Raw genomic sequence first — 115,877 nt, 5'->3', positions numbered from 1 at the left:
GCTAACCCTCTGCCTTTTGTGTTACCAGGAATCGGGAGCGGAGTACGCCTCTAAAGTCACGGTGTGGGAATTGGAGTTTTTTGGAGTCGCCACCTTTCACTTCTCACGGACATCTGCACTGTGTGGGATTCAGGGAGAATCACCACGGGACCACAGTGCTGGGATTTTGTATATAGTTGTGTGTTTTTCACCTCCTGTAAATAAATCCACTGTCCTTCACTTAGAGTCTCGCGTTTGGGCCCTGCTTTCACTGTCACTCCACGGTCTGCCATCGCAGCCCGTGACACCCTTTATGAATGGTTCTGTCTCATAGCCTTTCTTCTGCATTGCACGAATGGAAGGACACCTTACGATTGACTGACTGCTAATTCTGTTGTGTAACAAAAGCTTGTTACAGATCTTTCAAATAGTTGAATATTTATCAGCATGATGCAACAAGTCAAACACATACTTGCTGTTTTTCAGTTGTTTAAAGGTGTCGTATACCTTTTTTGTACATATATTACCAGCAAACCGGCCCTTGCTTGATTTGCGAACAATTCAAGAAAGAAAAGAATATTTCAAAAAACGAAAGAAAGAAAATCAAATTCAGCCGGCCTGACACGTATGAACACACACACACGTTTGTGCGCACACACTGCCCTTCGTGTTATGTAGTCACTAAAGGGCAGGGAGTGCATCTCAGAGCAGCGAGCTGAGCATAGTTATGTGCTCACTCTTGATGCTGAAGCTCACTTGCAGTGAAGGACTTGACGCTGCCACTATACAACAAAGAGTACTCTACCTCAGCTTTCGCAGAACAAGCTGGTAATACCTCAAGAATTCAGTGTACTTCAGGTAATCCAAACTTCAGGAAAGCTTTTGGAATTTGTGAGCCGATTGCTCACTTTTCCATGGTGCAGCAACAAGACGACTTTAACTTTATTTAGCATTTATAGCTTTGTTTTTTAAGGACTGTCTGTGGACCACTTTGCTAGCATTCATTTGAGCTGCATTAATTGTTTTAATGGCGATGCTACAGTAACCAACATAGTCACTGTGCATTCTTTTTCCAGTTTATCTAATTAGAGAAGACTAACTTGGCAGGTAAGTCTGTTTAACTCTCTAATATTTAACACTATCACAACATTCAGTGGTTGTTTTTCACAACCAGTGTTTTTTTTCAATGTTGTCACAGGTGCCGGAACCAAGTTCATTGGGAAACAACAGCATAATCTAGTGCCATTAACATTAAAGTCACCTTCTAGCGTTCTAGTTGTACAAAAGCATGGGGTTCAGCGAGCTCCTTGAGCAGGTGGGCAGCACAGGCCGCTTCCAAATCGTGCACGTAACCCTCCTCTCCACACCCATCCTTATGTTGGCCAGCCACAACCTGCTGCAAAACTTTGTGGCTGCGGTGCCTCCTCACTACTGTAGCGCTCACTCAAATCTCTCACAGTCCCAGCTGAGCCCAGAGGAAGCTTTGCGGATCACAGTACCACAGGACCACAGAGGAAAATTGCACAGGTGCCAGCGTTACGTTGTTCCACAGTGGCACCTCCTGGATAAAAATGGGACCTCCAATTTGAGAAATGAGGGAAACAGTGTGGATGATCTGGATGCTGACCTGCAAGGATGCATAGATGGCTGGACGTACAACATGGCTGACAGAAGCTCCACAATCATATCTGATGTAAAACTGCATTTTTATCACACTGTTTCAGTCAACTTGTCATCGCAGTGCAGATGTTCATATGTTGTAATGTGCATTTTTTGCTAGTGGCATTTAGTGTGTGACCAGCACTCTTTGAAGCAAATGGGACAAACCATCTACATGGGAGGCGTGCTTGTGGGAGCGTTTCTCTTCGGAAGCCTTGCAGACAAGTAACACCAATAATATACAATAAGCTGAATGTGTAATATTTTGACTCGTCTTTGAAAAGAAAAATCTTAATTGCCCAGTGGCATGAATAATAAACAGTTCAGCAAGTCAAATAATGTTTCACCGATGGCCCTCATGTCTTCTAGATATGGTCGACGTATCCTCCTGCTCATGTCTTACCTTCTGATGGCGGTCTCTGGAACATGTGCTGCATTTTCTCCTTCCTTCCCTCTGTTCTGCTTTTTCCGGTTTGGTTGTGGCATGGCTCTATCTGGCATAGCACTCAACAGCTTGTCCCTCAGTATGATTTTTAGTTCCTTTATTTTACTTGACTAAAGGGATGTTGATGACATGGGCTCCCAATCTTATGAAAATGTGTTTCATCTGTTTCAAGTTCTTGAGTGGATCCCCACTCGTGTGAGAACTGTGGTGGGCACGATGAGTGGCTACTGTTACACACTGGGCCAGCTGATCCTGGCATTGATGGCCTACTACATCCGGGACTGGAGGTGGTTAACCCTGGCTGTGTCTTTGCCTTTCTATGTGTTCTTCCTCTACGCATGGTGAGATGGCAATCATTGAACTGAAAAGTTTCAACTATAGTCACCAATGTAAGCTAAAACATTTTTAAAAAATGTAGCAAACCTAACCAATATTCCTTATAGGTGGTTTCATGAATCCGCAAGATGGTTGGCCTTAAAGAATAAGCCTGATCGGGCGATCAAGGGACTTAAAAGTGTGGCTAAGTTTAACGGACGGTGTGATGAGGGAGAAAAAATTGACATTAAGGTAAGGGAATATTTTTAAACTTTGGGATAAATCTGTGTTTCACATAAACAGACTGTATATTAACAATGTTTTCTCTTTGTGCACAGATGCTCCAGGAGTCCATGAAGAATGAGCTGTCCATGTCAAAGGGCTCCTACACTGCCTTGGATCTGTTCCGCACACCCTACATGAGGATTAGCACAGTCTGTCTGGCAGCTGCCTGGTGTGTGTGTGCTGCTCTTGTAGAAACACTCAGTGACAGATTTACAGCACCTTCTGTGAAACTGCAATGACACCAAGTGTATTTTTATATTTAGGTTATCAACCAGCTTTGCCTACTACGGCCTTTCCATGGATCTGCAAAAGTTTGGAGTGGATATTTACCTGATACAAGTGATCTTTGGAGCTGTTGACATACCAGCTAAAATCATCATCGCTGTGACTATGAGTTATATAGGGCGCCGGCCGTCGCAGTCTGCTGCTCTCATCATCGCTGGGGTCACTATCTTGATCAACCTGCTGGTACCTTATGGTATGTCAGAACACAGACATGTGCACAAGATAAGGCTGAGGAGAAGCAAGTGAGTGACCTGATGGATGTTCCGCTTTTTTGCAGATCAACAAACTCTGCGGACCTCTCTGGCTGTTGTGGGTAAAGGTTGTCTTGCTGCATCTTTCTTCTGCTGTTACCTTTACACTGGAGAACTGTACCCAACCATTATTCGGTAAGTCTCATCTGGCAAAACCATAAAACTATCAGCAAGGAAACCTAGATGACTTTGGTTTAACAATGAAATCTAGGTTTCGCTGAAGAGCAACAACTAAGGATAATCGCTAATCCAGGGGTGGCTGCTTTTTTGTTTTTTATACAGTAGTAGATTTACAAATTCTGTGAACTGGAAAATCTATTGGTAACACTTTATAATATGAACTGCAAATTGCAGGCAAGTACGCTGTACTTATGTGCATTTTGAGGGCAACAAGTCAGGTTTTTGCAAAAAATAATGAACAAGTACACTGTAAGTACCCTGTACTTACATGCATTTTGTGGGCAACATGTCAGGTTTTTGCAAACAAGTGAAACAAGTACAGGGTACAAACAGTGTACTCGTTTGAACGTTTTTGCAAAAACCTAACTTGCCTGCAAATTATTCACAGGTCATGTTATAAAGTGCTACCAGACTTTTTATGTTTTCAAACTGAAGGACGGTCTAAGCCAGACCTTCCCAAAGTGTGGGGCCGGGGGGGGGGCTTCAAATCACGGACAAACAGTGTCCCACATTCTTGATTTTTAGTTCACACACACTTGTTGTAATGACTAACTACTCCTGACATTTTGGAGATGTTAGCTCTGTATACAGTAAAGTTACAGAGGGATACAAATAATATCAGGCTGATCCTGCCACGATTTGTTCCCCCTGTCTAAATCACAGACAAACAGTATCTCACACTTGTTTATGTTTTTCAACCCATTTTGCACAGCGAGGCATTTTTCGAAAATGAATTGATAGCAATGTTGAATATTATTACACGGGGGAATAACAACTACACGTAAAATAATCACACCGTGATGCCTCTGCCTTTCTAAATAGAGGGACAGTAACTGCGTGTGTATATGTAAGCCTGTAAAAACCGAAGATAGTCAGATTAACAGTATTTTGTCTCTATCTGCCATTCTGCAATTCATCTCCGGTAAACAATAACGTGGCGCAAAACGTTTTCAAAAATACTCGTGTAGGTGTGGACGTAGCATAAAAGAGTTAGTAGTTTATTTTCTTACTACCTGTAATTTATTGCAGTTTATTTGTATTTGCTTAATTGTTTACTAAATGTTTGAGGTGTGAAATAAACCGCAATGGAGCAAAATATGGGTGTGTGTGGTTGGAGGATGTGTTTGTGCACGCGCACACGCGAACATTTTTCTTGTAAAACAAAGGGGGGCCCAGCAAAAAAAGTTTGGGAACCACTGGTCTAAGCAATGAGTTCCAAATAATGTCTTTGTCACGTAGAAAACCTGAACTGTACCGTTGAAATTGTGCTGATTTTTCTTATATTAAGAAATCTAAGGTATTAAATGTGTAGACAAACTTCTTTACACTGATATAAAGAGGAGTTTGAGGAGTTTCACTGGTCTGGCCCACTTAAGTTCAACGTTGGCTGGATGTGGCCCATAATGACATCTCTGCTCTAATATATGGTTTCATGACATTTTAATAGTCTAAGACTGCACATGCACTTCTTTACTATCACTAAAATAATTTACATATTTACTGACCCTCTGTTGACACAATCTCTGACTTTACTAGTGTGTAGTTATGACTGTTTGCAGCTGTTTTATGGTTTTATGTCTTCTCTCTCAGTCAGAATGGCATGGGATTGGTGTCCAGTATGGCACGTGTAGGAGCTATGGTGGCCCCCATGGTGCGCCTCACGGGAGACTACATACCTTGGCTACCAGGTTTAATCTATGGAGGGGCGCCAATCCTCAGTGGGGTTGCTGTTATATTTCTTCCAGAAACGCTTGGCACACCCCTTCCCGACACAATACAAGATGTGGAGGAGAGGTAAGATTGAGTTCCAGGACGCAGCATGTGTTCCTTTTATTTTATCTCTGCATGTCCCAGAATCAAAACATTAATTTTAGAAACAGAACTCAGGAGGACTCGAGGGTAACGTATACAGCAAATAGCAAATCATCATGGTTTACTCAAGGCCAAAAAAAGCACATAAGACTAGAAGAGAGAAAGAGAAAGGGAGAGAAGGGAGAAAAAAAATAATGTATCCACATTTGCATTTTCTATTTTGCACACAGGGGATCTGGGAAACGCTCCAAAATGTCACCAAAAGAAACAATAATCTTGGAAGACACCGGGGCAAACCTCCTAAAGCCTGTTGCCTGAGTGTTTTTGTACTCCACATGTTAATGAAAGTAGAGTGAGTGCTACTTTTATCTCTTCTCTGTTTGATTTCCACAAATTTGGTTCACCTTATGATTGCTGGACGAATGTTTTTTCTTTCGTTTTGTGAACAAATGAGTTAAATCCGAAGCGAACGCCACCGTGAAAAGAACGCTGTGGACAATCAGACCTGTTTATCTGACAATCAGTAGATTTCAGGATCTTAATCTTACTTTGCACATGTCATTATTATTATTTTTTATTTGTATTTTGAATGTGTAGAGCGATTTCTTTATTTGAGCCTTTCACAGGTTAAAGACGGCATCCACTGGTATCTTTATTGTTCTATACACAAGCCCGTATTGGAAAACAATTGCCTTTTTGTCTTTTAAATCAAGACTTCTTATAATCCTTTTTAAATCTCAAAGTCTGTCTTTTTTATGGACGTTTGAACACAAATACTAGTAAAACCCCTTTCAGTCTACTTCATCTGGCATGAGTCACTTTGAGCTGAAGTAACTAAAACGAGACAGAACAAGAAATCAAGGATTTGGATTTAAATAAAAGCAGCAGATGAGCCACACAACAGAAGGCACAAAGTATAAAAACTAAATAAATAGATTCACAGCAGAAGGCAGATTTCCCATGAATTATGTGAAATGAACCCCCACTCTTTAAAAATTGAACACCCTAGTTAATGTTTGAAGGGCAGATCAGTGTTTTGTTGCTGAAGCAGGTAGCTTGGATGGGTCAGAGGATTTTGTTTGTGTTTTTCATAAGACAGCCTCCGAGAAATGTAGTTTCTTAGATTTCAGTCCATTTAATTTATTCAACTACTTTTGTTCTCAGCACGCTGCACGCTCTGGATTTAACGCCGCTCTCTTGAGTTCTCACAGTTACCACCCGGAAAACGATCATCACGCAAGCAAAAATGTAATGCAGTAGTTATCAATGTAGTTATTAAACGGATGGTGGTCAGCGAAAAGAATGATAAGAGTGAATATTATGGAAACATTACTTGGTCTCGTCCCTTTCCTTGAATCGGTTCAGCGGATTTGCTGCTTTTCTCTCAGTTACTGCTGTTACACGGATGTGAGGGGGGGATGTTACTGGTAAAGGAGGAAACAGTGCTGATGCGGAGCACCACTCACGCCTACATAGGGTGAACTCTTGTGATTTGAAGACTTCCGCATCTTGCTGCTTGTGACACCATCTAGTGGTGCATATATGCCAATGCAGGAGCTGAACTTCCCATCACGGGAAGGTATCCATGTGAGGAAAAAAAAATTAAAGGTGGAAAACTAAATCTAAAATGAAATCTTGACCATATTGAGGTTTTGTCTTTCAGTGTTTAAATATTGGACTTGGATTTCACATATTGTAGCTACTCTCATTTATCAGAACAGTTGATATTTTGGCCATAGAGTCATCCATGATTAACAAAAAAGGCAGCGTCACAATACTAGTATGCTTTGGTTCGTGTTCCTTAAAAGATCCGTCTGGAGTGAAAAAACCCAAACAAACCAGGATTTACAATAAATAGATTCATACTTATAGCCTCATATCAACATGTATGTTTTCAATTTAAGGCTCGTACTTTCCTCTTTGAAATAGTTAAAGTTCGCCAGTGCTCTTGCTCTCACGCAACAAATGCATTGTTGTGTGTGTCTGGCACTAACTGTATGAAACTGCTATCTAAAACCTTTTGGTTGCAACATATAAACCCTCGATCACTGTATTAAATAGATTTTATTTCACTGTCAGGTTTTATGCGTGTTCTCCTGAGACACCTTGCGCACGCCAGACGAGTCCAACCCCAAGCCAAGAAAAAAAAAGAAAGAGAGAGAGAGAGAGAGATGAATCAAAATACAGAGCAAGGCGGTCTACAGAAATGACTACAACGTAAAATGATATGAATAAAGATTTATTTTCTCATATGAACAGGTGGATTCATTTTTCATTGTATTTTACAATCTATGACAATCTCGCAAGTTTTTTCTTTTTTCTAGCATATTTCAGGAATGACATGGGGAAAGGTTCTTTTTTATTGCTGAATGTTAAATGAAATACACTTTCACTGACTGGAAAAGAATTGTCTGCTGCTTTTTTTGTGTGATTTTTTTTTTAAATCTCTTTTTTTTAAACCATGCACCCATCTAACCTTGACCACAAGGACATGCAGAGGAGAGGTGTTCAAACATTTCAAGCGAGGGTGGGGTCGGGGGGGTCATAAATTTCAACAGAAGAGGCTGATTGGACGTGCCCGGTAGCATCTCAAATGGGTGAGAGGACTGGCAGGGTGAAGGGGCTGTCACATTAAAACTGGAGGTGAAGTCTTCTTTTGCACTTTTCTGACATACAAAATTAGACCCAGAGGTGAGAAACTCAATGAAAACATCTGCATGTTGTGACCGATGTGTGACCATCCTCTATTGCCATGCCACTGTGCATTTACCATATACCAGTCAGAATTGCAGATCAGTGTTTAAAAGGCATTTCCCCCCCTAATTGCAGCATTCCATTATTTTTTAATAAGGAGGAGCAGAAATATACCGACAGAGACGAAACATCAGCTGTCCTTTCTGTGCGAGCCACACTGACGGCTGTGACTTTGAGATATCTTTCAAATATTTACTTCTCCCTCAGTGGAGGACAAAGGGCTTAAAATGAATTTATTCACTTTCAAAATCATCATTTACAGGCTAAATTTTAAATGACTCCATCAGTCAACAAGACAAAGCAGTACACATTACTATCAGAGGAGAAACTATTTGGATTCTATCGGCTATTACTGGGAAGTATGCACGTGAGGTGGAGGGATCTAAGCCGAGTGATAAAATAATTCACAGACACAGTCATTCAATGGACGTGACGTTAAGTGAACAAGAAAGGCTGAAAACATGATAGACGGCTGCATAATGGCTTTCAAAAAATAACTCGGGTAAATATGCATTTGTATCATGTTATTTCATTCTACACTATAGGCATCACATTTTTTTTCCACACAACACACTACAGTCACCTCTTAGAAAATGATGTAATCAAACAGCAAAATAGAAAGTTTGCATATTTTTGCATCATATGATCCTCCAAAGTTTCACAGCTATTTCGTTAATATTGTCTAGTATGCTCTGTACTGTGATCCACTGAGCTGCTTCCACCTGACTTTACTTTTCTCTGCATGGGAATGATCGGGGTACTAGTAACTGCGTGTTAACACGTAGGTCCTCAGCATCTGAGAACTTGAATCTTAGGTAGACCTAAACTTAAGGAAGAGGTTGAGCAGGGCTTGAGGTGGAGGCGGGGGGATGAATGTGGAAATCCTGAGACGCTGGTGGCCTTAAACGTAAGCCACGAAAACAGAATGGACACAGAAGGATGATTAGGCGTGGGATTCGAGTGAAAACAGACGCAATCTTTTTGTTTTTCCACTGCCTCTGACAGCAGGGGTCACCCTGTGGCAAGCGGCTCAGTGTTTGTTGGCCACATACCAGGCTGAAGCAAGGAAAACCTGTTGGGAAATAATCATTTTCAAAAATTTTTTTTTAAAAAAAGGACGTAAATGGGGCGGGCTGGGGAGGGGCAGAATAGCTGTAAACACATCAAGCAATGACCTGCATAACATACAACCCTACAGCAGCCTTGCCTGCTCACCTACACTGGGGTCACTGTTCTGATTAACCACTTTTCTGTGAACCTCCGAGACTCTTTACTCTCACTCTCCTGAGACACCAGTAGACCCACACATTTGATGTTACCACAACAAACAGTGAAGTTCATCTAACAGTCACAAACGCATGCAAGCAACACACACAGGTGCGCACGAGCGTGCACAAACACGCACACACACTCGCAGACATTTATGCACACGCAACACAATTTCTCACTCTCTGTGACTCTTTTTCTCTTGGTAGACATTAGTTAGCGGGCAAAAAAAAAAGAAAAAAAGAAAAGAATCTACATCGCATTTATGAGGCGTTCTAATAAATCCCAAATCATAAAAGAAAACCCTACAGGCGAATCATATTATCATATGTAAACATACACTTTATGCTGAAGTGGTTTATATCGCGTGATATGGAAGGGGTTAGACTTCTCGAAGAATGCAATTTGGAAAGAAAGTAAATAGGAAACCAGAGAGGAAAAACAAAAACATAAATGTGTATAAAAAAATGAGGCGTCCATATAAGAAAGGCTACAAAAACCTCCACTGGCCCTCTGGCATCGGCATACAGCAAAAGGCACCACAATATTACTCTATTTTTTAACATTGTGAAAAAACTGGCACATCTTTTTATGCTGTAAATCAAAATGTACATATAAATAGAGTTTTCCCTATAAAAAAGTCTTTGCTGTTAACTAGTAGACAACTTTTGCTAAAATGAAAATAAATATTTCATTTGTTTAGAATATCTGTCAGTTATATAAAATAAAAATATTTCTTATAGATGCAGGTCTATACTATATTGATTTTTGTCGGTTCATTATCACTCTTTAATGCGGTGTATTGTCCGGTTTGGAGCGTGACTGTGTGAGTCTCGTATGCGTGTTCCCATGCCCACTGTGTCGCCCTGACGAGTTAGAAGTCCGACTGTCCGCCGGCCTGTAGATGGTGGAAGGCTCGGCGTTCATGTTCTGCATACTGAGGAAGGGCGTGCTCTCGCCGTCCTCCTCTGACTCACTATCTGTTAGACAGCTTCGAGACCCATAGTCCCGAGATGCCTCGTATCCTCGTGGGGCCACGTGGCCATTCAGTCTGGATCTCCGCCAGCGCCGGCTTCCAGTTCCACTGGACCCACTTCTCTTTGGTTGCTCCCGAGAGGACAGATACTCCTGGGTGGTCTCATAGTCTTCATCCTCAGCCAGCCGGTAGGGGCTGGAGGGAAGGCTTCCCCTGCTGTCATTTAGATAGGTTCGACGCTGCTGCCGGTAAGGCTCCTGGCAATGAGCATCGTGTAGGGGCACCTGGTAGCGGCGCAGCAGAGGCTGGTCATCCTCCAGGGGGTACGGATTGTGAACAGCAGGAGGGAGCGACATGGCGTGGCTGGCATTGGGGGATGTGATCTGGAAGGTAGGCACCTGCGGGGGCAATGAGTAATGGAAATCCACTGGGGATAGGCGGGCTGGTGTTGTCAGGGCTGATACGTATCTGTGGTAAATACAGAGAGGAGGAGGAGGTCATAGTTAATTGGAGAAGAACAAAGAATTATGCTGACAAAGACAGCTGCACATACAGTAACCTAGCGTGAATGTTTTAAAGGTATTCTTTAAACTAATGAACATTATACCCTGAAGCTGCACGTACACTTAAATATTCAGTCAAAGTGATTGCTTTTCGATAGAGACGTTTAGCTTAGAGTTTCACCTGAGCAGCACCGCTCCCTGCTGTAGGTGGAGCACTGGGCGTTGGCTACAGGTTGCCCCAAAGTGTAGTTTACTTCCAGCAATCCTCTGCAGTCTAGATAACTATATTACTGTTATATTTGCTACTCGATTACTGCTCAGACTGCTTTTGCTTTTGTGTGCAGAGCTTAAACATCTCTAATGAGAAATATAATATATAATAATATCTCCACTTGTAACAGCACCATGGAGTCTCCTCTGTGATCTGCTCTGGATTGCATAACCCAACACAGGCACAATACTGCTTTATGTTCAAGACTGACAAAAGTAAAACCATCATTACTATGTTTATTAATGTTGGTACAGAAATCTTTCATAACAACATGGCTCAGGATTTAGTACACAGACATTCAATGTTTTTCCCCAGCAGAGCTTGAATAGCAAACATTTACATCAGTTTTCTGATGATCTACTATGAGCAGCCAGGTTTCAGTCCTGACGAGGAAGAAGGATGAGGACTTAACTCTCTTCTTTAATAACCGTGGATCAACCTGCCCAACAAGATCAACGAGTCAAAGCTGTAGCTATACTTTACAAAACTCTTCAAAACAAACCCACGTTTAGCCATTCAATGAGCGTACTAACATCGTGCCTGATTGCTGAAGTTAATGTTGAGAATCTATATTTAGACATCGAAAGCGCATACGCTACAGATGCAGAGTTTTCCCATCATTTGTAATATTAAAATAAAAAAAATAAAAAAGCAACAACAATTCAAAACATTCCTGAAAGACAGGTTAGAATTTATGGATGGCTGACGGTGACTCACTTTGGACCTGTGTGTACAGAGCGTTTTATTTATTTACTTTTATTTCCTTTAGGAAACCTGCTATATTAGACACAAGCCTCAGATATCCCCGCAACACCACTCATTCAGCTGAGGCAGAAACTGCCACCATGATCAAAGACGTACGTGCAACCTGGAATGACTCTGAGGACATGTAATCTGTCGCTGCATCACAACCTAGCGGTCATGCACAGATGCTGCATGCGGGTATTGTCAGTTAAGTTAAGAACTCAAGCAGATAAAAGGCAGCACATGTCTTGTTCGGTTCGGTTTTCTTAGGTACTGATAGTTGGCTTGGATTCTGTATAGGAGCTCCAGCCTCCTTGATACATCCATTTCATACTTCCATTTTGGCTCAGTACTAAAGCCAAAGGTACAGAACAGAATGTTAGTATTGGTTAATATATTAATCAATTAAAATGTGATTATAATTTGGTCTGACTGTTATGCATTTTAAGTTTGGAAAGGTAAGAAAACCATGCTAAGGTAAATCTAATTGTGCCTTTCAATATAATGAATCCCACCGAGCAGACTGTTCTGCTGGATGCTTCTAGACTGTACCACTTTGTATGAAGCATTTCACTTAGGGGTTAAGTATATTCAACAAAGTGGCTTTTGAGAAGTAGTCTTAAAAAAATAAACAGCTGCTTTTCCATTGGAATCTTATGTTTCCTTTAGGATCAGCTTGTCAGTTTGAGCTATCAATACACAGTACTGTTTTCCATCTGAAATGGATTAGGCGATGATAAGTGTTATCAAGCATGCATGAAGCAAGATACTAGAAGTGATGTAGATCCTGAAGACTAAATCTGCCTGATCAGTTCAGTTTCAGCTTGGCAGCACTCACAGTTGCTGTTGGTCACAGAAAATGCAATTCATACTGACAGGTCACAAATGATCTGCGGCAGCAAAACAATCTGTTGCTGTTTTAGTAAAACAGACAGACAATAATCGCCGCTGAAGAAATGATCTCTAAAACTCCTAATGGCTTACTGTAGAGCTGCTTTGTTGAACAACAATGTTTAGGAGCATTAAAGCTCACTGATACAATCTACACTATAGTAAAAGTCTGTTTTTACAGTAATGTGAAGCTGTAATGTAGCAGTAAGGGCTAGAACACATTCAGTTAGTACAGTATTTTTTTCCTGGGAATAATGCAGCTACCCTGTGCGTAACACTGTATAAATATTGCAATACCTTTACAGCAGACCATAGGCTCAAATCACCATTATGTTACAACACCGTTAATGACTTTCATTTGAATAAAAAAATGTTTGAGAGTGTGATGTTAAGCACCCTTTTATAGCAGGTCTTCATACTAAGAAATAATTTGTTTTAAAAAGAAGAAGAAGAAGAAGAAGAAGAAGAAGAAGAAGAGAGAAACCTTAACCTTAGTGTCTTTAAAAATCTTTGTAGGAGTTGTGTTGAAGCAGTAGAAACAACCATGCCCCCAAATTCCCAAATTTCCTCTCAGCTCACTGCTAATCTAGGCTTGCTGAGCGATGGATTGTCAGCTGTGAACAGTGCTGGAATTCAAAATATCAGCAGAGACCGAGGAGGGCATTTGGGGATTTTAGGTACCACAATCAGGCAACAGAATAATGTAACGCTGACTACTATTGAATTGCAACACACATAAAGAGAAAGACCTAGATGCACACTATTTAGATCTAAGTTTAGGTCTGATCTGATTTGTCATGTGAGAACTTTAATTTCTCTGTGCCTCTGGTACAGACATATTTACATGAAGTACAGGAAATAAAAATGATACAGCTGTGGAGGTGATGAAAGTCGTATTTCTTCGTATCTGCCAGACTGTTTCTGAATCTCCTCTTTGTGCTAGCTTTCACTAAACCTGTCCTATTTCTGACTTAAGTGAGTTTAAATCTGACTGTGCAAAATGGCAGACAAGTGTATTTAACAAAATGTCACACCATCCCTTAAATAAAATAAAATAACATTAAAAGGGAACACTAGCCAATTAGAATTGCATACTGGCCAGGGAATACTCTTCCCATTGAAATGAGCACTGTTTCTCACTCTTGCCTACCTTAGCGTATTTCATCATCATGCCTGCTGTGTGTCAGTTTCCACTGAGTCTCTCAGAGTGCCCTGACTGGCCTCTCGAGGCTGAGAGAGAACCAGCAGAGAGAGGAAACTTCTCAAAATATTCATGACAAACCCAGTGCCATATCAGCCACACAGGTCTGGTCCCCACCTGTCGCTGTGCGGAGAGTCTCCCAGCGAGTCGAAGGAGTCCCCGTACTGCAGCCTCGGCCGATGGGGGTCAGAGTAACCACAGTGTGCAGCGCGCCGTGCTCGAGCCTCCATGCACGCAGGGCTGCTGCATTTACTGGTCCCCACGGATGATGACATCATTCCCGGCGAGTCAGAGAGGATACTGTCAGAATGTTCCAGGCTCCATGTCCGTTCCTCATGTCTGACAATAAAAAAAAGACAAAAAAAATAGGTGTTAACATGCACACACCCCACAATATGTCCAAGTTTCACTTTTTTGTCCTTTTTTTTTGAAAGAGTGCTTGATAACAAATCTGCGGCTGTCTCTGGAGGAAGAACATTTCCACAATTCAACTGCAATTCCATGATCCGTTAGCAAAAGTACCAAGATATTCAGCTCTTATCTCTTTTGATCCTGTTCCTCTCTAACCTGCATATGAAAACTTAGTCCCTCACAGCGACAGGTCAGTCATAAACCCTTTGATTAAGTTGCTTCTGAAGAGAAGTCCACAAGAGCTTTCCAATAGAAACAACAGAAGAAAACCAAATCTTCAGTAGTGCAGACTAATGCATTCAGCACTCGTTGGCCTCTGTGTCTTTGCAAATTCCCATGTGAGAAATCCTGGTAATACTTTCAGCTGTGACTCCTCTGCCAGCACTACTTTTTCCCATCTTAGATCACTTACAAATTTAAAATCGTGTCTGTTACAGATAACAAAGCTTGCCTTTTTCAGCAGAAATCAGACAGACTGTCTTACCTCACCAGCAATTGGCTCACTCTGCAGCAGCGAGACTCCTGGTGTGTGTTTTTTAACGATTCTATTCAGATACTCTGCACTGTTAACAATTTACTTACATCGGATTGTAATGATCAACTAAAACCGAGTGTGCCCTTTAAATATAGGAACTTGTCTCGATGAATCAAACTCTTCTATCACTTTGTGATTGATTCCCTATTTGCAAGAGGCAGTTATGATGACGCACGTGCTGGATGCTCACCTGTGAGTTGATGAATGAGCTCGTGTGGAAGAGTTGTGAGATCTGGAAGAGGCATGACTGGCAGGAAATGAGCCCTCTGTAGCAGGCCGTATAACACGTTCAGTCGCAGGGACATTCTTTGATATGTACTGCAGGTGGAGAGTGAAAAACAAAAACGATTGTAAAGAACAAAATCCATGTGGTGTAAATTAGTCTGTGTGTACTGCAATAATGTAAGGAATCCTCGGAAACATACATCTACCATAGGGATATCCTCCGGGCCGGGTCCTGGGTGATTGGGTCCATTAGCTAAGTTACGATTGGGATGTTCTGGACACATGTTTTGTCGCAGATGATTGTGCATCCTGTTTCTTTGTTTCCTGTTGAGAACATCTTGGTCATTCCCTTATTATTTAATCACCTTTTATTAAGTCTTTTTGATTTACTGTAACACCTACAGTAACTATTTAAACATGCCTAATAAAGTAAGGGTGTATTTTAAGACATAATCTATCATTTCCACCTGCTGAATGTCACAAGGACTGGGAAGTACACGAATATTTACGGTTTTGTATATTTATTAAATTAAAGAGCAGGAGTACATCTTCAGAAATCATTCATCATCTGGACTTACTTGGTTTTACAGTAGGCAACCACACACACGATGCCCACGACCAAGAGAGCCACACAAATACCCGTGATTGTCAGGACTCTTTTCTGGTAGAGTTCCTCTGCCTCTGTCAACATCACACACACACACACACACGCGCACGCACACACACGCACACAGAAATGACAGAGGAAAAAAATTAGCTTCTTTTCTTTAAGGTGGTTATGGTGTCACATCTACACATCTATTTTTTTATTTTTTACTAAATCCTGAGCAGAATGAAGCATCATCCCCCCTTTCCCTTCACACTTAAACCTCTTCTTTTGCATAATCACAAATGCAGCAGATGCTGCTGCTGCTCCCTGCGCTGCAGTAAGGCGGCGTAGGTGGGGGAAGGGCATTGGACTGTTGGAGAGTTAGACTGTTCGATCAAACAACTCTAAAAACCAGCTATTTTAAATTGCACCATGCATGATAAAATGAAAAATATTCAATAACAAGTCTTAGTCTTGGTGTCTTTGGTGGTCTACTATCTCACTCACTCACTTACAGAAGCGATCATCTGCTCAGGCATTCAGTGAAACACAACGATGAGATCACAACAATTTTGCAAAAAAATTTGTCAAACAAGAGAAATTAGAAATGAAATGAAGATGAAATTTGATTGATGCTTTTGCTTTTCCAGAGAAGAGCTTGTAAAAGGTTGACGTAGATTCTTTGTTTCCCCTGGGGGGAAATAATGGAGGCAGTGTAGTCCCCAATTAATAATGTAATAAGAATGAATTGAATCTGTGCAACCATCTCAGGTTTCCTCCTTTCATTCACCAGTAGCCATTTTACATCAGCATACCAATTTGTGTCAACCTTCTGACGCCATAAATAAATCACTGAAGTCAGTTTATTTTTAGCTGCAAACTCAGTGATATTTCAACAATATTGCTTTTAGCCACTGATATTGAATTTGAAACAGAGGAAACGATACTTGTGTTAGTTTAATGACACTTATGGTCTACTACTAGAGTGCACTTGTGTAGTTGAAGCAGCGAGATCTACTATTAATTTTATACTCCCAACCACAAGAGGACTTTTCTGGAAAAGGTAGCAGGAAACAAAGGCTGACGATGAAAGAGGGCAGAAAGAGTGTCTGATAGAGGAGAAAGTGTAGGTTCTAAATATAGCATGGCATGCTCACATCACAGCATTTTACAGCATCCCTGAAGGATGATCCAAACCAGAAACGTGTCATGTTTTATACTCCGACATTACATTTCAGCTACACTAATGACGAAATGATGTAAGAGGCATGGTCAGGATCACACATAAAAAGAAAGACTGAGGTGGCATATCAAAGAAAAAAAAAAAGAGACGCTAGAAATGAGACCAAGAAGGTCGGAAAGATAGATCCTAATATTGAGCAAATCCTTGGGTATAGCTCCAAACATGACAGATCATGCTTGTTACAGATGGAATGAGGAACTAAAGTCCAAGGGGAAAATATGCTCTTGTAAGTGAGATGGAAACTGAGTTAATGGTATTTTTCCATTGCACGCGAATGAGAGGTGGAGGCGATTACATCCATGTTAATGATGTTTGATGAAGGATCAGTTGCATTGACTGAGGGTTCGTCGCCGTAATAAGTCATGGCATGATTGTTTGAGAGATCGACTTGTTAATCGGGGGACGATATGGTCACACCACAGACGGAACACGAGCAATGTCAAAATGAACGACATCTTAGTAGCTATGCTAGCACTGAGAATCAAAATGGATTGTTCCATACCCATAAATTCAATCCCAAGATGCTCTGCCATTGCAGAGAGTTGGAAGGTGGGTGGGAGAGGGGGGGGAGAGACACAAGAAACAAAAGACCAGATTAAGAGCGACACCTTCTAATATAGAAGTGGAGCAAGTACAAATTGGCATTACACAACACTTGTTGGTCATTGTCAGCACGACACGGTCAGTACTATCTAAGACGAGACACAAGCATGCAACACACACTTCAAACCACACTACGTATCAGTATCACTACCACATATCACTACTACTAATTCTAATAAAGGGATTTTTGATTTCTTTTTACTACTTTTTAATACTCTTAATAAAACTACAATATTCTGCTCTTGCTTGAAAATTATATCCACGCTATATCTCAGCATACGGGGCCTCAACAAGATCATTTCCTTTTTTTGTAATTTTCTTTGAGTTAGCTGAAAAAGCTGACTAACAGTAAGTTTACAATAAGTAATAAGTTTTCGCTCTTTTTTTGATACATGTTACCAGTTGCTGTGTTGGTCCAATTCAGTAATAATGCAGTGCCAAGTAAAGGGAACGTTTCCAGATATGATCAAAGGAGAGATGACGTGGCCCTGTGTGAGTCGCTTAGTGTTTATTACTCCTATAAAAGGCTGATCCCTGACAGCAACCAGGTGCTAGTGGTGAGCACATCCTATAGATGCACCCACTGTGGTAGGTGTAGGGTTATTTAAGCCTGTTCTGCTTTCGTGGCGGATCTGTTACCAATAGTTGCGGCTCTCTAAAAACAAACAGGACGTACTCGTAATCTTAACAACCAAAGATTGCCTGGAGTCACTACCGCTGTCGGCTTTGTCATCCTCAGTCTCCATTTATAATCACACGTAGCGTCTCCGGCGGCACGTGAGGGGGCTGAATTAACCCCGCTTATTTTCTTTCCAAATGCAATGATGCAGAATTTTGCCCAAGCATGCAGCCACTTCTGAGGGACTGTATTTATCTTGCGCCACAGTTTTATGTTTTACAAGTAAGTCTTGAGGTTTATGTTTTATGGAGCGCCATATCATTGCATAACCAAACAAAATCCTAAAAGGGAATGGGATATTAGGTGCATAGCAACTGTTTGGGAAAATATGCGTCATCTACCGAGATTACCTGTGCTTTCAGTTTTCTGCTTTCTAAAAATGCAACACTGTCAATTCCAGGACACACCCATCACATGAACAGGCAAGTTAAAAGGAGTGTATGTGCACTGTGTTGGAATAATCATGAAGAATAAGAAGAATTATGGCTTGACTTTATATTGTATGGCAGATAGAGGCCACAGGGATGTCGTACCAGCTAGCAAGTCCATATTTCTGGCTCCTCACTTGCTTTACTTGGGCTAAAGCAATTCCCAGCTGTTCTTATGACAACATGCTCTTATTTAATCCAAGCACTTATGGCTGAGGAGAAAAAAAGCCATCCTCCTTCTCTTTTTTATCTCCTGGGGATGGGAGGTGCCCCTTTCGGGACGCAGGTTTTTAACTATGAAACGGATGTGTGTGAGCACAAGGGTCTGCCTTTTAAACTAAAATTTTAGCAGTTCTACTTGATTGTAAAGACTAAAAGCCAAGCTGTTCCCATGATAGTGTTGTAACGGAAAGAGGGTGCACGCTTTTTTTTCTCTCTCATTGTTTTACTATTTGTTTTTATCATCTTCTGTCTGTTTTTTGATTACTTGGTTGTATAACCATGCAAAGCAAATAATACAAGGCTGGTCTGTACTTGTGTAGCTGGATGAGAACAGGAAATAAACGCTGTCCTTGATGCACAGCTGCGTTGAAGTTAAACAGAATGTAGAAAAAGTGTGTGAGTGTACGGGGGAGGAAAAAAAAGCTCCCACACAACACTGTCTGCTCTGCCAGAAAAACAAGCAATTTCAGCACAGTGCATTACAACTTAATGTGAGATGAAATTACTTGTACTTAAGAAGGGGTTTTTTGGGGGTATTGTACTCTGTGCCAATATACAACAAACAGAATGTGTAAGCTTGAAAAGTCAGACTACAGGGATGAGCATTAGGAAACTCCAAACGCAGATGCAGTTTGTTATTTTCTGAATGCAATGTTACATTAAATCGCAACCATATGGGCTTGCAAAGGCATGATGCTGCCATTATCCAGCATAAATGACAGGCTTTGGATTTAATTATATATCATTTTTATACTTGAACCCTGTGCATGCAGTGCTTTCCCTAAAGAATCAAGTCCAGACTTTTTGAAATTTCAGTCGTTACGTTTCATTAATGTCACGTCTCTCACTGTACAAGTAATCACCAATCAAGTAATACTGACATTTAAACGCTCCACAAGAATCCCCACCATGTGGTTGGTTTTTAAAGCTAAAATCCTTAAGGGCAATATCAATCAGGCCATAGTCGTCCACAAAACGTCCTCTAATCTTAGTATAACAACGCAGTTGATAGATGTGTTTGCAGATGTTGCCGTGTGGGATGGTGCAGGGTTTAGTTCTCTAACCCCAGGCTACTAAAGCTGCTTGACATGGCACTCCAGTACAGTGTTTGGACTATCTGTCGTGCGAACACCATTTTGTTTCTTCTGGATCAGCGTGTTATAGCAGATGTAATTGGCTAAATGTTCTTGTGTGGACCTAACAAAGCTTAGTGTTTTCTACAGGCTGGCTGTGATTTAGGTCCTCCGCAAGTTATCCACTGGTCTCAAAGTTAAACAAATAGTGCTTCACATTTACCATCTTGGCTAATTTTGAACTAATGCGAGGCAGGTGCTGTAAAGTTTTGCGGTAAGTGGGCCTTTTCTTTTGGAATCCATGATTATCTCCGACATCAAATCAAATCAGTGTGATTTTGTTTTTTCATTTTCATATTTGATCTTTATATTGATGATAACGGTTACGCTTTCACACCTGTTTATCAATAGTTAATAAATCCTAGTAGAAAGAAATGCACCATCGTTTCAGCTTCAGCTGGTTGCAGCCTCTCAAATAAGGGCTCTTTACAAGCTTGCTGTTATCAGTTAGTGCTCCACCTGATAGAGCCAGTCATTTGTCATGCTTGTTAGTTGCGACTAATTGTTTGGGCCTGGCTTTCCATACAAGCTCTACTTAGGGTCAAACGTGCTTGCATGTTTCAAGCTGATTGCGAGAACAGGCATCATTAGTAAGTGGGCTAAACAAAGTCCTTTTGTAATTATTTTGCCATTAGACTGTGTTGTTACATGCAACTTGCGATGTGCAAATCAACTTGCACAAAGCAAACTCACACCCTGACTCGCTGCTGTCGGCCTCGCTACGAACTCTTATTCTGCGAATGCGCATGCAACGCACTGCACTGAGTCAAAGGGCACACAATATTACATGCAGACCAAACACAGTAACAGACTCCACTAATCTATGCCAGCTTGTGAATGAGTCACCAGAGCAGACACAGACAAAACTATTAGGTAATAACAGGAAATTAATGCGGTCTCTACACCCAGCATGCACGCGTGACACGAGGACAGACTGACAGTGACAGAAGAGGAAATTGACATACGGTAGAAACTGGCCATAACGTAGGTTTGACAGCGATCACCAGTAAAGTCATTTGGACACCTGATGGAAAGAAACAAAGCCGAAGAAAGAGAGAAGGAGGAAGAGGGTGGTGAAAGAGTGAGAGAAAGGAAGAAAATAGAGGGGGAGAGAGTGGAGTGAAAAGGACAGTGTGAGTAAGAAAAAGTGAGAAAGAAGGGAAGGGGGGGAGAAGAGGGGGGAGAGAGGAAGAGAGACACAGAATTAGAACAACAGAACATCTACAGACAGCAGAAGCAGAGTGTTCCCTTTGGATGACACCATCGTGTGCATGGTGTAGTGCACAGCTCAATGCGTGTTGACCTGAGAAGGAGGAAGAGGAGGAGAAAGAGGAAGAGATCTGGTGGGGGGGGGGATGAGGAGGGCAGCAAGAGTCCACAGAGGTAATCCAGTGACAACTGTGTCTCTGTTGTCAGCTGCTCATATCATTTGAACATACTTTTGAAAGGATTGGGCATGTACACCCGCAGTGGCTCAGTCTGTAAGCATCGAGGGCCGAAGTATCCATCCGGACATCTGGGAAGGAGCAGACAAGTGTTATGGAAAAGGAAAAAAAAACACACAGAGAGTGACGTTGATTTCAGGGGCTTGAATCCCTTCACACACATTTCTGCAAAATGTCACAGCATGTTTAAACACACAACAAAACAAGTAACAGCAACAACAAAAAAACTGCTACCAAACTCACAGTAAAGTGCAAACAAAGCAAGGAGGGCATCCTCTGCTGATGAACGTGCCCAATTTCGCAGTTTTAAATTGATCTCAATCTGCACAAAAATGTAATGCTTAGCAGATGCTGCATCTCTCTGATAAGCTAGCAGCTCCCCCCCCTTACAGACACACTGACAAACAAAAAAGGGTAAAAATATACTTCAGCCTGGGCTCTCATCTTGGCAGAGGAATTAAAAAAGAAGAAGAAAAGAGAAAGAACCAAAAAAAAAACATATATAATGACATATAATAATAATAATATGGGCTTTTATAAAAAGAGATAAATGTGATTCAGGATACTGACAGTCCCATGGCTTTCTGAACTCTGTCTATGGGATGAGAGAAGAGCAATTTTCATGAGTGTATGGAGAATAAGAATGTAGCTTGGGATAAACCAGGCAATGTTTTATAGGTAATCAATAAATCATTCCTTGGAAAGCAGTGAAACAGAGCTGAAAGTTGGGAAATGTTTCTCTTTCTCTTGGAGCCTGTTGGAATCCTTGTGGATGTATCCATAACCTGCAAACGTGACTGTTTTATAACTGATACCAGAGCACAGAGTGTTAAAGCAGTCAGATCAGGAAATAAGGAAATAAAATCCCAAATTTTAATTTCCAGCTTGGAAAGGAAAAAAAAATGAATATGTAAATGTTTCTTGGTAAACACACGAGGATGTGTTCAGCTGTTCTTTGAAGTCAGCGTCAAGACCAAAGTTTCAAATGTGTGGCTGCGTTAGGTTTTTGTTACTGAGGACAGACTATCATCACCATCAGGAGCGTTGGGTTAAACCACATTTCCTCATTATAATCTCAATTTGGATGAGAAGTTGGTCTTTTCAGGGCCACCAACAATCTACCCAGAGCCACAACTAGACCACTGATCCAACAAATGTGATTTACTGGGTCCACACAGTGCCTCCTGGGAGCACCATAAATATTCGGCAATGAGTTACTCATCCTGAGTGATGGTGTTTAACTGGGTGGGGGCGGGGGGGGGGAATTGCGCCACCTAGGTCGAGGAAACTTGGCTGAAAGATGAAGGAAATAAACTGTCACGGGGTGCAAATGACCACAGAGGTGCAGAAAATAAACATGTAACTTTCAGGAGGAAAACAAACACTTTGCAATGTTTATGAAAATGTTCTACAAACTGTAGATACACTGAACTTTCTCAACTCATTACCCTTCTAATAAGTTCCATAAAGAAGTGATAACTATCGTTCTCTTAGGAAGACACTTCTGTTCAACAACTTTCATTGTACTTGTATCATCATATATAGAACTGAAACAGTCAATTTATTACATAATAGTAAAACTTCTAATCACTGTGTCTCTGATGGTTTGCTGCTTTTCCTTGTTTTGAATCATTATAAACGTAATTTTGTTGGATTTGGACCGCTGGTCAGACAGTAGGAAGCAAACTGAAAGACAGAAAAAAAAAATCAGGTATCTGTAACGAGCATTACCCAGGAGATCTGTGAGACCTGTGGAGTATACGCCCGATTTAAAACCATCTCAGTCAAATTTTGAGCACCTTTATTCGAGCCGTTTCAGCTGATTCAAAAATATAACAAGCACATAATTAGTTGAGGGAAGCCACAATGTCAAGATTGGCTTGCAATCCAAGCACATCAGAAGATCTCACTGCCAGCTTTTTTCACCTTATGCTTAAGCTGATATTCTTGCATGTTCAATCATCAAATTTCATATGAGGTACCTATTTAAGTTGCTTTCACCTTCCTTGTAAGCAACTAAAAGTGTAGAAAAGTCCCAGATTAGAGCCATACTAATAATCTTCTGCACGCCAGAGTCCTGCAGATGGAAATAATTATTTTCCCTTTTTGGCTGCAGTGGTCCTGACTGAATGTACACAACTAACAAATACAGTTCTTTTTTCTGCACATTATGCATGCTTTGCATGAAAATAACAGCAGGTTTCAACTTTCAACACTCTTCACATCATTTCACCTTATCACATCACCTTACCTCAACCTAAAAGTTTCTATCTGAAAGTGAAGGAGCTGGGAATAAAAGTAGGACTAGCTGTCTGCAGGACTTGTTTAGCCAGAGAGTAATACCCACTGAAGCCTGGCCTATATTGAATGAGATGGCTGTGGGGCAACAAATCCCTGCAGGCCTTCACCACTGCATTATCCAACTTTTCTGGACCCATGCCCCAGCCGTGAGTGAATTAGCTGCAGCAATTGAGTTATTGCTGCCTCCAATTTGTACACAGCGTATTGAACGGCTGTTGCAGCCATGTCCTGCTTGCTCGTCGAGCATTCTTCCTGCGGCCAACTGGGCACAGAAAGCCTTGCTAGTGTTTCAGCTCTATATCAAATCAGCCAAAAGGATTATGTTAGCATATGGTTGAAGAGAAAATACATCCGAATATCTGACAACAATGCAAGCAGATGTCATTTGTTTTGTAACTACACAATAAGGTTTAACTGATTTTTACAACTAAGGTAACCTATTTTTTTTCCTTTTGATTAACTAATACATACAGCTGTGCTCAAAGGTTTACATGCACTCACCAGTGGCAGTGGTAGATTACACAAAGTGAATGGAATAATATAGAAGTAGGACTACCTGCTACCTTCACCTTAGATCAACAGCTAGACAGTTGAAACGTGTAGACAGTTGCATGTTCCAACAAGAAAATGATCCCACAGACACATCAAAAAGTGAAGTTAAAAGTTGGGCCTGTGCCAGGAAACCAACCACTTTAAACAAACTCTACCAATTCTGCCAAGAAGAGTGGTCAAATATCCAGACAGAATTAATCCAGGTTGTTAACTGCTACCAAAAGTGTCTGATTGAGGTGTAACTTTCTAATGTACATTTAACCAAATGTACGTAGGAAAGGTAGTGAAAATCTTACATAAATTTAAACTTGTGCACCAAATATTTGTTTTTAAAGTCATGAAAGATGTATGTTGTTCAACTAAATCATTAAAAGCCAAAATTACCATGACGTTCATGCCCATATTGAGTGTAAATAAAATTCTGAATACAACTGTATTTGGGTCCAATAAATGTAAGAAACTCTAAATAACAGTCACAGTTTCCAAAGGAACGGTTTTGAAATTGCTTGTTTTGTTTGATCTACAGCCCAAAATCAATGATTTTATTTTAAAATAGCAGCAGATAACCAGCCAATAGTCATTCCCAAATCTAAAACCAGTGAACATCTGGCTTTTATGACTAAAAATGAGTAATAGTTAATGCAAGTAGTTGCAGGGCGTTTTTCTGATTACTAAATGACTAATCAAGAAAGTGGTTGTTTCATCTCTTAAAATAAATTTTTAAAAAACAACAAAAACTGTTAGTCCTCTACAAAGAAAACCACTTGTTTAGCTTAACCTCTCGTGCACATGGTCCCAAATAATGTTGATTTCGAGGCTAACACAAACTCACATGTAAATGTCAAAGAAAAAAAAGGTTGTTTCCGTGATAATGTCAACCTGTTTTCCTCCTGAAAAGCTAAGATGCATGGTTCCTCCAACGCACTTTACACACAGGTCTTGATCCCCTTTGCCAAATGTAAGCAATGATTCTATTTACCTCATTGGGGGCCTCTAACAGGCATAAATATTTGCTCGCGACTAAACCAGTGACTCATGACATTTTGAAAAGCCTTTTAATGTGCGGCCCTCCTGTACACTAAACATGACTTAAAAGGATGAGCACACCATCGCCTCACTCCATTATTAGTGTTAAAATACACAACAGGTGGGTAGTTAGACAAACTGGCAGCATATTCCTGTGATGTGTCGCTGCTGCTGCTGAAAGAAGGAAGGGGAATCGAGCTATACCACAAAAACAAAAAGCAAGGTAAAAACTTGTAGTTAGATAGCTGAAGATGATTATCAAAGTCAAGATGCCGTAAAAGAGCCTCTAATTTGGACTGTGGGACAAAACATCTGTCAAACAACAACGGCCAAGAAGAAAAATACTTGAAAAGAAAAGGATAGAAGAGATTACTCACTTGCAGGAAAGCTGATTTATACCATGGAAGAAGTAACAGTCGCCGCCATTCACACAGTAGGCTCTCTCTGTGTCGTTGCATTTTCTGGCATGGCCTGAGCCTGGAGATAGCGTTGTGGTCACTGAGAAAAAACACAGAGAAGAAAATGACAAATTACCTCCAGCTGACCCAGTGGATCCTTTATAACGTCAGCTTTATTTCCTTTATAGCCACAGCCAGATGAATAAACAATAATTTGCAGTCAAAACAAGGAAACGTCATGATAAATGAACATGAAGAGGATTTTCATTTAATAAAAATTTGTTAGTTTTTCTTGTATCTCTGCAAGACTAATATGACTTTTATGTGTGTATCTCTAGTTTTTCTTAAAGAGTTACTTAAATGCCACACTTGTAATTCCACAAGGACTCTTAGTCTTTCATGTACAAATGTAATTGTTTCTCAAAAGGAGTGTTGACATTATCTCAACAAGTTCTATGAGCAAAGATAAATATTTCCCTGAAGTAGCGTAGGAGGTGTTTATGCCTCGACTCAGGTCCTTGGAGTGGCCTGAAATGTCATGTATCTGCACTTAATCCCCCCCATTGAACAGATATCTGTTTGGGATGAAGTCTGCTCATCGGAATCAAAATAGGGATGTTTAGAGGAATGAGAGTGCTGAGAAAGGTTCACTGTGGCAGGATTGGGCTTGAGAAGGGTGGAGTGCACCTCACATGTCAGATACTGACATGTGATGGAAATTGTGTACCTGCTGTCAGACGATGTTAGTACCTTGGGAGAATGTGGCTGTTAGGCATAGAGAAGTCTTCGGCTGGTAAGAGTTTTACACTGACAATATATTGGCTTCAGCAGCCTGACACTCATTTTATCAAGCATAGCCACTGGGTTTACTGTAAGTAATGTCAGTCCTGTGAAAACTAAGCACACTCCCTGATTCAGAAGCTTGTAGAAACATCTTTAGCAGCAATACCTTGAATTAATTGCATCCTATACTTTTATACTTTTCATCCCAGCCTCTATCAGTCTCTCACATCATTCTGCATCTCAATCGCGTGAAGGTCTGAACTTGGTCTGACTAGGTCACTGTAGCATCTTGATTCTTGTCCTTTTTTAGCCGTTCTGTTGCAGAATTGCTGCTGTGCTTGGGATTATTGTCTTATTGCAAAACCCACTTTCTGCCAAGCTTTAGCTGTCAGACAGATGGCTTCACATTTAGTCTAGAACACCGATACATAGAGGTGGTCATGGTCCACCAGTGACAGTGCGTATGAGGTGTGTGTGTGTGTGTGTGTGTGTGTGTGTGTGTGTGTGTGTGTGTGTGTGTGTGTGTGTGTGTGTGTGTGTGTATTGTACTGCCATGAACTTAACCAGTTAACATGCCAACTCAGGTTTGGAGTCTGAGATCTAGTTTTGGATTTTTTCCAATCTCTCTAAACATTGCACAGTCTGTTCTTCTGAAGTATTTGCTGGGACATTTGCTTCTAGGAAGATTATAGCTTACTGTTAACATTAGCAACTAGCAAACTTCCAAAACATCTGCTTTTATACAGGTGCTCACACATTAACTGAACATCAATTAATCATGTTCAATTGACTAGCAGCACCTGGCTGCTATATATCTTCTTAATGCTGAACAAAGCAATAGGGCGTACATAGTCTGATCAGGAGGGCTAGCTCTGTGGTCGGCATGAAGCTGGACACTCTGGTGACAGTGGCAGAGAAAAGGACATTAAAGAAACTGATGGACATTATGGACAATGCCAGGCATCCTCTGCACACGGCCATTAACAACCAGAAGAGTCTGTTCAGTGACAGGTTGCTTCTCCCCAAGACAAGAACTAACAGACTTAAAAACTCCTTTGTCCCACACGCCATCAGACTGTTTAACTCCTCTCTGGAGGGGAGAGGGAGGGGAAACAGGAGGACAAAGGAGGGGGGAACAACTAAGCTGTAGTGCCTCTTCACCTCACTGTGCAATACCTTTTGTGCAATACTTTTGTAAATAGTCAACAGTGCAATAGACCTCAATACTTGAAATGTGCAATTCACTTGTATTTTTATTTTTTATTTTTTTATTCCTATTTATTCTATTTATCCCCTTCGTATATTTTATTTATATTGTCTCTGTATTTATATATATGTGTGTGTGTGTGTGTGTGTGTGTGTGTGTGTGTGTGTGTGTATATATATAATATTCTGTAACTCTGTAACTTCTGTCGGTGCTGTGCTTTTTTGGAAATCGAATTTCCCAGAGGAACCCACCCGAGGGATTAATAAAGTTCTATCTAATCTAATCTAATCTAATCTAATCTAATCTAGTACATAGAGTCCCGTGAAAACGTTCTTCTTCACATGCCAGATTGGCTGTTTTCCGTAAAGACATACTATACCCTCCGGCTGGAGAAGTGCGTTGCTTACTGCAGAAGCTCACCTCTGGTTTGGCTACTACATTAGAGGTTAATTCCCATGCTTATTAGGATAGAGAAGCAAACAAATGATATCAGTCTGTGCGTCATTGCCAGTATGAGTGAAGAGCACGAATAAATCAGAACACTATATAACCAAAAAATGTTTTGTTCTTTACACATGCAGTATACCAAAATATATCAAATAGCGTGTCATTGCTGGGCAAAAATTACTTTGTGAATAAAGTACAACATCCATCCATTCAATGAACAAACAAAGACATAAATCCACTTGGTTAAATCGCGATGAGATAAGTCGATAAAAGGTGTTATTTATACCTAGCATTTCATTTTAGAGGTAAAATTTTACTACGGTAAATTTACGATGTCACGCTGTTCTGCCAAAATTCCTTAAAAAAAAGTAATGCTCCCAAGACAACACCACACCTATTTATTATCATAGGTCCAAATATTCCTAAAATATTTCCAGGTTTACCCATTGATCAGAACCACTTCATCACCTGATGTCTCACTTGGAGGACTGGTTCGTAAAACACTTCATTAAAAAAAGAGGGGGAAAAAAAATCAGAAAAAGCTGTCGGGCAAACCCTTTTTTAAAAAAACCAAAAAAACCTCCCACGCTCAAAATGGAAACTTCGTGCAGGATTCAAGTGCAAAACCTGTGCAGGAACATGTGGACAAACAAGCTGCACAAGGCTGCAACCTTTCCCAGAATGCACCAGTGGAAATCAGAGGAGCGTCGTAGACAGATCATCAGTCTCCACAGGACGGGTGGACGCCACGATACTCGTAGTCACAGATAATCTACGGTCCACCTGGCGTGCATGTGGGTGGACTGCGGGTGGAAAACAGATGACCCACACGGGGAGGTGGAGAACATGCAGACTTCACATAGGAAAGATCAAGGCCTATATCTGAACCGTGGACAAGTTCTGCTGTCAATGTTTATTTTGCTACTGGTCATACCAAATTAGTTCCACAGTAGTCACCTTTTTTCCCTCTTTGTCATCATTTTCAATGAAAAAGTGAAAAGTGAAAAAACAACTTCCTGCACTTAGTTGAGCTGTTTCACATAAAAAGAGTCAGATGCAAAATCTCAAAATTACACATATTTTTTGTCTAATAGGGCTGCTAGATACATTTTAACTAACTGAAACCTATATTTGTTAAGATCACATTATTTTTATACAGAAATAAATGACTTAAAAAAAACCCCAAATAAACCAAAATAAGGTATACTGGTACGGGTAAAGGCGCTATTTTCTTAGCTGTACTCCTTGTTGTAAAATGTTCAAAGTGAAGATCAGCCCTGTGTAAGCTAACTGGAATGAGGGCATTTAAACAATATATCCAAAATCCCTGTTTTGGATTAAACTTGATAAATAGCTACAGTTTGCGAAGAGGCTTTAAATCTGGACAGCTGTAGCATGGGGCTTATATTTTTATTGCCATACAGCTGAATGCTTGCAGGTGGAGACCACACATCTCCTCAGCCGACAAGGTTCATTTACCTAAACAACAAACACCACCTGCAATATTAAGGGGCTTCCTAGAGGAGCAGAAAAATTCCTGCAGACCACAATTTACACTCCATACAGTGAGAAGAACAGCAAATCCAACTGACTGAAGGAAATTACACGCTAATATCGCTGCAACGATTCATTAAATATATCAAAACAATGAAAGTGTTTAATGATGACTTAACAATTTGGCAAAAAAAATAATTCCTGGAGTTGATCCCACTTTCAGAAAACTATCTACTTCTATTTTACTGAATCTATTCTCTGCCAAATGTTTAAAATGAATTTAAATGAATCATATAAAAGTATTATTTGTATAACTTTAATAAATGATCTATATAAACATACTCCTACTGGCATGGAGGAATTGATGATTTCTTAAGAAAAAGGTCACTTTACATATTTTAGCAGGATTCAAGCACTGCTTTCAGTGGGCTTCAAAGATTGCAGTTATCCTAACATTAACATTACTATTGGTTTTCAGTCATCAACATCTATGATGTAGCACAGTGTCCCAGTTTTATCCTCCCCTACTCCTTTTCCCTGCTGTCCTCCCTTCTTTCCTTTGTGTCTTCCAGTTACTCCCACATAGCAGACCCTCTGCTTTAAGAAAAGTGAAGAAAAAGTTCCAGTTTTTGCACACTGTGTACAGAAAGCTTAGGAATTCTTACTAAAAAAGCATACACATATACACCGTCAGCAGAAGCGTATAATAAAACAGTTGTTGATGTTTACGGCATTCGAGATACAAAGTAAAATGATCATGTGTAAAATTACAAAAACCTCACTATCCGTATTATTTTCATAACAGTTATGGTTTAAGCTTGTGAGCAGGACGGCCTAAATAGGAAACATACAATTAATTTCAGAGGCAGACTAAAAACTTGAAAACACCAATAGGAGACTCAGTGTTTTAAATTGTGTCAGATTTAAAGGTTTACGGCAGTTAAAGGCCAACACACAGGACCTGAACTGATGCATCTATAAATCATAGGTTCGTGCACTTTAGGGTTTATGATAAACTTGTAAACTTGACAAAAGCATGTGTAAAAACCCTGCTGAGCTGCAGTAAAATATCTAAAAACCCTGAAATGCTGAAGGCTAGCTTTGCGCCCAGCAAGCTATAGTTTTTTTTTTGGTTTTTTTTTGCAAAACCAAACTGTTTGGTTATTCCCATCATCATGCCTTCTGTCAATAAAATAGATATTTATATTTTAAGAGAAATTGAATGCACCTGGAGTAAAACATTTTATATAACATATGTCTGTGTAGGTTCTCAGTCATCCAGGCCATGGTAATCTAAGGAGCTTGGAAAAACAGCTACTGAACCTCTTTAAGTTTCTTGAAGATGCTTCACTTTCATCCGAGAAGCTTCTTCAGTTTTAAGACCAAATGGTCGAGAGTCACGGGTTTTAGTCCTTTAGGGTTGTTGACCCACTATTGATCATGTGTCTCATCACATGTGCCAAGGCATGACAACAACACCAATGAAGCCTTAAGATGAGACCCCCCAAGTAACTACAAAAAGAAAGTCATCAGTTGCCAAAACAACTTGAAAAAATGATAAAGCCATTGACCACTCTACCTAGGGCTGCACGATTTTGCATAAAATGAGAATCACGATTTTTTGGCTTAGAATTGAGATCACGATTCTCTCACGATTTTCTTTTCCAGTATAAATATTTATTGCACTTATTAACTGCACATCAACTTCGTAACAATTGAGACTGAACATAAAAACAATAAATAAACATAAAAACAACAAATGTCTCACGTTTTGTTGTTGCCGCAAAATGTTGTACTGCTTGAAATTCCGTCTCCACCGTTGCTCGACACTGCGTGTATAGAGCAGGTAGTGCAACAATAGAAAAATAGTTGCGGGACAGCACTGTGTAGCGTTTGTCTAGGGTGTTGATCATTTTCCTAAATCCCTCGTTTTGCACAGTGTTGATGGGAGCCATATCTTTGGTCAGGTGATAAGTGATAGCCTCCGTAATTTCTTTGTGCCTGCGGAAGTTCGACGTGTATAGGGAAGCGCTGTATAAGGTTCCCGTTATTGATATTTGGGTGGTTGACCGGGACAGATTTTCTCCTGTCACTTTCTCGTCATCCCTGACGTGCTCTCCGTTGTTTTTTCCCTGCTAATTTTAGCATCACACCGCACAGCTTCTGTATCACGTGGTATAAGGCTCCGCCCTTGTCATTTGTTGAGCAGGAAGAGTGAGCGCTTGTTTTCATGCAGATTACGTCCCGGATCAAAATGCGGTACAATCGTTGTCTTTTTTTTTTTTCTTTTTTCTTTTTCTTTTTTTTTTTTTTAAATCGTTGTCATTTGGAAATGAGATTGCACATAAGTATGAATCGAGATCGCGATTTTCTAACGATTAATCGTGCAGCCCTACTACGTACCACTGTCTGTACCCAGGGATGCTATACCCTGTTATACCCTGGAGTCCCACCCAGCCACCTACAACATTTCCAAGCACCTCGTCACCATCCTCTTGTGGGGAACACACCCCATCACATCAAAAACTCCCCCTACTTTGCCAACAAGGTTCAGAAAAGTACACTGGATCCAGATGAAACCATTGTGTCCTTTGATGTGGTCTCTCTCTTCTCTTAAAAGATAGCGATCTCTGCCTTACCACCACATATTTTAAATACAAAGAGGGTTTCTACAGACAAAAACATGAGTGTTCCCCAGTGTCCCCAGCCTTTACATGGAGGAAGTGGGAAATAAAGCTCTTGGCTTTTTCAAAGGGACAGCACCTAGCCACTGGTACAGATACTTGGATGACACCTGGATCAAAATCGAAACCCAAAAAGTAGAATCCTTAATTCTTCACATCAAATCAGTGGATAAAAACATAAAGTTCAAAAGAGAAGATACAAAGGATAACAGCCATTTCTGGACTGTGCTGTGAGCATTGAGGAAAATGGAAACCTTAACACTGAGGTTTACCAGAAGCCCACACACATGGACCAGTACCTACTCTTTAACTCCAATCACCCTCTGGAACAAAAACTTGGAGTAATCAAGAAAAGGAACACACACATGTAAAGAAAACTCTTAAAACATGTAGTTATCCCAACTGGGCTTTCATCAAATTTGCAGAGATGCACAGTAAAGAAGGTCAGACACCAATTTGTCATCCTTTATGTAGCAGGTTTATCAGAGAAACAACCAGCCACAGCTCAGACAAAAACTGGTTCATCCCAAAGACATAACTCCCAAACACAAACTAAACAACATACTATATGCTGTGAAGTGCAGTGAGAAATGCTCAGACCTCTACGTTGGAGAGACCAAACAGCCACGTCATAAATGCATGGCACAACATAGAAGAGCCACCTCGACGGGACAAGACTCAGCTGTACACCTGCATCTAAAGGATAAAGGTCACTCTTTCGAGGATACTAATGTTTTGGACAGAGAAGACGGGCGGTTTGAAAGAGAAGTGAAAGAAGAACAGAGGTGGAGGTTTACAACACCATCTGCCGCTCACAATCCAGTTTTTAACACCCACTCACATCTTGTGTCAGTTGATCTCAGTAGGTAAGGCTCTCCATGGTTTCACCCGAAACCTCTGATGATAATGACCCACTCCCTTTTTCACACCTTGGCTCATGTGATGAGGAACATGAACAATAGTGGATAACGACCCTCTTAAGGGACAACTCCCACTAGGGCTTAAATACTTGGGACTCTCCAATATTTAGCTTTAGAACTGAAGAAGCCTTTTAGATGAGACGTGAAACGTCTTCAAGAAACTTAAAGAAGCCCAGTCACTTTTTCTTTCCAAGCTCTTTAGTTTATATAACATATATAAAATTGTATATATATTTATATTCCTGCAATATCTATATTCATATTCATAACATTTAAGGTATGGTACAGATGAAGGGTGAAGACTTAAATATGCTGTAGTTGAAATGTTTTTGACCTTCCTCCCAGAGTTGGAAACACATGATTTAAATGTTCCTATAACAAATAAAACTTTCGGCACTCTACTATGAAGAAACATTGCATTAATACAGTAAACGACCATCCAGTCACACGCACGCGGGCGCACACACACGCCTTTGAAGCAGTCTCGTTGTCTGCTCCACCTCGATATGTTTACAAGAAAAGGCTCGGGTCACGTCACGCCAACGCCACAATTTCAGGAAGGACGTACATCAAGTGCAGCAGGGAAAATAAAATGAGGGGGGAAAAAAAAATAAAAAGACTACCACAAAAATATTGCAGGTGATGGTTATCTGACTTAATGGGAAACCCATACAAGGAAATGGTACATGCAGACTCGGTTCCAGAGATGAAACAAGAGCAATGTTTTCTTTCTAAGATCTACTTCAGCCAATAGAGTGTTTACTCAGGCTGCACCACATGTTTACATGAGATTAAAACTCATGACAAGACCTAACAATTTATTGACTTGGTTAGAGATACACATTTAAACAACAGAGAACATCTCATTTAAGGGTGTGTGATGCAGATTAAAGAAAAAAAAGTGTTTGAAATCGCTGTACTACTGAAATATAGTTAGCATAAGTACAACGTTTTTGACTTTTTAGGAATACATTTCTGTAAATGAGAGGAGATAACTGGTCTGGTAACAGACTGAGTTATTCTTCAAAGAACTGCAATACAACTGCAAACGCTCCAAATGGTTTCCTTTGATATGAGAAGATAATCTTTTTCTTTTACTACTTAACAATATCACGCAGAAAAGCCTTTTTTTCCCCCCGAGTCAGTTGGGGCCAGCACAGTGGAGCAGTGGTCCTGGTTTGAATCCGAGTTTCCATGCTCTCCCTGTGCTCGCACGGTTTCTCTCCGCATACTCTGGCTTGCTCAAACAGTCCAAAGACATGCATGCAGTTAGGATGATTGGTGATTCCAATAGAGCATGCATCAAAACGTTAATTGGGGATTGCAGAATGGCTGCTGGTGTGAATCTGAATGTGAATTGCTGTCTGTCTCTATACGACAGCTCTGCAACAGACTGGCAACCCGTACAGGGTGTACCCCACCTCTCACCCTGCGACAGCTGGAATAGGCTCCAAACCCACTGTGACCCAGAATGGGATAAGCAGAAAAGATGAATGGACTGGATAACTGGTCAGACCACCAACTAGAAAGCAATAATTCAAAGCTTGATCTTTATGTTTATGGACTCATAACAGATTTAATTACTGTTGCATACTGTCATCCTGAGATAAGACGTATGGAGTACAGTCTTATCTCAGTCGCTGTATCTAAAAGGACTGAAATGCTTCATAATCCTCACTGGCTTTTGTTCTTCTCCTTTTTTTCTGAGGGTTTCATTGTTTAGTTGCAATAAATCACATCAGTTTTGCATCATTCATCTCTCTGACCTCTGAAGAGCGTTCTGTTTGTGTGGACTAAAAATGATCCTCACAATCTTGCACATATTCAGTGATAATTACATGGGTTCAGGTTACAGTTTTATGGTGTGCGAACAGCACCGAATGACAAAGGATGATCTGCGGTGGACTCACCTCTAATCATCGAGCGCGACTGCGGCGAACAAACCACTGCAATTTTTGTTGACATTTGGAATAATAACATGTGTCACGAAGGCTGTATGTGTTCATCACTGCCATGCAGCGCAGCTGTTCAGCTGGGTTAGAGTGCTAGTGCCTTTGCATGTGCTTATTAAAGAAAATTGACATCAGTAATATATTTTTGTATTTTTTTTTTTATAGAAAGACACGGTGTTACTCAAGCAATCTGTTTCATTAACTACTAACAAAAATAATAAATAAATAAAAAGCCCCTCTGTTCCACAAGCTCCAGTTATTCCTGTCAACTGAAGGGTTGTTTTCTCCAGTGTCTGAAGTGATAATTAACAGAAGCACAACAGCGGGTAGCTCTATTAACAAAAATAGAGTCGTCTTATCCAGAAATGAACAGTTTTGTTATAACTCAGATTTTGTGATTTTATCTTATTTATTTATTTTTGGCTTTTCTTGTTTCGAGCTGTCGTCCTTTTTTTCAGCTCGCCGCTTTCATCTGCATCTGTCAGGAGATAGTGATGAAGCTAAAAATGGTTTCTAAAAAGGCAAAAACTTTGTCTGATCACAGCAATCAGAAATCCTTTTTAGCCTTCTTGTGCAGGATAAAGCACTGAATCGCTGAAATGCATTTGACTAAAAACAGAACAAAAGGGAACTCGGATAATTAATCTCTACAGAGAATCCATAAATACCAAAGTCCAAATGACTCAAAGTTCATGAGTTTGTTCTGCTGCATTTTCTTGCCTTTCGTGCCATATGGTATTGTCTGTCTCCAGTCACGCTACGCAATCCCCCTCCCCGCCTCTCAAAGGGGACCAGAGTTCAGGTGTATTCATTAAGGCTGACTCCTTGCTGGACGCAATACAGATTCCTTTAACCTGAGGAGGACATCAGCTGCTCCGCTAAACAGAATTGGGGGCAGAGTTTGTTTATCTGCACTCGTGTAGCCAAGGTTTCGTTAAGCGTGCTTGGTTTTTAACCTTGGGTTTCAACTTTCCTCAGTACTGTAGCCCAGGGGCTGAATTTGACTTGAAGTAAGTTGAACAGAGGTTTCCTCTGGGTTAGTGAGAGCCACAGTGTTTAGCCATCAGCCCTTACCACTGACTTTGATTAATCCTTCATGGCTCAAGAACTGAAAAGAAAAGCTGGGGGTGCAAGGCGGACCATCTGGAAACCTTCATAAACATGCCTGTCTTTCCACGCTCTCCAAAGGATTCAAGGAAAATCGTAAAAATGAAAAGAGAGGTCCCTTTTGCACAGTTTTGTCCTCTCGAGGCACCCTGTGCATATGCAGCAAGCAGAAATGCGCTCATACTGAATCCTAGCCCTGCGCTGCACCTCACAGCCCGGCCCCAAAACACTGAATTGTGTAATGAAATACATTTTCAACAGGCCCGCGGTGAAGTTACACACACGTCCCTGCAATTTATGGCGAATGCTGATAATTTACTTCAGCTTAGCCTAATCTTTTTCACCTCAGCACTGTAGATGAACAGTAAGGCCTCTAAAAATGCGAGACAGAATCAGATTCAGTGCAGGGAAAAAGACAAGACCAGATCCATCTGGACTTGGTTATGAATTTCTTGTTTTCACTCTTAAAAAAAGTGTTATCAAGATGAGCAGTATAAATTATCTAGCCTATTTGGAAATATGTCATTGAGCAAGAACAGGTGCGGAGATTCATCTCTGACATTTCTGCAGCAAAGCAACGCAAATAAAGGAGGTGAAGGTGCAAAAACCACTAATTTTCTGCAGCTTAACAACCATTACAATGGACGAGCGTGTTATCATTGCAAACGTAACAACCTAAATATAAATCCAAATAATGTAAATCTTCATCACAATCTAAAGAGGGAGGAAACCTTCGAGCCAGACCATAAAAATCAGAAGAGAGAGTGATAAATGCAAATGTACAGACCCTTCAGCAGAGACGTAAAGAGGGTGGTCTCTGCAATAGCTCTGCCACCCAGACAGGCTTTTCCACAACTCAGTTTTATGTACCAGAAAAAAAAAAGTACTGAGTGCCCCCTAACCTCCCAACTCTTGGTAGGGAATGCCTGACGTGTCTCCTGTTACAGCTAGAACCGAGATCTTTTATCTTAATACTCGAGACCTGTTCATTTTGTGAGCATTCTTGCTACACATGTGTGCACTGCATTTTGTTCCTTTCTGCTCTTCTGCAAAGACGATCTCATCCAAAGAAAACGGATAAATAAGATAAACAGATAAGAAGAGGTACAAAGGAGCAAACTGGGAAGTGTGGCTTTGGTTAAATATAAAGCTGTTGACAGCCGTGTCTGATGTGGCAACAGAGAATGTCCAGTGAGGTTTAACAAAATGAATGAGGAGAAGAAGAAAAAATATTTGCAGAGTTTAGCTATTTATATTGTGGGCTGTACTGAATAGCAGCATTACACTTTTAAAGAAGGTGCGACCGGAGACAAATGAGCCTAGAAAGTAAGATAAATGTCTGGACCTCACAAATGCTACAATAAAGATCTGCTGCTTGAACAAATATTTATAAAAGTTAGCAATTAAAAATAAAAAAAGTGTCTATTTAAATAAAAAAAAAAAATGCATACAATACGTGTTTTCACGCTCAGCTTTGGAGCCACAACATATTTTGACAGGAGCTCAAGCCCAGACAAATGTAGGAGCAATGAAAGAAAACAAGAGACACATGAGAAGGACAAAGAGCGATGGATACAGAAGTAGTGCAGGGAAGATGAGAGCAGAGAACGAGAAAAGAGGGCTTGTTGACAGGATCATTAGGTGGAAAATATTTCAGCTTGCCAAAACCAACAAAAACCAAGCATGCTACTTCCACACATACAATATGGCCACACCCAGTCAGTGGCAATATCAAGCATCTGTGCCTTCCAGCATTTTGCACAAAGTATAAAATAAGCAAGAGATTTCATGTCAAAGGTCCAAAGAGGAATTAAATTACTATTTACTGTAGGTAAGACGCAAGAAAGAGCCCATTATGAATGGCGATGCACTTAAAGCTTTTTTTCAAAGGAAATTTATCCACAATTCAAACTCCTTCAGTACGAAACGGGAATGTTTAGAAATGAACAAAATGGAGCCTGCCAGGAACATTAATCTACCACCCACTCTCAGCAAGACTGCCACTGCCACAACCAGTGTGTCTTCTTTTATATTCTTGTCTCCTATTACCATTTTTCAGTCACATAGCTGATTTGCCTGGTCTTGCCTGCCTCAATCATCTCAGCGCTGAAGTCAAATCAAAGCGCGACATAGTATGTGATTGCACAACAGCTGCTCACGCACTGCGAGGGAGCGAAGAGCTCTTAGGAAAGACAGGGTATGGTGTGCGAATGGTGTACAAACGGGCGCTGTTATGGTCACTGGCGGGCACCAGTGTGTGTGCAGCTGGCAACAGGGCAGCACGAGGGGTTTTCCGCGCCGCGGTTAAGGACAAAGGTATTCTCTCATGGGCAGCTCAGATCAGAGTCAGGGTGGCGTTCGAGACACTTTCACAATCCAAGTGTGGGGATGCCAGTGGCTTTCACTTTTTCAACTCTGGGCTGAGAAGCTGTTGTTTACCACATCCTTGAGTTTTCCAGCCTGTAGCCATGGCTACAGTGGTCACAAATGAGCATCAAAAGGTGAGGAAGAGCAACGGGCTAACTCTTTAGAAAGCTTTCAGCGTCACTGTGAATTTACTGCAGCGAGGACTCGGTGGACAAAGATTCAAATCGGGGGGAAAAAACCTGTGGTAACAAAAAAACAAACAAACAAACAAACAAACAAGAAAACACCACAGGGCTTTAGGGCACACTGCATCTCCACTTTAGAGTCACTGACATCTTTTATTTAAACCCGACAGGCAGCGACTCCGATAGCTAAGTTGGGGGAAAAAAAGCAGATTTACAACTCGAAGCTAACATGTTAGAACAAAACAAATGAAATTATTTGTAATGAAGCGAGACTGATTTTGCTGTGAAGTGTTTATAAAGTTTTAAGTAGCGGATTGAAAGGCGCTCGATGAAAAATAATCACCGATCAAATCGATATACTTAAACGTGTTCCACAAACAGAAATTCCATCTAATATTTATTATGAGTCATAAATGCTGGAAGTGGCCACAATTTCAGATGATCAATCTGATGTCAACTATAAAAAATACATTAGGTAAAGCTTTAAAAGGACAGAGTGTGAGATATCCATATGCTCCTTTGCCTTCACCTTCAACAGCTGGCCCTCTTTTCCAAGGTAGGCCTGCCTTTGCGACCTTGTACCAGATATAGAAGACATATACCACAGCTCCATATTTGGGTCTTGTACTCACAGCTACAGTAGTGGCCAGCTGTTAGGACTAAAGGTTTTCCCTCGGTTATTCCCCGAAAGCCTGAAAGCACACAGCAGCCCTCCTTCGGTCATAAACACACATGCACACACACCACCCACACCTGCTGTATGTCCTGAAAACAGGCAACGCAGCAAGTGTGTTTTGTTTTAGGCTGCCCTCTGTATACTAACGATGAGTTCACTGTGAGTGTGTCATTGACTAAAGAGAGGCATTTTCTGTTTACACCTACACACTTAGGAGGAAATGGCTTCAACGCTGATGACACTATTGCTGTACCCACTACTCATACAGAGTCCCCGGTAAAAGAACTTACTCACCCTGACACACACACGATGAATACAGTTGCCGAGTGTCCAACAAAAGGAAGCAGCACGATGGAGTAATGGGAGGTTTAAGATTAAAGACAGCTGTGGCAACTAAACTATAGTACTGTTACTCTGAGCTTTACGCAACGGAATGGTAAATATATGTTCCTCTTGTACTCAAAGAGAATTTTAAAGAGAACAGAAGACACCCCTGAATTAGTCTGACCCCATTCTGAAACATGCCAGGTAAGAGTAGGAGCAGGGACTTTGTTTTAATGCGAATGAACACATCTTAAGGCAACTTAATGTCATTACTCTGTCGGCACATCCAGGCCCTTATGATGAAATTCATCATTTTTAGACAATCGCTTCTCCTCCGAGGTGCTTCTTAGTGATTTGTCAAGAAAGAAGAAGACGGCGCCCAGTCACCCTGCACAGTTGGGGTCTCCATCAGGGGGAAAAAAGACCACCAGCACAGCTGAGGAGGGCTGAAAGAGATTCTTTTATTATGCTATCAAATTAAGGCTCAGATAGGTTTGGTCCCAGGGTACTGGAAGAGTTAACAAAGCCCTGCACACAGCGAAAACCTTGTGTCACCTGCTCACATCACTCAGCTTTTCAAGTGTAACAGCTGCTTCCTTCCTCACACATAGCAATATCCTCACTCATTCACACTAACGGCTTAACTGTCCCGCATAACACAGTGAGATTACCGGACATTCTCAGAAGTCTGATGTGTTTGGATTTTTTATAACTTAGTTGTTTTTTCAAAGATCTGAGTGAGGACGTCCACTTATCGTCCTGGATCGGAGGGGATTAAAGTGAAGTGACAGATCAAGCAAAATATAATAATCCATCGAGGGACTTTTAGAAAGTGTTTTCTTTAACATATTTGACTCATTTTTCACAGATTCTGATGTTAGGATCCAACAGCTGCCTCTTCTCCAGGACATTAGCACGTAGTACATATGAAAGCCAATAACTCACAGTCCCTGTCAAAAAGCAATGAATTACTGACAGATTAGGGAGCTGATTTATGTTTTAGGTGCGAAACGTAACTTGTCTTCTGTCAGATTAACTTCAGGAGAAGCCCCCAAACATTGGTTAAAATCGATATACTCTAAGATCTGAGGCAGTATTTACAGATGTGCCTCACAGTGGTTGCTGTGGTTGGGCTCAGGTATGCATGTTGTGCAGAAGGTGCCAAGAGATCAGCAAAAGAATGATGGCATCGTTTCCAAGAATTTTCTTGATAGTCATGATAAATTATTCTTTCCCTTTGATTTCTGCTTCATTTGGATGTTACTGGAAGCAGCGTTCGAGTCCTCCACTGCCGTACGTATGCACTCATCCATTCATAACACGAGCTGTGTTCTGATCACTAGATGATGCAGAGTGTGTTCATCCTCTCGCGACGTAAACGCTTCCGCTTAGTCTGGAACTTCTCACCACACCGGATGCTGTCCACTAATACAAAAAGTCTTTAACAATAAACAAAAACAAACCGCAGCGTAGATGAAATGATGATTCTGTGAGTGCGATAAGAAAACAAGTGACTCACTCGAGCTGTCATAAGTCAAGTCGTAATGTCAGACAGCAAAACAAACAATCTGGTTTCATTTGATAAAACAGGTTTCTTAACACGTGAAAGAGAGGAAATGCAGATCCCAATTCTTTTTATATGTCTGGATTAACGGCTTTTGTAAATTTGTAGACAATGGCAAGCACGACTTCAGAAAGTTTGTCGTTTTACTTCCAAATGGTCAAGATCAGGATCGTTTCCTTCCGTTTGTGTTCATCGAAGAAATCAAACATTCAGCAGCGTTTTAAAACCACAGCAGTCTTCTATAAGGCAATGTGTTTGCCGCTATATGTTAGATTACAACATGCTCTTTGCTGTACAGAGCCCTGGACCTGATCTTGATATTGTGGAGATTCTGGCACAATCAGATGGCCACCTCAGAGACACGCCTGTCCAGACCCCCGGACTCCTGGATAGTTTTAAAAAAGTGGGTATGACTAATAGCCGAGCAGCTTGATCCACAGAACCTGACAAGCTGTTCTCCAGTGGCCTGTAAATACAGAGAGCTTGGCAGATGTGAAGGCCCGTTTCCTGCAGACATGGTTGTAGCTTTACCCGCAGCAATCAATACAATTGACCGACTTACAGATACTCCACATTCATCCGAGGCCACAACTAACATCCTTTAGCGTCACTAGAGATGAGTTTATCTTTTCGCTTGCGTAGTAGGATTCAGTAAGTTTTGCTTTTACTCAGTTGACCATCGAAAGACATGGAAGGAGTGAAGGAAGTTGTTGTTTATCCAGTGCAAAGAGGTACTTACTGTAATGATTCACTTACGTAGAACATATTAACTTACTGGAAGAAAACAGAAAAAGCTTTTTTTTCTCGGTTTCGTGTTTATTGCTTTGTGTTAATCATGTCTTCTGTAACTTATAAAGTTGTTTTACAACTCGGGAAAATTTTGGCCTTCGGTTCCAAGGAATGGCTTTCTAAACGCATCGTAAACCTTTCTCTTTGATAGACTTTGATCAATGTTTTGTATCATCACCAAGCTTTAACACTGAATGTGAATAAGGGCTATCGGTTTATTTTCCATATTTGGTCTTGTTGTCCGTTTTAGCTAAGTTCAAATAACAACCAATCAGGAGCTTTTTCATATAATCACAACAAATCTATAATTTATATATTAGCATATTTTCTGCAGGTGAATTATGTGCAACAGCAAATGTGACGGAGTAAATGTAGCCTTCTGTACTGACTTGAGGTCAGATGCAGGATGACTGGGGTGTAATTGCTCGAGTTCTTGAGCCTTTAACAATGCAACAAATTGTAAATTAAGCTTAAGCTTAGTTCTCGTTTGCTTGCTCAATTGTTTAAGTTATTAAGAGTATTTGAGATTGCCAACAGCTTTTTTCCCCTCTTTTTGACAGCAGGAATGCAAGTATTTGATTTCAAAATGAGAAGCGAAAACACGCAAAACATTTACGCACATTTATATGTGTGTGGGGTTGAGGAAGGGGTAGGGGCTGAGGGGCATTGTGCATGCGTGCGTGCATGCGTGTGTGCGTGCGTGCGTGCGCAAAATTGTTGCTGGTGGGCCTCAGCAGGACTGTTGAGGTTGGAGGAATCGTACGTTCAGCTGTGATTTCCATCAACACATTCCTGGACGCTCACACACTCTCTCAGCGGAGCTGCGCACAGCACCCCCCAAGGATGTGACCTGCAGCCTGCAGACACAAATGGCTGTCTCACAAGCGCTTATCACAACACAGCAGCCTGTAGGATAATGGGACGCCTTAATCTGAAGCCACGTGGAGCTGAGCAAACTTTGACTAGTGTTGCTCCTTCATGCTGGCCCTATGGAAAACAGCGGATGATATACAACACTGTTCGGCAGTATGCCAGCAGGTTTCACCATGCCAAACTGATTACAGGGTAGAGGTCAGACCACATGGACAACAAATGGTCCCTGGCACTGGGGGTTGGGCATAAGGCGGAAAGCATCATGCTCAAAAAGACAGCAATTGTCACCGAGACTGTTTAAAGGATACATGATATTCCAAAGCACCAGGAAGTGCACAGTTGCTCATATGCTGCACACTGTTGTGCATTTTGTCAGAAAGCCAAAGTTGGCGCAAACACAAATAATAAAACATGTGGCCTCACAAAAGTATGCAAAAACTGGTCCGCAGATTAAACTAATGTTTCAAAATTCCCAGGAAGCTAAAACGGAGCCAAAGAGAAGGAGAAAGTATTAAATGGGACTTAAGACATTGATAACGAGCAACTTAAACACTCAACTCAGCAGAACCTCCGACCATCTGTGCTGAATAACTGTACAGTAACTGGCACTTAATCGGTGTGTGTTTCTCTTCTGCTGCCCTAACAAAAAGACATGACTAAAATCCCCACACAAGTCCAATCAATCAATGTTATTGGCAAACTGCAAGGCTGGCGTGAAGCCACAATGTGCTGCATGCCTCCAAATGCATAAAGGGGTTCAGTTTGAGGGAAGGTTCTGCTCACAGCAGTTTCTACGCCATGGTCCACATCTCGACTCGAGATTACACAGGTCTTATATTTGTCTTATATTGATATGGTTTGTGATGAGTCATGACCAGCTGTTCTGTGTAATATGGGAATATATACAGACTGCTTTTTCCTTCTATGGCAAGTGGAAGCGGTTCTCCTAAGAATAATTTGAACTGAACAGAACAATAGCTTTTAACTTTGGCGACACCTCAGGGGAATGCGTCATATCCTGGCACTCCTTCTGTACCTGCTACTTTGCATATCAAGTCAAACACTGTACCAATAAAGACGGGTTGAAAAAAATGTTTTGTTAAGTGTGGTACCGTAGCGTCTTCCGATTAAAACCTTTGTGGTGATCCACAAAAGCTTTTTGAAAACGTTTGAAAAGGTCCTTTCATTTACTTTAAAACATATTAATGTATAACACACAACTGGCAAAGAATAAGGTGCGGGAGTTACTGTGAGCCGCTGAGATAAAGATGGGTTGTGGTGGCCTGTGTTCACCATGTGGTGGAGCTGAGTGCTGGTTTCCCGAAGTGTCTGTTCACCAGAACAGACAAGCAGGCAGGCAAAGCCCGGCGCACACTGTATCCAAGTGCGAGCGCTCGAATGACGCTCTCGTGCTGAGCTGCTATTTGACTTTATTATCTATGCTCTACGGATTTCACGTTCTGTCTTCTCCTTAATAAGTTCAAGAAGTGTTGGCTTGTTTGCATGCCAGATACTGTTAGAGACACACCACAGGCAAGGAGGAAAGACACCCTGAATTTAGATGTCAGGTACAGTACGGAGGTGCTCAGGACAAAAGCTGGAGAGCAGTAACTGCATTCTAAAATGGGTGTGAAACCCTCCTCTGCAACAGAGCGGACTCATGTCTTCCTCTTCATACTTTTCTCTCCCTCACTGTCTGCCTCTCTTTTCCACTGGCTGTATCTCCCTCTTGCCCTCTACCCTAATGTCTTTGTCTGCTTTCTGTCATGCATTCCCTCATTTTGCTCCCCCTCCCCACAACCCGCCCTCCTTCCTTTATCCACGCTATCTTCTTCTTTAGCTCACTCTGTCCATCTACATCTGCACCCCCTCCCCTCGCTCTCCCTCCCTGGAAGGCACACATACACAGATAATACTGCGGCTACATGCTGCTTCTGCAACATACTGCAGCAGGCGAGCATACTCCACTGCAGCCCTTTAACACAATGGCCATTTCTCTTATGACCTCACAATGAAAACAGCTCTCGGTCTAAACAGATTGCATGTTCTCTGCATCTCAATCAAAATCACACAGTACATTTTTTGGGGAGGAGGGAAATACATTTCACAGAGACTCCCTGCAACATGCAATGCATCATTTTTTTTTATCTGCATCTGCTAATATCAGCCTTTCACAAGACCAGCATGTTAATCAAAGCAACATGCCCTGCTTGCTTCCAATTCCTTTTAATACCATATGTATTTTCAGTTAAGCACTCCCACTGCCTATGGACATATCACCCCTGATTCGCCCTGTCTTGCCTTCTCCCCCGAAGCACGACAGAACGAGACGTGCTGTTGTAACACAATGGGACTTTTTTTTTTTTATTGAACCATGAACAAACACATTCACACAAACACACACTCCCAATCACACACAAAAACAAAACACACAGAGACAGACATCTAGTGATCGTGGCACATGAAAGGACATACAGTGATGCCATTGTTGGAATATCCAGGAGTGATTTAAGGAAATGACAAAGTGTCGACAGATAACAACACAAAGAGAACACAAAGATGCTTTTACACAAAGACAAAAGAGCGACAAAACTGTGAAAAGGATGACTTGAGATTCAATGAAGAAGTATGCTTTAACCTCAGCTTTGACACATGCAGATACTATCGTGCTTAGCTTTAAGTTGGAACTGTCGGGTGTTCGGTCATGTTTTATCCATTGTGGCTACTGTACATCTCAGCCCACATGTTCATTGCTTTGTGATATCATATTACCTTTGATATTGCTGCATTACCAGCTCTTTTCGTCTGCTAAGGTCATCATATACAGTTTCATGTGCCGCCAGTCACATGTTCGCAAGCTCGCTCAAACAGGTGCTACCACCAGGGGTTCCTAGGGTCTCAAGCACGATCTGACCTTTCTTATTTACTTGCCATTAAACTGACTACTGTTTATCGAATTAATTTTTCATAAATGTTAGCGCAGTATGTATTGCATCACTGACCCTTTAAATATTAAATGCACATAAGTGCAAAGGAATATATCACTGCACTGGAGAAGAGCCAAATCTCATGACAAGCAATATAGTGAGAGTCACACAATCTGTCTGTGAATCTCAAATGAAGCCTTTTATATGCAATATTAAAGATACAATATTAAGCCCCATTTAAACACAATACGGAGGACTTCTTTTCGGCGCAATTGTTTGCTGGAAATCAAACTTGCATGCTGAAACCCCTGAGAATCTCCATGTTTCCAAACACAATGGGTCCTTTCTTTATCTGAAAAGGCTCTAATAATGAAGCTCAGCTTAAGTCTGTTAACTGTAAACAATAGCTCTAAAAGGTGGCCTTGACAAATGCAAAACAAGAAGGTGGAGGTGATTATTGTGCCCTGAGTGCGCCCAAGGACAGGGTGTGATGGATAAACTCCAATCCCCCTCCTTTTCCCCACCATTTACACCTCCATCAGCGTGGGATGAGTACAGAAATCACCTAGTTGGAAGGTCAGCAATAACAAGAACATCTCCACTGGTGTGGCACGAGGAACCTTACTTTTTAAGTCACTCATTCTTCAAAAATAGTGAATATGTGGATGTTGTAAACTAGGAAATCTCTCACTCGGAATAGCGTGAATAAAAATATGCCGTCACGCACGAGAGGTTTGATTAAACAATCACTATCTGCGCTGACTTCATTCACGTCGCATGCTCATGCCTGCACAGTATCAAAGTCTTGCGCCATTACTCAGTGGTCTACAAACAGAAAAGCCGGGTGATCTCAGTGGAGGAAGTTGGATTTCCTCAAGCACATCCAACAGTTTCTGACTCTTGCATGCCAGACAACCATATAGATCTCTGACAGTCCAGCACCAGATAACATCAAGTCCTTTCTTGAAAGGATGCAGAGCAACATAAGGTCTTTAAAACTCTTTCTTTCTTTCTTTCTTTCTTTCTTTCTTTCTTTCTTTCTTATATTTTGATATATAAATGTATTCGATTCATCTACTCAAAAAACAAGCTCCCCACAGCAGCTAAAAATTCGCTACCCATACTGTGAGGAACAAACATAAGCTCACTAACCCACTGAATGGAAGCAGCTGTTATCAAAACTCTTTCATCTGATACAATACTTTGCAAAAATCTGCAATGCACACACACCACTACCACTACTAAACAAGCCTGTTAGATTCTATCACACACACTGAAGATACTTTTTACAACTCTCATATTCTGTCAAGCTATGTTTCAGATCTAAATCTGTAGTCTGCTGCTTTTGCTGCGTGTCGGTGACGGTCAAAGACACTGTGCAGAACAGTTTTGTGGGGTTTTGCATTGCAAGCGAAGAATGGTGAATGAAAGGAGATAACACACCATACATTGCATTTAAATTCCATTCACCCCAAAGTGCAATTCTGTTTCCACTGATTAATAGGCCAAAACCACATGTGTGGACAGTTGTTCTTCATGCGTGTTACTCTTCTTGCATGCCTGTTTGTAATGGCTCCTTTGGATCTCTCAATTGGCAGGAGAACAGTTATAACAACAACAACAATGCCAGTACATCTGTGCCGCTTTGCCTGTTGCTTAGGAGTCAGTACTCACTGCTTTGGACGTTAACAGTGCCAGTGGAGTTGTCCTTTCCCAGCAGGTTCTCCACCACACATGTGTAATTCCCAGAATCCTCCAGTTTTGCTCTGCTGATCTGGACTCTGGAGTTTTTCCTGTGGGTGACAACACTCACATAGCTGAGTCAGGGGAATCAGGGCAGGGAGGAAATAGCAAGTGAAGGCAACAAGTGGAAATACTGAGGGAGGGGTGCCGGTGCATGACAGGGCATGGCACCAGCTCTTCTGTAATAAGGATTCATGATTACTTGCTCTGGAGAGTGGGATGACTGTTTTTAATAAGAAACCGTGGAACAATATGTTAGAACTAGCTGCTGTGTTGTTTTGTAGCTTTGTTTCACGTCGATATTGTTATATCGTGGCCTCCTTAAGTTTTAACCTTTGCTCAACAGTAGCCACGGTGAGTAATTACTGGACAAGGACACAGAAAACTGTCATATTTCCTTTCTTTCCTTGGGTATTTCTTATTTTCTAATGATGTTTTAAATCAATTAAAAAGAAAACATAATTACAAAAGAACCCCAGACCATCAGGTATTTTTGATGTTAATTTACAACAAGGTAATAAAGCATCCTCCCCCACCCCCCACACTGCTGTTATGAAAGAGGCATTTGTAAAGCTTTCCACAGGGCGACCTGAACCCCAGAGCTAGTTTTAACTCTGAGTGTTCCACACCTTTGATCTGTTCAAAAGCTAATTTATGTGTGATCTACAAAAATAGTCTAAAGGCTGGCAGTAACAAAACTGTGGCTACACAGCGTGCAAAAGAAAACCAGAAACAAAGAAAATTATAATTTGTAGGGTTTTCAAAAAAGATATATATATGAGGGGCACTATATCATACTCTTGTATTGCTAATAATAATAATATATTCTTTGAAGAGGGACGAAACAGAAAACAGCTACTGCAGACGTAGCTCACCCTCAGTTTTATCAGGTTTAGCTGGTTTAGCTGAGAATAAGTCAGCGACATCACCCTGTATGTTTCAGCTTTACATAAAACATTAGCCCCCGGTTGCACTCCTCCAAACCAACTTGACTAGTGCTAACTTGCACTTCTGCCACATTGAGTGCTTAGATATATGATCTATTGCTTTGAAATGCAACTTTTTATTTGAATGAGAAAGTTAAATAAAAGGAGGGATCAAACGCTAACTGAGTCATTACAGTGCACTTCAATGAAGGAATTATCCTTTATAATCCCAAATACTAGAAAAGAGGAGGAAAACTGCATCAGCCCTGCCTGCTGACAGTAACGTCACCCACGGAGAACCTTTTACCGTACCGCCTATGTTGGGTTTACAGTACTCGGTTTTTGATTTGTACTCACTTGCCGCTCCTTATTTTGACTTTTTTGCTTTTCTTCAGCTCGTTGCCATCTTTGAACCATCTGTAGGTAGGGGCAGGGTTTCCTGTGGCCTCGCACCTAACTGTGAGCTTGCTTCCCTCGTCCACTATCATTGGATTTTTCATCGGTTTTAACTTTGGAGCCGCAGCTAAAAATAGAGAAAGACAAAAAAAAACAAAAAACAACAAGTCAGTGATAATATATAGACATGGACTTGATTATGGTTTGGTTTGTGTGTAATTGTGTGTTTTAGGAGGAGACAAAGAGAGGCGGTGATTGTCTCTACGGACTGAGCCAACAGCTCTCTCATGTAACCTCCAGATGTTGTCACCAGAGACATGATCAGCTTTACCTCAGACTAATAAACAGGCTGATTTTCAATCTGGCATCGCTTTTATAAAAACACCTGAAGCAATATTTAGCAAACATCCATTGGCTGATCTAGAAAATCTGTAACCTCAAACTTTAAAGCCAATCTGTACGCAAGAAAAGCCAATAACATTATGACTGCATAACAACTAGTCTGTTGTGATGATGGGAACAACAAAAACAAAAAAAGGGATTTAATTATAGCTCTTCTGTTTGTTACAGTATTGTGCTTTGCAAGAGCACAAAACCCTTGTTTTGCCCAGAAATGTTAAACTTTGAGTGAATTTCTTGTGTGTTCATTTCTTTCTCTGTATGCTCATATCAATGATCAGTGCCTCGGCAGTACACTCTGTAAATTCTTGCAACTTTTCTTTCCCCTTTCTTTAGTCCCCAGAAGAGGAAAAGATTTTAATTGAAATATGAAAATGATCTGCATCCAAAGCACACACAAAACAGACAACACAGACACACTCACTCATTCACACAAACACTTGCCAGCTGACAGCTGCACACATGTTTAGGAGAAAACTCATCCAGGGCGGAGCAAGAGGAAAGAGGTGAACAAGGGTCAGCCAGGGCTGGCCGAGAGCCCCCTCCAAACCCTAATGCGCACACGCACGCACACACACACACACACACACACACACACACACAATTTCCTGCTCCATGTGTAACATTTAAAATTTCATGCATTTGCTGAGTTGAGTGGTCCCACAAATTGCAGCTATTTGTGGTGCATCAAAGGATGACAGCTGAATGAAGACAAAGCATGACAAGCAAAATGAAGTACACACAGGTAATGACTTCAATTAAACACTGAAATAGCAGTGTACCGAAATTATCCCTTGTTGTCCTCTTTTTTTTAAAGAGACTGTCCCACTTCACTGACCTGGTTAAGCGACATGTCTGCACAGAGAGAAAAACTCTAATGATGCTGCAGTTTTTATGTTCTGTGTGTGTTTAAGTGGGCAGCGGGTGACAGTGGTGGGTTTTGATGCAGCTACAGGTATATCTGTAGATTGATTATATCTACATAACAGCATTTTCACATTTTAAAATGTGGCATTCCAAACGTATACCGTTGTTAAACAATAACCACAGGTTTGTGCGCTACTTTTGAAGGTATTGTTCCTTGTCAGTTCTGCAGAGGTCACTGTTGCTTATTACTGATCCTACCTCAATATACTCTATTATTCACAGGAACAGAAATGCAAGCACTTTCCGGTGCCATGTAAGCCAAGCAGATGTGACATTTAGGAACTCTGTTGCAGCCAAGCTTGTCAGTGTGTCCTACAACTGACAGTGTGTCCTCCACTCTACATCCTGACACAGACCTGTGCTCGATCTCCCGGGCCACTTGGCACTAATTCTCCTGACAGGAGCCGGAGGTCAGTGCTCATGGTCCCAGTCATGGATCTCTCAGTAACGGACATGAAATGATTCCTCAGCTGAAGCAAAAGTATGATGTAGACAAATCATTCATTCTTGTAAATAGAATTTTGCTAAGAACACTAACGCATTATAATTATTATTTATAATTACACTATTTATATTATTACATAATTATTACTTACAATAATAATTATTATACAGTTATTACTTTATAATTAATTATTATACTTGCACTTCAAAAGGTTTTTCAGTTATCTGTTCACCTGGCAGTTAAAAAACCCCAACAACAACAACAAATACAAACGTCCCTTTTTCTTCCCCTGCACTCCTGATACAATCAGCTAAATTCAGTTTGCCTGCAGGAGGTGTACAACTTTTAAGGAGTAAAGATACGGACATTTTTTTATTTTTTTTGCACGAAAGGACAAGAATGCTGAAATACTGAAAACCGCCCCCAGGACAGAAATAGCTGCATTATACTTACATAACACAACTTGCAAGCATCTGCACAGATAGCATGCTAATGCAAAGCTAGCAAAGAGTGTATGCCGACTCCAGCCCAGCAGCCAGACCCTGAACTTGTTGCTCATATTTTGAGCATTGTAGCCTCCATTTCTACCTGTAAATGTTCCTACAGTAGAGTCACTGTGGCAACCGCATTAAGGTCTCTTTTGGCTAGCTATATCTTTACTTCATGTTCATATATAAATGCTAAAATGAAAGATCCTGTGTTGGTCCTCATTAGTATAGAGATGTGTGTTGGTCTGTGGGACTATATCCTCAGGTTTATAAGTTACCTGGTCATTATGAGACTATGCTTTTCAACTCATTTAACAGAGTAATGTGAAAGTAATCTAATAAGTAGTTTGACAAATTACTGAGTAATTGGTGAGTAATTAACTTACTGAATTTAACTGCGTTTGAGAAAAGTAACAAGCAGTGTATAATAAATTACTTTTTTGAGTAACCGTTGTTACTCACGTTTTGCCAAAAACATTTCTGATATTTAGTGAAGTAATCTTAATTGCTGAAGGTTATTGTTAGATAGCTCGAGTTAGGCCTCAGAAACCAGTTTTAAACATAAAAGAATGTAAAAACCACGATTACTCTACAATAGTGAATACTATAATTAGAAAATTGTGCTTGTGTTGCACACACTGCTTTTTTCAGGGATCAAAGAGAGAAAAATGTCAGATTTAAAATAGATCCCAACCAACAGAGATCAATGGAAAAGCTGGTATTTTTAGTTCAATAGCTGGCATTTGATACTAAAATTACTGGAGAAAAACAAGGAACTTTTATCTGTGAACAACATCCTGCTGGAAAAGACTCCTACACAGTGGAGAGTCGCAGATGTGCCACTGTAAGGTGGCACGTACTAACTTTAATGAGCTTACGGTCTCAATATGGATTTGTGCGCTGCAACTGCTTGACACATTCGGTTCAGTTCAGTTCAATTTCATCCAGTTCAGTACAGTTATATTCACATAACTCCATCTCACAACCACAGTCATCTCAGGGCACTTAACACTGTAAAGTAAAGACCTTACGGTATTATAGAGAAAACCCAAAGATCCCCTTTGAGGAAGCACTTGGCGCGACAGTGGTTTGGGACAATAAAACCTTATTTATGCAGTAAGACATAAATGTGGCTTTGCAGAGAGTCATAACGTTATATAGGCTTCACATATTGTATATTACCATTCAAAATCAACTCTGCTAGTGGGGCTGGTTTATCGACAGCCTGCAGCAAGACCATATAGTGAGTGCAAGACTCCTGATGCTCCAGATGTACTTCATTAAGCATTTATTTATTAAATCTAATATATTACACAGGACTGGAAACTCAATGGAGATAAGACTTCACAATGTAGGCTCCTGGTACTCTTCACATTGCAGAGCTAATGGAAAATTACCAAAAATGAATCAGCTGTGCTGTAACTGCATTGTTGAATACAGTAAAATAGAGTACACATGTGTCATGTTTAATAAGCAGCTTACTCAGACACTCTCAAGGACTTTTATTTCAATTTAATTAGGATATTATTCTCTACTTTTCTATTTAGTGACATACAAAGCTTACAGAATTTACATGGGTCCCAATTCTACATAAATGAAAATACTGTGCATGATTTCCCTACACACTCAACTCTGCCAGACCCAGCACATTGCCTGGGGACAGCCTTGTCAGTCATAGCGCGGAGCGGGAATGAGGCTGAAACGTATAGAATGTTTAGTGCTTTGTCTGGACACGGGCCTGTCCTTGCCAAGCAAATTAAACAAGTTTCGTCCTTGACTGGAAAACTTCCAGGAAAACAGAGCTGCACTTTTCATCAAACAATAAGCCAGATGTGTGAGAGGGAGTACTCCAGTATACCGTGCTAATGAAGACGCAAGGAATCTTTGATATACATTTAATGGTAACTTTAAACCATGTATACATTAGCACAAAGAAGGATTTAAAATCCATGTACTTTGTGATGTAGTAGCTCAGTTCTGGAACGACACATGGAAAAAAAGCACTATTCAATCAACAGTTTAATGGACATTATTGTGCAGGCTGTGCAACAAAGTAAAGCCCAACATACATTTTTTTTAGAGAGCATGTTCATTTTACCAAGTGCAATTAATGTTTTCCAACAGGATAATAAAGACTCGTTATCCTTGAAAATAAAATAATTTCTTGGGGACAAGCAGTTGTCTCATTTTCCATTACAGCAGTGGAAAAAGTTTCAGGGAGTAATGATAAACCCTCGCCTCAACAACAGCCTGATTTTCTCAATTTGAAGCACAGGGGCAGCTGCAGATATGGACTATAAAAACCCAATTTGAGAATAGAAGCCTATCCGGTGTGTCAACGGCTCATGTCTTGGGTAACAGTTGGAAACCTCAGCCCAGAGAGTTGTTCAGAAACAAAGTTACTTGATGAATTAACAATACAGTGCTCTTATTGAGTGAACGATTCTGTTTTACTTCCAGGAGCTTAGACAAGGAATCTGAGGCATGCCTTTGTGTTTTCCTTTCTAGACAAAGTATCCCTGATTACTCTGGTGTTATGTCACTTCACTGCACGTTGTCAAAAGACAAATTACATGGTGAGACAGCCAGAGAAATGGGTTTTGCATGTGGGAATGGTCTTCAAGCACCTCACACTAGTCACTGTAACTCAACATCTGTTCAAAGAGATCATTTCAACAGCCTCCCAGCACATCTAGTGCACTTTCACCAAATAATTATCTGGGACATTGTTTATATGTGACCTCTCTCTTACCAACACTGCATGTCAGATTTTAATTGTGACTACTGTTCTGAATGATGAACGTTTGACAGAAGTGATAATGACTGCAATTCAAAACTCTTTTGAGTAAATGAATCCTGGGTTTAATCACTTCTCCTTTCTAGTAATTTTCCTATGAATTCAATGCTGACACTTGAGTTAAATATAGTAGTCAGTCAGTAGTCATCAAGACTCCAAAGCAGGGCACAAAAATAGACTAAACATTGAAGATGCAATTGTGAATTCAAAAGGTCTTATCTCACCCCATCTGTATTTTGGATTATCGCACTGGTTCACTTGGGACCAAAAGAGGTTCTTCCATTTAGATTTGCTTACAAGCAGCAGAACTGGCTTCTATTTACAGTTTGTTGAACACACAAAAGGTAAACTTTTACCAGTCCATGTTTCACAATGTTTCCTCCATGCTTGCCAGTGCAGTGCTTGCAAAACCATGTTTGTTTCAGAGTCCAAGTACTATAGAATTTTGTTTGCAACATTAAAATATATGTGTATATAAAAAAACTAAAATTTCTTCTATCATGTCTATAGCACGGTCCAGGATCATCGCTTCATTATGGTTCAGGTCTTGAATGGTTAAGAGTGCCACAGCCCACCTTAAAAACCAGGATATCCCATTGGGCATCCCTAATCTAATAAGAAAAAACTGATGTATGTTGTTAAAATTTATTCAAAAAACAAACCACAGAGGCTGTCAGCCAGAAATTGCTAATGCTACCTAGTCATGCGCAAAATGTTAAAGCCAATGTGTGACCCACCTGCCACTGGGACATTTTGCATTAATGTTTTATTGATTATTGCATTAATTGTTGTTTAGTTGTTTTGTACTGCTGAGGTTTTATACATTTCAGTTACCGCTAATTAAAGAGTAGTAAAGTAGTTTATTTATCATTCTTTTGTAAGCTAACATCACAAAAGCTACAGTGGGTAGTGACGCAAGTGTGACTTGGCAAAGGTTTTACCCCAGGTGCCCTTCCTGACAGAGTCCCAAAGGCAATAGTGTTTCCTCCTGGGATCCTGGGAATCTTCCGCTTGTCATGTGTAAACCACTACACTATTAGCATATAAATTTGAAAAAAATAAATAAACAAAATTATAATTCCATGTTAGGGCCTTACCCTGTGCTTATTTAGCTGTAAGTGACATTTATGTTCAGGAAGTTTCCATTAATATAACCATAGTCGTTACTGTTATGTTCAATGCCCCAACTGTGCCACGATAAGCGCCATGCAAATGCTTTACACAAATCAGAATTCCTTGGTATTTGATTCCCAGAAGCTGCCGCCTTCTGTGTAATTTAAATATGACATGGCATAACAAATTTAAATAAGACATTTGTTTATTCTACCAAGAAGTATTTTTACATCGATATGGGAATGAATGCGAAAGGGATGCTCGCATCAACACCTCCCTACATGGCTCCACGAAGCTTTCGACTACTTCCGGCCCTCCATTCGACGGTTTAAACCAAGCTGGGTATTTTTGGTTCTTGAGTCTCTATCTATAGCGTTACCTGAAAGGGTGAGGAATTTTGTTTTGTTTTGTTTTTTTTTTAAAAGGGGGAAAAACGGTCTGGGGGGTAACTGACGAAACCCAAACAGCAATAAAATGAAAGCAAGACAGAAGAAAGAAAAGCTTCTCGTGTGTTGGTAGATCAAACAAGGGCAGCAGCTGGAAAGAGATTCCAGCAGGATGCCCATGATACTCTGTTTCTGCTAGATGTGTAATACACTTTCAAATGGCTGTAGGGATTTGACTACAGCCATTACTACAGCTGCTGGTCTCCTAACCCCAGCCACTGAGATTGGTGAACAAACATTGTAAAGACAGAGAGGGACAGAAAGATGGGATGCAGAGGTCTACTTTTATGGGAAGACAGTTCTGATATCCCACAAACTTAAACTTTATCATAAGTTATTTTTAAGGTATTTTCTTTCAGACAACTTTTCCATAAGACGTTTGCAGAATGGCAGCGAACCTAACATAAACACAGGCACAGTTATTGAGGATTTATTGTATTCTATCATCTAGAATCAATGTCGTCTTACTTATTTTCTCAATCCTTTTCCTGTTTCCAGCAGGAGCTTGTAATAGCACATTAAAATAAATATATTGAGTAAGAGCTGTAAGAAGCAAGATCACACCTGAATCAGAAGTTGAGGCTGTCTGATCTTTCACCATTAACTCCTCTGACTATTGGTTGCCATAAATTAGATTACTTGATGTAAACTCTGGAATTCTTCAATTTAAAGGTGTGGTGGGTGTTAGCACATGGCAAAAAACACTTGGCACAAAAGGAAGGAATAAGCTCTTCACTTCCATAACTAATTATTACCACGCTCACCAAAAAAAAGAAAAAGAAAAAAAAGAGCATGCCTTGTTCTGTCTTGGTATTAGAAGTAGGAGGAAGTCTGTGAAAAATAAAATACTTTTCCAGTTTTCCCCTTGCTCTGGTGTCTTACTTGCCAGCGAGGACCAACGCTTTAGCAGAAATGTCTTTGTCGGGACCTGTAAAAGTTCTGCCTTTCCCACCCTAGACCTGCCTCATTAGAAAACTTGTGCAATTTTCTCCAAAGAGTGTCAACTTACAGACACAATAAACGTAGCCCTCAAAGGCAGAGATGTGAAAGGAAGTCATCATGTAACACTGTAGCAGGAGTATTCCCTAAAATCAACACTGAAATATTTTCTAGTCCAATTGCTGAAAAAAGTAATTATAGCTGACAAGTACCTACTGTGAGATGATATGCTTAAAATAAAATGTAAAATTTCATTTTCAGGGAAGCTGAGGAACCCGGGAGAATTCTGTCTTATTTTTTTTAACCCTGTAATGTCTGTGATTGATTGAGGACAGTCACACCAAGACCAGCCGTTATCCAGCAATACGTGACCATATTCCAGTGAGTGTATAGGCAGCAGATAGGTAATCTACAAGGCAGTCTTAGCGTTACATTACAAGTATGCTGCAAGTGCGCTGTAAGTTAGCAAGCTGGAATATCTGTATACTGTACTCTGTTTTGAACAAAACAAAGACAAATAAAATAGAATAGATGACAACATACAGGTCTGATAATAAAATGGTTATTAAATGCTGGCAAAATTTCATAAGGAATCAGATCAGACTGAGGAAATTTATAGAAGCTGATTCTCTCCAAGTACAACAGAAAGGAGTGTGTTTTTCATTTTGGAGCCAAGGCTCATAAAACACGTCTGATGTTGTGCTAGTACCTTTAGTATGTATACGGTAATCGTCACCCACGTGAATGTATTCATTTGACCTACTTTGAAAGCTCAGTTTTAAAACAGGTGAACGTGTCACCTCACACAGATGAATCAAGTTTTTACCAAGAAAATGATGATTCAAAGATCAAATGATTGTGCACTGGGGGACTCATACAAAACGGACATAAGACATGTATCAACACGTGACAGCTACAAAAAGACATTTACAGTAACATTAAATGCTTTGTGCAAAATACCACAACAGGCAAACACAGTTTGTTTCCATTCATTTTGTGACAAGCAGAAAAAATAAACTAGAAGATACACATTACATGCAGCTGTTTTCTGTGTGCACAGCAGCTGTGCGGAAAATTCTCTCACACACACACAGATAATCTGCAAGTATTCCAAGTCCCCTTTCGTTTGGGGAGCTGTTTACCTGACATGTTTATAGATCATAATCACACTTGGAATGACGACTGGGAATTATTTACATGATCAGATCTGCATGTGTAATAGAACGATTATATAAAGTAAATAGGACAAAAAATAGCTACGATAGCATATTTAGGATGAAAGGAGTGCAATTTAAAGAATTAAGTGGTGTAAACACACTGTTTTGGGGTTGTTGGGGTTTTTTTGGAAATCATATGACTAGTCTTGATGGTTATCTGTTGGAAGCTGACAGAACTGAGATCAGTGGCATCAAAATGACTATAAAGATGAAGAGACCGAGCCTAAAATAGAGTATCTGATCAAACGGAAGATGACACATTGTGGCTATAGTAAAAAACAAAGTTTTGTTTTTGGATGCCACTAAAATAGGGATTGTGCTTCCCCATGACCTGAGGTCAACCTACAGTGACATGCTGCAGCTTGTAGGATCCTCTACTGAGCAAGCACGTCGCCACCTTAGTGACTCTGAAAGACAAACAGCTTCCATTTTATTCAAATTTCATAAGTGGCTTCGAGCAAAAATACGGAGACACTTTCACACTGAATGACTCACCACGGACTAAAATTCTGATGAGCACTGAAAACACGGCTAAACCCTTAAATTATTAACCCCGTTAAAGACTGTGTAATGAAACATGATTTACAGCTACACGCACTGCTTTTAAAAGTATAAAGCACTATGATACAGCAACAGAACTGTGACCTAACACAAGCGTGTTGTAGCCAGTCACCAGTTTTCAGAGACCTTTTAATAAAACGACACTTTGGTCGTGTGAGGTGCAGGGATTAATTGAAAGCTTATTCTGTACACAAGTCCTTTCATTTGACTTCCATGCAATCCCGAAGTGCTGCCAAAACCAGATGTTTCTCTTTCAAGCTGACCACCTGAGAAGTCTTTTCCATGTGACAACCTAGCAGCAAGCTTTGACAAGCTGAGGGAATACTTACTTTCCCACACTTTTGTAATAAAGCTGCAGAACACAAACTTAATCTCACTTGTTCCTGTTCTCCAAATCTTTCTCTTTGTCACTCTCTCTCTCTGTCTCACACACACACACAAAGTGGAACACACGTTACACAGAAATCATCTGCCATTTAATTTTACCTTTAGTGGGATCACCTTCTGTCTCCTTTTGTCCTTTCTTACCCACCCTCTTTCTCCCTTTTTTATCTTTCCTCTTTCCGTTCTCTGTCATGCTGTCAGATGTTAGTAAATCCTTAGGAAAAAAACCAGGTAGTCCTTTTTGGGAACGTGTGGTAAGTGGGCACCACCAGACTCTGAGCCTGTTAGAGCGTTTCTCCTCCTATATAAACTGGCTCCAATAAGAGGAGAGAGGAGGGAGAGAGAGGAGCAGGAAGGGGCAATACTGTAGAAGGAGGAGGGAAGAAAAAAGGTGGGGGAGGCAAAGAAAGCATTTCCCATTGCTTTAAGGCAATCAACTGTTGTCTTACTGGATCTATCAGATAAGTACAGCGTCTTCCAGGCCCAGAAGCCAAAGCTGAGGACAAAGTGAGAAATCGAGTGAGTACACGTGAAAATCTGAAGTCAGCCCATTCAAGCTCCATGGCTCTGTTTCTCCTGTCCCAGCAGCATCCTCTCATTTGTAATGAAGCGTGCAGAAAGTGAAGTGAGACAAGTTAAGCTGTCCACTTTGCACTGCTGACCTCAGCCACATAATTCAGGCGGAGACTTGCCCCTTACCAGGTTGATGTTTGGGGTCCCAAAACACTTCACATCTGTTAAACATTTGTTGAAAACAGATTCAGTGGATGCGTGTAAGAGAGCGGTGTGTGCGCGAGGTGTCAAAATGTCAGATCCCAATCGGCGACAGACTGCTTCTTGCAGAACTACACAGAAATCGGCTCTGCCGGTCTGCTCCCCTTCCTCTCCTCTCTCTGTCTGTTAGCACCTCTAAGTATTACAGGCAAGTTTGAGCTTGTCTCCGGGTGTCTTTCTGCCTTTCACTGCCGCTGTTAGCCCGGTGTCATCAATGTCCACACAGCAATAAGTATTAGAATGCCAGCTTTTACAGTAAAAGTAAAATTTTATTCGCACAGCGCCTTTCAAGATAAATATCACAAAGTGCGTCACCACAAAAATGCTAGAACGTCAAAATAAAATGTCTGATATTTCCTTATCTCTGAAAGTTGAATGTGCATTTCAGTTTTTCATGCCTCTGTTGCATTCTGTGTATTCAAAGAATTTAGGGATTCATAATTTAGAGGAATTTAGGAAAATGGAGAAAGTTGAAAGTCAGTAGAGGTACATGTGTGGCTCCAAAAGTGGCAGAAACTTAAATATTAAATAGGCAATCACCGTCCTGCCTGACTCTAATATAAAAAGGATATTTTTTCTCTTTATATTTGTGTGAAACAGCATTTAAAGCGAACATAACTACAACATCAGTTAATCTGTTATCTTTAGTTGACATAGCTCAAGATGTGACTATGTAAAAAAAAGAAAAAAAAAAGAAAAATGTGCCTTCGAAACAAGAGCACAATGACTCAATGAAACTCATGTTTTAAAAAAGAAATCTGTAGATGAGTCACATGTGAGACCATCTCAGTCAAGCCCTCAGAGGATTCCTGACGCCGCTTGGGAGTAGGCGGCAGCAGCAGGGATTGAAAGGGGCAGCCGAAGGGTCATGTCTTAACAGGTCAGCTCACTCAGTGGCATAAGCTGTGGGCAAGGAACCTGGAGGGGTCGATTCAAGGCCAGTGTTTGACATGCCAGTAAGGTTCAAGGTGGAGATTTTTCTAGTTCAAAAACAACTGGCTCTTTCTGCTTTCCCTCTCTTGTTCTCAGTGACATAACAAATCAGCAGTTGAAGCTGTGTACTGTTAAGGGGATGCAGTATCACAGAAAACTGCCCCTTTACCACCTTTATCCCCCCCGCTGCCCCGCAGTCTCAAAACGCACTTCCTCCGCCTCTATCCTACAAGATGAGACTTGCTCAAAGTACTGCTTGAGTGTGGGTGGGATGGGATTGCGATTCATGCATCTGTCATGTACGCGAGGATTTGTGACGTCGGAACAAAAAAAAAGAAAAGCGTGCCTTTTAGGATGACTTCATGCAGATTTGGGAGAAGATTAGTCTCTCAGGGCATCGCTCATCATGCTCTTCTAAGATCTCAAAATCTATTCAAACGGAGCCACGAGATGTAAATGACACAGGATGACATCACCTATGAGGGTGTACTGTATTTAGCTATAGGGGCATTTGTGTGATGTTGATCTTGAACAGCAACATGTACCTTTAGGTTCTGTAAACATTTCTTTTAACGCGTGCTAAAATCTGCAGCGTAGAGTGTGGATGCAAACGAATGAGCTTTACAATCGCCTGCTTGCCACAAGTGTCTCCCATTGGGACGGTTACATAAAATATGCAAGAACTGCATGAGCATGCACATGAAAGTGAGGGGAGGCGGACTTGTAGTAGACAACACACTGTGAGGAAATTAGGTTTTTAAGAACCTAAGCTCTGAACAAGGTCTAGCGTTTTGTATATGACCTTGTGGAGTACAATGGAAGTCTGAAATAAACTCACATTTTACACACCCAAACTCAAATATGGTCATGAACATGTAGATCATGAACATGTAGATCTCTTCTTTTTTCTTTTCTTTTTTTCTACACTACTCTAAAGCATCTGCTGTTTTTCAGCAGCCGTGGGCTGTCCTTGGATTAGGGTCTGTAGGTGGAGAGACACAATAGACCAGTGTGGGAGTGGCAAAACTTTAAGAAATCAAAGAAAAAAGGAGCCAACCTCTGTAACTTCATACATAGATCCTCCATAGATATATGCCCTACCCATAAATGCTTCATAGATCCCATCTCTGGTTGTCTCCTAACCCCTTCATTGCTTCTCCCAGAAAAGGGAAGATAGCTTCCCTGCATGATGGAGCTGAGCTCCAGCCTCCTAACAGCAACATACCTGCACATCATCATTCTGATACTCCTTAAAAAAGCCCTTTCATAAGCACAAGAGTTTATCTCTTTAGACATAATGGCTTTAAACAGCCATTAGGTTTTACTGTTTACATCTGTCAGCTATTTTTTTCCAGCAAAGTGTATACTCAGGACTTAAAGCAAGGTAAAGTGCCTGCTTTTAACAAACATCTATATTTTTGATTGACAGAGGTGAGGCAAAGGCAAGGGGGAGAAGAAAGAGGACCAAACCTTCTACGAGAAGCAGAAGTAAAAAAGAGCTAGAATAAATAGAAAGCATGGGAAAAAAACAGCAGTAATGGAGGAAGAGAAGGGAAGACAGGGTTAAAAAAAAAAAAAAGCATGAAAGAGGGAATTTGTGAGTGAAACTAATGTCCCTTTCAACAGATGACAGAAAACAGCCCCACCTGCTGCATTCACCTTTTTAACAAGGCATCTGTTCCTCAGCTGACCACACGCTGAGCTGTGCTGCTGGAATAAAAAACACATTGTGCCTGAAATAAAGACATGCTGTGTGGTAGTAACCAAAGAGTTTGCAGCAAACCCAGATTTGTCTGCATGAATTTGACAGCTGCTGTTTGCTCATGTGCATGTGCTACAAATGCCTGCACAAGCGGACAACGTGTGGCCAGCAACAGCCGAGGAGGGTCGAGACGCCATCGATTAATGTCATCTTGCGAGCTGCTGAGTGGAGTGGAGACGTGACACAAATCAATGTCGGTGACATCTGGAGTTCCCAGAAAGGGGCTGGTTTCTCAAGGTCAGCTGCGCCAAGGTCAACGGCGATTCCAAATCTGAGTGTTACTAATGAGTGTGCTCAGCAACAGCTGGGATCGGGATCACAGAAAAGAAGCCACAAGTTGCTTCTGCTGCCTCATTTACAGCATGGCAAAATGGTTGGATGCATTCAAATCAAGCGTGTCCGTCTGTTATTTAAGGGGAGCTGCCAGAAACCAGAGGGAAACGACAGCAAAGAACACAAGTGTTAAAACAAGGAAGTGATCCTGTGTGGATTCAGCTCTTTGACGTTTCTGCAGCACATAGCTGTCACCATGGCAACCGCAGTCTTAAAGGTAGCAACTAGAGTATGTGAGAGAGGGATGTGGAGGGGCGGAGAGAGGATGAGAGACCGGGAGAGCGAAAGCAGAGAGGATGCTAGTGAGAAAGTAGGAGATATGTGCGAGAAATACAATGGGAGGAAGAGTGAGGGAGGCTGAACTGAAAGACAGGTAAGATAAGAGGGCGTGGGGGGACGGAGCAACACCGAGAAAAAAAAGAAACGCAGAGGGAAGCATCTTCCGAGCAGCTGCAGCCTGGCCACTGTATCGCTCTATAAGAGAGATGTCCATGAGTAAGCCTGTGCCAAGCCTGCTGGGAAGCACTGCAGTAGCATCTCAGAGAGGGAGAGATGACAAACATCAGCACTGAGCATGCTCCACTCTCAAGGCCACTGAGAAAATGAGATTTCAGCTCTTTAGCCTCCCAGTTTGTTCAGTTCTCCCGCTCTGTACCAGTCTCCATCCTTCACTAGCTCGCTCTGACAGACACGTGACATCACCAACACCTCTCACAGCTTTAGATGTGGCTCCACAGTGGACAAAATGTGACTGGTGTGTCTGATAACTGATTGATTTAATGGCAAGAGGCATCTTCCCCACTTACGGCCACGCTGACTCACACTGTGACAGGTTTGATTGCGGCTGAGAGGAACAAGAGACGAGCACAGCAACTCATCAGCCGGTGGGGCATGATACTGCAATAACAGTCCAACCCTGCCACCAGATTTGATCTCTGTGCCTCCCAACTCTAACCGACTGTCTTCCTAATCTGGACTGCCAGAACGGAAGAGGAGAGAGAATGGCAGCCATACATTAGCGTCAGACCTACCATTAAGCAGATTTTGATTTATGTTACGTTTTGCTCTTAATGCCTGTACTGCAGGCAGACAAACACCTACTCACACAGATGTACTGTTGTGTGTGCTTTTCCTTTGTTTCACAACTGAAAGCTGATTCCTTTTTTTTTTGGCCTTGCTCATGGTAATGTGATGAAGTGTGGGGTTATGTGTGCTTGAGAGCAAGAGAGAGACAAAAATTGTGCGTGCATTGAATGTGTTGCGTGTGTGTGCAGGAAACTGTACAGAAAGCTCTACAGGATGTCAATTGCCTCTCGACTTCCAGTGGGGCTAAACTGACAAACTCTGTAAAACAATTTTCTGCTCCCTGATGATGAAAATAAATATTAAAGTCATTGAATTTCACGTTCGCTAGCCATATCCTTTCAGCTGGATAAGAATAGCTCATTGCTGAGATTAAAATAGAACAAACATTTTAAATGACAGATGCTGTCTGAGTAGCTGAGTATGACTTTGATCCTCTTAAACAAAAAAATCCGCTCTATCTTCTTAAGGTTGCCTGATTGAATCTCTCTCCTTCTCTCCTCCTCTTGTATTCATCCACCATTTAAACATATTTATTTTCTGAGTCTCTTTGTCTGTCTCGCGCTCTCTTTCTCTCTGCCCGTCTCCCTCCCTTCTGCCAAAGGAGACATAAAGAGGTTTGTGTGACGGAGCAGATTGACTTGAAGATAGAGGCTGGAAGCAGATCTGCTCTTCCACCTCCTCATTCTGCTCTATCTCTCCTGCTCTCACCCAGATGAATAGACAAACAGTCTCCCACATGCTCTCACAGTTTATCAAACACACACCCACATAGAACGAGGTCTTCACGCAAACACATATGTGCACTCTCGCCAGAGAGAACAACACACACTCAATCTAAGTGTCCTCAGGCTGACAAAGTATACACTGTCACACTCAAATACAAACAGACCCCCTCAAACACGCTCGTACGCATACGCATGCAAACACACAGGTGCATCCGCATGTAAATAAAAGATGCACGTGGGCCACTGATGCATTTCAAATTGACCTTTTTCCACTCGTAGTGTAGTAAATACAAACCACTTGCATGTAGTTTACTAAAACGGACCTTTAATTTGCCACATCTGAATCACAAGATAGTGGGGTTTTTCCATTGCGTACATTTTAGCTCTTAAACTGACAACAACAACAAAAATTCCCCATCTTACATAGAATTATGAAATACATATAGAGCTATTAATAGTATACCTGTTATATCTGTTTCTATAACCACACAATAATAACACCAATACCCCCAAATTTCCATGACTGACAAACATTTACATTGCGGATTTAAATAAATCATGTGTAAACATATCTGAACTTTTTTTTAAGTGAATCCACCAATGACGTTTTCATACATGGTTTAAAACCGAAACATAAATGTACACATGGGAAAACACGGGAAGGTTGTTTTCTTATCAGCACCCCCCCTTGAAAAACATACGCTCATCCGTTCTCTGCTTTGCATTCTTCACATCAAATCAAATTCCTTTTGTGCTCTGCACTTTTCTTTATCTCCAGAATGTGCTTTTAGAGAAGCACAAACATGTCACAATGAGGACACTGTGAAGTGTTTCACACACACTGAATGCAGCTCCTTGGTCAAGTCATTTGCGATTCTGTTTTTTGCCTCGTGGCTGAGCTTGGGCTTATCGAGACTCTGTCTTATCTCTTTGTTTGTTTTTCACCAATCTAGGCTTTTCCTGGAAAACAGGCCACTACGCATGTGTAAGCTTAGATCATGCTTTGGCGGCATGAGCCCAAACCAAGGTGGTCTCAAATTGAGTGAATTTGATAAGTGGGCAAGAGAGCTGGCCCAGCTGATGGTGCCTCACACTGAGCTCTGGCAAGCCAGATGTAGCTGACAGGAAGCCAAGGCTGTGGTTGGGTCATCTCGAAGCGACAAGATGACTGCAAAGGCACACACACAAACACACACACAGGAAAAAAAACCCTCTCTCTAACTCTCTACAAGCAGTTAAATCCAATGCCGAGCACAGCAGCGACTGACAACCCCGGCACTAAGAAGGAGGTCAAAGCTAGCTAAAGCTCAAGCTCAAGGCGAGCCACCACCAGCTTAGTGATGGAGGTGCGGTACCAAAGCTTTAGCTTAAATTCTAATAGTTGAATTTCAGCCAAGAGTATTTACTATTGCTCAAAAAGCCAAGTAATAATAATAATATCATGCCATACCAGGTTTAGATGGATAAAAATGAAATGCTAAGACACTGGAGACAGGGTCAGAGTTTCACTGACTGCAGTGCAAAACTAAGGTCAAATAATTACCCAGTATTTTAACCAGAATGACCTTTCACAGTTTTAACAGGGCAAACAGAGAAGTCATCTACTGGGATATTTTTCAAGGTACGTTTTATGTTGTTTTGTATTGCTGGCTTGCCTACAGTGGTTTCCTGGCCCATGGCCATTTGCAGTATGATAACTCCTCGCTTCTAAGCCTAATGTCATGAAGACAACAAGGGAAGGAAAAGAAACATGCCTAGACAATGTGTAGTAAAAGTACACATCCCAACAGATGTGATGGGGAAAAAGCGGAAACGAGGCTACGGGGCTCACACTGCAGGGACTTTCTGTAACACTGATCTTACTGGCTTTTACAAGTACAACAGACCACTGTGAGGAATGCTGCGTTCTCATTTAGGGTAAAACACCCCCAGAGTTAAGGGGTATCAGTATCACAAGGGAGATATTTCCTCTTTTGTCTACATTTGCTGCAGCGAGGTGATGGTAGTGTGCTGGTCTGTGGGCCAGCTGGGACACATCTCAGTTTCCTTCTGCACACACACACACACTGAAGCTTGCTCTACGCTGCTCGCTATCTTTCAACAACAAGCTGAGCAACGACCAGACGGAAAGAGGTCCTATTTGTGCAGGAAGATAAATACACTTCTGCACCCAGTCCTGTCCCCTCCAGATTAGAGCAACACAATAATGAGCAGGAGCACTGGTGGAAGGTCAGAAGAAAGCAAGGCTAAAGGACAGAGGAACAGCCAACGACAAAAACACACGCCCTGGCATGCATCACACACGCAGGAGTAATCACAAACAGACATGCTTGCTTTTTACCTTTTTAGAATTTCAGAAATTTTTAATGATTGCCTAAATTTTCTGAAAAACCTTGGGGGTTGGGGCGGGGGGTGGGGTTACTATCCTACGTCATACTTCCCAAATCATTCCACTGGAAAATGTCCACAGTTTACAACTTGATGGCGTCACAGTTTGTAGACCAGTTCTCGGACGGCACACAAGGACTGCTTTGTGCATGGGCGTCAAGTATCTAGTCATCTTATGGTGTGATGAATGAAATATCCGTATATATATATTGTAAATACTGAGGAATACAATGGTTGAGTCGTCGACATGTTATTGCTGGTCGAGTCAGCAGCGTCATAATCTTCTATCAGCTCCTCCTCGGTATTACGTTCAGTCACAGAACACAGAATTAGGCAATTTATCTCCAATCTGCAAATGATGCATATTTTCGTTAGTTTTGTTGTAAAGTAAACATCTGTCCCAAGGTCGGAGACCCCTGTTGAGGGAGACAGGATTTTATCTTGGTCCACTTCCAAACACCGCTAACAAGCCATTCCATTCTGTGTAAAGTTATTTCATGTTAAGACACACATCAATCCACACCTACAACATACCTGAGGAAACAAACCTTCTCTCAGGATATGTACTGTGTGTGTGGGGTAAACATGGCCGGACACGTCCCTTAAACACACCGGGAGGCGCCCAGCAGGAGTGCCAGCAGCCCCTCTTTTCAACACTTCGGCACGCTGCACACAAACACCGTTGCCCTTCCCATGGTCCTTTTGTTCCCTATCATTTTGTTTGTTTATTTTTGGTTGAAGTTCCTGTCATGGACACCATCAGCTTTCTTTGCTAAAATGCATAATTGGCTGTCATATTACACAGTTTTCGGACAAATGTTTATTTCAGTCTATTAAATCTTACAGAGGCTGCATGTCAGTGTTCACGCTTGAATCACGGCGCAAATGCAGGCAAGGTTTGAAGCTAGCCATTCTACAACCAGCTGACGTAGGAAAGCGTGCATATGCTTGCAGACTCAGAATTATAGCAAATGTATTTAGAGAAATTCAGCCAATTATCCAAAAGGATAACACGCACAAGCACCGGCAAGCAACAACATCGAGCTGGGAATTTCTTTTTTCCTCGATCTGCATGCATTCCCCATAAAAACAAAACAAAAAAGTGTTCAGATTCAGATGAGGAAAGGATGAACTATTTCTGTATGTACCTTTTAAGAAGGTGGACTGAAATGTGAGATATCCAAATTAACAAAACAACTAAACTACTCTGAGAGTTATGTGCTCCACGTTCTAAGCAACACTCTGTTCCCAGTGACTGAACAAATTTTACTACCGTGACATGACCTAAAAAGAAGTACAAAACGCTGGTACGTCTGTCATCAAGTAGTGACTAAATAAAACCTGCCCGAATCTACTGATAAAACCAGCAGACTACAAGAAACTGATGCTTGATGAGAGTGAAGCAGTAGCCCGGGGCCTATAGTAATTGAAGGCCAAAGAGAGAGAGAGAGCCTCAGTGAAAGGTTATCATCCGTACTGTTCTTTATTGCCACGTTGTTTCCTGTGAAGCTACCGGACAATTTGTTGAGGTGATAGTGTAATGAAGAATCGCCCAGAGCTACAAATGGTTAACTGATGAGTAGGTTAAAAAAATGCTGCTGCAATAAGTCAAATTAAGGCTGTGAATACTAAATTACACAAATCACAAATGAAGTCATGTTTGCCACTCGTTAATGCAACCTGCTTCTTACTGTTGCCCAATAATAAGAAGCAATAATAAGCTGTACTATAATTCTTCCAAAGACTTGGCACTTTCTTGACATTTTACACTGTCAGTTGATACTGTTCCTCTCCTTTTCCAGCCAAAACAAGCTACACGGCTTTGGCTACATCGAGTCATAATTTCCAATGAAAGAGCGAGAGTTGCATTTGTGTTTTGATTATAGTGTTTGTGTTTTATTTTAGGGATTAAGTAAGACTGTGTTAACTCCCGTTCTCCACCACAGTGTCACTGACATTACAAACACAGTGCGCACGTATGTATACTTAAAAACTTGTGTGGTGCTCTACAGTAACCGAAGCTAGAGCCAAAGCTAAAGATGCCGCCGAAGACGTTAAGCTGTTTACACAAACCTTTTATACCTTGTGATTGAGGAGCTCTATTCTCACCTATAAACCAGTTTATGGAATGTTTATGGAATGTGTTTTCTTCCATGATACGCCTGCAGCTACGAAGATCGACAAGCGAAATGTGTGCCTGCCAGCTATGCCCTCCCTCTGTGGACTGAGCAATAGTAGACTACTTCTGCAACATGCCAAAACAGTGTTGATCTCAAGAGTAATTTGTGTGAGCACAATCATGACCACAGGCCTCCAGCTTTAAGCAATTATTCTGTTCATAAGAATTATCAACCAAAAGTGAATCTAGTGCTCTGTCGGGCTGCAGAAACAACAAGTATCAGACGCAGGGAAAAGAGTAACCAGTTTAGTATTAGGGCAAACCAAGAAGCTTCACGAGGCTTCCGATCAAAAAAAAAAAAAAAAGGAGGTTACCTGAGTAGTTTGTGAGTTATGCCGTTCACATGTATTAATCCAAAGTGATATTAATTAATATGTGATGTGATTAACCTGTTGATCGATGTAAAGAATGCAAAATCTGTATATAACAAAGTTAATAGCCCAGAATTATTTCCCCCAATTTAGTTGGAATGATGGATAAACTGTATGCAGTGCAGATTTCCAACATTGATCTACACTCTATGCCATTAATACAGATGGGCCACATTGGTTTTTTTTAGTGTCAATGAATAATTAACTTCTAATGTTCTGTTGTTCTTTGCTCCAAACAAAAAGACTAGTCTGCAGTCTAATCTTTTTCATACTGAAATACAGCGTAAGTTAAAAAAAAAAATCATGTTTGTTTTACATTTATGCATGTGCAAAAGTCTTTGCTCATTTGTCATTTCTCTATATTTAACTTCCAAGGAGCCAGACTTTCTTATTTGTCTTTAAAAGTGGTCTTGAGCAATAATTCTGAAGGTCTTTCAAAGTTTTTCTTTGTACATTGGCTGCTTTTTCACTCATTTTCAGTCCAGTCCTTGTACCTGACCATTTTCAGAGGAATGTTTATTGTTTGTTAAGCCACTTAACACGGACCTGTGACTCATTCAAGCATGCAAAAGGCACATAACTCAAGGGATGAACCAGTGTTGTGTTGACACGTAAGAGACAAGTTAGGCACTTTGTTACTAACAGCCTGTTTCAAAAACACATAATTTGTTCTCATTTCTTTACTTTAATCTATGAAACAATCCAAAAATAACGCAGTTTTAACAGGCATAAAACTGGATTTTTGCACTAACAAAGTGATTCCCAAAGAGCTATTAGCTGAAAACGTGCGTGTCCTTACAAGATTTGAGCAAAGTAGAGAACAAAAGAAGAAGTGGGAGGCCTAAAAAATGATACACAACAGATGACGAGTGTCTGAATGTAACGTGCTTAGGAAAGAAGGACACAGGACCTGAGAGACGCATCGGTCCCTTCAGCTGATCCATCTACTGTTCAATGATGTCTCATTAGAAATGGTCTCAGTGGAAGGGTAGCTGTCGAAGAAACAGTCTCAAGGAGAAATGGCTGATGTATGCCAAATTACACAACTGGACCAAAAATCTGGCAAGAGGTGTTAATCCATATTTGAAATTTGTGTTTCAAATCATCAATATGTACTGAGGAGGTCAGGAGGGAGCTAAAACAGTGAGTATCTACAGCCATCTATAAAACATGGTAGAGGCTCCATCATGGTTTGGAGCCAAAACACAGTGCCAGTTCAGTAAAAACTCATATCAGTCATGGATTGGCCCCCCAGATCCAGGATTTCAGCATTTTTGAAGCAGTGCAGGATCATCTTGACAGTGAACAGAAGAAAACTCCAAACCAGATAACATCCAATGAAGAGCTTTGCATGTCCTTCAAGAAGCCTGGAGAACTAGTCCTGAAGACTACATAAAGGAACTACAAGGAAACTTCCCTAAGGGGTGCAGGCTGTGTTGAAGAATAAATGTGGTCATATCAAATACTCACATTCAGGCTTGTTAGAAATTCTGTTTTGCCTTATATGCTGCATTTCTGTGTGCGTTTGCATATGTTTCAATAAATTCTGCAACTATTTCACATTTTCTGAGAGAAACAAGGGGTGGTAACCCACAGAACTGTATATGTCTCATATTTAGACTTCACGTTTAAAAATAGGATCGTGTCTCTTTTTATTTACTGATTTCTTATTTAATGATAATACCAAAGGAGTTTAAGAGGTTATTTTTGGTGACAGCCTTTCATGGCGTGCACAATATAAAGAAAAAAAAACCAAGTTTTAAATATTTAAATACGTGCACTAGCTGCAGCCTGTGAAGGAAGCGTATTGCAGCCCAAGATAGCTGCAAATTACTGAATAATTCAAAAGGCTGAGTAAACTTGAACTGCCTTCACAAAGCAGGAGGATACAAGTCATAATGATCAGGCCAACGTAAACACACTAAATAGGGGTCTATGGTGTGGAAACATGCGCTGCAAACCAGGTATATGTGTGTTTTTCCATTTCATTGGCAATTTTGTGTTTTTTTCTTAGTCATTCATCTATAGTATTTTTCTTTTTCTTTTTAAATTTCAGTACATGCCTTATGTTATTCAGTGCTAGCTCTGAAGTATACCTGTAGTAATACTGTAGTATTTGAAAGAGTCGATTCTTTGTATTTTAGGAATGTCCACCCCAGGGCATTCAGGGGTGGACAGGAAAAACAGATTGCCTTTGTCATCAAAGTAAAATCCAAATGGCTGTGAGTTTCACAGTTGTTGTGCTGTTGATATCTTGCGGACTGTGCGGCGATTGTGGCCATTTGAGCGCTGCTGACACTGCTCCAGCTGTAGAGGCAAGGAGCCTAACAACTGCTGGGACATTCCCAACGGACTCATCCCTTTCAACTTTTTGGTGTTTCTCCCACTTCCTCGTCCTGATCCTGATCATATACTGCCTCATTGTGGTGAAGTCAACATTCTTCAGTGGGTTGAAAAACTCTAACTGCTAAAAAGTCCACTTGCAGGGTGTAAACTGTAGTTACAGAGGCCAAAGTCTAAGAACTACAATATTTCCAACATTTGTGTTAGACTAATGTTCTCTTTAGTGCCAGATGTTCTTTGATTTCTTCTTTTATTTATCTAAAATGTCCCTAGCAAGTGTTATATACACATTTTGTTACCAAACTTCTGGCCAGCAATTTTAGGTATTCAGCAAAAATAACTGAATTTATAAAACTGGTAAAATATGATAACACCTAAAGCCATTTACAGTTTCCCTATGCTTATAAAAGTTCCCCTCTTATACCATCTCTCAAGGTAGTCCAAAGAATAAGCCACTGGCCGTTTTATAAATATTGACCTACTTAATTTTTTCTAATGCATAGTCTTAATTTACACAAATCACAAACAAATACCAACCTACAAATTTTTAACTTGTCAGGTTTATTACTGACGATGTAGTCAGTAGATATATATATTTTTAAATGCAGATCCTTTTATGTGGCTCTAAGAGCTTGAGGACATCTGTTTATGAATGAACTGACACATCCCAACAATATAAAAAAAAAAGGTTTCGAGCAGATTTTCATTGTGTTGTCGTCGTTTAAAGAAACTAAGCACATCTTCCCAGTTCCAAAACACACAGACAGAGAAAAGACACATACAGTGAAACAGGACACATGAGGAGAAACTGTAAATGAAAGTAAGGACTGAAAGTCACCGTCACACAAATATACAATAGAAATAACATATCAGTCCTGTGATAGACTGTCCCGAAATGACCCTGAAAAGAATAAACAGTTAAGAGAATGGCTGGCTGTCTGGATGCTCAAGGAATGCTGTTCAAATCGTGCTATGTGCATTATTAGCAAAATTATTTTACAAGGTTGGATGATTAGTCTACACTGCATTATTTTCAGCTAAGAAACTGCTCAGCATCTGGTACTGAAGAGATCCATGGCTTTTATTCCATTTGTTTCTCTGGTGGGGTGGGATACGCATTCTCAATAAATGCCAAAGACAGTAATAATTAATCTGTTTATGACGCCATCACTTAAGGTGATTAAACAGAAATGGGAAGCTTTAACAAAAGATTTAGTGAGAGAACAGTGAGGTTGAGATACACTGCTTAACCTTTGCTAAAAATTTTAGCTGTAGGCCCAGCTTTTAGTCTAATAAATAGTGCACTGAACACTGTGACTATTTAGTGGACATAGTCAAACATTGTGCTCTCCACTACCACTGCAGTAGTACAGTACTTGTACAATAGGAAACAAGAAAGTAGTGACTGAAAATCACAGAAAAACACAGTAAAGACTACCATACAAAAATATAATAGGAATCATATATTAGCCCTGCGTTAGGGTGCCTTGAACTGACCCTGAATCGGATAAGCGGTTGTAAAGATGGATGGAGTGAGGATTGTTTGATTCCCTGTTTGGGTTGAAGGAGTCTCCAATAATGCCACAGACAATAATATTTAATCTGTTAATGACGCCATTGCTTAAGGTGATTAAATGGAAATGGGAAGCTTGAAGGAAAGATTTACAATAGTGTGGTCAAGATGACGTGCTTACTTTTTGAACCTGAATGAACAAAAAAAAAAAAGGGGGGGGGGGGGGGGGGGGGCGCTTGGTGACTCACATTCTTCATTTAAAGGTGACCTTGGCCCTTTGCAAAAACAAAGACAAAACAAAACAAAACTGGAGGTGATCTTTGATGGCAGCGTCATTTAATAAAGAAATAAATTCTGTTGTTAAAACCAATTTCTTCCAGATGAGAGCCCTCGCGAAGATTAAGAACGTTCTCCCATCTGCTGACTTTGAGAAAGTAATTCATGCCTTCATTTCATCCGGGCTTGATTATTGCAATAGCCTTTATTTCGTAATCAGCCAGGCTCTGCTTTGTTGTCTACAACGAATGCAGCAGCTCGACTGCTGTCAGGCACACGTAAATGAGACCATATTTCCCCTGTTTTTGGCTTCTTTACACTGATGCCCGGTTACAGAATTGATTTTAAGATTTTATTGATTGTTTTTTTTAAATAAATGGTTTTAAACAGATTAGAATCCTTTTACATTTTTGAACTTTTAACTATGGATATTCCTGATATGTCTTTAAAGTCAGCTAATCAGATGCTTCTGGTAGAAGCAGATTAAAACACCTAAATGTGACTGAGTTATTGTTTGTCTTCCCAGCTCGGTTATACTGCTTTTAGTTGTACAGCACTTCGGTTATCCCTTGTCGTTTTTAAATGTGTTAAAGAATAAATAGGTTTGACTTCTATAAATGTTGGCAGTGGTTGGGGGGCTGTAAGCTAATCTAAAAGCCCAGCTCGGTCCACTACATAGTCACAGTCCAGCACTACACTGTAGTGTCTGAGACGTCAAGGCCCATGAGATTCTGCTGTACCGTAAAACAGGTAAAGAGAAGGAAATGGGGCATATTAGTGGAAGGTTCTTCGTATCAAAAAGCAATGCATCAGGTGCAGGAGGCTTCCATGCCATGTTACAATGCCTCACTGATACAGTGGGGCAAAAAAGTATTTAGTCAGCCACCGATTGTGCAAGTTCCCCCACTTAAAATGATGACAGAGGTCAGTAATTTGCACCAGAGGTACACTTCAACTGTGAGAGACAGAATGTGAAAAAAAAATCCATGAATTCACATGGTAGGATTTGTAAAGAATTTATTCGTAAATTAGGGTGGAAAATAAGTATTTGGTCACCTCAAACAAGGAAAATCTCTGGCTCTCACAGACCTGTAACATCTTCTGTAAGAAGCTTTTCTGTCCCCCACTCGTTACCTGTATGAATGGCACCTGTTTGAACTCATCATCTGTATAAAAGACACCTGTCCACAGCCTCAAACAGTCAGACTCCAAACTCCGCCATGGCCAAGACCAAAGAGCTTTCGAAGGACACCAGGAAAAGTATTGTAGACCTGCACCAGACTGGGAAGAGTGAATCTACAATAGGCAAGCAGCTTGGTGTGAAAAAATCAACTGTGGGAGCAATCATCAGAAAATGGAAGACATACAAGACCACTGATAATCTCCCTCGATCTGGGGCTCCACGCAAGATCTCATCCCGTGGGGTCAAAATGATCATGAGAACGGTGAGCAAAGATCCCAGAACCACACGGGGGGACCTGGTGAATGACCTGCAGAGAGCTGGGACCAAAGTAACAAAGGTCCCCATCAGTAACACACTACAACGGCAGGGAATCAAATCCCGCAGTGCCAGACGTGTTCCGCTGCTGAAGCCAGTGCATGTCCAGGCCCGTCTGAAGTTTGCCAGAGAGCACATGGATGATACAGCAGAGGATTGGGAGAATGTCATGTGGTCAGATGAAACCAAAGTAGAACTTTTTGATATAAACTCAACTCGTCGTGTTTGGAGGACGAAGAATACTGAGTTGCATCCCAAGAACACCATACCTACTGTGAAGCATGGGGGTGGAAACATCATGCTACGGGGCTGTTTTTCTGCCAAGGGGACAGGACGACTGATCCGTGTTAAGGACAGAATGAATGGGGCCATGTATCGTGAGATTTTGAGCCAAAACCTCCTTCCATCAGTGAGAACTTTGAAGATGAAACGAGGCTGGGTCTTCCAACATGACAATGATCCAAAACACACCGCCCGGGCAACAAAGGAGTGGCTCCGTAAGAAGCATTTGAAAGTCCTGGAGTGGCCTAGCCAGTCTCCAGACCTCAACCCCATAGAAAATCTGTGGCGGGAGTTGAAAGTCCGTGTTGCTCGGCGACAGCCCCAAAACATCACTGCTCTCGAGAAGATCTGCATGGAGGAATGGGCCAAAATACCAGCTACTGTGTGTGCAAACCTGGTAAAGACCTATAGTAAACGTTTGACCTCTGTTATTGCCAACAAAGGTTATGTTACAAAGTATTGAGTTGTATTTTTGTTATTGACCAAATACTTATTTTCCACCCTGATTTACCAATAAATTCTTTACAAATCCTACCATGTGGATTCATGGATTTTTTTTTTCACATTCTGTCTCTCACAGTTGAAGTGTACCTCTGGTGCAAATTACTGACCTCTGTCATCATTTTAGGTGGGGGAACTTGCACAATCGGTGGCTGACTAAATACTTTTTTGCCCCACTGTAAAGTATAATTAAAGGTTCAACCATCCTTTAAAATGTCCTTTGGTGCTGACACTGTACATTAAATCCAGTGCTAGTGTTTTACAGGGAGGTTTATAAAAAATAATGGTGTCTTCCAGGGTGAATGAGCTGTTTAACTGAATAGCTGATAACATGGACGTGGATGTTTTCCTCTGAGGTATGCCATGAGATCTAATAAAGTTGAAGAATAAATTAAGTATTTAGACTGAACCTGGATCATTTTATCAGAACACACAAATCTGGGTTATGTGGAGGCAAGGTTGCCCTTTTTATTCTCCTTTTGATATTCTGATAGCGTTTTTATTATTATTTGTTTTTTAAATATTATTTTTATCTTTTTGTCTTCCTTCGGATCTTCCTGGCAGCAGCCAGCAGGCAAAATTGGGGCGATAGGGTTTGGGGTTATGCAAGATCCTTGTGTGATAGAGATGGGTTGAGTGAGAGCTGATTTAATGTGCTGGTCCACATTTTCCTGCAACTTCTAACCATATCCTCTTTTTTGTCCCTGTTGCTTTAGAAGGACCAGTAAACTTTTTTGTACCAATTCATTAGCACAGTTTTAAAATATAATAAAACTGTGACAGAACTGACACTGAATATTTCTGACTGTTAAGTATAAAAAACACAGGTGGAAACCCTTTCTGTGACAGGGTTTCCACCTGTCGCAGAAAGTATCAGACAGACTATCCTCGTGTTCTGCTCTAAATAGTTTTGCCATTTCAAACGCAGCCTTCATCCCAGTTTGTGAATTCAAGCAGGCTGGAGATTAATGGAGATTATTGTTTGCGAGATTAGGTTCCAACTGTAAGACTAATCTGCATTCACACCACTAACCAATCCAAATCTGCTTCTCTGTCTGATGGTAGATTTAAGCCAGCTGTTTGCAAGCTGCAGTGTTGCAGTATAACAGCCATGACACAAAGATCTGTGGCTTTACAGTCAAGGTAAATGCTCTGGATAAAACATGACTGTTTATCTAATTATACACAGAAAATATTGACCCGTTTGTCAGAGACTTGCGATGCAATGTTTGATAAAAGCTGGTGAAAAGGTGCAGTTTACCTGCAGCAGAAGGTGCATGCAGTATTGATCTATTAACAAAAAACCTTTTCCATAAAATTACAAATACATGAATACAAATAAAAGCAGACACAGCTATTAAATTACTGCAATTTTTTTTAAATCCACATTTTTGCCAATGATATCACATGCATATTTTGCTTAATCATGTTTAAGCGAGAAACTGAACAAGCAGGCAGTCTATCATGTTTGTCTACTATCATATCTACCAATATGGCATCGTGCAGGCTGTTATTTCCCCAGTCTCGTGATCTTACGAAATACTTTTAAACTCTCACTTAAGCAGTTTGCACTTATGGAAGCAAATAATAAACCAGATATAAAATTGAAAGTTTTAAACTGCATGGCATTGCAGACTTGTTTTCATAGTTCTTATCCAGCTGAACTTAGAGTAAGCCCATTATTCTCCATGAGCCCAGACATAATTCTGTATTACATGGAAATTTATAATCGTCCAAAGCATTGCTTTAGTGTGTGTGTGAAATCTAAAGCTTATGTTAACAGACATTTAAACTATAGCAAGTATCTCTGATGCTGGATATGTTAAACTGCACATAAGTAAACTGTCAGCATTTTGTGGATCGGGAAGAATTAGGAAGTGATAACTCCATTTTGTGCTTTGTCCAGAGCTTTCCTTGCATCACAAATGGTGCTTAACCTTAATAACCGTAATACTGTATGAAATCCGTTAGGTACATGACATTCTCTAACATTTGTTGTCTAACCAGCAAGAACCATTAAGCAAGCTGAAAACCTGAATCTTATTTCTCAAATACCTGCTACCAATCGGTGCCCATCTTAAATTACTGATATGAATATAATTTGGAAATCAAATATTGTGTTTGCAGCTGATAGATAATTTTGGCCCGTTTTGTATCTTTCATATACCAAAATTGTCATATATTTATGTTTACTGTAGTCATATATATATATATATATATATATATATATATATATATATATACACAAATATTAGTGTGCAAGAATCTTAAGCCACCACTTTTATGTGGCCTTGAAGAATAGTTTTTCTTTGGACATTGGCTGCTTTTTCACTCATTTTCAGTCCAGTCCTTGTACCTGACCATTTTCAGTGGAATGTTTATTGTTTGTTATGCCACTTAACACTGACCTGTAGACCTGCACATAACAGACGGCTTAGCAAAGAACCAACTTTAAATTGCACCTTTGCATTGCACTTTGTTACTACCATCCTGCTGCAAAAACACATTTTCATTTCTTTACGTAAATCTGTGAAAAATGCTCCAGTTGGTATACTTATACAAACGCAAGCTAGTATTTTTCCACTAACAAGGTAATTTTCAAAGATCTATTAGTTGAAAACTTGGTATGGTATGCAGTGTGTCCTTAAACAAATTTGAGGAACCTGGACAAGTAGAGGACAATAAAAAGTGGCAGGTCTACAAACTAACCTTTCAGCATATTTCAATACTCTTTACTGGAGCCTCATCATTGGTCTCAGCGGAGGGGCGTTGTCAAGAAGCTATTCTTAAGGATGGGAAAACAAGGAGAAAAGACTAAGGTATGCCAAATTACACAAGAACTTGACCAAAAATCCATCAACGTGTACAGAGGAAGACTGGAGAGAGGTACAACAGTGAGTGTCTACAGCTGTAAAACACTGTGGTGGAGGCCCTGTTTGGTTTGGGACTGCGCTTCAGCCTGTGGTGTTGGAGAGCTTGCCAAAAAACAGAAAAGTATCATCAGATCCACCACGCAATATGGAAATATGCAATACGGAAAGCATCTAATTGGCAATAGCTTCAATTTTAGCATGTCAAACACCCCAAACACACTGTCAGTGCATTAAAAGCATACCTGCATAGAAAACCACACAGAAGAACACTATCAGTCATTGATTGGCCTCCTTCGAACCAGAAGCTCAACATTATTGAATAAGTGTGGGATCATCTTGAGAGAGCAGAACAAGAAGCAAACAGCATCCAAAGAAAAACTCTGAATATCCTTAAAGAAGCCTGGAGAACTAATCCTGAATAATCCTTAAAGAGAGTACAAGAAAGTTTGCCTAAGAGAGCTCATGCTGTGTTGAAGAATAAAGGTGGCCATACCAAATATTGACTTTCAAGCACCTTATAAATGTACATACTCTGTTTTTGCTTTATATACTGTATTTCCATGCGTGTTTGCACATATTTCAGAAAATCCCGGCACACATTTCCCATTTTCCCAGCAAAGTATAAAGCAATGATAGGTGGCTCAAGACTTCTGCACAGTATTGTACAGTAACCGTATTAATGTTCTAAATCATGGAAGGCAAGGAGTAACACAGTACATTTACATAATAACAGAAAGTTTTTAGGTGGTAGTAACTAAAGCTAATATGTTCCATCTTCATCCACTGTGATTTTGAGTATTTCAAATGACATTGCATATCTGGTGAATGCCACAACTAGAGCAGAAAGGAAATTGACATTCCTCATTGGTGAGATAATTGTGTAACTTTCACAAACATGCATCAGCGTTAAGAGCTTCACACTGTTTTAAACAATAAATGGATCAACTAACACTGTAGTTAAAGTACTGGCTTACTCAGTAACAGTAATAACCAAATATGTGCCTCACCTCCAAAAAAAGAATGAATTCTGCTCTAAATCATCATCTTTTTCTAACTCTTATTTCTGCTATGACTGTTCTTTCTTTTTTTCATATCATGGCTCTATAGAGCTCATTACGTAACGCAGAAGAGCAACAATTACAACACACGAGCTGGGAAGAATCTGATTTGAAATTTTAGGAGTGTAGAGGAAAGGCTCGAAGCACACCGCTTGCTCACTTGCAATAGCTCTGCTGTACAAACAGGTACAACCATGACCCAAATCAGAAAACCTCAACTGTGCCATGACAGCTGCTCTGTTACTGGGGCAGTGTGACTTATGGAGACGCAAAAGATAGATATCCTAAATGCTTACCCTGTCACAATAATAGCTTTTAAAAATCTGTCTCTAGAAACGTGGAGCACAAGTCTGAGTGATTGTGAGAAAGTACCTAATGGACAAGAAAATGGGCACCCAATTACTGAAAATGGTCATGCCTTTTTCCCCCACAGATCTTGTGACTATACATCAAGCAATCTTGTCACTGTAAAATAGCCAAGATGAGATTGAATGGGGCAGAAATTCTTCATAAATGACCACCATGTGAACATAGAAAACAATCCTCACACAATCGCATAATATAAATTGTAATCTCAGTCACGTTCAGTTGGAAGGCCACAACACTGACCATCGAAAAACGCTTCAGTCATCACCTAAACAAGCACACATCCTTTGCATGGCAATAATTTTTGCTGGTGAAATACAGTAAATGAGCACCTTTGTCACAACTGTTTGCTAAATGGCCCCTGAGAGTGTCATTGGGGTGTAATGACCAACTTGTAGATGCATGCTGATTAATGCTGCCACAAGACTAAATTGTGGGGTAGAAGCAGAGCCCAGTAGCCATCAGCAGCTGTCATTCTTGTTCTATGTCTGGCTCTTCTAAGGACCTCTTCCAATTCACAGAAAGATATAGCTTGCAGGCAAAATTCTGCCTGTCTACCACCTCAATGCAGCAGCTGTGACCTGCATACAGTTGGACTTTGCAGTGACAGATTAGTAACAGGGTGTGCATTCACTGCAACAGGTTTACATTGATCAAGCTCAAAAAAACTAAATGGCCAGAATGAGCACTTTAAAAATACACACAAGTGACAGTGATTTGCATGTTTGATGCATTTTGCAGTACAATGTACAGCTTTTAAAATGAGAGCTTTTTGTCATAGACATTGCACTGATTTGTACTTCATTTTACTCATACAGTGCTCCCACCAGCCTGAATACACCCACACACATGCACACGCAAAATACAGCTATGTAGGTCTCCTCAATGAGTCTGTGGATAGACAAAAAGCTGGGGGGGGGGCACCTACCACATTTGTTTCAGTCTGCACACTTTTGATTTAGGCTAAAATAAATAAATAAATACATAAAATAATGAAACAATCCTGAGATGTGATCTCTGAAAAAGGTTCTGAATAGACAAATGGATGACAATGTGTGTGTGTGTGTGTGTGTGTGTGTGTGTGTGTGTGTGTGTGTGTGTGTGTGTGTGTGTGTGTACAGAGCAGTCTGCCTCCTACTTCAGTACTTGTGCGCCAATTCAACTGACATATGTTCAACAAGCTTAAAAAGAGATGTAAACACAAATTGTGTACTGAGGAGTAGGTCACTGGGCCTTATGGTGCACTAATACTGACTATGGTCCACTGTGTAGATTTCCTTATTCTGGAATACCAGTATATCTGACATGCTTGTGCCTGCTTTGTATAATAAGCGAACTTCCTTTTTAAAAGTGATAGCATCAACAGTGACCTGTTGCAGAGCAGCACTAAACTCCAAGGAAATACTGGCTGTCATGCAATGATACTGAAATGTATACTTGAGTGAGATGTTTATATGTCTGCTAGCTTACTGTATAACTTTTTTTATACACAGTAATGTCACAGATAATGCTACTGATTCAGCCAGACATGGACAACCAGTGTGAGGGCAGCATTTTCATAGCTAACATGAACCTGTGTTTGTGCATGCTTTCTGTAACCTGTAGCATAAGAAGTGTAATTGTTGCTGATTTCATCTCTGCTCTGACAGAAACCCAGAGCACCCAGCTGACTGAGTCCTGCAGCCAAAGTGCAGGTGTTAACAGGGAGTTACAGTGGGATTTTGCAGGTGAGGAAACGGGTGTAGCAGTGCAATGTGGGCATAAGAACCACTTTGAAATAAGCAATTATATTTTGCATTGTGAGATCCAGTAAAATTTTCCTTTGTGTATAGGCTGTGGTCTGGTGCTGCTGTGAGAGTCCCTGCTCTTTGTGGATTTTTGCCACTTAACTTTCAACAAGATAGACGCAGATGTTGTATGAGCTATCGTCCCTGATCTGAAACCACTAGATGATATAAAGTTCAGATAAAAGGTAAATTCCACTGAGTGAAGCTTATCGGCATCATCAGCTTACTTTTGCATTAAGATCTGCTACCCTTGATGTAAACTTACATTGACCATAAATACCACAATCTGCTCTGCACCTGTCCAACATAGCACATGACTGTACATTCACCACAGTACTGCCAGCTAACCAGCCTGTATGAAACTGTACTGAAGTACCTAGTATTTCATTGCAAACTTTGAATACAGCACCACAAAATTATGATGCTTTGATTTCCTTTGCAAGATGTTTCACAATATGAAAAAACACAACTACAGCATGTCATGCATGTCTGATTAAAATCTCCAAAGTTAAGGCATTACAAGTAAACTTTAAATTTCCAGTTTATCAAATATCCGCTCAGCAAATAACCGGTTAACTTTAACTAAAATTATGTTTCATCTTCCTCCTTTGCCTAACACATTTCTCTATTGTAAATAGGCAGCACATGTATATTTAGCCAGCATGACACACTGCAATATAAACTGCATATAAACAGCTTGTGTGTGATCATATTTGTTGAATTTATTAAGCTTGTTTCCACTTATTTTTAAGTGGGAAATCATTTCAAAACGTACAGAAGCTTGTTTTGCCACTGAAAAAAAATGACATCCATTAATCCAAAACTTCAAGTTAAATATCTCCGAATTTGGGGTTTCTTGAGATATAATAACTTTAAATTTTAAGATAATAACCTGAAGTTCTGATTTATCGATGGCAAAGAAATTTGCCTTTTTTGGTTTGGTTTTATTTTAGTGTTGTTATTTTTATTTGGTGGTACAGTGGTTAGCGTTGTTACCTCACAGCAAGACTTTCTGCATGGAGTTTCCATGTTCTCCTTATGTTTGCGTGGGTACTCTCCCATTCCTCTGGCTTCCTCCCACAATCCAAAGACATGTTAGTGGGGTTACGTTAATTGGCATTTCTAAATTGGCCTGAATGTGAGTGTGAATGGTTGTCTGTGTCAATGTGTTGGCCCTGTAATAGACTGGTGATCTGTCCAGCGTGTACCCTGCCTCTCGCCCTACAACAGCTGTCGCTGGCAACCCTAAAATTGGATAAGCAGAAGAGAATGGATGAATTGAAGGAAGCATTTTTTTCAGTGGCAGAAACAAGATTCTATACATTTAAAATTACTGCCCACCAAAAAATAATGTTTATGAGCAAAAGTATAAACAACATTTATGCTAACTCCTCTTTTGAAGAGGAGTGAGCTAGATGCTAAATTTCCACCACAGCAGCTTCATTTACATCTGCACCATTAACACTCAGTAGGGATGAGACGGACAAGGGGATGTGACACGAAATCCCACAATGAGGTTGTGGGATTTCATGCCATTATTTTCTTATTACTCCATCCTTTTGGCTATAAGCAAGTACAGGTAGAAAAAAAACATACTCAATAGTAATATGTATTATTCTGCCTATCAGATTTACTCTTTTACTAAAGGTGCTCAAGCTCACTTTAACACCTGTGTTAACTGCTGTAGGTAGCCTGAGTTTAAGGCAGCTCATAGGAAGTGGAAGTCACACAACCACATAATTTTGAGAGTTGCACAGTATATATGTTTAACACACTAGACAGCATCTGTACGGTGCCAAAAAGGGATTAAAGGCAAGTTTTGGGGAGGTCCTAAGAAGACCTGGAATCAGTCTCTGGGCCTAAACAAGATTTGTTAAGCCAAAAAAATATGAGCAAACATTAAGAGATAGTTAAATGCCTAAAACAGTCACCATAAAGTTGGTGATCTTTGGTTAGTGCTGAACAAAGAAAGGAACTGAAAGTATCACGAGGATATTGTTACTGTTTGCATGACAAGCCATAAATGGGGAGGAGAGGGGGGTCAGAAAAGAAACTCTGGGGAGATCTTAATATCCATGTATAACCACATACTTTGATGGGTTCTTTGAAGTAAATAAAAGGCCCAGGAACTGGGTGTGGTAACTCAAAGTGACACAATAGGTGGCTGTGCCAGTTTGATCACATCACTGACAAGCTTTGATAAGTGCCAGAAAAACTGACAAGGGCTGTTTGGGCTGTTCAGGGAATCCAAAAGGGAATAGGGTCCATTTTCTGTTACCTCTCTAACAAGATGATGAGTTTAAAAGCCACAGTGAGAGTGGCACAATCAAGAGGAGAGGGGAGAATTTGTGTCTCGTGAGTACAGACTAAGTGGATTTAAGACAGCAGCAGTACAGGACACGCATCACATTTTAGGCCGCAGTGCTTCAATGGAAGTGCAAATGTGTGTCCTAAACATTGTGGAAGAAGTGTGGAAGACAGGCAAGTAAGATTTTACAGCTGAGTAGCAAACACCATAGCCTAGACACAATGAAGGAACTATGTGGCCTTTAAGTTCACGTTACAGACACTTGCACTACTTTCTAATTAAAGTAGTAGGGGCTCATTTTAGCCTAGTAAAGGGCATTGAAAACAACATTGCTTATGCAAATCAAGTGAAAAAGCAAAAATCTGTGTCCATCTACATATGTACAATAATTCAGGATTTGAGTGCAGCCTGTTGCACCGCAGTTTCCTTTATTTTTTTGTACTCCGTAATTTCCACATCCTCAAGAAAATAATCTAACAAAAGAAGAAAAGAGCAAAGTTATTTTCCTTTGAAATATCTGCTGTCAATAAACCTGATTCTCTCAATGGCGATTAACAGGGTCATGATGCCTCACTGCAAACATAATGCCCTGGATATTGTTTTCAAGTTACTCTCTAAGAACAACATCTACAGACCAAAGTTATTTCTTAAACTACTAACAAGAAAAGGAAAATGCTTGAGTGTGACGTGGGAAAGTTGTTAATTCGACATTTTCAATCACAGCATCACGTTTCAGGATTCAGCTACAGCACACTGCTAGCCCTTAGCATGTGAGCAGGTCTGTCTGCAAACAGACAGACCTGCTCTGCTGCTGCTACGACAAAGTGTGGCATTAAAGCATTAAAGCAGGGCGGTAGCCTAAATATAGCCTAGGAGCCAATTTGCCTAGGGCAGCGTGATTTTCAACACGTGATACCGGTGATACAGGCCGCTGTCCCTGGTCCTGAAATTGTGCTCGCTCCTTTAAATGTAAGCGTTTGACGTTTCATAAAAGAAGCCACGAGGATATTTGGAAAACTGCAATGATTGTATGACTAACGACAAGTAAAACGTGCACTGCAATGTGTCTGAAATGTCAAAGAATAAAGCAGCTTTCCTGGCTGCAGATAGTAAAGTACACATAAACTGCAATTCCTCACTAGCAACAGTGCGAGGCGCTTGTCTATTGCAGTTCAGGGAGAATGGGAGAGAGAAAGAGAGTTTGATTGATCATGTGGGCTATGGGAGCCTGCGAGAGTTGTCGAAAATTGCTGCATAGACGCCCCTTAGGCACCTATTTGGTACCCAGTGACTCCAAGCCATGCTGTGGCCACAATAACCACAATTCACCAGAGTGCCTGTTACCAAAAGCCCCAAGCCCGGGGCTGTTAACACAACGTTGATTCTTCCGGGTTGGACTTCACCGGTATTCCACATTAGGGCTACATTGACTTACCGCAGTCCTCACACAAGATCCTTCCAACATCCTTTTTTAGGTTCTTTCCACTGGTGTCAAGAGGCGCGAACGATGCCTTAAAAACCAAGGGCTCGTCAGTGGGGTCCATGAAAAAAATGTACTTGTGGTTTTTCTTCACTTTGGTGCACGGAGCCTCAGATCCAAATTCCCCCACGGTGACGAGCTGTTCTCGCTCCAGACCCCCGCTGTTTAGGGGCCAAACATCCAGCACTTTGACATTCACACGGTACGGCTCCGCAGAGACGTTCACAGGCGTAGACTGCACCTTGCCCTCGATCACCACGGCGGATTTGTAAGCCTGGTCCTGCAGGGAATTCAAACTCGGGGAGTAGCAGGCGAATGAGACCCCGATGACCAGCATGGATAAATGTACTGAATCAAGCCTCATGCCGCCTGCTTTGGCTCGGTGGTCGCTGGTCGCGTTGCGGCAGGGCTCTCTCGGCTGCGGGGCGATGGTGATGGAGCTGGGTTGAATGAAGAGACAGCAAGTAGGCTCCAGTAGCACGACAGCGCGGCAGACCTTGCATAAGTGTCCATGCCATCGGGATCCGCTGCTTTTTCGGGTGATTTTCAGTGGGTAAACAGTAGCTCTGGAACCGCGGGGTGACGCTGGGTTTCAAACCCAGTCACTGATTTCTACTAATAATAAGGCATCGTAGACATGCTAAGCAAGGAATCGGCGGTTTCACTCTCTCCAGAAGATGCTTCCTATGCTGCCATAGTAGCCTTAACTGCAAGACGACGCCACTCTTATCTTTGCCCAAAAATTGCAGTGGTGGGGTACCGCTATGATGGTTTTCTGTATCATCTGCAGCGGAGAGAAAAGACGCAAAATGCTGCAGTGAACCACAAGTTTGGTAGTCCGCTCGCAAAACAAAAGCCACGTTTCATTCCCCCCACCCCTTCAAAAAAGAAGAAAGAAAAGAAAAGAAAAGAAAAAAAATTAAATTAAAATAAAGCAATTATTTCTGCTCGGCAGCTATAGCGCTAATACGCCGCCTTCCACCGCGGCTCTCTCTCCGCCTCCCCTACGAGCCACAGACGGACAGAAAATAATGCCGATTGCCAAGAGGCTCCCTCAACAGAAAAAAAACGCAGAACTGGAGCTCTGACACGGGCAACCGACGCACCGAAGGGTCGTTCTCCTCACTCCCCAAACCCCGCTACTGTGTGCCGATCACTCCATGGTCTTTTATCGGTGTCGACCTCACGTTATAACGAAACAAACGAAATCCAAAATCCATGACTGTCCCTCCTCAAAATCGCATTTCACTGTAGCCAAGGCATCGCTCCAAAGACCGAAACAGGTTCACACGGAAACCCGCTGAGCCCAGAGAAATCATATGGCTGCGATGACTAAGGCTGCGAAAGCATTTCGGAGTCTTCAAGAGACTGTTTTGAATGAGTTTTGCGTCTCATCCCATTAAGTCATGCCCTGCATTCAGGTCACATTCACTGCTCTGCCTCTAAAAAAAAGAAGAAGAAGAAGAAAAAGAAAGAAAAAGAAGAAGAAGAAGAAAAAAAAAACGCTGTTGAAAGAAGACCGCATTAAATCTATAGAGCTGCAACACCGGGGTCCAAACCGCAGATGAACTATTTGTTAAAGTGTTGTTGTTTTTTAAATATATATTTAAACGTGTTCATTCAGGGTAGTTCTGACAGAGCACTTTGACAAACGTCACGTTACATAACTACACAAATTAACATAGGAATACTGATTATCGTCATACCAAATATAACTAAAGTTGAAATTTATAATGGTTTGGTTTTAGCCTGAATGCGGATACATGATGTTCAAGTAACTGCATCACAAAGAGCGACATCTGCTGACCAGAGAGTAGTTGAGAGACAGTAACATACCCTAACTGCTGATGTTCATCAAACAAGCGACACAGCAGGGTGCTAGATTTGAATTTGGCTCAAATGAAAGGTGCACAAGATTAAGTGAAATAACCTTTAAAAGGTAAAAAGGTCAGGGTATAAATTCTATAATAAATCAATCTAAAACCAGGAAGCCAAAGACTCTCAAAACCATACTGTAACTTATAATAACACAATGGAGTTACTTGCGTGCACCACCTGCCAGCTTGAAACAGACCTGGCTGCTCTCCGTGGTGCTGAAATTTGAATTAGACCTATAGAGTGTTAATGTCAAACACGCTCACAATAGACAAGACATTACTGTGTGGACTAAAGTCCTCCTGTCAGCACCTATAATTGAGAATGCGATTTTTAAACAGCACTCTGCAGACCAGTGCGGGATAGATGCGATGATGTAGGAATTGGTGGAACAAGCATTTAAGGAGCAATCACATAATAGGTAATGGATTTCCCCTTTAAGATCAGAGCTACTTTATCAATTCTTGGCTGGGAATTACTATAAATAGTCACTTTAGTTTTTCAGTGGCTGCTCAAAGAGCCAGGACATAGGACTTTGTACAGGGGTCATATGTTTTTGAATATATTTTTGATAGGAAAACCAATAATTAGAGTGATTAAAAGTTTCTCCCACTGAAAACGCTGCGTCCAGATGAACAGAATCAACTTTTGGAGATCATTCATTCATTCATTTTGCCACTGGCAAAGTGGGACACACAAGTTCACAACATTAACGCAAAAACTACGCTCGGATTTCACTTCTTTAGACGCTACCCTGCATTACAGTTCCCAGAAATGTTGCCCTATACCTGTTACAGTCAAAAAGACAATACTGTAATTCCCCAGTGTCGCCGAGAAGTGGCGCCCTTGAACCGAGTTTCCAACATTTGCGTGTTGACATCATGCAACGTGCAGCGGCGTTGAATTGTGCGTGTGTCGCTCTTCGTGCCACGACTCTCGGTTTCTTGTCCATCTTGTGAAGCAAGCAGGAGCAGTCCGTGTCGCTGTCACGCAGGAGTCCGAGCGCATTCACATGTGTCTTTTGCCTCGTCTCGCCATCTGCGGCAGACCGTCGAGGTTTTAAGGCGCTGCGCCTGCAGACTGAGCGGGGTAAAGGTAGGTTATGGAGTCTCGCTCGGTGGAATGACGCTTTATTTACAAGTCATTCGCATTGTTGCTGTGCTGTAAGTGTCCTGACGTGCAGCCAAGCATATGACATTGCTTAGGAGAGTTTACAGAAGCATGAATACTTCACTGTACGACCGATCTGTCTACAAAAAACGAAAAATTAAAAAAAAAAAAAAATGGAGCTGCATTTGGAGCGATGCCACCTATGCTGGGATGTAGGGAGAAACTTTGGGAGGTGATCACAGCGGCTGTCTTTTACCAACTGCGACAACACTTTCTGAGGCTGAAAACTGCGTTGGATGCGATCTCGGGATCCGAAAAAGACCTGCATGTATGATCCACGTCCATAATTTAAAATTGTCAGAAAGAAAATAGGCCAAGTACCGACTGGTGATGAATTTATTGCTTAACTGATAAGTTATTCATCTGTCTAGTGGGTCTTCATAAATCTGCGTATATAGAGGCGTATATAGTGTTTTAGGTGTAACTTTGTACAGACAAAGATGAGCTTGTCACAGTAAACGCTTTGATTAGAAAGTCTGATGAAATTCTAAATGAGTGGTTCCATTGCAATCTGAGGCCCAGAGAGGTAAGGCCATTTTAAATCCGACACATTATTCACAAACGAGGCCTGTAAGTTTGCAGTGCTGTTCCTTCATTCAGTGCAATAGGAATGACTTACCCATTTCGCGTGCATCCACAGCGGTGTTTATTGGACTCATCTATTTAGAAAAACTAACAATAAAAAGAAAGGGCACATCATTAAAAAAAAAAAAAAACAGCATAGAGTTGACTTCTCTTCAGCAGAAACACTTAATGAAAAGAATACAAGCTTGTACTCAGAGTTTCCTGGGGAGTGGCAATGAAATAATGAGAGAGGTTCACTGCGAGCAGGTGCGGACAAACTTAGTTGATTTTTTTTTTGCATAGAAAACCAACAGGCCAACCTCACGCTGAACATCACAGTCATACACGTTACACGTTTAGACTCTAAAATTGTCATTGGTTTAATCCTCGCGCAGTTGTTAGGTTTTTAATCACAATTTATTCATTTATTTTTTAATCAAAGTGGGAATTACTGGGGAATGAATCACCCTTTGAGGCGCAGAATAGGTCATATTTGAATGTTTATGTGTATAAAAAATATAAAAGGTGGGTAAAGATTAAGAGAACGTTTAAAAGAAGGAGAAAATTAGTCAAATGTATTGTTTCCTCTTAAGGCCCACATGCTTCTGTCTCCTCACCTGCAGCTCTGATTTACACTATTGATGGACAGAGTAGAAGAGCGACCTAAATTCTTCTTCAGGGAATTTTAGAGGGAATAATTTTCTTGAACGCGACTTCTCTCTTAGCATCGTCCGGATATTTCAGCGTCCTCCTGCTTCACATTTTATTATTCATTATTTGTTTAAATAAATTATAATTTTTAATATTTGTAACTTTTTAAATTACCCAATATTTTTTTCACAGCCCGGAATTTTCTTTTTTAAACAATAAGCATTTGAAATGATTACTATAAACATACAGAATGCATACAGCATTTTAAATGTAAAGCATTTCAAATTACTGCTTTAATATTTAACGCCTGAGAAATCAAGTAGTATCTATAAGTCAAGATGCATACATGTTTATTTTTATTTTATTTTACTTTATTTTTAAGTTTCTGCGTTGGGTTTGTTTGTATGACTGGCTTCAGTCAGGCCTAACAGTCTTGTGGAAAGGTAGAGAAGAAAGGTCAACTTTGAGAGGGAAATTAATCACGTATCTCAACGTTTCCATCAATGCAGTTGATATTTTCTATTCTAAATAAAAGTTTGAGGTTCAATTCTCGGTCTTGTTTGTGAAGTGAAGAACGAATAGTGCCTAAAGGATACCCACAGTTAAACATCTTACCATTTTCCCTTATTTGGACTCGGCAGCGACACATAAACGAGTCTGCAAGAATGAGCGGCGGGGGAAACAATTATGTTTTAAATTCTGGGCTTTCTGCAGTGTAATCATATAGACGAGGCCTAGGACAGCTGTCTCACAGTCACTGACTGAATACTAAATTTTATTTTCTTGTAATAATAGGCCTACTAACTCTTTGTAGTGCGCTTGAATAAAACTCTGGAATCACTATTTGAGCGATTTTTACATTTAAAACCTATTTGCGCTGTTTATCTTTGGTCGTAAAAATGATTTGGAGGCAATCTAAAGTAGTTTGAGGTAAATATGAAAAAGGAATTAGAAAAGGCGGAAGAAGGGCAGAAGATTTATGCTAAATAAAAAATACAGATACCCTATACAGGCTCATAGATGCCTCGAGTGAAAGGTCTTGGCACTCTTTTTTAAAAAACAAAACAAAAAAACAAAATCGTTTTCCAGGTAAATCGGAAGTAAGACTAAAAAAAAGGTCCTTCGTGTAAAAAAAAAAAAAAAAAAGTATCGCCAGCATTGATTATTGTATTTTATTTTTTGGGCAGAATTTAAGTTAAGATGGGTTTATTATTTATTTATTTGGGGCTTTATTACTACTTATTTTTATGCTCTAAGATCGTCATGGTCTAGTCAGTAATAATCTGTGTAGGCCCAGATGGGCATGCCTTGATCTTTTCCCATTATCAATCCATGCAGTGGCTTTACTTGAAATGCGCAAAATATTACCAGAGCAAATGAGCTGAACTATCATAGCCCAGGTCTGCCCATCAAATTTCACATTTGCGCAAGTAAAAAAAATAAAATGAAAGAAAGAGCTTTGACCCGGAGCAGACATTGCCGCCGCTGAATAGCTGAAGAGAAGGAGGCCCGAGTACTAATGAGGCAGGCCTGCGAGCTGCAGGGGGCTCCGCTGAGACAGCGTTCAGACCTTGCTCGGACACCTGGGTGACACAATTCTATCTTAAGGCGTGAATAAGTGAGTAAGATTACCTTAGAAATAGTCGCCACAAAGTCAGAGTTTAGAAACAGCACCTTTCTTTCATGAACGTAAGCTACAGGAGGGGTTGCTACACTTTCACGCCTTCTGTGTGTGTTAGCCTTGATGTTGGCAGCTGTTTTGCATGTCCCGTAGGCATACCGAGCACGCTCATTGGATGTTTTGCTACATAAAAAATGTAACCTTTGTAAAAAAAAATTGCACCTTTACAGATTTCAAACTGAGGAATGACTGGTGGTATTAAAGCTAGCCTAGTTGTTCCGTCTTTTATCTAAGCAGAGGTAAGTAGCCTCTAGGGTGGGGAAACTTAGCTGAGTTGCTGAAACAATGTTGTGTGAGACCCACCTCTGCTCATATTATTCCCACACAGTTAACATGGCGGCTCTCTCTCCCTTTCTGACATGATTTGGCGTTATAGAACAAAACTGCTCATTCATAAAATAAAACGGGAATCGGAAACTAAAAATTAATATATATAATTTTTTTTATTTGTATTATTAGCTATACATAGCATATATTTTAAACTAAACTTCCTTCCTTTCTAATTCTAATGCTGATATCAGTGTTTAGTATAGCCTAGAAATCCAATACAATGTATAAAAGGTAAGACGTATTATAAATTATGTAATAATTGACTGTCGCCTAGAGTGAAAACTAATTATTCGTTACAAGCTATTCGTTTTATCAGTCCTGCTATTATTTGTATTGCTGCTGATGTGGTCCTGTTAAATAATATGTATAGACCGATTTTCTTGTGACTTGTAAATCAAAAAAAAAATTTAATTCTTCAACTCTTTGAGAGCAAACGGTGATCTGTAAACTCGTTAGCACATCCCACGTAAACAGATACACTTGTGATGTGAAGTCGGTGATGCATTAGAAGGCTATTTTCTTAGATAAAAACTTGAGGGCAAGCTTGGGTCTTTCCAGGTTGGAAAAGCACCTGGCTTTTCGGGAGTTGTACAGACGAAATGAAACTTAAGTGGGCTGGTAGACGCATTTCCTCCAACAACCGTAGGTTTCGCTTTCAATGTTAGTGACAGCTTATGACATTAGTCGTGCGGTGTGGCATAAAGGGCATTAAAACACATGGCAATCGCTCTGCGTTAAGCGCCCTTCTCGTTTTATTTTTTTATACTCTTGTGTAGATCTCGCGAGAGCTCCGGCTCGCTGTGGCTGTGCAGCAGACAGAGGGAGAAGGCAGGCAGGCAGCATCATGGCGGACAGAGACAGTGGAAGTGAGCAGGGAGGAGCAGCTACGGGCCCAGGCTTCGGTTCCATGCACCTAGCGACAGGAGGGGCGGGCTCGGCCTCCGGGCTCCAGCATGAGACCCAAGAGCTGGCATCGAAGAGGGTTGACATCCAAAACAAACGTTTCTATTTGGACGTTAAGCAGAACGCGAAAGGCCGCTTCTTAAAGATAGCAGAAGTCGGGGCCGGTGGAAACAAGAGCCGCCTCACTCTCTCCATGTCCGTGGCGGTTGAGTTCCGTGACTACTTGGGGGACTTCATCGAACATTATGCCCAGCTGGGTCCGAGCAACCCGGGGATGGTACAAGACGAGCCCAGGCGAGCCCTCAAAAGCGAGTTCTTGGTCCGAGAAAATCGGAAATACTATATGGATCTGAAAGAGAACCAGCGGGGACGGTTTCTGAGGATTCGACAGACCGTTAACCGGGGGCCCGGTTTGGGATTCACGCAAGGCCAGACGATTGCTCTGCCTGCCCAGGGACTTATTGAGTTTCGTGACGCTTTGGCTAAACTTATTGACGATTATGGTGTAGAGGACGAACCTGCAGAGTTGCCCGAAGGGTCATCGTTGACTGTGGACAACAAACGTTTTTTCTTCGACGTCGGATCCAATAAGTACGGTGTGTTTATGAGGGTAAGCGAGGTGAAGCCAACGTACCGCAACTCAATTACAGTGCCCTACAAAGTGTGGTCCAAATTTGGGAATACTTTCTGTAAATATGCCGAGGAGATGAAGAAGATCCAGGAGAAACAGCGGGAGAAAAGGGCATGCGAGCTGCAGCAACAAGAGGAGATGCAGCAGGACGATGGAGACGAGGATTGATATAGACAGCAAACAAAAAAAGAAAAAAAAGAGAGAGAGAGAGAGGAAAAACATGCCAGAGTAATGAAAATAACAAGAGAATTATAATTAAAAAGAAAACACTCTACTGTATAATGAAAGAAATCTAAAGATTTAACTGTATTGGTTTAACCAAGGGAGCATCACCCACAATATAAGAAACCTCCACGACCTGACAGTTATGACATGTTGTCACTCATCGCTGGATGTTACCCCACTTAACCACCATTAATACAGTAACAGGCTGCTAAACAAAGTAATAACATTATATTTGAACATTGTTTCCTACTTGACAAACGATATTGAACTGTTTATTTCCCTTATTAACAGAAAACTTTTGTACCAGTTAAAGCTATTGTAAAGAGGAGAGGAAAAAAAAGTGTTTGCAATGTTCAAATTGAATTATTGCCGAGTTCAAAGGAGAGACAAAAAAGTTTCCTTCTCATGTGAGTTAAATGACTTCAGCACAAATCAGATGTTTTAATTTTTAGACCAAAATTCCAAAACTTTGTAAAAGGTTGTCACATGTACTTGCCATCCTATTTACCTTTACCTGTGAGTAGAGAGGTGTTTACACATAAATCATATGAGGGCTAGGCCTGCTTCGGAAACTGATAAGATTTCATGCAGTACATATATATATATATATATATTAAAAACAAAACAAAACAAAGGAACGTGTAGGCATTTTCATGAAATGAAATAAGTGCTCTATTTATTGTGCAATATGCATTGCATATAAGGAACTGGTCATTGGATCTTGACATTTGCCAGAGGCATTCAAAGATATATTAATATTGTAACTTTTGTTTCAGTTGAAATTGTTGCCATGCAGATGGATATATAATAGACTACCTTTGTGTCTCGTTGTTAATGCAATGTGTTCAGTTTAAAGGTACTAAATGTGTATTTGATAGAGGAAATGCAGAGACAACATGTAGCAAATGGCCTGAACTGCAGATTATTTAACAAGGCAAAAGACCCTGAATATACTGTGTTGATTGGCATAGTAAAAACTGGAAGAGCGCAATCGGTTAGTACATATGAAACAAACTTTTTGTGATCTTGTTTAGTCATAAAAGTCTAAATGGTGCCAAGGAGTGCTGTTGCTGCATGTTTATCTGCACTACGATTTCGTTGGTCTCCCAAAATATTGGCTCAAAGACCCTTCCATACGTATCTTTATCTGCCTATGTTGTATGAATCTCAAGTTCGAGGACTGGGGGGGGGGATTACCATCCAAAAGGCTCGGTGTAGTTCTAGTGGAAGTTGTTTCAAAGCATGATTGTAAAAGCAGCGACCTTGTGAACAGTAATCGAAATGTCACCATCACACTATGAGGACGGCCACTGAGGCGCTTGCCTGGCTTAGCCGAGGTGAAGACGGCCTGGTTCACCTGTTGGTGAATGTCTGTTATGTCATTGGATGTGCACATTCCTTTCTTGCGTTTTAAGATCTGAGGGTGTGAAGTTCAGTGTGGGGCTACTTTGGATACATTCTCATAGCTCTGCTTTAGATTTGTAAGCCCAAATACCCACCTGGGGTGATGAGATTCTGTTCTGGTCTAATTGTAAATATTTGGGCTGCCACACGGAAAACAACTGGTTCTAATCCAGTTCAGTCGCATCTCATAGATGTGTGATAGCAGTTTTATAAACTCTGTCAGTAAACTCCAGAGAAACTGGCAACAATCAGATACTGTCAGATTTACCTCAGCATTGAATTAAATGATTGCTCCTATGTTTAGATTGACTGGAAACCAGCAAACTAGACTGTCCTTGACCACCTATTTTTGGAGCCTTTGGTATAGCCTAAATGATACCTGATTGGGAGCATCCTCTTCAGCATATAAACAACCTGGTGCCTTACACACTCCGCATGCTTACACGCTGGCCTGGTGCTTTGGATCGCAGTTATGGCTTCTTTTTGTTTTCTTCTTCTTCTTTTTTCAAAACTCCTTTTTCTTCTATTTCTTGTGTCTCAGCCCCCTTGTGTGCTAGCGCACGACTCGTGGTGCTAAAAGTGTCTGTTACAAACTCTTTAGAAAAATAGGAGCAGAATTCTTAACTTTTTTCTGCTACCTTTCAGCCCCCCCCCCCCCGACTTTATTGCCATCCCCATTCCCTAGCCATCCAGGTATCGGCCTACATGTAAACATGGAAGGGGGTGGTCACCTAGATGCAAGACGATGCAGAAGAGATGGCTCTTCACCAGCCATATGCATTAGCAGGGAGAGCAGGGGCTGATTGGGAACATCAGTAGTGGCCTGAAATGGTATCCGTTGTTACGGGAAAGCCCCACCCCACCCCTTAAAATGCTTGTTTCATGGCTTGGGTTAGTTATGTGTAAGTTGTAAGTTGCTCAATTAATGGGGAGTAGCAAGCATGTCTTGTTTTGTTTTGTGGGGGTTTTTGTTTGTTTGTTTTTTGTTTGTTTTTATGTAGTTTTACCTTTTCAGCATTATTCCACATTATTTGTAATTTTGGAATGTTTTTGCCCACAAAAATATCGTTTTGTTTTTTTTTTCTTTCTGTGCAACATTTCATCACTGTGTGCAATATCATATGTGCCAATGGTGGCAATATATGTATATCAATTAAATATATGATTACTATTTGAAAGCATATGGCTGAATTCCATGTTTATTTCTCATGAAGGAATTGTATGCCTTTATTTGCACACAAAGCTCCATCCTGGAGGAAAATATAGTAAACCAAGGTCTTAGCAGCCTGTTGAGTCAAGCAGTTCACGTACTTACTTTAACTTGAAATCGAACATTGTCCCTGCAAGTATGCCCCTCTCAAGGAAAAGGGTAAACTTGGCTAATGGTTTGTTCAAGGTAGACTGTAAACATACAATGGAGGTTTTTTTTTTTTGTTTCTTTGTTTTGTTTTTTCTTTTGTTTTTTTGTGAAAAGGAAAATTTAAAAAGAAGAAAAAAAAATCCCTGGAATCTCCATTTTAGCTTTAAGCTAAGAAAAGGTGCTTCAGTCCAATCCTCATTAAGGTGTATGGTGAACTGTCTTCAGTGGTTGTTGTGTGTAGCACTTTGCTTTCCCAGGTTAATGAAATGCCTGACCAATACTTGTTTAAAAATGATCTCAACAAAGAATGTTGTTCTCTTTTCTGTTACCTCTTTTTATTTAAAAAAAAATGAGGTTATTTGATTTGCTCATTTGGTTTTTGATGCATTAAATATAATTTATGTACATTTGACAAATTATAAAAAAAAAAGAATAAATTTAATTTACCCATGAGGGTGAAAAAAATCTATATTCAAAATGTATGTGTTTTTCATGTTTCATTTCTTGTTGTGGGATGGGGGTGGGGGAAATCACTGAAAAGTCTGTTTAATTTTTATGTAGTGCTGTCTACAATGTCTGATTATACATTTGCAATGATACTAATTGCTAAAGCTTAATTTTACAGCCTATAAAATGCAAATTTTGCAATGGCGAGTACCTGATGACTCATGTCTTCTTAGAGATTTCTACAATAGTACTGTATGTGTAAAACCAGGCTGTAAAATAAAGCGTTACTTTGTTCTCTGACTATCCCGACTATGCAATTTGTGATCATCTGTATGCAACAATTGCTCTTCTGTGAGTTTTTCTGTTAATCTAAAACTAAAGAAATTAGACTTTATTGATCGTGACCCAACAGAACCTGCACATGTTTCAAGTTACATTTTTGTAATGATTGTTTTTCTTTCTTATTTTTTTTTCTTTTTTAATACGTTTGGTGTCAGAGTTAAGCTAAAAATCAAAGTTTAAAAAAGAGCTTAAAAAAGTTGCTTCCAGATGTTTTTAGGATGCGTCTCACTATCTTGAGTTTATAGCTATTTATAAGTAAAACTGATTCCCTGTAACAAGTTGAAGTCTTGGTTTAATTCTGTTAATAAAATGAAATGACATAGAAAATGTTAATTATCATTATGTAAATTCTGAAAATTGGCAAAGTGATAAAGCAGCACCATTTGGGTTGCTTCTAGGTTCTAAATCATGGAGCATAGAGGCAGATTTATTTCTGGGCCATCCACACGCGGTACCTTTGTATTGCTTCAACCATTCTCCTCCTATCAGAAGAACCCACATAAGAGTAAATACAGCATAACGAGCTGGGAGGTCCATTCTCTAGATATGCCCAAAGGTATTTCTCCAGGACATATATATGTTTGTGCTTTGTTGTTAGTTCATAGTCCCAGCCTGCCAGAGGGGGATGGAGGGTGAAAAAACTGAAGTGGATGTGCTATACCGAGATGGACTCCAGCCCAGATGCCAGCTTACACTCCGACTTTGCTCCTCATCCCAGAATCTACACAGAGAACTGGTCTCTGTCGTCACAGCATGATTAAAGCATCCAAAAAAAGGATAAACCCCATTTAATCAAACAAAAATTCTCTTATTAAACATAAAACACATTGTAATGTGTTCTGATGTGTTTAGTCTGATCCAAGGTGCCACACTTTGAATCTAGAGAACTTACATTTTATTAATTTTGAAGCATGACCATTCTCACATGAGCACTTTGCCACCGCTGACTATAACAAATGGCTTGCTACAAAAGCATCCTGCCCCTCGTTACGTTTTAGGTGCAGGTGTCTGCATGCATTGTATATTTACGCTGTTTTGCAGTGGAAATTTATGGAGCCATGCGGTCAGTGTGCATAAGTGCTTATACACAGTTTTTATTCAGCTTTCGTTTAGTGCTGTAGTTTAAGGTAGTTGAGCACTGGCTTGGGTGGTGACGTAATCCATGGCAGGCTCCTTTTCTTTTTTTTAAATCACAGCAATTGCCTTAACCAGTAGAGGCCGCTCTTTACCTAAAAATGAGTGGCTCATAAGCAGAGGAGGACAGTTAGCTGAGAAAATTTCCTCTGGCTTGAATGTGCAAACTATCAGCAGACATGGTAAATTAAACAGCAAACAGTTACTTGCATAATGCTAGAAGGCACATCGGTTGTTTCACATAATGCTAGAGGCTGTGCTAAAGTTTTGGGTAATACTAAACGCGAACGTTAGCAAATAGCATTTCTTAATTAAAAGGCGTCATTAAAATGGAAGAAAATACAGGAGGAAGAGAGCTCATTTTTCTTTGCTGTATTTTTTTTTAAATATTATTTGTGTAGAATTATATGTGTAAGCGAAAATGTGTGAAGATGTGGAAAATACGTGTGTTATGAACATGAACGCATGCCTTTCTTTCTAGCTTTTTAAAGTGTGAGTTCAACTTCCTGAGACCAACTCAGGAAGTTGAAATGTAGCCTTAAATGTAGCTTTAGTGTGTGTGTGTGTGTGTGAGAGAGAGAGAGAGAGAGAGAGAGAGGAAGGGAGAGGGAGGTAAAGAGATTATGGAATGCTGTGATGTCATCAGCTCAGTCATACACACAAAGACGAGGTGGACCCACAGGCGCTGTGACTCCCTCAGCTCAGTTAGCATACTCTGCTGTGGAGCGGCTGTCTACATCCCACTGTGAGTACTTCAGCAAATTCTAACCTTCTCCTACAACTCCCTTTTTGTTTTGTAGCACTCATTTTCTCCACTTCACCCCCTCCCCCCTGTTTTCTTTGGTTTCCTTCTCTGCACCCTGCGGTGTGTTTAGCAGACACCAATCTGTATTCCACCAGTGTGATAGTTTTCAGTCTGAGACGAGCTTTCTTTCCCTCCAAGTGCTGCCTATGTGGTAGCCATTGTTTAACTACCCACTGTGACTGGAGGAGTCCATTTCAATCCTCTTGTTAGACAACCTGGCTCTCGCTGTCCAGTGCTATGACCCAGATTTTTATCCCTCATTACAACCAGACACTGGCCATGTTTTTTTACAAAAGGAAAAAGAGGCGGGGGCCGCTATCTTGTGAGAGTTTTAGAGAGAAACGAACATGGTTTTGAGGAGAGGAAGGAGCAGGGTGGGACACTGATGTCAGATGCAGTCCCATTCCTTTGGAATCTCCTCCCATTCTGGGTAGCAGACTTTCTGTAAAGTGTTGAAATTGGCTTTGGGCTCTTCCGTATTCATGCACGGAAGGACAAGACAACTGCTTTAAACAGATATTTCTAGGAAATAAGAAAAAAAGTTTCTTAAGAAAATATGTAAGACACTGCAGCTTTGAAAATCATGCAAGATGATCTTCACTGTGTGTTTTGTTTTTCTCATAGATTGTGCCAAAGATGACCTCCAAAGAAATCTGACATCTTGATGGGGAAACTGAGCACATTATAGAAAGGAAGCAGGATTTGTGTGTGTGTGTGTGTGTGTGTGTGTGTGAGAGAGAGTGTGTGTATGAGAGAGAGAGAAAGACAGTCTGTATGAGTGAGATAGTACAGCTTGTACAAAAGCATGTGTAGAAAGAGCAAGAACCTTAATTCATGACTTCAAGAGTGACTTTAGAGACAAATAAGAAGCTACAAAAGTCCTCTGCTGACATGAGACCATAAATCATCCTTACACACTGTGCACTAAGAGAAGCAAGCTTCAACTGCTTGCCAAGTGGTACCAGGTTAACGTACCAACCATTTGGCTGCCAACATGCTGCAGCAGATCTTAAAGGACATGTACATTGACCCTGAGGTGCTGGAAGCCCTCAACGAAGAGCAGAAAAAGACACTGTTCCTGAAAATGCGCCAAGAGCAGGTGCGGCGCTGGAAAGAGCGGGAGGAGAAACTGGAGAGAGAGGGGGGCGACGCAGAGTCCAAGAGAGCAAAGCCAAGAAAAGGTAACCACACTGAGTAAAGACTCTTCATCAACAACCACAGCCGCCACCTCACCTTTTTTAACCTTCTCTCTTCCTGTTTATCTCAAACCTGAAGCTGCAGGGTGCAGCTTCAGGTTTTTCAGGCACTCCGACTGTCACGTTTTCACAAAGGTTCCACAGAAAACCATCTGTTCTCTTCTGAGCAAGCGCTTTCAGAGTCCTTGGAGTTGAGATATTTGCGTAGTGTGCTGAGAATTACCCGATAGAGCGTTACAAAGCTTGATAAGGGAACCACTGAAGCATGTGTACGTTGGCTGTGACAGATATCCTAAGCTTCTGGAGTTTGCATGCTCCCAATTATCTGAACAGCTGTTTGTCAAAACATGAAGTGAGCATCAAAATAAGTTTTTTTGTTTTGGTTTTTTTTTTTTTGGGGGGGGGGGTTACAGCTTAGGTCCTAAACTATTGCAGATCTTTATTTAAAGATCTGTTATAATTGCACTTTTTATTAAATGCTTCACCCTCCACAAGGTGAAAATAGTTTGACCGTATGGTCTAATTTCCTTGTCTTCTGAGCCTCATTCACACAGACAGAAACTCTAAATTAGATCATTTTATTTCCAATTGAAACATTGCAATGTGAGGTCCCAGATGTTGCTCATATCTGGAATTCTGTGGTTGATGGCAAATAAATGTCAGAAGAAAACATCCACAGGACAGGAGGAGATGGCAAAATAACAGCCCTGTCGGGAAATTTACAAGTTAAACGAAGAGCACATGTGTTTATCAGAAGCTGACATAAGATATGATTACAAATACTGTCTTTTTCCTCATATTTGGTAAATTCTTTTGCTCAACCTAGGTGGTGAGAGTATGCATGGGAAAAACAAAACAAGCAGAAACTCAGGAAGCTGCAAGCCGGTCGTGAAACTGGTTTGGCAAAATCTTGCGTGTCTGCATTTTCTCTTGTACGTCTTTTGTATTAAGGACTTCTGGAAGAAGGGCGTTGCGTAACGACGCGAACATAACAAATTGTTCTATCACCTTAATCCAAACATCAGAGGCAAAGTTAATTTATTTGGATGAGTGCAGCAGTTACTTAAACTACAATGATATCACAGCATGACTTAAAGCCAGTTGATGATTGACACAGTGATGTGTTTTGTCTGGTCTTGGTTAATCAAAGCACTTTCTATCAACTGTGGTACAGAGCGAGAGAACAATGCACTGTGTCTTAATGACCAGTGCAGTCATCTCTAGGAGGCTGTAGGTTGAGAACACATGGTTACAACTCTTCTCCACAAACACGGCTTTTTTTTTCTTTTTCTGTCTTGCGTGTAGAGGAAATGGTGGATAATTGATGTAAAAATGTAAAAATAGGACATGAGTCAAGACTCAGGCCTTTAAACAATTAGCAGAGTCTGAAATGGGAAGTTAGCAGGAAATGTATGTGTTTGAAAAAGAAATGGAGACTTTGATTTTTATCTGGATGGTCTTGTGGGAGAGCTGAAATGCCAAATGGGTTTTTAGCCACAAAATGAAGCTCATATCCCACTCAGCAGTTGCTCCTGCACTTTTGTGTTTTCCATTAGTTTTTGTTTTTCTTTAGTTTTCCGGTTTTGCCTGTCGATTCAGGTTAGTTTTGGTTAGTTTTCCAGTGCAGGATGTGCTTGTTTTGATTTTGTTGTTGTCGCAGGTCTAATTCGGTTTGGTGGCACTTTTGAAATGTCTTATTGTGACAAGGAGCGCACTTGTCAGACTGGAGGATTAAAGAAGCTCGCAGAAGTACATTAACACAATACAACAATACAAACACATGACTCACAGTCACATATAAATCCTAGTCCAAAATAATACACACGCAGCAGTGCCTTATTGGGCTGTTTGTTCTGACGTCAGACTGAGAGAGACTAAAACTAAAGACATTGCTATTTTTTTTTACTTTTCTAAGTACAATTTTGTTTCTGGAAGTACTTTTTTGGTTACCACAAGGTTGTCCTCGTGGTAATGAGTGTTTATGTGCTGACTTTGACTTTATGCTGCCCTGTTTCTGTGCCTTTGTTTATGTTGTTCTTAGACTGCTGACATTTACACGAGGCGGGAAAAACTGATTAGAATCAATGATCTTGTTCTTCAGCAACAGATTGTTATTTCAAATACAGATATATTCTGTTTACAAGAAAGTGCAACACATTCTTGGTGAGGACAGTGGAAATGCCTCTTGTACATTCTGTCCATAAAATGTAGCATCCTTGTACTCAGATGACAGGGTTCATGTCATGTGCGTCTGACAATTGTTTTGTGGCTTTTGCTGTCAGTTTTTTGTTGGAAATGTGTTTAGAGGTATGTTCTGACGGTTGCGTCATGCTGGTATGCCTCGCAGGAATGTGATCCACAGGGTTGGCTGGCAAAACCAGTTCACTATGAAAGTAACTTCTCAGTGCTCCAAACATAGTTACAAGGATGTGACATATGGACCGATGACAAATTAAAGGAAAAACCCAACTCTTGACGTGTACTTAAATCCAGTGTCTTTGTTTTCTTGGTTGGCTCACTGTGGGTCCATGTTTTCCCCTTACACAGATGGGTGACTGCAAATCAATACAAAGTTGTTTTGAGTGGTCACATTTAGCCTGTGACGAATATCATTTATATTCTGATAGCAGTCTCGACCCCAGGATAACAAGACAGCCCCAGGGCATAAAGGATCAGTGAGTGGGTTGATGAGTGTGAGAATAATGTGCGTTTCAGTTCAGCTTTAGTTATATAACACCAGTTCACAAACAAGTCTTGTATTGTCATTTAGACAATATTAGAGGGAAAGAGAGGGCCTAAAATGAGACTATCCACTATGAACTATGGTGGGGAAGAAGAACCATCTTAACAGGAAGAGACCTCCAGCAGAACCAGGCTCTATGAACTATGAGGTCTTTAAGAAGGCAACCTGAATTTTATAATGTTGCCTAAAGAGCTCATGTACAGGATGAAAAGCATCAGTTCTAAAACAAGTGTAAGTGTTTGCAGCTTAATAACCTTTTATCGTGTGAGAAAGACTTGTCATTTACACACACACACACACACACACACACACACACACACAGACAAATATGTATCTCCATCTAAGTAAGCGCTACAAGTCTGTTAAATGTTGTGATCACTGCAATAACAGAGAGCTGCAGTAAAATCAGTGAAGACAAAGCGATAAGTCAGAAGCCGCGAGATAATCACAGGTAACTTTTACTAGTGATCTTTTAAGTGAGCCGCGTTACCATACAACACAATCACGTATATTTAGACTTTTTTTTTTTTTTTCAGGCGTATATTATATTTGGTTGGAAGCCGCGGACCCCATCTAGAAAGCAAAACAGCAGAGTGAATATAATAAATGAATAAATAAATGAATAAATCATCATTTATAAATCTATAAATTATTCTCCTTGTGGCCTTAGACCACAAGGAGAATCACCAAGACTGGACTGTGATTTAGAATGTCTTTAACCAGCACTACAAGTTGTTATGTGAGGGTCAAAGTATGCTTATGTTGATCACTAGTTATCAATGTTAATAAAACATTTCAGAGTAATCGTTTGAAAAATCAGGGGTGGGCCTTCTAAACAGTCTATTCAATATTTCATCATTTATTCTGTTGTGTTGTTTTGATATAGCCTTATAAGATTTGTAGGCATATCCCACATTTTCATTTTTTTTTTTTTTTTTTGACAGGTTCACTGAGGGAAATTCAAAAGCACTTTCAGTTTTGTTTCAGTAGCTAGTTGACTTGTAATGTTTAAGTGTGTTCGTGTTTTTAACAGCCAACAATAAGAGTGTCAGCTGGCAGCTCGGCCGGGATGGGGACGTGGCGGTTGTTGTGATTGGGGAGGTGGATGAGCTGAGCTCCAAATTCATCTGCTCAGGATTTGGAGAGAAGAAGACTCCAAGCCTGCAGAACAACACGAGGTAATACACATTTGTAATACAAAACAGACAGTGATGTTTTTTTTTTTTTTTTAATAATTAAGATTAAAGGCAGAGAACAACGTGTAACAGAAGAATCAGTGTTTCAGTTTTTTGTTTTTCTTTTTTTGTGTGCATGTGTTGCTAACAGACTGTCATTTAAGGAGATTTGGTTGGGTTTTATACGTGACACATTCTGTTTATGTTTTCCAGCCATCAAACTATACTGAAGGACAGAAAAAACACGGAACCTGTCAAGACTGAGAGAGAGAACCTCCTTTCTAAAACGCAACCCGACGTCTCCCTGAATCTAAAGGTGTGTGTGTAGCTCTCTGTGATCCTTAAAAATCAAATCATTTTGGTTGGAGAAAAAAAAAAGTCAAAATTATTTTTTAATATTAAACACTGCTATCGCCTCTTGATTTAAATAAAAACATACACCTAATAAATATGTTAAAGTTGATCAAAACATCGTGTATAATAAAAATGACTGAGATGGAGTGGGCTTTCAGATCGACATAAAATAAAGTTTCACGGTGCTCTTTATCTTTTATCCATTCAACTCAATATTTCCATCTCAATCTCAACACTGTGGTGGAGTCATTTTCACTTCTCATACCCGCAGAGCAGTTTGTGGAAACTTTCCATTAGGTTCTTGAGCATAGCTGGTGAAAATCAATCGCTGCCCTGTTACTGTGTCAAAATAATGTGCTGATGATTTCTGACCTGGTGATATTTTAGGTGTGTGTGTATGTGCACAGCAGTGTATTAGTTTTGGTGTGTGTGTGTGTGTGTGTGTGTGTGTGTGTGTGTGTGTGTGTGTGTGTGTGTGTGTTGGGGGTGCTGGTGGGTGCCTCCTTTTTTTTTTTTTTTTTTTTCCTTTTTCCATGCTATCTCAAAAAGAGATTTGCTGTGTTGTCATGGCAACCATGCACACACTGAGCCACAGCGAGCCAGCGTACACAGTCTCATCTGGCCTGACCATGATGTTTCTCTAAAGCTAAAGCTGCTTGCTGCTCATTCAGTGGAAATAAGAGCCCATCATTGTTTTTCCTGCAGAAACAAAACCACCGCACAGATGTTTTTTTTCTTAAAAGCAACTTTTAATTTGAAATATATTCACACAATTAAGTATTTTATCTCATCTCTATTTCTTAAACTCCTTTAAGTATAGATTTAAGAGCTTATTCCAAGCACTGAGCTCTAAAAGTTGAGGAAGATGACGAGTCGCCATCAGCACTAACTGTGTCTCTTTCTCTCCCAGCAGGGGAAAAGTGAGGAGGCGAGCACTTTACTCCCTCTGCCGGTGAGTTGGAGTAACTGCCTGCACTAACAGAGCTGTGTGCTCTCACACTGCATCATGGCCTAGATCACTCATGTAATGTCTTTGTTAAACCCACAGGTGTCAGTGAGCGAGCATTCACCGCCTACAGCAACTGCAAAGGTATCTGTGAATTAAAGTCATTGCAGGTGTTTTGATCTCATTCTAGCTTTTTGAAATATTTTTAAGAAAGGAAATGTTTGCATACCTGTGCAGAAAAACACTTTAAAAGACATGTTTCAGCAAGGTGCTGTATACGATGTGCAGTAAAATCTCTAGCTCTTTGAAGCACAACCACCACAGAGTGCCTATATGACTTTTTGTGGCAGTCCTACCCTCTGAGTCACAGGAAATGGTGGTTGGGGCCAGCTGTCCCCTCGCTCCCAGCCTCTCTGCAGATCATCTTTCTCCCAGCATTCTCCTTCTCTGTGCTCCCGCTTGTCTAAGCTGCCGCACCCCTCACAGTTCTCTCTCCGGGGAACAGCTGAACTGTCCTGTCCTCCCACTAGCTCCATCGCCGCTCCAGCCTTGTGTCGTCTGGGGAGTAGGCTTGCTATATCCCCTTGCTTTCTTCTGCGTTTATGTGCATACAAGTGTGTGTGTGCGTGTGCGTGTGTGTGTGTGCAGGTGACACGCTTTGCAAGAACAGCTGAATCACAGAGACAAGGCAGGATTTCTGGACTGCCCTAGAACAGATGGTTGATGAACTTGATCAGGGAATTAAAACGCCAGAGATAGAGAATGCGTCAGTCGCAGATGGATGGGATTGTGGGATAGTCTCCTGAGGTTTGGGCGCGTGAGCTCTCCTCTGTTCCATTTTTTTTCTTCTTCTTTTTTCCCCTCCTCTTTGCCACAGACAGAAATTTCTCTCCCTCACATCTTATATCCATACCAGCCTCTCTCCATTACAGGCCCCAGCACATCTTTGGCCCACCCCATGTGCACATGGCAAGAAAGCATTCACACCTTAGGAGGTTTGGCAAGTGTGACAGCCAAGAATTCACAGCATAAGCCTTTCTTTATAGGATTCATAATTTGGTTGAATGCCTTGTTTATAGATTGAATGATTTGTTCCTGGAGGAGAAAGGAAACGGGGGCGCTTTGGTGATGTGGCTGTTGCTAACGCCGCTGCAGCTTTTCTCCAGTTGATTTAGAGAGCGAAGGAGTCGTCGTGAGGGAGGAGGAGAGAGTGAGATTGTTGATTAAGAAGGCGTAAGATCAGGAGGCAAGATTAGCAAGGCTGCTTGATTTTCAAGTCACCTTATAATTTTCTCTCCAAACATCCTTAAACTCTTAATCAGTGGTCATAGTTCTGCGTGTTTCATTCCGGCACCATGTTGTCACTGGAGGATTCTAATTTAGTGAATCATTTATCCAATGATTTAATCAAACATGACAGTAATTCCACTGTATGTGAATTAGCTGTCAACACCGATCGCACTCCCCGCTTCTCTTTTGTCACTCCTCACTCTGCAGCTCGAGTTGAAGTCAGCCAATGCAACCGAGGAGAAGTCAGTTCCCCAGCCCTCCATCTGCTCCAGGCCTCCCACGAGAGCTAACGCTGTCAAGACGAGACCGGCTTCTGCAAATGCAGCACCAGACTATGTCAACACGAGACCTGGCCTCACAAATCTGAGGCTGGCTACCGCCGTGCCATACTCTTCTCCCGGCAGCGCTGTCAAAATAGACTCTGGCATGACGTCATCAACCAAAGGGAGCCTGCAGTCAAAAGAACCCCAGAAGCCACAGGAGTCACCGGGTGGTAAAGGTGAGTGAATTTAACTCAGAGTTAAAAGTACATGACACATCTAAGGTTGGAGTGAATTGATGACATGGTATTGTTTTAACCCCTGTGATGTACTGGGAAAACTGTATGGTGTGCCATCCATCTTTCACAGTATCAGGTGGGAGGGGCTTGTACCCCTTCTACCTTTTTATTTTCTCGGTTTTCCTGTAATCCAATAAGCAAAAGCAACCATACTGATTATGATCAGTGTCACCGTGGATAAACTAATCTAGATTCGTGGGAAGTCCATGATTCTTATTTCTGGCTAAGTTTCATTTGTTGCGGAAAGCCTGGACTCCAGTTTTAAACATATGGGTTTAAAATTGAGTTCACAACATGGTTACTGCCTTACGTGACAATCACCACCGCTCTCTGAGCCAGCCGCAGCTTTTTCTCTAAGAGTAATAATAGCTTTGGAGAGCTGAGCAGAACCAGTCTGAACAAAGTTCATACTAGATAAATTTCTCTGTGCTGCAGCAAGGAAGAAGGATTTATTTCCTGAAACCCAATGTGCTCGCCAAATAGTGCCTCAGCCCCCTGGAATCTTTATGGACTGGCAGAGTAAAAGAGGCCTGCCTAGAGGGGAAAAAAAGCAGGGGAAAACGTACGCGACTGGGATTTGTCCCCTTGTAACATGTTGCTCGTGCACACCTGCTCTTTTGATAGCTTCTCTATTGTGATCAGTTTCTGTCAACAATTAATTTGTCAACAGCCGTGGCAATGCAGTCGACATTTGGTGGGACCAAATCTGCTGGATTTGAGGGTCCAATTCCCCCTCCTCCCCCCCCCCAAAAAAAAAAAAAAAATCTAAATGTGAAAACCAATTTCCTGATGGAAATTGGTGGCCAGCAGGGGTGTTTGCTCTGCTCTTCTCTCCTCTCATTTTTTTGCCTCTCATTCCATCCTCTCCCCAGCCCTTCCTCTCCAGATCCTTTATTCTCCAGTCTTTTCTTCAGAGCGTCGTGCTAAGTTTGTGAGCAAATACAAAAAAGAAGAAAAAAAATTTTTTTTTGACCTTGATGAAAAATATCATGAAGTCAAGGAAAAATGTGAAGGAGAATTATCTGCCAGCAGTAAAACTAAAATATTAGTTCCCTAGAATGACTACTTAAAACTCAACTTGTTCTTCTGTGTTATTTCATGGAGGCAACATAAATGTGGATAAAAGTGTAAACATATGCCTTTGTTAAGTGGTAATTTAGTAATAACAAAGGATACCAGTCAAAAAATTAAAACAAAAGGTTTTGTAAATAATGCCCTATCTATCTTTCTGTGTCAATCTTGGCAAAGGTTGTTCTTCAAAGCTGCATTACTGTGCAAAAGTCTCGAGTCACTCGTCATTTCTTTATATTTTTCTAGGAAAAAGGGAAATGGGTTCAGCAAATTATTAAAATTCATCATTCAAATAAAAGCCTTGAAAGACCTCCAGAAAGCATGGAGAAGTCTGGCTTGTTGCAACCAAAATGGAGCGAAATAAGGTGTGAAACGAGACTTTTGTACAGTATTGTGTATATTATATTAATTTTGTTTCAATTTGGGCTGAGATGAGGTCTTCCTGTTAGGGTAATGTATCAGTGTTTTTGTTTCTCTTTTAGTCTTTTATGGGTCTGCTCCTCCTTTCCTTTTGTGCCAGTGTTAAATAAAATGGGGAGTTTTTTTTATGTTGTAGAGATGAACCAATTTCTTGTTTGAATCTTTCTCGAGTTATCGTTGTAATATCCAGAGGTGTGGACTCGAGTCACATGACTTGGACTCGAGTCAGACTCGAGTCATTAATTTTATGACTTTAGACTTGACTTGAAAAAATGTTCTCAGACTTGTGACTTGACTTGGACTTTTACACCAATGACTTGGGACTTGAATTGGACTTGAACCGGTTTACTTGAAAAGACTTGATATTTTACCCCAAATATAAAATTTAACATGCATATTATATAGAGATTGAAAATGTGACGTCATTCACGGGTAGAACCGCAAAGGATTCTGGGAACTCGTGGCAATCGGTACTAGCGCACGCAGGCTTTCAATTAAAATCAGTTATACAGCGATAAAAAGAAACACAAAAATGTCAAGAAGCTGTTGTATTATTAACTGCAATAGCCGGTCGCATGACAGCCACGGGAAGCCGACGGGTAAAGAGATCGGTTGTTATCGGATTACGTCGTTGAAGAGAAATTGTTCAAGCCATGTTTCCGAAGTAACAAAGACGCGACGGATGGCCTGGATTGCAGCCATTCAAAGACCAAATATAACGTCCCAGAACACTCCAGCTCACAGGTTAGTCTGCTCCAAGCATTTACACGAAGGTCAGTGTTTTTTAGTAGTTAATACGTCATTTTCATAACATAATTAGTGATATAGGTTACAAGCAAGTCTGGCGCTGAACAGAAATGGTCGCGCTATGCTCCTTTGTTTATTGTGCATAAATAGTGAATTGTCCTGACACAATATTGCGTTTCGCTTCTGTTATTATGGTACATTGACAAGAACATATACTTTTATTCACAGGATAAAACAGGTTTTTTGTATCACTAATTGCCCAGTACGATTACAGCATACAATATTGTTGTTACTGCTACATTTCTGTGATGGGTACCAGAAATTATTTCCACTACTAATTAATTACCGTTGAGCTCAAAGGTCCTATTAATAAACGGTTAAGGAATGTGTATTTATGAAGACGATTTGTGAGACTGGTAAACTTATGATACGTACGATGGTCTTTACTTTCTACACGGTGCATTTCAAGGTCCTGCACCCATCCGTCGGTAAACTGTACCTGGGCTTGTTGCAGTGACCTGAAGTTACTAAACTTCATGAGTGTATGCACTCACTCCAAGAACCGTATGATTATAAATATGCATATAAATATGCTAGGATGAGATAGCTGACTTCATCTAACTAGCAAATGTTGTCCAGGCTACGTTGGTGATACAGTTTTTTTTTAATGTGTATGATATTTTTGTCATGCGATTTTAAAGCCGGTCCTACAACCGCATCCAAGAATAACATGCAGCTTATCTCAGAACTGTCGGTGAAAATTATTCTTGGAGCTAGGTTTAATTGAGCTGCATTTTATAGAGGTGCAATTTCACAATTTGTGTATATTTTCTAAGTTCACTATTTTGTCATGTGTTGAGAAAAACACAGATTTTAAAATTACATGGTCTAATATTTACATTTAGCATAACTGCAACATTATTTTTTCGTTTTGTTTTTTTTAAAGACTCGAAAGGACTTGAAATTCAAAGTTTCAGACTTGTGACTTGACTCGGACTTTTACACCAGTGACTTGAGACTCGACTCTGACTTGCCTGACATTACTTGAGACTTGACTTGAGACTTGAGGATAAAGACTTGAGACTTGACTTGAGACTTGAGGATAAAGACTTGAGACTTACTTGAGACTTGCAAAACAATGACTTGGTCCCACCTCTGGTAATATCTAATATACCTGTTGGAAGCTCATGTACCACACAGTGACCCAGTTAAGTATAAAAATGGTCATTGTAAGGGTGAAGTTAGCACCATCCAGTGGAAATCAGTGATACTGTAGGGAAAGAAAAGTCCAGTTGAGCAGAAAATCTCATCTCCATAAAGGTCCCTCTGCTGGAAATATGCTCTCCCTACACCACACGCTCACTGCAACATGAACTTGAAGGCTGGCTTCCTCCAGAACCATTTTTTTTTAAATTTGGAAGAAACAAAGAAACCTAAATAAAATCAAATTTTTCCTTTCAACGGTGATTGCAGCAGTTTTATTGGGTCAACTTAAGTTTATACCAGGCAGATGTCGACAGAGTCAGTTTCCTTTAGAAAGCCATACAACAAAACCAAGTTCCTAGCACCTTAACAGGAACTTCCTCATAGCTGTGTGACTGTCTATTGGTTTAGCCACATGTTTTTAGCATTTTATATAAAATGGGTGGGGGGAACAATCCTGAAAATATTTCCTGCCCCCCGCCCCTTTTTTTTCTGATTATTGTAAACATTCAAGATCATTACAGATTTTTGGCGGTCAAACCCACACACTCGTGAGAATGTCGCAAAAAGACAAAGTGTGTTGTTGTTTTGTTTTTTGTTTTTCTTGTTTGTTTTTAGTTAAATGTGGATCTGGCTGCAAAGATGTATTGTAGAAGTTTGGTGGCATGTGTGTCTTCACCCACTTTGGTGGTTAGATTAGTGGCTACATCTATGCTCCCTGGGCGCTAGCACGACAGTGAATAAGAGCAAAATGTAGAGGGAAGAAAGGGAAAGGAAACCCAAAAGAACAGCTGGTGTGGTGGGAGTTGAGGTGGGTTGAACACAGTGCTGAATAAATGTGTTCGACTCCGGAGCAAAAATACTGACACAGTGTCTGTCCTTGACAATGGCAGGAAGCTTGTTCCAACAGGAGGAGGAGGCCAACAAAGATGAGGCTCATGCCTCAGCTGTTTTAATTTGAATGCGGGTAATGACAAGGGTTCATGCATCCTGAGCAGTTACCGTGGCTCACGCCTCACTTTCCCAAAGAATAACTAACTTTGTATTAGTGACAGTATAAATTTGGATTTACAGCTACAACGAGGAACATAAAACTCTGAAATCTAACACTGGAGCATTCATGCTGTAAATGTTTTACACAGGTAGACTGGATGTCATGACAAGCCAGTATGGTTTAGGCTAACCCAGGAGGATAAGACGAAATCCAATTTAAAAGTCTCAGGTTCTGGATATTGACAGGATGCCGTTATCCCATCTTTGATAAATTTTAAATGGCTTAAAAAGATTAAAGGTTTTACATTCGTCAGGTAAGAGGTTGGGTAAGAACAAGAGTATCCAAGTCCGTGTATCTCGACAAAAGCAAAAGAAAGTCTTGCTATACATGGATCGAGTTCCTGGATCCAAGAGGATATGAACGCAGATCAGTTTGTGATATTTTCTTGAAAACAATAAGACATTAACCCCCCCCCCCCCCCCCCCATATTTCAATTAAATACCTATCTGTGAAGATGTGGCATGAAATTTTGGGCCAAGTCCCACCTCTGCTAAAATGTTTGAGTAATCCTCCTAATAAACAGAGAAACAATGAAACCAAACCAACCACAAAACCTTCTTGGCAGAAATTGTGAGTGAACAAATAAAATGGCAATTAAACCCTGGTATTTTTCACAGTGTTGATGTATTTATAACAAATAATCTGGTAATTAATGTTGGTGAGAAAAATCCATATTTCTCACCAGTTTTCTCTTCAGTTTCTTTTGGCAGGAAACAGACTTTTTTGGAAACAAACAGGTGTAACATCTGCGTGGAGAAAAACAAAATCAGTTCATGCTTGAAAACGTAAACACTGAAAGCCTGTAAATCTGAAAATGAGTCTTACTGTTAACTGGGACTCTGCACAAAAAGTGAAACCTGTGTTGCCTCACAGAAAGAGGTTCCTGGGTTTGGACCTGTCCTTCTGTGTGGAGCTTCACCCTGTGATCGCGTGGGTTTTCTCCGCTTTTGGCAGCAAAAATAAATCCTGAATCTTGAGATTTTTATTTCTTAGTTAAAGTTATAGAAACTGTTAACACTCCAGATAATGAAGGTAGGATGGCAGAGCCGGTGCAAGAAATAAACCTATATATGTTGAGACAGTCCATATGATTTGAGGATGGTTTCAAGAACATCAAAGTCTTCTGCAGCTAATACATGCACGCGTGTTTTTGTGTTTATAACTCTTCCCTGTGTCTCCGTCCGCTCTCCTCTGGCTTCACCTTCAGAGGGAAGGACACACATTCCAGCGCTGCTTTCCGACTCTAGCCCTGGGCGACGCTCAGCCAGAGCTGATAAGTGACAGGGGCCCCAGCCCCCATGCAGGAGCTTGCCCCAACGCTTACACACACGTGTCACACACACACACACACACACACACACACACACACACACACACACACACACACACACACACACACACACACACACACACACACAACAAGCGCACCTACACCTCTCCTCCTCCCCACGCTTCAGTCCACAGACGTGCTGCTGGGGAATTCTGCCCTCTGCCCCACTTCTGCCCCCCACCTCCCACCCAAGTCCTCCACCCTCGCACCCCTCCTCTTTCCCTGCGAGACATGTGGACGTCTTTAAAGAGATAGATTAGTCTTTAATTTTTGTGCTAGCCTGATCATTGACACTTCTTCCCGCCCCTCTTCTTTGTCCTCTCTGTACATTTACGAGCTGCCCCGGGACGTGATGGGTGGCATCTTGAATGCTCGATTGGGAGATTAATCAATCTCAACAAGCAATTCGTTGCAGAGGTTCTCTTTAATTTAAATAGGTGTTTTCGCAGGTAGCTTTAATGACTTGTTTCGGCGGACGGACAGAGCTCGGGGTGCAGCTGCTGAGGAGAGTTTCATTTAGTCCCTGCCCATACACCAATCCTCCCTCTCCTGCTCTTTCTTTCTATCTCTCTGTCTCTATTAAGCATTCCACTCCAGACCTGCAGGAAGGCTCTGAGCTCAAAAAACTCTCTGGCCATGAGTGTGTGTGCGTGCCCGCGTCTGTGTGCATCTGTGTGTGTTCGGTGCGTGCCTGAATGTGTGTCAGCCTCAATTGCTGGAGCCTATCCAAGGTTTCCGTGGTGACCACACAACACAACGAGACAATCAGAGGCAAGCCCACGAAACGCAGCGAGAGGACATTAACACAGGAACTATGGGTCAGGGGGCAGAGGAAGGCAGGGCAAAAGGAAGGTAGAGGGGAGGTGTTGGAGCCACGGGGAGAGGTGCACGAGAGAATGAGAAAGAGGAGCGAAAGCAGAGTAAACAGCAATAAACAATAACACAACCTTAAAGGCTACTTTAGGTCTCTCCCTTTCATGCCTGCAAGACATCAAGAGCTTTAAAGGTTTCCCGGCCTCAGGAGTGCCCATGTGGTTTTGGCTGTACCTCACCTCTTTGTGTGTGACTGTGCGTGTGTGCACACTATGCCGTGGCGTTAGTCAGCGTTGGCTGCATGCGTGACTGAATCCATGTGCAGTGGGTGGGGGGGTCTGAATCCGTGTTTATGTGTGCGAGAGCATGCACGGACCCGAACGTAACGTGAGAATGTGCATGTCTTTTGAAATTCAGCTGTTAGAAACTCTGTACACGCCTGTGTGTGTTTTCACTCTATTTTCTGCATGTGCGCACGTTTGTGTGTGTGTGTGTGTCTGTAGTCACGCACACGGGTGCTCTCACATATCTCTGTCCCCCGGGGATGACGCTAAAAATATGTGGCTCCTCAAGCCTTCTGGTGTCTGAGCAGCGTCTGTCTGCTCTCCATTCCCGTCCCTGCGGCCCTCCCTCCCCTTCGTTCGTTACTCCTGTTCCCTCCATTCCTCCCTCAATTACACCCTCTTCCAAACACAGTACCTCGGCAACACACACGCACGCACACAAAAGCACAAACTACACCCAGCTGTGTCCCTACTACACTTCCACTGAGGATGACCTCTGCTCAGCCGTAGCGGGATAAAAGAAAGCGAATGAAAGGGAGAAAAAAAAGGCAGAAAAGGGTGAAGAGCAAGCTAACATGGCATTGCGGGAAGGGTAGTGGTTGATTCCTGCTTGCCCAACAGCTACTGAACATAAAATCCTAAATAAGTGATTTGCAAAGCATTTAAGCTCCTATATCTAATTGAAAACTGAAGACGCACACAAACATCCCTATAATAAAAAATATATATATATATATATATATATATATATATATATATATATATATATATATATATATATATATATAAATAAATAAATAAAATAATTTTATTTTTTTCCATTCTAAACTTGATACCTGGAACATGTGACATGTTTACCACCATGTTGCATCATCTCTCCTTTAACAAAGCTTTGTAAGCATTAGGGAACTAAAGAGATCGTGTTGCTGTGGTTTTAAAGGCAAAACGTAAACTGTTGTGTGTTGTTTTCTTTTTCTTCCAGATATCCGCGAATCAGAAAAGCTTCAAAAGGCTAGCTCAGAGGAGCCTTGGACGTCAGGGAGTGCACCAGTCTGCGCAGGGCGTGGCCGCGTGGCTCAGCTGATGAAAACCTTCAGTGTCGATCGCGCTACAAACCCTGCACAGACCCCTTCCCGTGGGATTAAGCCACCCCTTCCCACAAAACCTAGCCACTTGCGTCAAACGAGCACACCTACTGTCAGGTAATCCGTACACTGGTGAACAGGCACCCACCCAAGCTTCATGCATCTCTGTGATTCAGATCACCTACTGTGATGCCTCATTCAGAGGCTTAATGGGATGGACTCCAAAGGTGGTTTAGAAGTGGTAACGTTTGCATTGTTGCTGTCACTCTGAATGCACAGTGATGGAAATGCTTGAATGTAATGGTTTTCTTTTATTGTTATTATTATTTTTGATGCTGCAGTACTGTAAACACTCTTTAAGTCAAAAGAATTCCAAAGAAGTGGATTGCATTTGAAAGTTTTTAAACATTTTTGCCAGGAAAATGATGGCGCACATATTTTCAAATGAATTTACTTGTTACTGATGCTTTTCACTTCATACAAGCATGAAAAAATGTGCTATTTTTCTAAAACACAGTTTTTACCCTAATTCACAAAGTCCGCGCACACGATATTTACTGAC

At 40.8% G+C, this 115,877-nt stretch overlaps 4 protein-coding genes across 4 annotated transcripts; 3 read left to right on the top strand and 1 right to left on the bottom strand.

The window, feature by feature from the left end:
- The first annotated feature begins 1,267 nt into the window (after positions 1-1,267).
- On the top strand, positions 1,268-5,529 carry slc22a6l (solute carrier family 22 member 6, like). The gene is made up of 10 exons (XM_085364480.1): positions 1,268-1,672; positions 1,760-1,863; positions 2,008-2,162; positions 2,256-2,424; positions 2,527-2,650; positions 2,737-2,852; positions 2,947-3,161; positions 3,246-3,354; positions 4,990-5,193; positions 5,442-5,529. The coding sequence occupies exons 1-10, from the start codon at positions 1,268-1,270 to the stop codon at positions 5,527-5,529; spliced, it is 1,689 nt and encodes a 562-aa protein (XP_085220606.1).
- Positions 5,530-9,947: 4,418 nt separating this feature from the next.
- nrg2a (neuregulin 2a) lies at positions 9,948-85,887 on the bottom strand. The gene is made up of 11 exons (XM_085364479.1): positions 85,479-85,887; positions 48,933-49,098; positions 47,581-47,699; positions 25,587-25,707; positions 20,847-20,909; positions 19,661-19,680; positions 15,567-15,669; positions 15,189-15,312; positions 14,954-15,081; positions 13,935-14,156; positions 9,948-10,675 (listed from the first exon to the last, which is right to left on the bottom strand). The coding sequence occupies exons 1-11, from the start codon at positions 85,885-85,887 to the stop codon at positions 10,021-10,023; spliced, it is 2,130 nt and encodes a 709-aa protein (XP_085220605.1). The 3' UTR covers positions 9,948-10,020.
- Positions 85,888-88,356: 2,469 nt separating this feature from the next.
- puraa (purine-rich element binding protein Aa) lies at positions 88,357-94,161 on the top strand. Its single transcript, XM_085363729.1, has 2 exons — positions 88,357-88,493; positions 92,571-94,161. Exon 2 carries the CDS (start codon positions 92,639-92,641, stop codon positions 93,494-93,496), a length of 858 nt encoding a protein of 285 aa, XP_085219855.1. The 5' UTR covers positions 88,357-88,493; positions 92,571-92,638; the 3' UTR covers positions 93,497-94,161.
- Positions 94,162-98,812: 4,651 nt separating this feature from the next.
- On the top strand, positions 98,813-115,649 carry LOC146624140 (uncharacterized). The gene is made up of 8 exons (XM_085363728.1): positions 98,813-98,985; positions 99,670-100,226; positions 104,018-104,162; positions 104,373-104,475; positions 105,427-105,465; positions 105,562-105,603; positions 106,957-107,248; positions 115,213-115,649. Exons 2-8 carry the CDS (start codon positions 100,040-100,042, stop codon positions 115,434-115,436), a joined length of 1,032 nt encoding a protein of 343 aa, XP_085219854.1. The 5' UTR covers positions 98,813-98,985; positions 99,670-100,039; the 3' UTR covers positions 115,437-115,649.
- The last annotated feature ends 228 nt before the right edge of the window (positions 115,650-115,877 follow it).

The sequence above is a fragment of the Diplotaxodon limnothrissa genome, linkage group LG10 (assembly GCF_057381915.1).
Source record: "Diplotaxodon limnothrissa isolate DT_005_m linkage group LG10, D_limnothrissa_male_GT1.1, whole genome shotgun sequence".
In the NCBI taxonomy this organism is placed as follows: Eukaryota; Metazoa; Chordata; class Actinopteri; order Cichliformes; family Cichlidae; genus Diplotaxodon; species Diplotaxodon limnothrissa.
The sequence above is the reverse complement of the archived record's forward strand: the minus strand, read 5'-3'. Positions and strand labels throughout refer to the sequence as shown.

Excerpts from the sequence above, each read along its gene's own strand:
- slc22a6l (XM_085364480.1), top strand. The coding sequence starts at position 1,268 with ATGGGGTTCAGCGAGCTCCTTGAGCAGGTGGGCAGCACAGGCCGCTTC. Across the intron at positions 2,425-2,526 it reads GTGTTCTTCCTCTACGCATG|GTGGTTTCATGAATCCGCAA; the intron begins GTGAGATGGCAA and ends TATTCCTTATAG. Across the intron at positions 2,651-2,736 it reads GAGAAAAAATTGACATTAAG|ATGCTCCAGGAGTCCATGAA; the intron begins GTAAGGGAATAT and ends CTTTGTGCACAG.
- nrg2a (XM_085364479.1), bottom strand. The coding sequence starts at position 85,887 with ATGAGGCTTGATTCAGTACATTTATCCATGCTGGTCATCGGGGTCTCA. Across the intron at positions 19,681-20,846 it reads ATGGCCAGTTTCTACCGTAT|CTTTAAAAACCAACCACATG; the intron begins GTCAATTTCCTC and ends TAAGGATTTTAG. Across the intron at positions 15,313-15,566 it reads GTTGCCTACTGTAAAACCAA|GAAACAAAGAAACAGGATGC; the intron begins GTAAGTCCAGAT and ends TGTTCTCAACAG.
- puraa (XM_085363729.1), top strand. The coding sequence starts at position 92,639 with ATGGCGGACAGAGACAGTGGAAGTGAGCAGGGAGGAGCAGCTACGGGC.
- LOC146624140 (XM_085363728.1), top strand. The coding sequence starts at position 100,040 with ATGCTGCAGCAGATCTTAAAGGACATGTACATTGACCCTGAGGTGCTG. Across the intron at positions 104,163-104,372 it reads AGCCTGCAGAACAACACGAG|CCATCAAACTATACTGAAGG; the intron begins GTAATACACATT and ends TATGTTTTCCAG. Across the intron at positions 105,604-106,956 it reads CGCCTACAGCAACTGCAAAG|CTCGAGTTGAAGTCAGCCAA; the intron begins GTATCTGTGAAT and ends CTCACTCTGCAG.